The 143601-nt window shown below is 43.4% G+C and overlaps 4 protein-coding genes and 1 long non-coding RNA gene across 16 annotated transcripts; 1 reads left to right on the top strand and 4 right to left on the bottom strand.

Moving 5' to 3' along the window:
• Positions 1 to 25996: 25996 nt before the first annotated feature.
• LOC118672701 (malignant T-cell-amplified sequence 1-like) lies at positions 25997 to 27503 on the bottom strand. Its single transcript, XM_036342339.1, is given in 2 exon segments — positions 25997 to 26990; positions 26992 to 27503. Coding segments are annotated over 2 exon segments (900 nt in total). The 5' UTR covers positions 27052 to 27503; the 3' UTR covers positions 25997 to 26150.
• Positions 27504 to 40695: 13192 nt separating this feature from the next.
• LOC118672696 lies at positions 40696 to 44512 on the bottom strand. The gene is made up of 3 exons (XR_004973187.1): positions 44375 to 44512; positions 43337 to 43521; positions 40696 to 42473 (listed from the first exon to the last, which is right to left on the bottom strand). It is a non-coding gene; the product is annotated as an uncharacterized LOC118672696 (long non-coding RNA).
• A 25-nt stretch (positions 44513 to 44537) lies between these two features.
• On the top strand, positions 44538 to 60012 carry AKR1E2 (aldo-keto reductase family 1 member E2). Its single transcript, XM_036342316.1, has 10 exons — positions 44538 to 44813; positions 46038 to 46205; positions 48845 to 48961; positions 50859 to 50936; positions 52778 to 52900; positions 55405 to 55502; positions 57368 to 57440; positions 57986 to 58069; positions 59138 to 59220; positions 59492 to 60012. Exons 1-10 carry the CDS (start codon positions 44568 to 44570, stop codon positions 59532 to 59534), a joined length of 1113 nt encoding a protein of 370 aa, XP_036198209.1. The 5' UTR covers positions 44538 to 44567; the 3' UTR covers positions 59535 to 60012.
• Positions 60013 to 64861: 4849 nt separating this feature from the next.
• LOC118672665 (aldo-keto reductase family 1 member C3-like) lies at positions 64862 to 91297 on the bottom strand. Of its 9 annotated transcripts, none has more exons than XM_036342245.1 (10): positions 91163 to 91206; positions 80038 to 80159; positions 77447 to 77614; positions 74977 to 75093; positions 73885 to 73962; positions 72888 to 73010; positions 70789 to 70898; positions 68430 to 68595; positions 67776 to 67858; positions 64862 to 65092 (listed from the first exon to the last, which is right to left on the bottom strand). In XM_036342245.1, the coding sequence occupies exons 2-10, from the start codon at positions 80122 to 80124 to the stop codon at positions 65050 to 65052; spliced, it is 975 nt and encodes a 324-aa protein (XP_036198138.1). In that variant the 5' UTR covers positions 80125 to 80159; positions 91163 to 91206; the 3' UTR covers positions 64862 to 65049. The 9 variants fall into 9 exon arrangements, with proteins under 9 accessions (XP_036198138.1, XP_036198129.1, XP_036198146.1 ...); XM_036342236.1 differs by lacking the exon at positions 91163 to 91206 and adding an exon at positions 87065 to 87269; XM_036342253.1 differs by lacking the exon at positions 91163 to 91206 and adding an exon at positions 87065 to 87269 and having other exon boundaries at positions 80038 to 80137.
• Positions 91298 to 99967: 8670 nt separating this feature from the next.
• Positions 99968 to 131217, bottom strand: LOC118672630 (aldo-keto reductase family 1 member C15-like). 4 transcript variants are annotated; one of them, XM_036342215.1, is made up of 11 exons: positions 130960 to 130975; positions 130345 to 130424; positions 126675 to 127036; positions 115548 to 115715; positions 113547 to 113663; positions 112743 to 112820; positions 111628 to 111750; positions 107848 to 107957; positions 105210 to 105375; positions 103033 to 103115; positions 99968 to 100152 (listed from the first exon to the last, which is right to left on the bottom strand). In XM_036342215.1, exons 3-11 carry the CDS (start codon positions 126759 to 126761, stop codon positions 100110 to 100112), a joined length of 975 nt encoding a protein of 324 aa, XP_036198108.1. In that variant the 5' UTR covers positions 126762 to 127036; positions 130345 to 130424; positions 130960 to 130975; the 3' UTR covers positions 99968 to 100109. The 4 variants fall into 4 exon arrangements, with proteins under 4 accessions (XP_036198108.1, XP_036198109.1, XP_036198111.1 ...); XM_036342216.1 differs by lacking the exon at positions 126675 to 127036 and having other exon boundaries at positions 130960 to 131217; XM_036342218.1 differs by lacking the exon at positions 126675 to 127036 and having other exon boundaries at positions 130345 to 130390; positions 130960 to 131217.
• Between the last annotated feature and the right edge of the window lie 12384 nt (positions 131218 to 143601).

The raw sequence follows: 143601 nt of genomic DNA, 5'->3' as shown, positions 1-143601 counted from the left end.
ATTTATCTCTTCCTCATTCCCTTCCACCTCCCCCTCTACCTAGGGACATTGGGCAAACTGCAGCAGGGCTACAGAACTAATGGGTAGATGGGGAATAAAGAGACATTCATTACAGGCCCTTATGCTCAAGACGGTTTCCTTCCTAGGGCCACATGCCAAGCCCCCTGAATTAATAAAAGTCACTTCTATGCCAGAACAATCTAATGAAATCTGCATTTCCATGTCTCAATCTGTAACTGAGGCAGCAGGTTTGAATGTGTGCCTTTCTTGATTGTTTTGGGGCTTTCATAAATTTTATGGGAAGATATTTAATTACCTTAGATATAGATAGAATGGTGGAAAGAAATATTTAAATCTGATGAGCACTGACTCTTTGAAAATAATCCTGGCCCCAGACCTCATCTTGCCTGACATGTTAGGCCTGGGAAATCAAATGAATGAAAATGTCAGGAAGGGACATAATTGAATCCAGCTAGTGACCGCACAAGCCATGCCTTATTAAATAAGGCCACAGCCAAGAGGACCCTGGAAACCCATTGCCCTAACTCAGTTAGCTCCCTCGGCTTCCAGAGAGCACTAAGCAAGGGGAGAATTGGAAATAACAGATTTGAGCATGGTCAATTTGCGAATATCTAACACATAAGAAGGTAAATTTTTTAAAAAATTAAGAAATTATTTTACTTCCTGATGTAGTGACATATAATTGGCATATACATTGTGTGTGAGTTTAAGGTGTACAACATGTTGATTTGATACACTTACGTAGTGCCATGTGATTATCACCATAGCATTGGCTAACGCCTCTATCATATCACATAACTACCATTTATTTTTGTGGTGAGAACACTTAAAGAGCTCCCCTCTTGGTTGCTTTCAACTATGTAATACACTAGAGGCCTGGTGTACAAAAGTTGTGCACTGGGGGCGGGGGGTCCCTCAGCCTGGACTGAGTCCTCTAGCAGTCCAGGACCCCTCAGCGGATGTCCAGGACTCCTCAGGGGATGTCCACCTGCCAGCTTAGGCCCACTTCCCGCAGGAATCGGGCCTAAGCCGGCAGTCAGACATCCCTCTCGCAGTCCGAGACCCCTTGCTCCTTACTGCTTGCCTGCTCGCTGCTCCTTCCTTAGTGCTGCCACAGAGGCGGGAGAAGCTCCCACCACCACTGCTGCGCTCGCCAAAAGTGAGCCTGGCTTCTGGCTGAGCGGTGCTCCCCCTGTGGGAGTGCACTGACCACCAGGGGGCAGCTCTTGCATTGAGCGTCTGCCCCCTGGTGGTCAGTGCGCATCATAGCAACCGGTTGTTCTGGTGGTCCTGGTGGTTCTGCCATAATGGTCGCTTAGGCTTTTATTATATAGATTATTGCTAACCATAATCACCGTGCTGTACATTAGATCCCCACAACTTACTCATCTAACTGGAAGTTTGTGCTCATACCAACATCTCTACATCTCTTTCATCCCCAGGCCATGGTATCAATTTTAGTGAATGCATTATCCATACCTATGCAAAAATAGTGTCTTCAATGATCTTTACAAATATCTGTCAATTGGTGTGCTTACATGATACTAATCTTTCTATAAATTTAATAGTATATAAATCAATGTAAATTTCTGCATCACATTAAGTATCAGTTCTGGCTTATTAGTTCCATCTTGAAGACAGTGGTTGAAGTGTTCTCACAGGGAAATAAAAATATTGTCGCTAGTGATCTGCTTTTTTATTTAGAAAACGACAGTACAACTCAAGGTTAACGTTATTTTTACTTTTTAACAAATTACAAATTATATACTTACTCACACACAAGTTGAGTAAACAGACAAGTATTTATTGTATCTTACCATTATGGAAATTGGCTTATTCCTGTAGGTCTCAAAAGCTTCCTAAACCACTGGAATTTAGATAATTACAAAAGGTTTTTGTAATGGAGTCCCTTCTGTGATTCAATATAAAATTGCTAGCTGACCCAGAAGAGGGCACAGACCGGAAAGCCATTTGTTTTAAGGAGTGAGTCTTAAGCAAAGTGTGTAAAAATGAATATGCCTTTAATGTCTTCTCAATAAATCAAAAACAAGGGATTATTTGTATAATAGTAAATGTAACTTTGAGGAAACTTAATTATATTACTTTAAAAAGAATAATCCTGGATGTTGCTTTGAGAACTACAAATTTCATAATTTACCTCTTTAATATCAATATTTCTTTCCTTAATCCTTTAAATTCTAAAAACCAATACTAATGATACATCTGAATGTTAGCCTATACATAAAATTGAGTACTTCAATATTTTGAGAATTATTTGAAATATAAATTTAAAACTCATATATTAATAAAATTAACCCAATGTGCTAATCCATATATGAATGCAGAAAAAAAGATATATTTATCATTGAAAATATCACAGCTTTAGAGAATTAAAATGTACACAAGAGTGCTAAAGGTTCTAACATGCAGCTTAAAAATGTTAGTATGAAATTTGCTTTGCTGGGAATAGCTCTCATTTTCTGAATTTCAAAATAATTATATATCTTGGCTCAAGATCATATTTCAGGTTATAATTAACATCATTGACTCATTTTTATTTTGCCTAGGACTTAACATACAGCTACAAAATTGGAAGTTAATAAGAAAAACTTTTTAAAATTTAAAAACTAATTGAAGGATTTTTTCTTATTTCAGAAAAGTAAACTGCACTTAATGTTCTGTTGGATAAATTCAAAAGTATCTAAAACATAGGTTAATTCACTTAATAAAAGTATATTCTATATTGACATTGATATTTAAAATCCTTCAGATATTATTTGGCTTGTTCTTTTCTTTTTAAAGTATAAAATGTCTCTTCCTGATTTTGGAATAAACAAATACAGTGCTATGAGCAACTTGGTAGAAACACAATCAGGTTCTTTAAAACATTTTTTTCTGTTTCTTTTTTTAAGTTTCCTGTTGGCTTGTCACATTGTGTTCTCACATCCCTTAGAAACCATATGGGGAAGTAATAAAAGGTATCTCTCTGTCCACAGATATGCAGTGTTTATTAACTGACTCAGAAATACTGAGAGCTCATTACGAATTGTTATATGTGGTCATTCAAGTATACAAAGCAAGGGACAAGACCAGTACACAGGAAACACCCGTGAGAAAGGACAATGGATAATGGGCAGTTTAACAGTTACATTAAAAAAAAAATTCAAACATGACCATAGACAAAATACAAAACAGTAGCAGCATTGTTGGCTATTGCAGTTCAAAAACAGACACAGGACTAGTGTCTCACAATGTGTTTTTCTTTAGCACCAAATCTTGCACATTGTAGCACTACTTAGAGAGAAAAAGAAAAGAAATTAAAAGCCTTGAGCAGCAGACGTTAATACTGTCTTTTAAAGATCTTCCCAGGAATTTCTACAATGTGTAAACATATGCTTGAGGATTTAGCTCCATCTACAGGAAGCAGGAAATAAAACAAATTCTTTGTAAATAAAGTTCTCCCTGCACACACCCTAATATTAAGATAAGATTGTTTTTGTTTCTTATAAATGATGCTTTTGGCTGAGAAAGTTCTGGAGAAGAAAAGAAAGTGAAGAGAGTGAACAATATGCAAGCGGTTAAATCCTTACTGAGTCTTAGAATTACCTTTAGATTTTTTCTCTTCTTTATAAATCAAAGAAAGTAAGAGAGAGAGAGAGAGAGAGAAAGGAGATATTCCATACACTCATTCTCTCTCACACAAAAATTAATAAATGTTCTGGGTGGGCTCTATGTGAGCCTTTTTTTTTTTTTTTTAAAGACTTGTTTTTCTTTTAGAGCAGTTTTAGGTTTACAACAAAACTGAGAAGGTAAGGAGATGTTCCATATACTCTCTCTCTCTCAAAAATTAATTTAAAAAAGAAAAAAAGATTACAAAAATATGTATGAAAGTTGACTGAAATGATAATAAACATCTCCATAAATTACAAGTTTTTAAGATGACGATAAGTGGCACAAGCATCACATCTAGAAAGAAGAATTTATTAATTAGCTGCCCAACATACCTTTATAATGCTTTCCTCTGCATTTTTTACTACATTCTCTTTGATCATCTCTTCATATGACAATAATTCCATAACATAACTTTATATGAAAAGACAAAAAGATAATTCAAGTGTTTGTGAGGATTTTTTCCTCCAGCAAGGCTGGCCAGAATTTGAGTTCTTATTTTAGATCATTTTGAAAATTTCATGTCACCTTGACAACTCATGGCTGATAATTTTGTATGAATTTTTAGTATCCTTGTCAAGTTTAAGGAAAGCTTTGTTAAGGTTATTTGTCGTGTGACCTGTAATATTTCAGAGCATTTCGAGAACTCTTGTGCAGTGACTAATTGTAAATACTCTGAATCAACAAGTTATTTTCCATCCTATTTAACATTTGAAAATTCTAAAAATAAAAAAGAAATTTAATCCACAAAAACAAACCCAATGTTGTACTAAGATACACACTGAGCAATCAGTTGGCTCTTGTACTTGCACAGTGTTACTGGAACACTTGTTTTGATTAATACTTTGTGCTATGGACTGAATGTTTGAGTCCCCCAAAAATACAAAAGTTGAAGTCTAAATCCTCCGTGTGATGGTGTAAGGAGGTAGGACCTTCGGGAGGTGATGAGGTTATGAGTGGGAGCCCTCATGATGTGATTAGAAGAAGAGACACAGAGAGATTATAGAAGAGACACGAGAGGTGATCACACATGTGAAGATACGATAAGATGGTCCTCTGCAAACTAGGGAAAGGGCTCCCCCAGGAACCTGACTATGCTGGCACTCTGACCTTGAGCTTCTAGGTTTATTGTTTAAGCTACCTGGTCTATGAATATTTATTGTAGCAGCCTGAGCTGATGCATACAGTCTGAGATTTTGTGAAGACAAGATGCCTGACTAGAGGGTTTGGGGCTATCACAGATAAATAAAGCAGACAATAGTTAAAGGAGAAGGACAATTCTAATCAATAATGTACTATTGCAATAGGGAAGAAGGTCCAGCATAAACTGAACTCAATTTCAGAGGTAACTGAGCATTTAAAAGCAAGAATGGTGTGGCTCAGTTGGTTGAACGTAGTCCTAGGTACCAGGAGGTTGCCAATTGATTCCCAGTCAGGGCACCTGCATGGGTTTTGGGCTCGATCCCCAATAGGGAGCATGCAAGAGGCAGCCAATAGGTGTTCCAATCTCTCTCTTCCTCTCCCTTCCTCACTCTAAAATCAATAAAAACATTCTTTTAAAAAAAAGAGAATGAGATAGTCGGGGAAGAGGCGGTCAGGGCTTCAGTAGAGTCAGGGAAGTGGAAAATCACAAAGGGTTGGTCAATGCAAATGTTGGTTAAGCAGCTGTGCCTGTTAGGTAGTGATTATCAAAGTTAGGAATCTGTCCTCCCACAGAGACTGGAAGACAGAGGACCTGTTCTTCCAGATGATGACATTTTAAAGAAATGAGTTTTAGATTCTTAAAAAAAAAAACTCCTAACAGCCATTTCCACAACAGAACTGCTAATAAGTGACTGTGAATTACATAAATACCTCTCACTAAACCCAAATTAAGTGAATTCCTGACCCTCCTTCCCCTTAGCCATATCCTAAAATTTTCTGTGGTCTCTCCAACACCACTAACAGGAAATGTGAGAGAGGAACGATAGTTAGAGATACCAGCCAAGCCAGTTCCTAGTCTTGGAATGTCCTCCAAAGAGGATTGAGAGGAGATAATGCAGACATGTTCCCTAACAGTTACATGGCCCCAAATTTCTGAGAGCAAGGGCCTAATTTTTCATTAGTCTAACTCCAGTTAGTTAGGTTTAAAATGTTCTACTTATACAGGGGGAGTGCCTTGCTTATACAACCAATTCCCATCTATATATATAAAAGCCTAAATGACCAGCTGACTGGGCAACCAGCCAACCAGCCAGTAGTTATAATGCGCAATGACCATCAGGGGGCAGACACTCAAGGCAGGAGCTGCTGAGGAACAGCAACTTTGCAGAGTGCCCTCTTGCACTCTGGGACCCCTCGGGGGATGTTGGACTACTGGTTTTGGCCCGCTCCCCGCAGGCCAGGCCGAGGGACCCCACTCATTCCACAGATGTCCTTTGAGCCCCGGCCCCACCCAAGGTGTGGCCAACCTGGGAGGGACTGCGGGAGGTTGGCTCTAGGGCATGCCGAGCCCTTCTTGCCCAGTCCTTCCCTGCTGGCCACCTTCTAATTAATTTACTTTCAATGTGCACAAATCCATGCACTGGTCCTCTAGTTTCTAAATAAAAGCACAGCATCTCAAAATGAAGAAATGTATTAGGCAAGTCTTCTGCACTAATCAAAATGATCAGGTACCTTAATTCCACAGGAGTTCATACAGAAACTCCACTGCATGTATGAAATTGTATCACCAAATCATTTTATCCCAGAGCAAGGAAAGGATTGGCCACAAAGAGAAATTCTAATTGTTATCCTTCAAATCATAAATTAAAAAGATGATCAAATTCCACAAATTAGTCATCTCTCAGCCTCAACCATTTTAAGATCTAGTCTCCTTCCGTTTCCATTACTTGTGCAGAAATGATAAAGTCATAAAACATAAGGTTCTGCTCTGTTAATAATGCATTATGGCTGCCGTATGATTTAGAAATAAGCTTCATAACATTTCTAAGCAAATAAGCTGTAGGAATTCTGGTTAACTGTAGTAGGTTAAATATATACTTGTCTAAGTCTGCTCCTTCTGTAAGTCCTACTAAAATGATGGAAATGTATAAACTCACAAACTTCATACATTACTGGGTGGGAGACATGAATAACTATTTGAAAGAGAGAGAGCAGGGGGCAGTGGAACAGAGGAAGCTGAGTCCTTGGTAGATTATTAATAAAGAACTAGGGAAAGACCCAGAAACAGAAGACCAAGTGCTGCAAGCAGAACAAATGGATGGCTCGGACTAGGAGGGTGACGGACAGCTTGAATAGAGTCATCGGTGCCCAGGATTCCTTCTCCAGAGCCTAGTGACTCTGCCTTTCCAATCCAGAAAGAAATGGACCCAGAGATTCTACTCTGAGCCTGCGTGTATACCTAGCACTGAGTAACTCAAAGTTCCTCAACAAAGAAACTCTAACAGTGGTACGTAGCTCAGAATATTGAACACAGTCTGACAGATGCATTAGCCAGAGCAGGAAAACTATGCGGATGCATGACCTTTAGCATTCTAAATAAACTTGTGAAAGAAATGAATTCTTTCTGAGCAATATTTTACACATATTTTTAATCCGTTTATCATACAAATCAACCTTATTGTGCTTTTCCAAGGCAGCCTTTCAAATATTTGAGAACAGCTGCAATGTTCCCACCTTCCTTCACGAGTTTTTTTTTCTATACATGGATAAACATCGAAGGTTTTTCAACCACTAGTCATGTAAAATACTGTTGATCATCTCCATTGTCCTGAAACATTCCCATGGGCATTCACTACTTGGTCACTGTCCCAGATAAAGCTGTGTTTGTTGTTGTTGTTTTCGTTGTTGTTGTTTACAAGGCAAATGAGAAGTTTTGGAGAAAACTTATGGAGGAAACTAATGCCTGACTTCTGATTTCAGTTTGGACAGGAAAAGTGCTTAGAAGCCATCAGACCCATTTCTGCAACAAGAAGCTAGACAAACTGAAAACAAATGACCTTGCTTGGACCCACTAAAGAACTGAGGCTGCAGGGCTGCCCTGAAATCTGGAGCCACAGCCAACCTGCTCACCTGGACCAGAAGCTTCTGGAGCCATAAACAAGGGGTAACCCTTAAGATATAAATGTTATGAATTGCTGGAAAATAAGTGTGGAATAGTAAGAGAGTAAGAAACTCCTAGGAGTCACAGACCTGAGGGTTAGGGACCCACACTTCCCTGGCCAAACCTCAATATAACCCATAAGGCACTTGGGGTAAAGAGCCCAGAAAAAACACCTTGTGGCTCTGGCAAGGAGAGGGCAGAGTAATCAAGGGGAACCCAGAATCTTCCCTTTAACAGGGCCTACCTTTCAGGAGAAGAGACTTTGCTAGCCTTACCTCAGCTGGGGGAAGGTCTTTCTTCTGCTCCAGTTCCCTATAACATTTATATTTCACTCAAGGGGATAAAACAAAAAACAATAATAGTCAGATTAGAACTGCAGGGAAATAGATGGGGAGCTCTAAAGCCAAGAAAGGGAGGGGGATGGGGGAACACTCCAAGAGAAACCACCAGAGAAACACTCATGAAGGTCACAGCCCAGAGATGCAGGCTCTCAAGACAGTGAGATCTTGTCCTAAGATTGTAGAGCCCTTGCCCTCACCCACGTGTTACCAAAAAATCATCGGGTTCCTTGAACACAACAGTGAATTATCCCTGAAAGAGCAGAATGACACAGATTCTCTCTAAGGTCTACTTAGGGAACCCCAAAGTCAAAGGGGAGATGAAAGCAAGGGACTAGAGAATCTGAACCCTCAGGCACATTTAGCTACAGCTGCCCTCAGCAAGGTGACCATATATCCTCCAACTAAAAGCCTATTGACTTTGGTACCCATTACCCAATATGTGTCCTGCTTTTAACAAAACGTTACGAAGCGTGCTAAAAGACAAGAAAAAATACAATGTGAGGAGATGAAGCCAGAGACATGTGACACAGATGTTGGAATGATCTGATAGGGAATTTAAAATAACAATGATTACTATGTTAAGAGCTCTAATGGGAAAAGTGGATAGCATACAAGAACACATGGATAGTATAAGCAGAGAGACAGAAGCTCTAAGAACAAAAAAGAAGCACTAGAAATAAGGAACAGTAGCAGACATGTAGAATGCCTTCCAACGGGTCATCAATGGACAGGACAAAACTGAGGAAAGAGTCAGAGAGCTGGGACACACAAACAGGAATTTCTCAAACTGAAATGCAAGGAGAGAAAAAAAGCAAAACAGCAACAAAAAAAGAACACTTAAGAATGGAAGGACAGTAAATTCAGAAACAGAAGCATCGAACAGACTGTCAAACTTCAGAGGGAAGGTGAGGGGTGAAGGGGGGCGGGGAGGAGGGAGGAGTAAGAGATCAACCAAAGGACTTGTATCCATGCATATAAGCATAACCCATGGACACAGACAGTAGAGGGGTGAGAGCATGTGCTGGGGGGTGGGGATGGCTGGGGAGAGGTCAATGGGGGGAAATAGAAGAGATATGTAATACTATATGTAATACTTTAAACAATAAAAAAAATTTTAAAAAGAGAATGGAGGGACAATTTAAAGCATGTAACATATGTGTGATTGGAATATCAAGAAAATAAACTTAAATTCAACATCTAATATGTCTGATTCTAGTCTTTCCATATGGTTTTATATGACTCATCTGGAAAATAAGTATTTGAAGGGGCACCTGATCTTTGTTTTAAGCTTTCCTTAACTGGCACTGTGATCTTGGATGTCTAAAGGTTTTTGCCTCTATTCTCCACTCTATAAATAAGGATAACAGAATCTATAGTCAACAAACATTTTATTCTAAAAAATCTACAAAAGAGAGACTTGCTAAGGAACATTCAAAAAATAATTTAATTTGAAGTTTGATTGTAAGAATGCTGCTTTTTAAACAATCATTTGCGTTTGGGACCTGGGAGAAAGGTCAGAGCACCAATAACAATGTTCTCTCCTTGGAAAAATAAAAAGTACAGAGATAACATCTAAGAATTTCATTTTCTAAATGTCTTGGCATTTGGGTTTGAGTTTTAACCTGGCATGAACATTAGTATTACAATTAAATATGCACTTGTTCCACTGAGCATCTTATTTAATGCTCAAAGAAAAATGGTTAGAAAATAAATTGTAATGTTTCAAATCCTTATTTTAAATTTTTGGCAAATATAAAATGTCATATCTTTTTCCACCCAACAAAGCAAAATGAAACAGACTTACCCTGATTCATTTTAAGACTGTGCTTTTCTTAATTTATATTTTGACATTATTATTTTCCTCTTTTTGTTTTTATCTGCAATAATAGTTTTCATTTAGGAATTCTTTCTGAGCCAGGTGGAAATTGTATATTATGATAGTAAGTCAATGTTGATAATTCAAAGAAAATTGGTAGCAGACAAAGGATTTTAATTTAGCTGGCTAATTCATCATATTTGGAGAAATTACAAGTGCCATAATTACCTGCCTAGATACAGTTTTATTTTCTAAACTTTGAATTATACCTTCAAACAAAATAAAAGTATTCTATTTTCATGTGTGTATTCTACACCTTTGTTGTCAAAGTGTGGTCCATGGCTAAGCATCACATGGAATGCTTGTGAATGTGGAATCTTACTCTTTACCTGAGATCTACTACATCAGAATCTACAGTTAACAAGATTCCCAGGTGCTGTGCATATACATTAAAGTTCTATATAAGGTTAAGAATGGTATTTTCCCCAGAATGTACTGTGTAAAATTTAAGTTAAAATTTACTTTTTAATTTGTTGCTTTTGTTATTCATTTGTCTTATATCCTCCTTCAACATGTGGATATAATAACGGCATAACAGCTAAAAGTAACTGAGTGCTCCATGGTGAGAGTTCATTCTTGCTTTTCATCCCCAAATAAAATACCATCAAATGAAGTAACATCCCTCCATTACATCTTAATGGTAAGGTCTACTTCCCCTTCTAGTATTTCAAAGGTCAGGGTTTACTAATTGAGGTGACAGGAGTTCTGGTCCCATATATGCTCCTGAGTGATTCTACACTACATGCTATAGGGTGGATTCTTCTAGCTCTTACAAGTCAAAAGAGACTTAGTAACAAATAACTTTCAATCTGAAAGGCTTAAAATATCAAGGTTTATCTCTCATATTGTGTGTGTGTGTGTGTGTGTGTGTGTGTGTGTGTGTGTGTGTGTGAGAGAGAGAGAGAGAGAGAGAGAGAGAGAGAGAGAGAGAGAGAGGAAGATAAAGAGAGAGACCAATCTTTTTCTTTAATGGATCATGCTTTTGGTGTTAGCTGTAGAAATTCATCCCCAAACGGAAGGTCAAGTAATTTTCTCCAAATGTATTACCTTACAGTTTGGCAGGACAAAAGTCCAAAACTGGTCTCCCCGAGCTAAAATCGGGTTAGCAGGGCTATGTTCCCTTCTGAAGGCTTTTGGGAAAATCTGTATCTCTGCCTTGTCTAGCTTTAGCGGCTGCCTGAATTCTTTGGCTCATGCCCCTTCCTCCATCTTCAAAGCCAGAAGCCAAGCATCTTCAAATCTGTCTCTGACGCTGCCCTTCTCTTTGTCTCTTTCTTCTACTTCAAAGGACACTTATAGCTATATTGAGCCCACCCAGATAATCCAGGAGGATGTCCTTATTTTAAGGTCAATTGAACAGCAAACTTACTTTCATGGGCAACCTTAATTCCCTCTTGCCATCTGACGTAACAGAGTAGCAGTTTCTGTGGATTTGGATGTAGCTATCCGGTGGGGAGGAAGGCATTATTCTGCTAACCACACTCACACTATGTAGAAGAGTGCATTGTGCTAACAACTGAGAGTCAACTTAAACCATATCATTGTATCACAAAAGACAGAAAGCTCTCAATAATCTCAGAGATTAATTTTTCTAACATGATTTCTAATATATATGGAAAATATGCTTGTTTCCAACTGTCTTTGGGGCATAGAAATCAACTACTATGTAGATATTTAGACCAATATTTCTCCAACTGAGCTAGTCATTAAAAATATCTGAGGTGCTTATTAAAAATAGATTCTGAGGTGCCACATTCTAGACCTTCAGATGAGAGATTTAGGAATCCCTATGTTTATGCAGGCGCCCCAGGAAATACTACTGATGGGTGAAACATGATTCTGTGAAAGACATGAAAAATCATCAAAGTACAATAATGGCAGTTATGAAGGGAAGCATTTGTACATGGGGATCAAATTACTGATTCACGCCGAAACCGGTTTGGCTCAGGGGATAGAGCGTCGGCCTGCGGACTGAAGGGTCCCAGGTTCGATTCCGGTCAAGGGCATGTACCTGGGTTGCGGGCACATCCCCGGTGGGGGATGTGCAGGAGGCGGCTGGTCGATGTTTCTCTCTCATCGATGTTTCTGACTCTCTATCTCTCTCCCTTCCTCTCTGTAAAAAATCAATAAAATATATTTTAAAAAAAATTACTGATTCACTCAAGGAAACATCAGTGAGTCAAACATTGCTGTATTTGGGGGGACTACAAAAACTCATCTACATTTTAAAATTATTTTACCAAATATAACAGTTGGCTTTAACAACATTTCCATGTACTCCCAGAGCAGTATAATCCTTATCGAAGGAAGTTTTAAAATAACAGCAAATACTCCTTGAGCATCTAGTTGAGTCACTCTTCTGATGACATGTATACTAACTCCTCTAATCTCCATGAGAAGTAAATAAGGTAATCCATACCGTTATCTCCATTTTACATCTGAAAATACAGAGGGATGTAGAGTTTAAGTTACTGCCCCAGGGTCACACAGACTCTAAGGCACAGAGACAGGATTCCAACCCAGGAAGCTTAACTAGAGCCCCTGACCTCCAACCCTACTATATTTACCACCTCTCAGCAAAGACCATAATGTTTCAGGGTTTCAAACTAAAGCAAACTTTGATATAAAACTTTAGTCCCAAATTTATTTTTTATAGATTATTATGTATACCTAGACTGATTTAGGGTGAGCCAAACATCATCAAGGCTAACATAGGAAAATAGTTTAAATGTCAAAAACTCCATCTAAAACTTCAATCATCATAAGACCAAATTGATGAGTCTTCAAGTAAGCCTTGTCATCAAGTATCAACTGCAATTCTGTAGGGAGGTATTTTGGAAAATACAAGGCATTAAGCTTGTGTAAATCAAAATGGGAGCATGCAAATAATATAATATTTGTTATTAAAAATACAGCACATTTAAAAGTATTGCACATTGTTTTCATGTAAAGCACATATTCAAATGAGACTTTATTTTAAAAAAATATAAAAATATTGGAAGACTGAAGTGGAGAAAAATTGGTCTGAGAACAGTTTACAATCTGTTTTTTTTTAATGATTTTACTGATTTTAGAGAGAAAGGAAGGGAGAGAGATAGAAGCATCAATGAGAGAGAGAGACCTCAATCAGCTGACTCCTGCTAGCTCCCTACTGGGGGTTTGAGCCTGCAACCTGGGCATTTGCCCTGACCTGGAATCGAACCAGGGACCTTGGTTCATGGATCAATGCTCAACCATTGAGCTGTTAGAACCAGCCATGCTACAATCTGTTTCTAATTGTCCCAGATATGCAGGCAGTATTATGACTATTAGAAATGCTAAAATGTTGCCAGGCTATCCTCCCCGTGCAGACTCATAATTTGGATGTGAGTGCCAGGAAACTAATAAGGCTGAATTGTACAGCACGTAATATTTGTTAGTACATCATGACCCTAGAGGAGAGGATGGAGGTCAGGAAGTTAAGGAAGATGTTACATGGGAAGAAAGATGTCTTATGTAAACTTCAGTTAAAATATGTCCCTTTGTCCTGGCCACATAGCTCACTTGGTTAGAGCATCATCCTGATGCATCAAGATTGCTGGTTCAATCTCAAGTCAGGGCACATAAAAAAAATAAAATAAAAGAATCAATCAATAAGTGATACAATACATTGATGTTTCTCTCTCTTTCTCTCTCCCTTCCTCTCTCTAAAATACAAAATCACTTTTTTTTAAATTGCCCCTTTGAACTGGGCATAAACCATCCAGATCCCAGCTTCCTTGGTTCTTTAGGCATCTGCTCATCTATTAAATATTCCAAGATTATGTGATCTAGACTAGCCCTTTGCCCTTTATTTTCCCAATCCTCAAATTACCAGAAATGTTTTATTTTTCCCTACTATCTCTCTCTCTCTTTCTCTCTCTCTCTCTTTCTCTGGAAGTTTCAGCTGACATATTTTCAAACTCAGTGATTCTTTCTCCTATCCATTAAATAGTTTTCATATCCCCACTTACATTATTTGTCTCTTCTTGCATGTAGTCTACTTTTTCTATTAAATCCTTTAAATGTTAATTGCAGTGATTTTTAAATAATTCCAAAATCTGTATCATATCTACATTTCTGATGCTTGTTTTTCCAGACTGTACATCTTTTCACTTTTTAGCATGTCTTGTGATTTAAAGCCAGACCTGACATTCTGGGCAATTGGAACTAAGATAAATAGACTTTTCATGTGAGGTTTGGGATGTGTTTAATGTTTATTTTATCTGTATATGCCAGGTAGTTCAAATTCCTCTAGTTCCAGTGTTTGTGTCTCCCCTGATGTCTTTGGGACTTCTTAACAATTCCTCCTTAGATGAAATTTGAATGTCACAACTCTCTCAGTTAGAATCTATTGTTATTATATGGGGGTCCATTGATGTGGTGGTGGGGGTTGGAAGTGCTCTATTTCCTTATGATTAATTCTCAGGATCTTAATGGCTGGTGTCCCTAGGCTGGGATCCCCATAGGTGCTACTTAGCTTCAGGGAATCTGGAGGGAGCTGGCATGAGGTTTCCCTAAGGTAGAGTGGGGCCCTGGTAAAATCTTCCCCACAGACTAGGATTTTGTTATGGAGAAGACTTGGGTGTGTTTCACCAGGACATTTTTCCCTCTCCCCTGCCAGAGTCCCAAGGAGATTCTCCTTGGCTCTCCAGAGTGCCAGGAGGTAAAACCCTACCAATTTCTCTCTTGCATGCAGGTCCATACTCTGCCCCCAGCAATTCATCAGAATTACCATTTAAGTATTTCTCCCAGTTTAATCCCAGTGATTTCTGTTCCAGGTAAGCGGATCTTGGCTGTGACTCTTCAGGTTCTCCTTTCTCTGAAGATTATGGAGTGGTGCCTAGACCTGAGACCTCATCGATATTTTTTTTTTTTTCAGTTTGTTCAGCTTTTGTCATGTTGTGAGGACAGTCATAACTTCCAAGCTCTTCCTATGTCAAAGTTGAAGCTGTAAGTCTCCACCCATTTTCTGGTGTGTCTTTCTGCCACTTTCCTATCTTGAGAGCTGCTGGCTCCCTCTCCAGCGCTAGCAGGGCCTGTCCCTGTACGTGGCCTCTGACCGCTCTATGTTGCACCACTGCCACAAGAACACACTGATCTTGAAGGAAGGTAGGAGGCAGAGAATTATACCACCAATATTTGTATTTTTTAAGTAAACAGTTAATAAATGATTTTATGTGATTTTTAAAAAATAAATCATTATCTAACAACCCTAGCAAGATATCCAAAACAAACTAGAAATAAAAAAATTAAAAACAAAAATATTTCAAAAGCAATTATTTTACAGGTAAGTAAACGGTATTCAAGTGTATAGAGAATTTGAAATAAAATGATCTGGAAGATGTTCTTTAAAACTCACAATTTCTGAAATACAAAGCAAAATAATTTGCATTCTGACAATGAGCTCCAATAAAGGAGATTATGCATGTATATATGCACGTGTGTTCCAGGAACCCTTATTAAGATTTTAATTTGCTGTCAAGGACAACTTGTCATATGAAGAGGAAACTATTTTATGATTCATTTGCCAAGTGTGACCATGACAACTGAGATTAATTTAATCTGGTCTTTTATGCATTAGTATTCAAAAGGATGCTAATGCAGAGAAAAGAACTTGGTTTTGTTTTATTTTTATAATGAAAGAAATGTTTTCTGTCTTCTCTTTTTTGACAATTACAATAAGCTAGTGGGTTAAATGGTTTTATAGTTAAACACAAATATGGATTAGGAATGGAAGATATTTTCAAGATGTATCTCTGTCCTTTAGACAAGTGCTTGAATGACATTCGATCATAAAAAGCAAAGGCTGTAACATTTACCCTAGAAAAGAAATGTTTACCTCAAGCAGCAATTGACATTTCTAGCTGATTGCATGAATGTCAAGCACTGTTTCAAATCATTTTCCCACATCAGTCCTGGTATCTTGCCCTTGGGCCTCAATAAACCTTGATTGGTGGGTTACCTTCACTTCCTAGAAATTCATATTCATATTAGTAACAAGATTGACAGATGTTTTCAGAACTTAAAATTAGCCTGCAGGAACCATGGGACCAAGGGAAAAGCTGCAGATGTTGGGGGGCTGTTCTGTGAGTTCTAACCCTTCCTACTGAAACCATGAGGCCTCCAGTACCACAACCAGGCAAAGTCCCCATCTTCAATGATAACTTCTGACCCTGAGTGAGCACCTTATCACCACTGAGCACTAGGATTACTATTGTGACTCCCCTTCATAGTTTGTTCCTGAACTTCTGCTCTGGGTTTGATAGAGGATGTCCCACTCTGCCCTCACCTTTACAAGCTCTCTTAGCTGGCTTAACTTGGCTACCTGCACTGGGCTTTCATAGTTCATGGAAAACAATGAAAAATGCTTGAGCTGGGAGAAGTGATTTCTGTGCTGAAGAGAACTAGTTTTTAATCCTATGTCATTATCCAAGTCTATTAAATGGGACAATTTCAATTATTTTTTATTACCTCAGTTTCTCATTTATGAAATAAGGGGTTGAACTATGATTTTAGAGTTTCCTAATAGTGTGTACTTCTTAGATAAAATTACCAAGGCTTTCTTGCATATAGTTAGAAATAAATGATGCTACTGCATGATTTGAATATCTTGTGTAATCTTTAAATCCCACCTCATGAATCAGTTATATTAGCAAATGTATCAATGCAACAAAAATGTAATCTGTAGGCTACAAATCAAATTGGCTAAAGCTGTAAAGGAAAGTAATCCTATATAATAAAGAGGTAATATGCAAATTGACCGTCATGCCCTTGTACAAGATGGCCATCCCCATGTCATCTCAAGATGGCTGCCACAAGATAGCCAGCAGGGGAGGGCACTTGTGGGTGATCAGGCCAGCAGGGGAGGGCATTTAGGGGCAACCAGGCCAGCAGGGGAGGGCAGTTGGGGGAACCAGGCCTGCAGGGGAGAGCAGTTAGGGGCATCCAAGCTGGCAGGGGAGGGCAGTTAGGGGCAACCAGGCTGGCAGGGGAGGGCAGTTGGGAGTGACAGGGCCTGCAGGGGAGGGACGGCAGTTGGGGGGGGGGGGACTAGGCCTGCAGGGGAGCACAGTTAGGGGTGAACAGGCTGGCAGGGGAGGGCAGTTAGGGGTGACTGGGCCGGCAGGAGAGGGCAGTTGGGGGGGACCAGGCCTGCAGGGGAGGGCAGTTGGGAGCAATCGGGCTGGCAAGGGAGCAGTTAGGCATTGATCAGGCTGGCAGGGGAGTGGTTAGGGGGTGATCAGGCCAGCAGGCAGAAGTGGTTAGAGGCAATCAGGTAGGCAGGCAGGCGAGCAGTTGGGAGCCAGTAATCCCAGATTGTGAGAGGGATGTCCAACTGCTGGTTTAGGGATCAGGCCTAAATCAGCAGTCGGACATCCCTCGAGGGGTCCCAGATTGAAGAGGGTGCAGGCTGGGTTGAGGGACACCCTCCAGTGCACAGATTTCATGCACTGGGCCTCTAGTAGACATATAAGGTCTGAAGAAGTTCAGGCTTTCAACTCAGTTGCACCAGAGCCCTATTCTGCATGTTCTATTTTGCAGGATCTGATCCCCTTCATGCTTGGGCTTCAATCAGGCTGACTTCCAATCTACTTGCTGGCACCCAAGCCTGATGCCCAGTTTTCCTCACCAAATAGGAGTAACTGCCCAGATCCCTAAAATAATGTGTTTGAGTGAGGCTGGGGGCAGGGCAGGATTGCACTGAGGAGCTCAGACCAGCAGGGGAGTCTGGAACAAACCAATTTTGAGGGGTGGGGAAATCCTGTAACAAAAATCTAGGTGCATTTATGAAGAAAGAGGAAAGTAGAGAATAAGTAGACCCAAACAACACAGTTGTCAGAGTAGATAAGCCTTGGAAAGTGATTCCTTTAAAAGCAGAGAAATTATAAGTGTGCATTGAGGATACTCAAAACTACACCTTAATTTATAACATCTATCTTCAAATTCACATGCAAATCCAAAATTGAATGTTACAGCTTTCCACGTAGCTGTCCCATTATTTCTTCAACACAACACATGTACAAGAACAGTGCACACAGGCCTTTTCCATAAACACCAGCCTACAGAACACTCTGTTTCGTTGTTTGGAAGGGAAAGGGGGTGGGGTTGGCTGCAATGGTTTCTAAAATCAGAACTTACCTAACTACCTAGTAAACTGAAGCTCAAAATAAACAGAATAGAAGATAAAATGGGTGATGTAGACAGAGTACTCATGACAATAAAATATTTTTAGCTGAGCATTTAGGTCAGATTTTGAAAAAACTGAAGTTATCCAAGATGAATTCTCTTTATATAATACTAGAGGCCCGGTGCACAAAATTTGTGCACAGGGGTGGGGCCTCAGCCTGGCCTGTACCCTCTCTAATCCGGGACCCCTCAGAGGATGTCCAACATGCCTCTTGCAATCTGGGACTGCTGGCTCCTAAAACTGCTCACCTGCCTGCCTGCCTGATTGCCCCTAACCCCTCTGCCTGCCTGCCTAATCACCCCTAACCACCTCTGCATGCCTGATTGCCCCTAACCATCTCTGCCTGCCTACCTGATTGCCCCTAACTGCTCCCCTGACAGCCTGACCACCACTGACTGCTCCCCCTGCTGGCCTGATCACCCCTAACCACCTCTGCCTCGGCCCTGCACACAGGACCCAGGCTTCCCTCCCTCTGGCTGGCCACAGGCACCCTCAGGCTGGCCACAGTCGCAGGCATCCAGGGACGGGTGGCTTCGCCCAGGCCACAGCCGCTGGCGCCAGGGTCTTGGGGTGGGAAAGCTTCAGCTTCTCCCGAGCCGCAGCCACAGCTGTTGGCACCCGGGACTGCAGGCAGGTGGCTTCGCCCGGGCCCAGCTTTATCAGGAAGGACGTTCGGAAGACTTTTATTAGTATAGACGATAAACTGGTAAGAGTTGAAGAAAGATACTCCAATGCATGGCTGACTAAAACACAGAATAAAAATTAGCAAATACACATAAATGTATTCAAGGTACAAATTCTGGAACTATACATTTGTCACAGAAGTATACACTGAGAGAGTGCCTGGTGCATAAAGTGCCCTAGAGCCAGCAGCTCTCAGTCTCTTAAGTTACTAAGTCTCACATCATCTCAGGGATGTACTTGCTATTCTAATAATTAATAAAATGTCTACACCACATACAAATACATGGAATGTGTTCACATGTTATCAATAGTCCATCAAACAACTACAAGAGCCCTGGCTCGGTGGCTCAGTTGGTTGGAGCATCGTTTTCAGGTTCAGCAAAGTTTTCGGGTTCAGTCCCCAATGAGGGCACATACCCAGATCGCGGGTTTGATCCCCAGTCAGGGAGTGTTTGCGAGGAAACTGATTGGCATTTCTCTCCCACATCAATGTTTCTATCTATCTCTCCCTTCCTCTCTCTCTAAAAATCAATAAAAACATATCCTCATCTGAGGATTAAAAAATAAAAAATAAACTACAAGAGTGTTTGTAGAGTTGGTATTATATTTATTCCTGTTTACAGATAATGATATTGAGGTTCAAACAAGGACATATGATACGGCCATAATCACTAGGGTTCAGAAGTTTTGAAGCCTTAATTCCAACAGTTTTTGACACTAAATTTTGTGGGTTTGTCATGGTATATGTAAAAACATTGTTGCCACACAACTAAGTCACGTTTTCTGACAACTTCTGTGGTAATGAATATTTCAATCCCCAGTTGCCTGATTTGTCTTTCTTTCATTTAATTCCAAATTCTTTGGAAAGGCTCGGTCATCTTCAACTCGAATCCTCACCACTTGGGAACTGCACATCTTACTTTGAAAAGAACTATTTGCCCTAAGAAAATAATTTAATATAGCATTTGGTTTTCATAGTTATTTGGCTAAGCTTCTGACATGACCATGATTTGCCTGTCGACATTTTTGAATCATTCTAACTGAAGGAAAAAGTCTTTAGAGACAGATAATCTCAAAACATGAAATTGAAATTTTGATATTTTGCATAGTCAGAAAGACTTGTTCTGCTTAGAAAGTGTTTTCTCTGTAACACAGATGTGCTTTTCAAAGTCTTGGAATTTCCTCTTTCAAAAATATGTTGAGCCAACTGAATTTTTCAAGGAAATAATTTATATCCTGAATTTGGTCTGCTGAAAAGCATGCAAGAATTGCAATCATGCTCTTTGTAAATGTTTTTAAGTTTTCCTGGAGTTTATCATGCGAGGATGAACTAGAGAGACTGTAGTCCTAGGATTAATGTAGACTTTGATTTTTAAAAGAATGATAAAGTGCACCAAAGTTTAAAAAAATGTGCCAACATGTATATCATTAATCCTCAGAATTTGAAAAGCTCAATTTGTACTATTTTAAGTCCTTATTGGTCATTATCAGCAATGTGCTTACCATTAAGAGATTTCTAGCAAAATAAAGATTGAGGGTGGGTACATGTGTCACAATGGTAACAATGTCCCTTTATGTGTTTATAGTGGCCATACCCTTTGCATTGCTACCAGCCAAGGGTAAGAGTTCCATTTGCTCAGCAGTTTTGCCAACACTTTATGTGGCCAGTCTTTTTCGTTGTTGTTCATTCAGATATGCAGGGGTATCTCATTGTGTTCTAATTTGAATTTCTCTAATGGTTAGAGTTGTTGAGCATCTTTTTATGTGCTTATTTGCTATTTAAATATCCTATTTGGTGAAGTGTGTGTTCAAATCTTTCAGCCAGCTTTTTTTTTTTTTTAATTGCTCCTGCTTCTTCCCCATTGAATTCTGAGAGTATTATGTATTCTGAATGCTAATTACTTGATATATGTTTTGCTGAGATTTTTCTTAGTTTATTGCTTGTCGTTTCATTTTAATAGTATCTTTCAAAACTCAGAAGCTTTTTTTTTATTTTTAAAAATTATTTTATTTTTTTCCGTCACCTTTATTTAAATTATTTATTAATTAATTTATTTAAGAGTAGTGCTTTTGGTGTTATGCCTAAGAAATCTTTTCTGAACTCAAAATCATAAAGTTTTTCTCCTGTTTACTTCTAGAAATTTGATGCATTTTAACATTTTGAGTTAATTTTTGTCTACATTGCAAAGTAGGGGACAAAGTTCAGTATTTTTACATATGGAAGCCCCCTGGACCATTTGTTGAAAACACTGTTTTTTCGCAACTGAATTACCTTTACAACTTTGTAGAAAATCAATCAACAACATTTAGTGGCTCTATCTCTGGACTTTTCTCTGTTCTTTGATTCATGTGTCCACCCTTTTGCTAATACCACACTGACATGTCTACCTCAGCTTCGTAATAAGCCTTGGAAGCAGGTAGTGGGGACCCACCAATTTTGTTCTCCCTTTTTAAAAATGACTTGGGCTATTCTGCTTCTTTGAGTTTGCCATTAAAATTGTGGAAATAGTTTGTCAATTCTTATTTTAAAATCCAATGTGATTTTGATTCAAACTATACTTTAAAATCTATGCATTGATTCTTGGAGAATTGACATTATCACATTATTGAGTTGTCCAACTCATGAAAAGAGCACACTATGTTCATTAATGTCTCCTTTAATTGGCGCTTCTCTCCTGTTTTGTGGGGTCCACATACAGATTATGCACATATTCTGTTAGATCGATCCATAATTAGTTCAAGGGTTTTGGTACTCCTGAAAATGGTCGATATATCATTTTTTTTTTTTTAATAGAAGGGGATAGATCCCATTTTTTAAAAAAATATATTTTATTGATTTTTTACAGAGAGGAAGGGAGAGAGATAGAGTTAGAAACATCGATGAGAGAGAAACATCGATCAGCTGCCTCCTGCACACTCCCCACTGGGGATGTGCCCGCAACCCAGGTACATGCCCTTGACCGGAATCGAACCTGGGACCTTTCAGTCCGCAGGCCGACGCTCTATCCACTGAGCCAAACCGGTTTTGGCCTATATATCAATTTTAATTTTCAACTGTTCTGACGTGCACTTGATTTTAAAATATTGATTTGCTAATCTCACTTATCTGTTTTTAATAGCTTTTTTGTAGATTTCTTTGGGTTTTTCTACTTAGACAACTAAGTTGTCTGTGAATAAAGACAGCATTTTTTATTTTCAAGCTGTATTTATTATGTATTTCTTCTTCCATTATTGCACTACCTACAATGACTAATAAAAGTATTTATTGGGGGCATTGCTGTCTTGTTCCGATTTTAGGAAGAAAGCATTCAGTCTTTCACCAATAAATATGTTAGCTGTAGGTATTTTGTACATCTATTTCATCAGGTTGAGGAAGACTTCTTTTATTGCATGAATATTGAACTGTGTCAATTTTTTTTTCTGCATCTAGTGAAATGACCATATACTTTCCCTACAAATGGTTTATTATACTGATTGATTTCTGAGTATTGAGCCAGTCTTCCATTTCCAGAATAAACCCCACATTTTTCCATATTGCTGGATTCACTTGGTGAATGTTTTTTAAGGATATTTATGTTTATAATTATGAAGGCTATTGCTCTGTCCTTTTATTTTCTTATGATGACTTTGGTTGTGGTTTTTGGGTAATGCTGTCTTCATAAAATGAACTAGGAAGTATCCCCAAAACTTCATTGTAGAAGAAATTCTGTAAAATATTTATTTCTTCCTTAAATATTTGGTAGAATTCACCAGTGAAACTTTCTAAGTCTGGAGTTTTCTTTGGAGAATTTTAACTACAAATTTAATTACTGTAGTTATGTATTTCTTCCTCAGTGAGCTGGTAGCTTACCATTTTTTCTTTCTCTGTGGGTTTTTCTCAAACCCTATCAGTTGAATTCAGGTGTTTCTCACCATCATGGTAACACAGATCAAGAATTTAACACCTGTGCATTAGGGGCTATAACAGCCACAGGAGGCTGTGATGTCTACCTTGCTACTCAAAGGTGGCAGGAGAAGCTAGCCTGTGAATGGCGGGAGCAACCAGGGGCATTTTTCTTCTTTGGCACCCCCTCCCATGCATATGGACTCAGGAATTTTGCTTTTGCCTTTAGCACTTTTGGCCACCCCTACACCCAGTACTGCTCTCCCCACAGGACACAGTAGAATGGTGATTTGGGCTTCTGCACCCAACAGCAGTAAAGTTTGAGCTCTTCCTAGAGTGAGCTGCTTATACCTACTTGCCCGGACTTTCCTAATTTTTCCAATGGAAGTTCAGGATCCCAGGAACCACCTCAATCCCAGCAAATTGGATGATTGGTCACCTTCATTCCTATCCCACTGAACTGGCCTCCTTCACTGAGCTTTGTTCTAAAGCAGCTGAGGCAGGAATTGAGGGGAAGGGGCCTTAGGGACCTGCAGGGAAGAGTGAGGCTTCTCAACACGAATCAATGCTGCCTGTTCCTCTCAATAAACAAACTCTCCAGAGCCCTCCAGGGGATAGTACTGAACTTTGCCTGCCTGCCTGAGAAAGTGCACCAAAGTTTAAAAAAAAAATGTGTCAACATGTACATTATCATTAATCCTCAGAATTTGAAAAGCTCAATTTGTACTATTTTAAGTCCTTATTGTCATCATCAGCAATGTGCTTACCATTAAAAGATTTCTAGCAAAATAAAGATTGGGAGTGGGTGGCCTGCTCTTGTAACACACACACAACCAGCTCACTCTAGGAGGAGCTCAAACTTTACTGCTGTTGGGTGCAGAGGCCCAAATCAGCATTCTACTTTGCCCTGTGGGGACAGCACTGGAGATCCTGTGACTCAGTAGTCATAGACATTTTACTCTTTAGCTAGGGTAGAGGTGAACCAGGAAGGAATGGAAGGTAGGGTTGTGTGCACAGATGAAGGGAGCTGAAAGCAAGCTTAGAGTAGATCCAGGGGGCTCCTCTCTCAACTTTTGATGGAGATAATTGGTTGGGATAAAGTAAAAGAATTGTAGAGTTGCTTACCTTGACTGTCAGAGTCACTGGTGCTCCAGAATATTGTTATGAGAAGTTTAGAGGGCCTCCAGAGGTATCCACCAATGTTCAGACTAAATAGTGTTGATTAAGGTAAAGAATTAATAGGGGCTAATGGTAAAGACCTAATCCTCTGAGGAAGAAAAGTGCTTAAGAATTGTTACGTGACAACACTATGGAGAAAACAGGTAATCCACATGAGGGTAAAAAGCTGTCCTTCCACCTCTCTTTCAGAGACAGGGAAAGGGGAGGGAGAGAGAGGCAAGAGAGGGGAGGGAAAGAGAGGGGGGGAGAGGGGGAGAGAGAGAGAGAGAGAGAGAGAGAGAGAGAGAGAGAGAGAGAGAGAGAGAGAGAGAAGGGAGGAGGAGGGAGGGGAAACATTGATTGGTTTCCTCCAGCATGCATCTCATCTGGGGACCTAACCCACAACCTAGGTATGTGCCCTGACAGGGAATAGAACCTGCGACATTTCAGTGTACAGGATGATGCTGCAACAAACTGAGCCACAATGGCCAAGGCGAGTATTCCCTCTCTAAGTGAATCTTTCTCCTCAGCATATAAACATACTCAGAAATCTCATTAACAAACATGTAACAAAAAAGAAAAAAAAACCCAATAAAATAACAACAGCAAAATAATATTAACTCCAAAAAAAATCTTAATTATAACCTTCCTCTATATCTTTTAATTCACAACCAAAATTCTGTAGGGAATAACATGAAGTCTGAACTTCTGCATCCTAGCTTGTAACTTTCCATTCACCCCTAAATCTACTGCAATTGATCTTGTATTAATAGAATTACACCAAAACAGCTCATACAAAAGTCACTGATGAACCTTCACTTGACCCATTTTATCCTCCTTTTTCAGTTGGGTGTCCAGGTCACTCTATAAAAATTGGAATACCTTTGGCTTCAATTTCAGAAACCTCAAGTAAAAAGGGAGTAATCAATAAGGGAATTTTATTAACTCACATAACCTAGCCACACTCCTTAATAAGATGCCCGATATATGGCATCTGCATGGTTATAAATCACTGGTTCATAAATCAAGGACACTGTTGCTTTTCACTTTTAATTTTACCATGGTTGGACATGTTGCACATAAAGGTTGTGTGTGTGTTACTACAAGAGCAAAACTGTACATGCCAACATCCGTTCAGAGGATGTTTCTCCCTATACATCTCTCAGACTGTGGAATCTTAGGGGGAAGGCAAACGTGGGTGGGTGGGTAGAGATTAACCAAAGAACTTCTATGCACATATGCATAACCCATGGATACCGACAATAGTGTAGTGAAGGTCTGGGGTGGGGGGACAGGGGCGGGCTAGAAGAAATCAATGGGAAAAAAGAGGGACATATGTAATACTTTCAACAATAAATATTTTTTTTAAAGTCTGAAATTTTTCCCCAGAAGTCTTTTCATGGCCCCTAATAATATAGATTGCATATTCACCTATACATGGTTCAAAGACAAGGGAGAAAAGATACCCATTTTCTTAAGGGATCCTAAATAGAGAAAGTTCTATTTGTCCATAGGACCCATGCCTACCTATAAATTAACCAGTTTCACTGGGAAACAGACCATCATGTGGACCCAGAATAATCAGCATTTACCTGGTTCCTGTAGAAAAGGGATGTGAGTTCTGCCAGCCAGGACGGGGTCAGTGTTTTTTGGGTGGATAACCAATGATGCCATCTGTATACTTTTTACTGGATTTTCTGCTTCCAGTAAAATTGTTTAGGCCTCCCATCTGCTGCTTATCCCTTAAATATTCATATTGGTAGAGCTGTTCAGGGCCCTTCTCCAGTCATTTTCTTCTTCCCAATTTGTCACTCACACCTTTCGGTCTACCAACTATATCGCTTGACATAGAAACCTATTTTTCTGCAAGAGATAACTTACCTGTGTTTGAACTGCTATCTGCTTGAATAGACAAGACAGCAAACCTAATTACCCCTCTGCAAACACACATGCGTGCGCGCGCGGGGGAACACGCGCACACACACACGCATGCACACTCTCATATGCAGACATACTCACAGGCATACATACTCACACAAACATGCACACAATGACACAGATACAGACATGGACTCGTTCCAAATCTTTACTTTTTTGTTTTTGTAGCAACTGCTGAATTTATTCAGCATAACCATAGAAGTATTGTCTTCATGCTGTCACACACAGACACAAACACAGACACAGCACAATGTCCATATTTAGCCCAAGTGTTTTCCTTCTGAGGCTCACTTATATGTCTTCATATGCCACAGCCCATCATTTAAATAATGGATATTTTCAATGCCAATCCCTTTGTTCACTTTCTCGATATCTTCCGCAGACATCTTCATAACGCCAACACACAGGGCATGCTGTTTTCCTTCTGCCATGATTGCAACAACAGTATCCGCTGCAGCAGGGTAAAGCTTGGCTCCAGGCGAGGTTAAGCCTGGACACATGATATTGGCGCCACTGAGCACAAATTTGATGGCTCCTTTATCAACTTGCTGTCGTGGCAGGATAAATGGGTATTTGTGTAGTAGCCTTAGAGTTGGATAAAAAGGCCCTTCCCTCTGTCGAAAAAACAGTAACTCTCCGTTTACCGTAAGGATTTCTATATGCTCGTGGCACCGCACTATTTTAACCGGATCTTTCTTAGGCATGATTTGATTAAGCCATGGTTCAATGCCCGGAAACTGTTCTATCAACTGGTTCTTAATACCCTTAATAACTGACGTTTTCAACTGGATGCAGTTGGACACGTTTTCTTTTTCATCAAATTTCTTGAACATGATCCAAGGTGGCGGGGGCGACAGTAGGGAAAGGCCCGAGAGAGCAAAGAACGGAATTCGCGAGGGTCGGCAGAGGTGCTTACCGGAGGAAGGCCCGCAGAGACGGTCGGGACTGCTGTCGTGAACCGGAAGGGAACGTGCTTTACAGCTCACCGTAGACCCTACTTTACGGCTCGCCGTAAAATCTACTTCCTTTCCTCCGAAGGCCGTGGCGCGCTCTACGGCCGCTTGGGTCTGTGGATTCCCCTCCAAAGCGTTTGGTAACCGGGCGGGGCTTGAGAGGGCAGATAAGTGAGAGCGATACTTCTTGTTTCGGGGCCTGTGCTTTGTTTAAATTATTGGGAATCCGAATCATCACCCAGTTACCCCAGCCAGAAAGCGGGGGACGCCTCCCCGCTGACACGCCTCTCCTCTGACGTCACCACTAGGGGGTCGAGACCTGTCTGCGTTCCGCGTCCGCGTGTCTCACAATCTTGCCCCGCCGTCGCGCTGTCTCACATTGTTGCGCTCAGGTCCGTATAATTGCAGGCAGTTCCTGCCTGTCGCCGCTGAATGCAACCCTGTCCCTTCCGAGCTCTCACCACCTGCACCCAGAGAGGAGGGTTTGTGGCCAGGGCGGATGCAAATGCTGGTGGGTTCCAGTCGTTTTAAGCATATCCAGACTCATTCCATGGCCCAGTACACGGTCTGTCTCGGCGAGTGGTCCTGGTGCTCCTGAGAAGAATGTGCAGCTTTGTGTGGGTTCAGCGCTCGGTCCATGCCCGTCTTGCCCCGTTGGTGGAGGAAGTTGTTAAGGTGTTCACTCTCCTTCCTGATTTGCCGTCTACTTGTTTTTATCAGTTACTGATCAGCATATTGAAATCTCAGCATATTGAAGTGATGATTATGGTCCTATTTCTCCTTCAAGTTAGCTCTGTCAGCTTTGGATTCATGTCTTTTGAAGCTCCATTTATTAGGTCCGTACCCGCTTAATAGGAATTGGTTTTTATCCATATAGATTTTACTTGTCATCCTAAGAAGTGAGAGGTCCACGAGAGCAGGAATTGTGTATTTTATCTCTGTGTTCTTCCACCTAGCACAAGATCTGTTTCATACTTTATACTATGTACACACTGAGTGCCTGATACATGAATGAAAGAATACTTCCTCTTCTCCGGGATCTGACCCCTTCTTTCCCTGACAGTGCTGTGTGAAAAGAATAAAGGCAGATCCTTGCTATCTGGACACTTCTCCCCAGTAAACATGCTTAACCTGGGGAGTGTGCTGCAGCAGGAATTAGAACAGGTGCTGGATATATAGTGGAAAGATAACATACATGTCCCCATTCTGGAGAGCTTACAGCACATGAGGGTGTCACGTGTAATCGCCCCATTCTCAAGGCAAACATCTGTACTAGTTTAGGTTCTCTATCTGTGTGTGTGTGTGTGTGTGTATTAATTATAAGAAATTGGCTCCCACAATAATGGAGGCTGAGAAGTCCCAATATTAACACTCAAGATGGAGATTCAAGAGAGCCAGTGGTGTCAGTTTGAGTCCAAAAGCCTGAGAACTAGGAGAGCTAATGGTGTAAATTCTGGGCTGAGTCCAGGTCAGAAAAAGACCAGTGTCCCCCTTCAAAAGCCATCAGGCAGAAGGAATATCTTCTTACTCAGGAAAGTCAGCTAATTTGTTGTATTCAGGCCTTCAAGTGGTTGGCTGATACCTGTCCACATTAGAGAGGGCAATCTGCTGTACTTTACCAGTTAATATGTTAGTCTCATCCAGAAACACCCAAAATAATGTTTGACCAAATATCCGGACCAGCTACGTTGACACATAAAAATAACCATCACAAAGGTACACCATCTTAACTGAAGCAGCATAGAGTGGGGTGTTTATGTGTGCTGACCCTAGAACCCAGGAAAGACTCCTGCTCCATCACGTGGAATCCTGAGAGTTACTGAACTTGTCTGTGTTTCAGTTTATTCATCATGAACGTGTGATTAACTAGAATACCCATCTCCTGGGGGTGAGGGTGAGAATTGCTTGAATTAATATTCAGAACAATTGGGTTTTAATTATTTCACCTAGCTGTTATTAAATTAACATAAAAACGGTTTCATGAATATTTTAAAAACCTCTTCACACAGGAGAAAGTAAAACTGGCTTTAGATTTGCGCTTTCCTATTTATGGCTGAGTTTCTGATCTGCCTCCCTGAGACTTCACTCCAGTCAATTTGAACCTGTGAAGAGTCACACATTTCCAGATACATCTCTGATTATTTTACAAGCAGCTAACCTTGCTTCTTATGTATGAGTTTTTTATGCTTAACTCTTTTTTTTTTTTAATATATTTTATTGATTTTTTACAGAGAGGAAGGGAGAGAGATAGAGAGCCAGAAACATCGATGAGAGAGAAACATCGATCAGCTGCCTCCTGCACATCTCCTACTGGGGATATGCCCGCAACCCAGGTACATGCCCTTGGCCGGAATCGAACCCGGGACCCTTCAGTCCGCAGGCCGACGCTCCATCCACCGAGCCAAACCGGTTTCGGCTGTGCTTAACTCTTATGGGGTGATTCTTTTTCTTTTGTTCTTAGGGGTTGCCCCATTGTTCTTATGTATGAAGTTAGTACTGTGTAAGCAGCTTAAACAAAATGCCATAGAAATCCAAGGGATGAAAAGTCATTACTGGCTAGAATTAACCAGGATGACCTGTCCGTAGATAACTAATCGTTTAACCCAGGAATAATCTGATTTGGAACTGGCTATTAGAGAAATGCCCAAGGGATTTTTTTAATGAAGCTATTTTAGAGAAAGGACTCTAAAAGTATAGTCAGTGAAAAATCTTTTTGAAGCCAATAATCCTTTTTATCTGAAATCATACTCAATTCTATACAATGTAACCTCTCCGGAGTAAACTTTTTCTTGGCCCACAAGCATCTGTTTGCTGTCTATCATAAAGAGGACACTAAGCTCTAGTTTCTGTATTTAAATTCTTCAGTTGAAAAATGAAAAAAACTTGTTTAGATTTCTTAAAACTCACCTTCTCTAAAATGGGGCCTGGTTCTTAAAATTTGGAGAAGAACCTAAGTCTTTGAGACTGGTATACATTAACATGAAAAAATGTGATACATAAATGTTGCTTAAATTACTATGTTAAAACATTGAAGTACAGTACCAAATTATCCTGGTTAAATAGCTCAAAATCAATTCAAACTTAATTAAATAGATATATTTTTAAAAGTAGGAAAGTTAAGGCACCAAACTCAGTGTTTCAAGCCAGGGTGTACCACTTCCTAAGTTTTATTAGTCTCCCTTAGTATTACTTTATTCATGAAATCTGAATAAAACTGTATATACTTCACAATGTGTATGCGGTGGTTATGAGAGGGGAAAAAATACAGTATACAAAGGACTTAGTAGTAGGAAGCAGTACATTTAAAAGTGTTTCATTTATTTGTTTATTTGCAATCACCCTTTGTGCAGTAGTTATAAAGTCTAAGATTACACTGTGTAAAAATTTTACAGGAAATTACTGTAGCTTTGGATAACTTACTAGTCAAATTGTCAAGAGATGCCAGAATTCAATTTTACATCTGTAATCTCAAGAGAGTATGTATTTGAGATACAGTGTTTATGTTGCAAAGTTAAAATGAGGAAACTGATGGAGGAAATTTCTCAGGTTCCTCAAATATCCAAAATTTGAAGTGGTACTCACTCACCTGGGTTGTATTAATAATAGTTTCAAACGTTTCCCCTTAAAATACAGCTTTGTTTGCATTCTGAGAAATGGCCATTAGAGGGCAGGAGAACTAAACTAAAATCCACATGTGTGGTTGCCAAGCTTGAAATACTACACTATATATTAGAAGGATTATTTTCAACTAATAAATAACTATTTTTAATCATACAATTATTTTTTCTCAATTGTATTTCCTAAATAAATAAATTCATCTCTACAGTCACAAAATATTTCCCAAGCTTAAGTGAAGCACATTCTAAATATAGGTATTAGTTTACAATTTGCAATCTTCTCTGTATCCATCTATAAATAATCAATAAAATTATTTTTTAAAATGATGTCTATAAAAACACATTAGCCCTACATTTTTAACTTCTCAAAGAAATACAAAACTATTTTCACATTGCTTCAATTTATGAACTATTTTTGGAAATTCAAAAAATTATTTGTTTATTGTAAAAATAGCCTCACAATATTCAAAATGTTTTTATGTCTTCTACCTCATTGCTCAATTCCATAGGTAACTCTGCTAAGCTTCTCATCTACTCCAAAAATCCAAAATTTGAAGCAGGATTCACATACCTGGGTTGCATTAATAGTTTCAAATGTTTCCCCTAATACAGCTTTGTCTGCATTTTGAGAAATGACCATTAGAGGGCAGTAGAAGAACCAAATTGAAATCTACATGTGGTTCCCAACCTTGAAGTACTACACTATATATTACTAAGCATACTAAGCATATAGATGGATAGTTAGAATGGGGTGTGTGTGTGTGCACATGCCCTTGTGGGAATAGCCAGAAGAATCGGCCCCACATGGGAAAAGTGGGCAGGGGGCCCCAGGATCATAGGTATCCTCTTCCCATATGGACACCCACCTCTCTCTGGACCAATTTCTACCTTTCCTGGCCTCAGTTTCATGATTATCTCATGAGGATTGGACAGGGAACCGCATGAGCCCAGCTCAAAGTGGATCCGGCCCCTGAGTGAGGGTGGCAGGGCACACTCAGGGGCACATGGCTTCCCTCCACATGTGGACTCGAGCAGAGCAGCCAGCCTCATGTCCATGGCGGGACACACACAAGGTCTTGGACAGTGTGTGCATGAGATGCCACCTCATGGCATGCACAATGTACCAATGGTTCCCAGCCCGGCCAGTACCACTGGACCTCAGCAGCCACTGCTCTGAGACCCCACAACCTCTGGAACCATTGCATTACCCTACTCCAGCCAGTTGGGCCAGAGACCTGGGGACATGAGCGCTGTGGAACAGCCCCTGTCCCACTGTCCTTGTCCCCAGACACTACATGAGGGGCCAGCTCTGTGCATAGCTAGGACAGGAGTCTTAGAGGAGGCAGTGGACACTCCAGGCAGGGAGAAATTTAGGCTGCCTTCCCCCTCTTCCTTTATGCCCCTCCCTGTTTCCTCTGGCAGGAGCCCAGGACATGAGTTCCTGCCTGTCCCTGGCTGGTGTAATGGGGAAGGTGGGACTCCTGGGAGGAAGTGGCCCCACAATGAGAGCAGAGTAAGTATTTAGAGTAATTATTGCTATTAGAGGACCCCATGTGATCGGTGAGTCCACCCCATTTTGGAGATGAGCAGTGGGTACCACAGCTCAAGGTCCCCCAGCTGTAAGTGACCAAGGCCAGCTGAACTGAGGCTCTGCAAAGTCAGGATACGAGCTTGCTTGTCCCAGGGCTGTAACACTACCCCAGGTCAATGTGACCCCAAAGGCTGTGCTGTTAACAGAAGCCCAAGGAGGTGGCCCCTGAGCCCAGCCTGGAGGTGAATCCATCATAGATGGGGAGCACTGCAGGTGGGGAGTTGTGAGGCAGGCCAGGGCTTGCAGAGTCCCCAGGTGAGAAAGCTCTAGGGGAGGCTGGAATGGGGGCAAGGAGTGCACACTGGGAGGGTGAAAGAACCAAGCCACACAGGGCTCTGAATGTAGGCAAGGAGTCCTTGGGGGGTTCGGGGGAGGTTGTGAGAAACAATCCAGGTAGTCTATCGGCATCCTAGAACTGGAGAGAGCTGAGTGTAGCATGTTATCTACCCCCACCAAAGCATAGATCCCCAAGAGCTCTCCAGGGAAGAGAAGAGACCTGCCTCAGTGTCCTCATGTACAGTGGAGGGCTGTGGTAGTCGTCTGCCTCCCAACTGGTCAACAGCTGACTTGACCTCTCCCAGAGACACTCAGAGCCTTGGGTATCTTCTACTCTCTGGGATCTAAAAGACAAATTGCTTTTGCTAAGGAATGCTGGCATGGGCCCCTCCCCACCACCTATCATTGTCCTCTGTGAATTTCCCTTGTGTCTTCTTGGCTGTGGTCATTGCCACCTGTGCCCAAGGGCACCCTGGGACACCCACTTTCCCAGTGGGGCTAGCTGTGCAGTCAGACACAAGGGCCCCAAAGGAGAACACAGGACCGGTGACAACTCCCACTCCAAGTCCTGTGACCATTACAGATACAGTTCTGCCTCACAGAGGGCACTTGCTGGTGTGCTCAGTGAGCACTCAGCTGGCTCCTCCAGCTCTGAACTGAAGGAGATCACCATGAGCTTTTCCCTAGCGTTCTCTGATGGCCAAGAAAAGAAGGTGAGTGCCTTCCCCTTCTCCCTGTCAGCACTGCCACAGCACCTCCCTTCTGAGCCCCATGTTCCCCAATCTGCACCCATGAAAAAGTCAAGAAGTCCCAGTTTCTAGAATTTCCGGAAGCTGCACCCTGGCATGGGGTCCCCTGCAGAGTCTGGAACTTCTGCTGACCTTACCATCCCCCACTGTTCTGGGAGTCAACCTCCACTTAGTCCTTACAAATCTACAGCATTGGTTCAACCTCCAGCAGCATCTCGTCAGCTTCCGCTGTGCCCTTGACTGCCACACAACCACATGCATGGTGCCTCCGTGGTCTGCAACCACAGCTCCTTGCAGTTGATGCACATCCAGCGGGTGGGCAGCACTGCTTCTTTTCTGTCAGCTCAGAGAATGCAGCAGCAACATGGACAAGAGCACCCTCGTGATATCCATGGGTGGGGTGGTCCCCTCACTTGGACTTCTCTGGGTATAGACCTCTCCTGAGTAGTGACTTTGACAAGTAGCCAGTCTGGCCCTTCCAGACAGCATATCTAGTTCTGAACCTGACTCTTCCTCTGAAACAGGTGCTGCTCCCATTCCAGCCTGGGACTGCTCTAATTCTGGAAGCTGGAGCAGGTTCTAGCTCTAGAAGTGGTGATGCAACTGTTGCTGGATTTGGCACAGGAGGCCCAAGTGGCCTCTAACTCTGGAGCTGGTGTTAGAGCTCTTGCTGGAGTTGGTTCTCCTTCTGGTGGTGGTGCTGGAGCTGACACTGGAGCTGTTTCTAGTTCAAGAGCTGGTGCCAGAGATGGCTGTGAAGCTAGTGCAGGTGGTGGTGCTGGCACAGGCTCTAACTTTGTAACTGACACGAGAGCTAGTCCTGTAACTGGCCCTTCCTCAAGCCTTATGATGGTTCTAGCTCTGTATATGGCCCTGGTTCTAACACTGCAATTGGTTTGGGACCTGACTAGGTCGAGATGAGCCTGTGTACAGTGGGGGACTCAGATGGCCATCTGCCTCCTCCCAGGGATGCCACGATGCCTAGAAATCCCAGAGCTTGTCACTTTTCAAAATAGCCATTCAGGAGGGTATATACTCAGGTCTGAGTGAGGGAACTGAGGGGACACCGCACCTGCCCAGCTCACCAGGATGCTCTTGTGTATGTTGCTGTTGTCCACATCCAGGCTGACAAAGTGGCTCAGGTGTGGTGGAAGCTGAAGACAAAGAGGGGCTGCTGGCAGTTGACCTATGTTTGGATGACCTGGGGATAACAGGGATGTTGGCTCCCAGAACTGTGAGGACAGCAAAAGCCACAGATGCCAGACTCAGGAATGCCAGGCCTACTTCTGGGAAGGGAGAGGCTGAGAAGGATAATAGTATATCAGGAAAGTGGGGTGAGGTGAGAACTTCATGTCCTGGCCAGTGGGAACCCCAGGAAAGCTTGCTTGTTCTTTTCCCCATAAGATTGGAAGAGCTGACTCAGTGAGTGCTGAGCACTTCAGCACATCCCTGTTGCCAAGACAGGAGACATGTTTGAACTGGTCTGAGGACGCGGAATGAAAGCTGTGCTGGCCCTTGTGGCTGGAGAGTAAGATGGTCCATGTGCACCAGTAGCCATGAGGGAAGTGTACGGTACAGAGGGCAGTGTCCTGAGCTGGGCAGGATGCTATGCTCATTGCCAGTGCTCCTTGGAAAGTGTCAGCTAATCTGGTTCCCAAAGAGCAGAAGACACCCAGGGCCGTATGTGAACAAGGGGACGCCAAGCCAGCCCATTGAAGGTTAGGCATTGAGGCTATAGCGGGAGAGTTTCAAGGTGAATCTGGACTCCTGGGGTGACTTGGGCTGGCAGATTGAGCAGAAGATGCCCACCTGGTCTGGGGCACTGTACTCTGTATGTGGCCTAGTGCCCTGACTAGCCCGTCCCTGGGGGATGTGGCCCTCCTTACGCTGACCAACACAAGGGACCAATTAGAAGGTGTCCTTCGCACTCCGGGGCCTTATTTGCTTCATGAGAGGGAGGCTTCATGGTATAGAACAGGCTGGCGTTGTCAGGGGACTTCAGTTCTGGAGGGGCAGAGGCAGAGGAAAGGTTAGCTGTGCTTAGGAGGGGCCAATAGGTCAAGGATAAGGAATTGCATAGAAACAGAAAGACATAAGTGGTGGTGGTGGGAGAGGTGAGGGACCTCCCTGAGGGACACTTCCTGATGCCAGTGTTTCCCACTCTGCACCCACAAAAGAAGCCAAGTTCCCGCAGCTCCTGAGCAGAACTCCTGGGGCCCTCCAGGCCAAACTCAGGTCCGAAGTGCCTGGCAGAGTCTGGCATCTGCATGAATGTGTACAGCATTACTGTTGGGTATGGTAAAAGCATTCTAGAAATAGAGTGTTGATTATTGCACAGGATATTAATGCCACTGAGTTATACAAATTTAAAAGTAATTAAAAGCTAAAATTTCACTGTATCTAAATTTTAAAACATAAAATCTAGTAAACCATATAGTATATGAATTGGAAAAAGGAAATTCTTTTAAAAAGTTATCGTCACAAGGAGGAGAAGGGCCACTCTGGTGCTGGCGCGGGCCCTGGCTGGAGCTCAGGAGCCAATATTGACAGAGCTGCCAGGGTGCCTCCAGCATGGGAGCCTGTGTGAAAGCTGATGCTAGGCATGCAGTTGGCTTTGACTGTGGAACTAGCATGGTATCTGGTGCCAGTGCTGGTGCTGGAGCAGGCTCTATCTCAGGCAGTGCTGCTACAGCTGGCTCTAGAAGTGGCTCTAGTTCTGTGGCTGACTATAATTCTGGCACTGGTACCAGAAATGATGAGAGAATGAATTATGGATATTGCTTTAGGTCTGGATCTAGAACCGGAACTGGCTATAACTCTCAATCTGGTCCTAGGTCTAGCTGTATAGCCGGTGCCAGAGCTAGCTCTAACTAACTCCATGGGTATTCTAGAGGTGGCCATAACTTTGGAGCCATAACTTTGGCTGTGGGTTAGATATTGTCCCACCTGGTGTGCTGTGAGATCTAAGGGCAGGGAGGGTGTCTGGACTTCATGTATATCTTCTAGTTGCTTGCACACTACAGGGAGCAGTACACAGGAGCTGAGTGCATCAGTAAATGAACCAATCAACTCAAGACTTTTGTCTCAGGTCTCTCCTCTGTAAAATGAAAGCAACCACCTCATAGGCTTGTTGGGAGGATTACACTGATTCAGTGCATAGGTAAGTGCCTACTAGGTACTACGGGAGGAAACAGACTGGAGCAGGGCTTAAAGAGGAAATGTGGGTCACAGTCAAGCCATCCAGCTCATTTGGGAGCAGCTACCAGGATCAGGATCATATATATGTCCTTGTCTAGCAGCTCAGGACCAACCTGGGTGGGACTGGAGAGTATGTGGGCAGGGCCCTTGGTCTGAGCACCCATGATATTGGTGATCCCATCTGGTCATTCCCTTAACTCCCCTCAGGTTTGTCATATTTGAAATGGGCATTTGGCCCTCGCTGGTTTGGCTTAATGGATAGAGCGTCGGCCTGTGGACAGAGGGTCCCAGGTTCAATTCTGATGAAGGGAACATGCCTGGTTGCAAGCTCAGTCCCCAGTAGGGTGTACAGGAGGCAGCCAATCAATGATGATCTCTTATCATTGATGCTTCTATCTCTCTCTCCCTCTCCTTTCCTCTCTGAAATCAATAAAAATATTTTAAAATAAATAAATAAATAAATAAATAAATAAATAAATAAATAAGTAAGTAAAATAGTCATTCGAGGAAACCATTCCTAGGTTCCTCCATGAAGTTTTTCTTGATCCTATAAGACACCTATCTTCCCACTGATAACCCCAGAAGCTGGGGTTTGAATTTAACAGGGGAACTGGGCAATGTCTTCTGGGAGACTGACTGGGATCCTTCTGGTCATTTTCCACACGTGGCCCAGATCCCTGGGTAACCCCCATTGACCACAAAGACTCTGGCATTGGTGGCACACTAGTAAAGTCATGTTTCTAGGTGCTAAAAAAGCCAGCTTGACATGGGTGGGGCAGAACAGTGAGGGCCACTCCTGTGAGCAATAAGCACCAGTCAGAGATCTTTGCAAATTAGTAGTTTCCTTTCTTCACTCTTCCTGATCTTTTCCCCCCCTACATTGTATTCCATCTCAGAGATGGCCATCGCTCATATAACCTGAGAGACAATGAAGGAAGTTGGGTTGTTTCCAATCTTTTCTTATATGAAGAAAACTGTGATGGGTGACCATGTACATATGTCAAATGTGGACATGTTTCCATGGGATAAATTCCCTGAACCTGGGACTATTGAATTAGAAGTAAATACATTTGTAAGTTTGATCAATGTGATCAAACTGCCTTCATTGGAAGGCAACTGGCATTTTCATCACTGATGATAAAAGTTCCTATTTCTGCACAGTTTCATAGTATATGTTCAATCTTCTAGATTTGGTAAATAACTGAGACTGAGCATATTTCGTGTGTATAAGAGCTTATTTTTGTGAAGTGTTTGATGATGTATTTTGTCCACTTTTATTGTGTGGCTGCTCTTTTCTCATCAGTTTCTAATATCTATTTATTGAGGACATTAGGTCCTTTGTCTGAGATATGAGTTGCAAATATTTGTTCCCAGCTTATCATTTCTTTCTTTTTAAGGTCTGATGTCTTTTTCCCTGGTATAGTGTTAAAATGTCAATTCTTCCAATTTGATTTATAGATTCAATACAATCCCTAAAAAGTGCCTCAGCAGATAGCTTTGTAGAAATTGATAAGCTAATTTCAAAATCGATATAGAAATACAAAGGGCCAAGAGTAATCAGAACAATCTTAAACAGTGTTAGAGGATGCACAATTCCAGCTACTCAGACTTTTCCTTAAGCTACAGTGATCAAGGTAGTAAGGTAGTATGTGAGGATAGACATGGAAAACAACAGTATAGATTCCCACACAAACATTTGTGAATCTCACCAGCATCAGGACAGAAGCCAAACATGAGGGAGTCTATTCTGAGGATGGTTTAACATACCAAAAAACTCTACATTATCAGAATAAAGGGGAAAACTACATCATCATTTCAACTTTTACAAAAAAAAAGCATGTGACAAGATTCAACAACTTTTCATGATAAAACACTCAATAAGCCCTAGCCAGGGTGGCTCAGTAGATAGAGCGTTGGCCTGCAGACTGAAGGGTCTTTGTTTCAATTCCAGTCAAGGGCAATTACCTCAGTTGCAGGCTCAATCCCCGGTCCTGGTTGGAGAGCATGCAGGAGGCAACCAATGGATGTATCTCTGTCTCTCTCACATCGATGTTTGGTCTCTCCCTTTCCCTTCCACTCTCTCTAAAAATCAATGGAAAAATATCAGGTGAGGATTAACAAAAAAACAAACAAAAATATTCAATAAACTAGGAATAAAAGGGAACTTACTCAACATAATAAAGGCCTTTTATGACAAGGCCACATCTAATAGCATACTCAGTGGTGAAAAATTGAAAGTTTTTCTGTCAGGAACAGGAAAGGATACTCACTCCCCCAATTTCTACTTAGCATAGTATTGACAGTTCTAGCCAGAGAAAGTAGGTAATCTATAACAATAAAAGTGTAATATGCTCATTAGACTGAACAGCTGAACGACCATCTGGACGTCATTCTGGACATCCTTCCAGATGAAGCCACGGTGGTGGGGGCTGAGGCAGAGGTGGTTAGGGACGATCAGGCAGGCAGGCAAGTGGTTAGGGGCGATCAGGCAGGCAGGTGAGTGGTTAGGAGCCAGCAGTCCCAGATTGGGAGAGGGATGTCTGACTGCCAGTTTAGGCCCAATAACTGGCAGCTGGACATCCCCCGAGGGGTCCCAGATTCGAAGAGAGTGCAGGCCAGGCTAAGGGACACCCCCCCCCCCCCCGCTCCTGTGCACAAATTTCATGCACCGGGTCTCAGGTAGTATATAAAGGCCATGTATTATGCAGTATATAGCTATATACACTATTTTATAAATATATTATACATTTATATACATATGAATTATACACATTATATATTATATGTCAGTATTGTATATAATATTGTATTTAAAATATTTATACATATTTATTAATAGTATATTTATAACATAGTAATGTATATCATGAATATTATACATATTATATAATCCTATATAATAAAAGGGTAATATGTAAATTGACTGAATGGCAGAATGACTGGTTGCTATGATGCACACAGACCAACAGGGGGCAGATTCTCAACGCAGGAGCTGCCCCCTGGTGGTCAGTGCACTCTCACAGGGGGAGCGCCGTTCAGCCAGAAGCCGGGCTCACAGCTGGTGAGTGCAGTTGCCATGGCGGTCCCTCTCCCGACTCCGTGGCAGCACTACTGAGTGGTAGCAGCACTGCACCTGGCCCCAATTCAGGCTCCTCCCTGGCCACCTGCCCCTTGGTGCACTGCTACATCCCCCAAGGGGTTCCAGACTGCAAGAGGGTGCAGGCCAGGCTGAGGGTCCCTCCTCCAGTGCACAAATTTCATGCACCAGGCCTCTAGTATATAATATAGTTATTTAAAGAGCATAGCAGGGCTTTGCTCCCAAATCTCAAGGGCTCATGCCTTGACTCACCAAAGGGGTTGCCAAAGGCTCCACACAAGCAGTCCTGACTGCCCCCTGCACACAGGCACCGTTGGACCTACAGGAGCTCATGGCCCAAGGACAGAAAAGCCTGCATGGCAGCCTAGAACTACTGCAGAACCTTCTCTTGTTCTGGGCCCAGCTCAAAACTAGCAGCTTTTCAGTTCAATGGGTAAATGGGCTAGAGCTGTGGTCGGCAAACTGTGGCTTGCGAGCCACATGAGGCTCTTTGGCCCCTTCAGTGTGGCTCTTCCACAAAATACCACGTGTGGGCGTGCACGTACAGTGCGATTGAAACTTCGTGGCCCATGTGCAGAAGTCAGTGTTTTGTGGAAGAGCTGGTATTTTGTGGGAAAGCCACACTGAAGGGGCCAAAGAGCCGCATGTGGCACGCAAGCCATGGTTTGCTGAGCTGCAGTTTGCCGACAACTGGGCTAGAGTCACATACCAAAATGAAAAATATGTTGCCTCCAAAATTGAGAGGCCACTAGGGTTGTGCCTTTTCTGGTGGGAGGAGGGGCCAGGTGCAGCATCTTGGAAGGGATATCGCGACTTGCCCTAGCCCACCAACCCTTAGACATGTTCAAGGTCATCCCTATTGTTCAGCCTTGGTGTGCTTTCCTGTCTGAGAGGAAGGGGTTTGTGCCTGGAAGAGGGAGCGGGCAGGCAGCCAGGCCATTTCCCCCATCTGTCCCAGATAGCAGACCCACTATTCTGCTCAGAAGCTAGGTTATGGGGCAAGAAGAACAGGAGCATGGATGGGGCCAAGACCAGGGCAATGGCCCCACAATGAATACTCTGTGTGGACTGTAATGGGTAGCCTTATAAATAAGCTTGGAAGAATTATGTAGGCATTTCTTCTGGATGCATTCCTAGGCTCAGCACTGCTAGGTAAAGATTGTACCTTTGTACCTGTGGAACTTTATGCTCCCTCCCAGAGATGAGTGTCCTTTCACAATTCTCTCCAGGGGATCTGGTGGGGCCTCTGCTTCCTCACATTGTCCCCAAAGTTGGTTATCACCCAACATAAACCCTGCTAGTGATGGTGTTGTAATGTAGCCCGCGAATCACACAAGGACGCCTCAAGAAGTCGAATTAAAGAGTCATTTTTATTGCAAATCTGGGACTACGAGGGGGCATTTCGCTCTCCCAAATCTCGCAGTGCCCTCCCCAGGCCCACCACCAGATTTAGATAGGCAAACATCACAAAGGTATCGATTACATCCCAGGGTTTGGAATGAGGAACCTAGTTTGCAAAAAAGCAGTTTACAGAAGCAGACTTAAGCATGTTAATTATAGTTTTGGGTCTCCGGATCACTGAATCAACCGAAACACATTATCTGGAGCCATCTGGTCTTGGGACCACTGAGTTGACAGGAACACATTATCTAGAGCCATCAAGGCAATTTAGAGTAATTGTGCTGTCCTGGTCTTGGGATCAATGAATCAGCCAGAACGCATTATCTAGAGCCCTCGGGTCTTGGGACCACTAAGTTGACAGGAACACATTATCTGGAGCCCTCAGGTCTTGGGATAATTGTGCTGTCCTGGTTCCAAGGTACTGAGGAATGTGACCACAGCCAATGGGATATTCACATTACAATCAATAGGGTATTCAATCGAATGGGATGATTTATATAATTCAGAAAATCAAAATAACTTTTCTATTGTTAAACAAAGAAAATAAGTACAGAAGCCAAACAGCAGGGTTAAAGTTAAACTATAGTTTCTACCTGACATGACTGCTACCATACTTCAGTGGTGACATGCTAGCAGTGTGTGCCCTCAGCAGGGAGTTGGCCATTCTGGCATTTAGGCCACGTGCCCTGCTTCCCGTTTGCACAGCATGTTTCATTTCTGGATCCCTTTAAAACTGTTTTTTCAGAGTTTTTGGTACCATCAGTGTGTTAAACCTTTCTCTGTCCTCAGGTTCTGAGGAATGCTGTTCTAGTTTCCTTTTGTCTTTCCACTGGATATGTTTTCCTTGTTTCAGATGGCCACCAAAGAGCCAGCTGTTTCTTTATGGCTCCTGGTGACACTTAGAACAGCGGTCCCACTTCCACCCTGCCCCAGATTTTGAACATATCTACTATAAGGGCTTCAGTTTTCACATATAATCTTTTTTTTTCATCTGGGATTTGTCTTTTAAATAAAAAAGTGCTATTTTAAATTTTAAGAAAAGCAAAGATGAGTCCTTCTTAAAATATGTGGGCATACATAAAAAGCCACATAGTATGATTCCATTTGTATGAATAATCCAGACTAGGTAAAGAAACAGACAAAACAGGTTAGCTATTGCTGGGGGCTAAGGGAAGGCAGTGACCACTGGGTGTGGGCTTTCCTCTTGGGGAGATGAAAACAGTCTGCAATTAGACGGTGGGGCTGGCTGCACAGCATAGGGAAATGCTAATGCCTCTAAATTGCAGTTTAAAATGATTTAAAGGTTGCATCATACTGAATTTAAATTTTAACAAATGTGGTTTTTTTTAAATTTAAATATAAAAAGAAAAATGAAAAAAAAAAAGTGCTACCACCAGAGGGGAGAGGAGGCCAGCTCTGGTCCTGGGTGTAGCTCTGGAGCTGGCGTGGAGGGAGGCTCCAGGTGCAGCTCCTGTTCCACACGTGGGAAGACAAGGCCACTCTGAGCTTCTCCTGGAGTGGCCTCTAGCTCTGGAATTGCTGTTAGAATCGGTCGTACACTTGGCTTTGGCTCTGGACCTGCTGCTGGAGGTGGCATCAAATCTAGTGACAGTAGTGCCTCCGGCTCTATGTGGGCTTGGGCTCCGTAGTTATACAGCTGGATCTGGCTCAGGAGATGCTACAGGAACTGATGCTGGAGCCAGAGCCACTCTGGAGATGGTGCTGGAGCTGCAACAGGAGGAAAGGTCACCCGAATGCCTCTCCAAAGACAGAACATATCCCAGAATTTCCCAGAAAAGGACGTCTTCCCAGGCTGAATCCTTCTAATAGGTGGTCTGAGGCCAGTCTGCTTCTGTCCCTACACCAACCTCTGGCTGATCTCCCTGAGTAGCCCCAGCACCAACCCTTCCCCTTATGCTCACAATCATCCACCCTAGGGCTCCGGCTCAGCGGGCTCTGGCTCAGCGGGCTCCGGCCTAGGAAGGTGTCACATTGAACATCCTGTGTCCTCTACCTGCTGTGATGTCCAGTGGCACTGGCTGATGCCCCAACTGGAATGGAAGCAAGGGAGGGTAGGGATTTTAGTCTGCTCTATTCATTGAGCTATGCCAAGTGTCTAGAAAGGGGCCTGCACACTGTAGGCACTTAATAGATCTACTGTTAATAGAATGAACCTTCTCAGATATCTGAGTGTAGCTGAGGCTCCTCAGCAATCCTCTAAGAGTCTTTGCTCTGGCTATACCCAGGACAGGGGACTGCCCAGATAGAATGAGACACCCTTATAGAAAGGAGTTTACAAATGGGAAGCAGCTTTTCCCAGGCCACAGAATAAGTAAGGCTTGAGGCAGAGAGCTTCATGGGGAAGAGAAAATCATAAGTAAAACCATAGCTCTCAGCAGCCCTTTCCACAGGGCCAGGCACCGGGTCAGCACTCTCCGTGGCTCATCCCACTTAGTCCTGACAATAGTCCTCATAACACCGCAGTTTTCACACAAGCAAACTGAGGCTCAGAGAGGTGAAGTGACATTCTCGACACCCATCTGGGAGGTGGCAGAGTAACCCCTGTGCTGTAGTAGGGGAGAAGCACCCACCTTTTCCACAGCAGGTGTGACCTGCTGGGTGCTGGAGAAGTTTCAGTAGATAGACAGGGAGGCGGGACACAGTAGTCTGCTCTGGAGGGCAGACACCGGGTACTTTACCAGTTTCTGCAGTGTGTCTGCCTGCATGGTCCCCACCCTGCAAGTCTCATCCAGTTCAGGGATGACTTATTTTCAGGCTGAAGGACAAAAGAGGGGCGACGGGTCAAACGATATAAACAGTACCAAATGCAAAAATACTTGTGGCCATATTGTGATGTGAAAGCAGTATATAAAGAATTTTCTGATATTCCCACAAATAAAAAGTAATTTTTTTTTCTCACAGTAACTGAATAAATCAGTGAGATGATCTCATAGCCCTCTCCCACCTCTGAGCAGCTCACATCATCTTGGAGATGGAGGCTAATAATGAAAGGGACCAGGTGGGTCAGAGGCAGGGCCACGCCCAGAATGACTGACTCCTTCCCTGCCCCAGTTACTTCTTTGAGCCCAGTGGGCACAGCCCGCCCCCTGGTGGCCAGCCCCAGCACTGCAGCCGCAGGCCGGAAACAACAAAACACACTATTGATTGGAGTCATCCAGGCACTGGGGTCGCAGGCCCTGGGGGGAGGGGAGGAGAGGGGGGCGGGGGAGATGAGCGAGACCTGGAATACTCTATGCCCCTGAATCCCGTCTATTGTGGTGGTCGCGGGGAGCCCAGTTCCATTGCTCAGCCAGGGCACTGACTCCGCCCAGTTCCACCTGAGGACCTGAGGCACCAGCAAGGGTGCTCCCGCCCCTGGTCCCCGGAGGAGCGGCCCAGTGCCTTGCTCCGGCCTCCAGGCCGCCCCTGTCCCAAGCACCTCAGGGTGTAGAAAGCATTACTGGCCTCAGCGCAAAAGGTCATCGATGGGAACAGCGCACTACACACTCCTAGGAACCGGTGGGACCCTCGGGGTCCCCGTCCTAAGCACATCCAGTGGTAGAGGAGGAAGCAGGCCTCCCCTCCTTATCCTGGAGGCCCCTCCCCGTGGGGTGAGGGTCGGGACCTACCTGGTCCCAGGCGCCCAGAGCGGTGCACAGAGCGCCCTAGACCGGGTCCTCTCCGGGCTGCCCTGGGGGGGCTCTGCCGACCCTGGGACCCTGGAGACGCCTGCGCATCCGCCCGCCTTCGCGACTGGGACCTGCCAGGACTTCTGTGCGTAGCGCGCGCACCCCGCTTCCCAACGTCCAACTTTCTCCCGAGATGTGGGCGTGTCCACTGGCCAGGACGGCGCGGTCTGCTACCTGGACACTTTGGGGCCACCGGCCAATCGCGGCCCCCGCCGCAGGCGCCGCCCCCCCAGCTGAGATGTCCACTAACCCGCCGCCTCGGCGCCACCCGCCAATCTGGGGTCTGCCGCGGTGGCTCCGCTCCAGAGCAGCACCGCAGCCACAGAAGCCGCTCCGAAGGATGGAGAAGATTCCTGTTCTGGGCCTGGGCACCTGGAAGGTGAGGTGGCGCCTTTCCTCACCGCGGTTCGCTCTGCTGGGGAGGGGTCACCCGCAGGGACAACCTGGGAGCCACCCGCCTGGACATCCCGGAGAGGAGAAAGCCGCGGGGACACCTGCAGCCCCCAGCCAGCTAGTCCCTGTAACTCCCCGGGAGGCTTCCTGCGTCTGAAAGATGGGATTTGTAGATCGCAGATTATCTGGAAATGGGGGTTGTCTCTGATATTGCATATTGAAGCCAAATCACAATTATTCAGAAATAATGTTTGGAAAAGCCCAGAAGAAAAGATCGTCGGGCTTGCGTACAGACAGAAAGAGTGGCAGTCACCTAACTAGATCGGAGGCCACTGTTACTGGAAAGTTGTCTGAATCAATAAGATAAAGGAATTCTGCCCTTGTCAACTTGGCTTTAAACAGGAACTTTGTAACTTCGGGTCCTCTGTGTAAAACCTGATAGCGGAAGCACTTTGAACTTGGGAACTTTCTTTACTTTGGATTTCTGACCTGTCGGTGCTTTGAGACTTGGCACTAACTAACTTTCAATTTTTCTTATCTTTTTTTTTTAAATGTAGTCTTTGATTATATATATATATATATATATATATATATATATATATACATACACATATATGTGTGTGTGTGTGTATATATATATATATATATATATATATATATTCCTGTAAGAAGTCACCTAGGAAATTAGAGTAGGAATTAGAATGATCAACCCAACACTCATCTAAATATTATTTAAATTATTTCTTCTCTCCACTTAACAATTCTTAGAGGCCAGGATGTGGTTTCACTGGTGGTTCTCAGCTTCTAGCCAAGGCCATGCATGTGGCGCTGTTCAATAAGCACTCTATGGATTTAACTGTCTTGACATTCTTGTCTTGACTTTAATTCTTGTATGCACTATGTCTTCTGCACACAGCCAGATGTAGGAGTCCACACGTTCTCGTACCCAGGGTAAGGAAAAGCTGTGAAAACTCTTGGACTTCAGTGGTATAGAATTGGATTAATCCTAATCACCTTTTCCTGATCCATACAAAGTCTTCATTTTATTTATTTTTAATCTTGTAAGATTACAAATCTGCCATTGAGATCTATTGCCCAAGAAGTGCTGCAGAACAACCAACCACGAAAGCTGGGTGGCTCACAAGCACCGAGTTTATGACTGCTGCAGGTAGTCAGCCGGGCAACTCCTTGGATCTTGTTCATTCTGCAGGCGGCTCCAGGAGAAGTGACAGAGGCAGTGAAAGTGGCAATAGATGTGGGATATCGGCACTTTGACTGCGCCTACCTGTACCACAATGAGAGTGAGATCGGAGCTGGGATCCAGAGCAAGATCCAGGAGGGTGTGGTTCGGCGGGAGGACCTGTTCATCGTCAGTAAGGTAGGACCTGGCCTGCAGGGAGAGCAGGTGCAGGCTGCTCAGGGCTTGGTTGTTGAGACAGCTGACATAGCACGGGGGTGATTTTCCAGGCTCCCATAGAACTGCTGACTTCCTTCATACTTGAACCAGACCTGATAAGGGCTTCTGCAGCTTTGTGCACGTGCTGGGAGTGGTGCAGGTGAAGGGGTCAGGGACAGTGTGACAAGCAGAAGGAACAACTACAGCAAAGGCAGGAGGCATGGGCAGTGTGGTGGTGGTGGTAGTGAGGGGTGCATGGGGACCCTTGAGAAGCTTGGTGTTCCTGGACTGAGCAATGTTGGCAGCGGAGACAAGGAGCAGTGAGGCTGGAGCCGTGGACGAGCCTGATCACAGAAGACCTGATCGCCGTTTAAGGAGTTCTCTTCTCACCAAGGAGCACCGCTGAAGGTTTTACCTTCTGCTGAGCCAGAGTTGTTCTGTGTAGAGGAGATTGTGAAGGTGAAAGCAGAGTCCTTTAAACAGGAGGCAGAAGGCATGAGACCTCAACAGCAGTGTCGGTGGGAGGGGTGACAGCCTGCCTTGGGACAGCACTAGACAGATGGCAAGGAAATGGCTGGGAAGGACAGTCAGGAGGTGGGCCCTGTTGGAAATGCTGGCGGCAGACCAAGAGAGTGGAGAATTAAAGAATTCCTTTGCTGTTGACTTTGAAGAAGAATATTAAGGCCATTAGGCCAGGAGCAGAGAGTTCACATGGCAGCTGTCCTTCCCGAGGCTGGCTCAGGAACCCGGCTCCATCGTGGAAGAGCAGACAGTGGGTTTCACGATCTCCCAAGTGATTGCCACATCTAAATTTCTGCAATTGTGCCATAACCGGTTTGGCTCAGTGGATAGAGCATCGGCCTGTGGACTGAAGGTTCGATTCCAGTCAAGGGGTGTACCTTGGTTGCGGGCACATCCCCAGTAGGGGGTGTGCAGGAGGCAGCTGATCGATGTTTCTAACTCTCTATCCCTCTCCCTTCCTCCCTGTAAAAAATCAATAAAGTACATTTAAAAAATAAATAAGTTTTTGTAATTGCAAGCTTTGGTGCTGTTCCTATAGTAGATTTGCTTGTCTGTGTTACCTGGATACAATGCTCTAACTCATCAGTGCTGTAAAAGGAGAGGCTCAGGGGACCTTGGCCCAGGAACCCAAATCTCTCCTGATCCTCCAGTTAGGGAGGTGGGCACCTGGGGTTCCTGTGGCTAGCCAGCAGAGGGGTCGGGTGCTCCCAGCTGGGTCATAGCCAGCAGAGGGGACGGGTGCTCCCAGCTGGGTCATAGCCAGCAGAGGGGACGGGTGCTCCCAGCTGCGTCATAGCCAGCAGAGGGGACGGGTGCTCCCAGCTGGGTCATAGCCAGCAGAGGGGACGGGTGCTCCCAGCTGGGTCATAGCCAGCAGAGGGGACGGGTGCTCCCAGCTGCGTCATAGCCAGCAGAGGGGACGGGTGCTCCCAGCTGGGTCATAGCCAGCAGAGGGGACGGGTGCTCCCAGCTGGGTCATAGCCAGCAGAGGGGACGGGTGCTCCCAGCTGCGTCATAGCCAGCAGAGGGGACGGGTGCTCCCAGCTGGGTCATAGCCAGCAGAGGGGACGGGTGCTCCCAGCTGAGTCATAGCCAGCAGAGGATGTGTGCTCATTATTCCTGAAATTTAGAAAAGTCTTGGAAATACAATTTTTAAAAAAATCACTGATATACTCACCATCTAGAACAGGGTGGGCAAACTTTTTGACTCGAGGGCCACAATGGGTTCTTAAACTGGACCGGAGGGCCGGAACAAAAGCATGGATGGAGTGTTTGTGTGAACTAATATAAATTCAAAGTAAACATCATTACATAAAAGGGTACGGTCTTTTTTTTTTTTAGTTTCATTCATTTCAAACAGGCCGGATCCGGCCCGCGGGCCGTAGTTTGCCCAAAGCTGATCTAGAAATTGCTGTTTTTAATAATATGATGTATTCTAGTTTCTTTTTTGTAAACATACTGTACTTGTAATTTGGTTTTATATATTTTTATCCTCTTTCTTTAATTTATTTATTTTGTTTGTTTTGCTCTTGCTGCCAAAATAGTATGGTGCCAAAATAGTATAATAAAAGAAACAATGAGGGGAAAACAAATTACAAACTTTTTTACTTCACAGAGGGTGTTAAGCACTAAGTATAAGGCAGTCTGTGTTAACTTACTTACCTAGTTTAATATGCAGGATTGAGGTCTTTATAACAGAGAACCTTTAACATAGAGTCTGTTCAAGTGGGAAAATGAATACACAAATTCTTCTGATTTTTCCTCATATCTTTTCTGCCTGTGGGTATTTTTATTTTATTTTATCTTTTTGGTCTCAGTGGATCCAAATAACCAGACAGCTCTCCCATCAAATAATTTCACGGTGTTTCCCCTCCCCCCACTTCCCCTAAGGAGAAATCAGGCAGGAGGAGCTGAGCTTTGCAGACTGCCTCCCTGTGGACGTCCTGGACCATTGGAGAATAATGTCACGGCCGCTGTATTTATGGCCACCGGGTCTTGAATGTTGTTTGTCTTCCAGATCCTGGATTTGTGGGACCCAGGGGAAGATGTGTCAACGCTGGCTCTGTGGCCAATTGTCACGCTTCTCCTCTCCCTTGTAGCTCTGGTGCACCAGCCATAAGAAGTCCTTGGTGAGACCAGCCTGCTCCAACACTCTGAAGGCCTTGAAGTTGGAGTACTTGGACCTCTACCTCATACACTGGCCCATGGGTTTCAAGGTACTGCCCAGGCCTGGTGAGATCCCCCACTGGCAGGCTTCTTTCCTGGTCATGTCCAGGTGGGTGGTGTAAAGAGCTGGGCCGACAGCCAGGGCACATAGATGCCAGGGCTGCGCCAGCCACACACACACTTTCAGTTATCTCTGGGCCTCAACTCAGGAGAGGCTTGGCCTCGAGGACCTCTAACCAACTATGGTTTTTGCTTCTAAGCCAGTCATTTCTTCTCCAAGCCAACAGAGCAGCCCACTTTTTCCATAGGTCTTTAGGTAAAAGCAGGTGTCGGGACAGAGGACATACTGCTACTCAAAGCTGCTGCTCACGTCATTTCCCTGTTCCAGGCAGTTCCTTGGCCCCGTCTCTTCGTGCAGGTTATGATCTCTTTGGGGAGTGAAGGCTGCTTTGCCCTATGGGAGACGCCTGCTTATCCACCTGCAGCAGGTCCGGAGGGTTCTGGAGGGAGATTATTTCTCCATTTGGTGTTATTCACTCCACTTGATAGTGTCTCACCCCCGCGCCCCCCCCCCCCCCCCGCCCCAGCCCCACCTTACACCCTGCTCAGCCGCTTTCCCAACTTGTTTAGTCCTGGCCAGGATGTCCCTGTGCAACTGCCCCAGGCCTAGATGACATCCTGCCTGGCTAAGGGCCCAGGCACACAGGTGGCACAGCGAGCCCTGAAAGAGGACGCTCTCCCTACACTGGAGTGGGTGGTGGCTGCACTGGAATCTCCCATGTGTGTACCTGGTTTGAGGAGCTTATGGTGTGTGTCGAGCTGACGGGTTTCTTGTTAGATTAAAGGACAAAAACTACTTTGTTCCTAGTACAGCTTTACTTTCAGGCGTTGTATTTAATTTCAATGAAGGATGTAGCAACTGCACATTAGTCATGCCACTAGTGGAGAACAGAAGATGGCCAGAAAGTGAAATGAGAGAGGGTGATTCAGAAATGATTTCTGTCTGTAAAATCTGTCTGTGCACCCAGAGGATAATGGGTAAGTGATGATAGTAGCTGTGTCACACTTATTGTCAGCTGTTCATGTTCTTTTAGCGTCGAACCAGGCACTTTTTTAGGCACCTTACACGTATTGTTCATTTAATCCTCACAATTACGTGAGGCAGGTACTGTTAACACCCCCGTTGCACAGAGGGTACAACTGAGGCACAGAAAGATTCAGTGTCATTACTGGGGCCCAGAAGCGGATGCTCAGTCAGACATGCATTACTCTGCCTGGCCCTCACCTTCTAGCAGATCCCCGAATGGCTCCTGGTGGTCAGCAGCCCTCAGGGACAAGGCCAGGTAGCACTTGTACACAGGTCTGGACATATGTCAACATGGGAGGTTGCTTTGACATGAGACACCTTAGTTGCTTCATCATGAAAATCCCTAAAAAATGTGGACCAAGCTGCAGTTTTAGACGTTCCCACTATTGTTCAAGAGAATTATTGAAGCCCCTTGCATTCTGGCTTCGATATCTCTCACCATGATGTGAATTCTAAGCAAAGCAAAGCAGAGAAGAGCCTCACAGTGGACTTGGGAGAAAGTTGACTGAGCTCTTAAGAAGGCAAGACCCCTTTCCCTCTTTTTTACCTGAAATTGCTAAGCAATGTTCTCATAACGGGCAAAGATCCTAGGTCCCCCTTTCCTGACCTGTGAGAGGTGGGCATGAACTTCCAGGCTGTTGGGAACTTTGCTGGCCACTGAGTCCACCCAACCCTCGGTCTTGTGAAGGTGGAGGCAGGGCATGGAGAAGGGAAGTCACATGGCGAGGGCTGTGCTCGGACCCAGACCTTCTGGCCTAGCATCCTTTCCCCATGTCTTGATTCTCCCTCCATCCAGTCTCCTGCTTAGAGGGTGACCACCAGTAAGCCCCCACTAAGCTCCTGCCTTCTTATTCTGACAGCCTGGGGGGGAAGAGCTGCCCCTGGACCGCAGTGGCATGGCGATTCCCAGTGACACTGATTACCTGGACACGTGGGAGGTAAGCTGAGCTGGCCAGCAGCATCTTCCTCCTACTGATGGGCCTCGAGTGGGAAGCCGTGGATCCTGAGCTCCTTGCGTTCAGAGATACCAGGTTGTCTCCTCAAAAGGCAGGTGTGCAGCACGAAGGGACGCCTGTCTGCGGGACTCAGAGCCAGTTTCCTCTTGCTCATCTCTCTGAAACGTGCATTTTAAGGATAACTAACTCAGACCTCCCTTTACTCTTAAGTGTTTATTTATTTATTTATTTTTTATATATTTTTATTGATTTTTTACAGAGAGGAAGGGAGAGGGATAGAGAGTTAGAAACATCGATGAGAGAGAAACATCGACCAGCTGCCTCCTGCACACCTCCTACCGGGGATGTGCCCGCAACCAAGGTACATGCCCCTGACCGGAATCGAACCTGGGACCCTTCAGTCCGCAGGCCGACGCTCTATCCACCGAGCTAAACCGGTTTTGGCAAGTGTTTATTTTTGTATTAAAAAACATCACATGGTCACTACAGTAGAGTATAAAAAGGAAATCAAAAGTCCATTTTCCGTGGCCACTCCTAGTACTTTATAGTTCCCTTAGCTCTTTGGTAAGCATTTCAGAACGAAAGCTTTGACAGATGGTGACATTGGGGTGCGCCTTGGAGATGCATGGAGGAAGGGACCACGTTTCTAACCCGCTGCCAGCGTCCGCACAGGAAGTGATGAGGCCTGAAGTAGAATGTTGAGCATGGGAGTCAGGGGAAGTGGCAGGAGGGAGGTGTGGCAGGGATTTGATGGTGTGGCCGGAGGAGAGGAGGTTCCTGCTCACTCTGGCTTCTAGCCCAGCCCACCAGGTGCCTGTAATCTTACAAATCAACCTGAGGGTGAGTGTGAGGCATGGGAAGAAAGCACGTTCACATGGGAACTTGCTGAGTTTAGGGAGACGAAACTCTGGACCCACTGGTGTGAGATGGGCAGGTGCAGGGGTGGGAGTGCTGGAGGTCATCCAGGCAGAGGGGGCAGGGGAGCACAGTCAGGCAGGAGCTCCCAGGTCAGGCCAACCTCTAAATGGGCGAATTGACCTCACTTAACAGAGATTAACTGAGGTGTCTGATCTGTTGGGAATAGTGCCCAGGGGGCTGCAACCCTTCGATTGGTCACAGGCACTGCCTCTCCTGAAAGGCATGGCTGCAACTCTGGGCTGTTTGTAGCATGAGTGAGGTCAGGGTGACCGTGCAGGGCACACTGACTTTGGCCACTGGCCCCATGGCCACTAGGACTCATGCTGACTACTTAGCCTGGCACCAGGCCACGCTCTTCCTGAAGCTGAGAGCTGGCCAGTGAACAGCAGAGTAGGGTTCCTGCCCTCAAGTCCCTTACAAGGTAAAAGGTGGTGAGTTAGAATGATGGTACATCATCATACTGAGGAAGATGGTAATTTAGGTAGAAACTGGCTGAGCAGATACAGTCCGCTGTGGACATCCTTGCTGATATCATATCAACAGACATTCAGAGTAACAGAAATAATAGGTACATGTGCTGAGTGTTAGCTAAACGTTCTGTGTTCCTTATTTGATGTAATCCTTAACCCTGTGACACGGTAAGGTTGTACCCACTTGGCAGATGAGAAAATTGAGGCTTAGTGAGGTCATATAATGTGCCCAAGATCCCACAGCTATTAAATGATGAAACTGGGGGGAAACCTCAAGTACAGAAATGCTTATAACACATGAAGTCAAATATTTTAAGATATTTTAAGATATTGGGCAGAGCCAGTTTTAGGATACTGTGCGAAGGATGGAGGGTGACAAATTACTAGTTGAGTAGACAGAGCCCACACACCCAAAAGGATTCTTGTTCTCTCTAGGCCATGGAGGACCTGGTGGCTGCAGGGCTGGTGAAAGCCATTGGGGTGTCCAACTTCAACCACGAGCAGCTGGAGAGGCTTCTGAATAAGCCCAACTTGAGGTTCAAGCCATTGACTAACCAGGTCAGTGTGGATGGCTAAGTGGCTTGGAAGGATGGAGTCAGCTTTTCAGCTGTTGCCTCCACAGGGTTACACTGGAAACAAAGTGGGTGGAGCACGAAGTAGGCATTTTCTCCTGTGGCTGTCAAAAGTCATGACTATGGTGCCAGCCATTTTGCCTGAGTGGATAGAGCAGGGTCCTGGGTTTGATTCCAGTCAAGGGCGTATACCTTGGTTGCAGATTCCTGGCCCTGGTCCAGGTGCATGCAGGAGGCAACCAATCAATGTGTCTTTCTCACATTGATGTTTCTCTCTGTCTCTCCCTCTCCCTGCACTCTCTCTAAAAATCAATGGAAAAATATCCTCGGATGAGGATTAGCAACAACAAAGCAAGTCATGACTATGGAGCGGTTAGGCAAATGGCAGGTGTACAGGCAAGACCTTTTTAAAAGGCCCGTCAGGGGAGGTGGTGTGCTTGGAAGGCAGGGTTTTCACTTCAGCCGTGGGGTGAATCACCTGGTGGCTCAGAAGTGGCAAAGGGACCAGCAGGTCCTAATCCCTCGTTAATGATGGTCAGAGGTGATGCCGGCTTCCTGGGGCCTCACCAGGGACCCTCCCTCTGCAAGATCACAGCCTCCGTGAGACTTTAATGCTGAGAAATGACTTGTGAGGAAAGGGTTACAGTGCTTTCTAGACTAGCTGCCTTCATGTGTAAAAAGGGGCACTTATTTTATTTAAACTTTTGTTAACGTGTTGTGTACGTGCAAAAAAGCGCACACGTAAGAATGGAGCTTGATGAGTTCTCATAACTGGACGAGCCCCCAGAGCAGGGGTGGGGAACGTCTGGTCCACGGGCCATATACCAGTAAGACCCATGAAATCATTTGGTCTGGCCCTGCCAAGGCATTAGGGGTGAGCTAATTAAATGCTTGACCAAATATAGCAGGCTGATTTTTAAGTTGATCATTTTGTATGGTGTTATAATTTTTTAAGTGGCCCTTGGTAGAACAAAGGTTCCCCACCCCTGACCCAGAGGCAGAAACAGCTAAGAGCCCCTGTCCTGCTGCTTCTAGTCCCTGCTCCTCGCCAAGGGCAGCCACTGTCCTGATTTCTGACAGAACAGATTAGCCTTTGGACTTTAGACAGAAAATGTGACGCGTTATGTGCTCTTCTGCATCTGGCTTTTCTTACTCAGCATTGCATGTGTCAGGTCCTCCTGCATCCAGGTGTGATTTGCCCATCCTTGTTTCCCCGTGGTATTCCATCCTGTGACTGTCCCGTCAGTTGGTGATGGACATATGGGTAGCTTCCAGTGTAGGGATATTAATAATAGAACATCATGTTCTATTCTTTTTATAAATAAACTTTTCAATGGAGGTATAACACCAGTACAGGAGAGTGCATGGATCTTAAAGGACACAGCTCAGTGAATTTCCACAAGTGAACAGACTCAAGTCGTCAGTACCCAGGGCAAGAGCGGGAAGTCCTCAGCCTTCTGAAAGTTCTGGTCACATCCCATGAGGAGTGGTCGGTGTCCCGACCTGCAGCCTCGCTGAGCTCCTCTGCGTTAAAACCTCACAGACTGTTTCTCTCTGTGCACAAGCATTCAGTTCTGTGTCGACTTTTGTTGAGTGGCACTTTAAATCATGGGGAGGGGTGTGGCCTGGTCTGTGGGGTGAGGAGGGGCAGCAGGATCTGTTTCCTAAATATCCTGGGAAACCCTTCGGGAATGCGCCCTCAGAGGAGTTCTCAGAGAGCCAGTGGCTTATCTTTGAGGTCCCTGAGAGCTCTGCCTGTGGGTCCTGACAGCTCAGCTGGGAACCAGCGAGGGCACTATCCCCGGTTCTGAATTCACTCTGCCAGTGAATCTGATCAGCTTCTGCCAGTCTAGGACTGACTTTGAGTTCACACAGAACCTGGAATCATACATGAGAATTTAGAGAGTGGGGCGGAGACAGGAATCTGCTCCTGATTTTCTTACGCCATCCCTTGGAATCAGCTGTAGCCTGTGTTTGTCACACGTAACTCCCCAGCTTCCTTCATTTACTCAACACTTGCTGAGCTTTGTTCTGTGCCTAGCTTATTCCAGAGCTGGGGGCATGTCTTGAACAAAACAAAATCAGACCCAGATTCCTGCCTTCATGGAGCTTACGCCCTAGTGGCAACAGTAGACAGTTGCAAAGAATGACAACATGTAAGATGTCAAGCTAATGATCCATGCTACAGTGTAAGGTAAAGGCGAGGAGGAGGTGGGAGGGCCGCACTTTTACCCCAGGCGGTCAGGGAGGGCCTTGCTGAGCAGGGATTCTCGAGCGTTCAGATGGTAAAGGTGTTCTCGGGCTTGCTTACAGCGGGCAGCCTCTCGGAGACCCCTCAGCTCAGCCTGGCACTTCACAGGCACGGCCACGCGAGCCCGGAGGTGGGCCACGCAGCTCATCAGTGATGGAGCCAGGGCATTGATGTGGGCCCTCTTTTACAGTGCCCTGTTAGTCTGAATGGTCTCTGGTCAGCTGTGATTCTCTTTGTAGATTGAGTGCCACCCATATCTCAATCAGAAGAATCTGATCAGCTTCTGCCAGTCCAGAGACGTGTCCGTGACTGCCTACCAGCCCCTCGGGGGTTCCAGGTAGGGAATTTGTGGCCAGAAATGGATGCATGCCTCAGTTTCATTTACAGAGTTAGGTTTAAGGAAGGTGTAGGCAGGCTGTGGAGACCATAGTCCCCCAGCAGGTGGGACTGCCAGCACCCTGGTCTCAGTGGGCTGGGCTGAGGGAGGAGCTGGTGCACATTGGACAGTCATCTTCAGTGGCTGCCTCCAGAAGGGCAGTGACCTTTAAGGGCCATAACCTGCAGGAAGCAACCTCTTTGTTGAGCTCTTTCCTGGTACCTCCCATGCTCTGCCAGACCTCTCTCTAGGGACGGGTCACAGACATCCTGAGCTCTATAGAATCATCTTCCCAGAACCCGAACTGTGTGCTGTGCCCCCTACATCAGCGGATGAGCCACCACCCACTGGCTACATGGGCCACAAATGTATTCCCTTTTTGATCTCTCCTCCTACCCCCAATCCAACTTGACAGCACTGGTTATTTTGCCAGGAAACTTGGATTCTCTCTCTTGCTCTCTGTTCTCACTTAGTGCCTTCATTAAGTACGAATTCTCTCCGGTGATTACAGCAGCCTCTTAACACCTCCCAGGTTTGCCTGGTTCTCAGCCACTATCCACCCAGCAGCTGAAGGGAGCCACCTCATTGTGACCGTGTCATTCTCCCGCTTACAAATCCTTCAATTCCTGGTCTGGCCCTGCCTGTGCCTACCTATTCCTGCAACATGCTCTGCGCCAACCGTTTGAAACTATTTGGGGCTCCTGCTTTCTAGTCTCTGTGCCTTTGCAAAAACAGTGCTCTTTACCTAGAAATCTTATCTTTTTTTTCTTAATCTGGCTACTCCAGTTTCTAATATAAGGCTCAGTTCAGCATCATCTCCTTCAGGAAGCCCTCCCGATTTTTCCTTATTTGTGTTGCATCCACAGCCCTTATCACACTATCCTGTCATTATTTTCTTCTCATTCTCTTCTACTTGAGTTGTGGGGACTGCATCTAAGTCACGACTCTCATACCAGCCCCTAGCTCAGTGCCAGGGACGTATTAGTGGTCCAGGAAAGGATGAGATTTTTGGATTCTTATTGCCTGTGTGTTTCCCATGTGAAGTGGGGCAGATGTGCGTGACGTTGGTAGAGTGAGGGAGCTCCTAGCATCTGGGTTGTATTCACAGCTGAGCTTGGGGTGGAGGAAGCCAGTGAGAGAGTGGGTGGTGGGAGCCACGAGAGAGAAGGGAGATGGCCGATGTCCCAGACCCACAGCCAAGTGGGGTGGGCTCTGTTTGGTCCCTTCATAGACATTGAGGATGATTTTTATCTCAGTAACTGCTTGAAACACACTAACTGCTTAAAAATGTTCGCTAAGAACAATAGCTCACCCAAGTGCTCAGGGCCTGGCGGCTTGACATCATGGAAGGGCAGACCCGGAGCCAGTCTTCAGTCTCTGCATAAAAGCTCCACAGTCCACTGTCTCAGCTTTCTCTTGGGATATGAGGTGAACTTTGCTGAGATTGCTATCAATATCTATTCATGCCGATGGTGCTGCAGACACCACCCTAGGTCCTACAGAAGAGGTCAGAAGTCCCAGGGGCACCGCACAGCAGAGAGCCTGTGCTTCAGACACTCCGATGCTGCCGCCTGGGTCTCCAGACAAAGCACCAAATAGATGTGAAGGCCAAGTGTCCATCTGTGTCCCCCCAAATGTCAGCCGTGGTTATCACTAGATGGTGGATCTGGTGACCAGCTGTTCTGCACCATTTAGATTTCCCACACTGAGCAAGTATCATGATCAGACAAAAGTAGATCTAGAGTTTCCATTTTGGAGAAAGTCTTGTTTTTCAAAGAAGGAGGTGCACACATTTGGTCTCACAGCCCCTGTGATGTTCTCCCTAGTGGGGGTGTGGACCTGATGGACAACCCTGTGATCCAGTCCATCGCACAGAAGCACCAGAAGTCCGCAGCTCAGGTAAGTGGGTACCCGCTGGGCTGGGAGGGCCCCTCTCTGCTCACTGCAGGAGCCATGCGTGGGCACAGGCGGATGCCTCGCTCTGGCCCAGTGGGTGACTAATAGAACTGTCCGGTGCTCACCAGCCCCTTGAGGACGCTGTGGTCCCATTCATTCAGGCCCCACCATCAGTTGTCTGCATGCCGTGGCCCCAGGCTTCCTCCCGCAGCCCACCAGTGGAGTGGACCCCGAAGGAGTTCATGACCCTTTTCCTTGCTCTAATGTCCAGCGGTTCATGGGACTGGACACGATAGTGAACTCTGTTAAGGCGTTAGCAGGTCCTCTGAGCTCCTGGGGCCAGCAGCCGTCCCTCCAGACATTCTATGGGACAGTGCAGAAATGTCATTTTCTCCTAAGGACTGCGGACTGGAGCGCTGGGCACTACAGTGCCTACTGCCTGGGTCACTGGGCTTCCCTGCACAATGAAACGTGACCCGTAGGGGAAGCAGCTGGCTTCTGACTCCACCTGGTTCCCTTGGTCTCATAATATCTGTTTTCCCCAACAGATTTTGATCCGGTTTCAGATCCAGAGGAATGTGATCGTCATCCCCAAATCCGTTAACCCGAAGCGGATTCTTGAGAATATCCAGGGAGGTGTTCTCCTTCTCTGACATCAGTGGGTTTGGGGTCATGCATGAGCTACACACTGCAGCAAGCAGCCGGCCTATGAGGCTCTGACACAGCAGGGGGGTGGGGAAGCACAGGCCACACCCAGGGGACACGGAGCTGCACCCGGCAGGCACCCACCTGGGAGATGCAGACAGGATTAAACGGGGAAGGACCGGTGATAAGGGGCCAGGCTCCCACCCAGCGGCTCCTCTGCACCCAGCACCTGCTCTGCGCCCAGCACCACTCACTAGTGCTGTCCCAGGGCTGCCCACCATGATGAAAGGGACCTTTCCAGACTATTCGCTTCTCCCCTTAACCCAGACTGCCCAGGGCCAGCCCCCGCTCCAGGCAGAACTGCTAACAGGGAGCCCGTGGTTTCTGCTAGGCATCCTGTGGAGGGTCTCCGGTGGGTAGGGGCTGGTCGGGGCCTGTCCCCCCTGAGTGAAGATGGATTCACGCCCTGCACCTTCTTTCCTGGTCCTCAGTGGTGGCTCAGGGCTGGCTCTTCCATGTGGTCGTAGGAGCAGGTCACAGTCCTCAGGCCTGTTAGGGGCCAAGTAAGGGGGCAGCTTAGAATACATTTTAGGAGGAACAGAAAGTGAGTACTCAGAAGTGCAATGTGTTATGGCCATTGTTAGAGTTAATGTTCTTGAGGCCCAGACCCTCCCTCACTGCTGGGGTGTGTGGAACAAGCGTCTGTGTTTTGGATTTGTGGTGTTTTGTGTTTCCTGTTTTTGTGAGCGCTGGGAAAGATCCTTCGCTGCACCCTTCACTGTCTGGTATGCTCCTCATTCCTGTGGGATGAACGCAGCCCAGATCTCATCTCTCCAAGGGTCCCCGCTGTAGCCCACGCTGGGCAAATGGCCCAAGTCCCAGAGCATCCTGGGAACTGAGGCTGAGGGCCAGGGGACGGGCCAGGTGCCACATGCAGTGTTTCTTTTACATCCTAGTGTCCCCCACACGCTCAGCACGGTGCTTAGCAGGTACCACGTGCTTAGCTAGGTGTTCACTGAACTGACTTTCCCATGAACGTTTTATTTTGGTTCCAGGTGTTTGATTTTGAGTTACCAGAAGAGGATATGAATGCCCTTTTCAGCCTGGACAGGAACTTCCGACTGACCAAATTCCCCACGTAAGAACAGCTCCTTCCCTACTCTGGAAATAGAGGAAGCAATATTCAGCCTGAGCCATTGGTTCCTGGATGAATATTTATCATAAGTTTTAGGTTCATGAAATCATCTCAGAATTCTTTCCTATTTGGGAATGGGCTGGTGAGGGAACCCAGGGATGAATTTTAGACACTAGGGAGCATAGAAATATGTAATTGTGTCATTTAAAAATGTTTCCCTTAAAAATAGTAATCCCTCTTTGTTTCTGTCTTTGACTTGTTCCCTGGTTTCCAGAGCTAAAAATCACAAGGACTATCCTTTCCACATAGAGTACTGAGCCGGCTCCCGCTCCCTCCCCCCGCACTGCCCAACCAATCCAGGGCTGAGGGGCTCCCGCCCAGCAGCACAGCACAGGGCTCTGCCTCAGAGGCACAGACAGCCTGGCCAGGGATGGGAGGGACAGAGGCTAAGCTCCCCAAGAAATCATCAGACTCAGAGAGATCGAAGGAGGAAGCGTCTGAGAGTGTGCTTGCCCCACGGAGCACAGTGTGGTGGTACTGGGAGACCAGCATGAAGAGCCTCTACAGCTGCGACTCAGCTTCAGCAATGAGCCCCTCCTCTCTGCCGCCCACCAGTGCCCCCAAATGATTTTACAGCGAAACCCTTACCTTCACACCTGGAAAGGAAGACTGGGTGAAAGTGGTGAGCTGTCTTAGTTCAACAAAGGCATTTTTTTTCTTACAATCTAAATTTTAATTTTAAAATGCTAATGTTTAAGAAAGTATTCGAGGAAATCAGATTGAATCAGATATAAACCTGTGCAAACAAATCAGAGATGGATGTGGTCATTTCTCCTCATGTTCTCGGTGTTCAGTCCCAGACAGTGGAGTGGATCTGGGACAGGAGTCCTGCCCCCTTAGGAAAGGACAGGGTGGGTATCCATGCAGGGCAGTGTGTGACTCCTGCCCCCTGCACATTCCTTCCAGCTTGGGCCAGGAGCTCCCCGCCCCCTGGGACCTGCTGCCAGGGCTCCTGGATGCATCTCCACCACACATCCTGCCCAGCTCCAAGCCCCGCTCCCACACACATCTCCAAGGATGGGACTTACTTGACCCACTGGGCATTTCCACCTGCCCCAAGGACTGTGCCCTGTCCACAGGAGTTAGTGACTCCTGGCTGTTGCCCAGGCACCCTCACCTCAGGCTACCATCTACACCCAGTGCCAGGGCTTCCTCACCCAGTGGTGATGTTACAGAAAAACCAGACCAGAACCAAACAACACTCTGAGAGTTTGGAGTTACACTTTATTCACCGTGGCGGGCTCAGGGAAATGAATTCAAATCTAAGCAAAGCTACAAGCAGAACTTCCCTTTTTATAGAAGAGCCAGACCTTTGTGTGCTTGCTGGTGGTGGCCTTGAAAACTATACAGTTCTATCCAATTAAAAAATGCACCTGGCACGGCATTGGGTGTATCTAGTCCAGGGGTGGGCAAACTTTTTGACTCGAGGGCCACAATGGGTTCTTAAACTGGACCGGAGGGCCGGAACAAAAGCATGGATGGAGTGTTTGTGTGAACTAATATAAATTCAAAGTAAACATCATTACATAAAAGGGTACGGTCTTTTTTTTCAATAGTTTTATTCATTTCAAACGGGCCGGATCCGGCCCGCGGGCCGTAGTTTGCCCACGGCTGATCTAGTCTCTGGCCTACAAGGTCAGATAGCTAAGTTTATCTCCTCCACTATTCAAGCAGGCTAGAAAGCAAAGTTACTTTTTCAGAATAAGAGGCCATCCAAAGAATAGCAGAGAATTCCAAACAGTACTACAAATAAATTTTGGCCTGTAAGCAAACACTCAAATATGGAATCCTGAATAATGCATGCATCATTGCATTTACCATTTATTTCCCAGCCAGCATCAGAGCTGTTGGGTACATTTGCCACCAGGTGGCGTCAGAGACCAACTAACTTTCAAGCTCAAGAAGGTGCCTTTGCAATGCCTGTTAGATTTTTAAGATTTTTTTTGTTTTTGTTTTTATTTTTAAACACTTTGTGAGTCATTGTAAGGAAAGAAACAACAGATAGAAAAAATGAGGGAATTACTGTATTTTTCCGTGTATAAGACACCCCATGTATAAGATGCCCCTCACTTTTCCAACCCAAAATTAATAAATCGATATTTTAAACTTAGAACATGTTTTGTTTAGTAATTACTGAAGGTAAATGTTTACATACCAGTACTATGATATTATGCAGCATGTCACTTTATTCAGCCTCTGCTGCATCACTGCTCTTTTCTTCATCACTGTTAGTTCCAGACATATCAGTTTCTCCAATTTCCATTGTATCACTGCTGTCTTCAGAATCACCACCTATTAATATATATGTGAGATCATCCTCATAAACTGGTGGCATTTTCTGAGCTAACTTTGTTCATGTTCTCATGGCCAACCCTTCTCTCCTCATGAAATTGAAGCACCATTTTGCCTTTACTGTAAGATCAACAATGTTCATTTTGCTTGCAATCATTCTTTCCTGGCATTGAATAAGCTTGGTTGACACACATAAGCCACTCTGGCGCTGCTCCATAACCCAAGCCTTAAGCCTCTGCTCCAAGTTTGCCCCTTTTGCTGGTTTTCCTCTTAAGGCCTTCTTCTTTTTTAGCATCTTAAGGAGTTCTTCTTCCTGTTTTCTCCACTGTCTGAACATACACTCAGTGGAAGGAGGTCCATATTGTCTCTCTGCAGCTCTATTTCCATGTTCTTTTGCATAGCTGTTTACATTCAGTTTGAATTTTGCAGAGTAAGACAATTGCTTACAGGTATTTATTTTTATTTTTTGGTAGCTTTATGGGCTCAGAATGCTCCATTCTCTGTTGCATCTGTGCACTCTCCACCTCCACCTCCAATTATGGTATCAGCTGACGTCAGTAACAATAAGGCTCGTGATTGGAGGAAGCCTGTTTGACAAGGTATGGGCAGCTACATACCTGCATGGCTCCCTCCTTGGTTTAGTTATGTGTATAAGATGCCCCTCAATTTTCAGTCTGATGATTTTAGAAAAAATAATGGCATCTTATACACAAAAAATACAGTATAAAGCTTAGGAAGTTTCACAGAGTTTATGCAGTCACATTCTCCAATAATTTCCTACACATGGTACTTGAAAAGCTCTGTGCAGCTTGGCTCACAAGCCCTCCTCCCCTGGGAACCTGCTCTTCTCTGGGTAACATGACTTCTGTGGGAGTTCTTTCCCACCCAAGGGCCTGCAGACACAGGCTATGCGAGAAAATATAGACACTTCAAGGAGCCTATTTGTGTCAGCTGGCTGGTTTGTGTTCCTGATGACTGGGAATGGGGTGGGGGTGGCTCATCTCAATCGATACCTGTCCCATTGGGCATTTTCTCCTTTCATTGGAATGGAAAACCCAAAGATATGCGGAAAATGAGAGGCACACACAGCAGGGAAGAAAACAGCCTCAGCAAAGGGGAGATGTGGCCAGTTGTGGACAGGCCTTATAGACAATCCTATCTAATAAAGACAGAATATGCAAATTGACCATCACTTCACAACAAAGGCGGTGGCACCCATAGCCAATAAGGAGGGAATATGCAAATTGACATGACAAAGATGGTGGCAGCTGGGCCAGGATGCTTACATCGTCACTATGGTGAAGACACAGGCGTTCCGCCCTGCCCCGGCTGCTCTGGGCCTCTGGGCAGCGTGCGAAGGCAGAAGGCGGTTCCTGGCCAGAGTGAAGGTGGAAAGGCGCCTCCAGCTGGAGCGAAGGTGGTGCCGGCAACCAGGGGAAGGAAGGCCTATTCTTGCATGAATCTTCATGCATCAGGCCTCTAGTGGGCAAATAAAGTGAAACAGGAGATTGTGGAGAAATCAGGAAAAAGACAGAAAGTAGGTAGTGAGGGCCTTTACCTCAACCATGTTATGAGACCCGGGTCTACTTAATGAGGGCCTAGGCCACCTACCCAGCAGACATTTAAGAGGTGGGTCTGGAGCTCACTTGCACCTTAATCTACCCCTTCTTCTCTGAAGTGAAATGAGATCATAATGGAAGCACCAGGTAGTAGTGCACATTCATTTCTCCTGCCCTGTGCTTTGTTATACTGATTCCTCCAAGATGTAATACACAATACAATGTTATCATTTTTCCTTTATTTTTGTTTTTTAATATGTTTTTATTGTTGATAGTATTACAGATTTCTCCCATCCTCTTTTACCCCTTCCTCTCAGGCCCTACCCACCCTCCCAGGTTTTCACTACCCTATTGCCAGTGTCCATGACCTGTACATATCTACACTAATAAACGAGAAACATGCAAATTGGTGTCACTCTGCTACACCCACCAGCCAATCAGAGCGACTATGCAAATTAACCCAACAAAGATGGCAGTTAATTTGCATACGCAGGCACGAAGCGAAGACTGAAGACTGAAAACTGAAGACTGAAGACTGAAGACTGAAGAGGCTTGGCTTCTCTGCTGCAGCCTGAGCGGAGAATTCAAGCCTTGCTGCGGCCACAGCAGAGAAGCCAAGCCTCACTGTGGCCGGAGGGGTGAAGCCTAGCCTTGAGGCTTGGCTTCTCCGCTGTGACCGGACCAAAGGCCTGGGTCCCAGGAGCCAGAGGAAAACCGGTGCCAGCAGCCAGGGGAAAGAAGGCCTATTGCATGAATCTTCGTGCAACAGGCTTCTAGTAAGTATATAAGTTCTTTGGTTTATCTCTTCTCATCCTATTTTTCCTTTAAATAGTCAGTATGCTTGTAAAGAGTTTCAGCCATGAGGAAAATATCTTGCACATCTTCAAATGTGTGTACCATTCTGCTGGTGTCCCTGCCTCATTGTGTCTGGTTTCCCTCAGCACCATTTCTCTTCAGGCTGTAAAAATTGCTTTGAAGTTTCTTTGTGGAAATTTTTTTTCTTTTTTCATTTGTCCCAACTTTATTTGTAATTGCTTGATGAAACAGTTGTATGGTGGCTGCTTTGAAACTTTTGTCAGATTATTCTAATACCTAAGTCATCTTGGTGCATGAATTTGTTGTTTATCTTTCATTCAATTTGGTATCTCCCTTGTTCTTGGTATTGTGAGTAATTTTTAATTGAAATATGGACCTTTCATGGATTTGTGTTAAGTTTAAAATCTCCTTAAAATGTCTCATAAAGTTGTATGGTGTGGCAAATTTATAGAACAAAAGAGAAAATAAAGCAAGAACTACAGACAGGTAAAAAAGTGGACTTTGAACACTTAAAAGTATAGTAAATGGTTAGTTTTCTGTGTGGGTTTTTTTTGTTTGTTTGTTTGTTTGGTTTTTTTTTAAATATATTTTATTGATTTTTTACAGAGAGGAAGGGAGAGAGATAGAGAGTCAGAAACATCGATGAGCGAGAAACATCGATCAGCTGCCTCCTGCACACCCCCTACTGGGGATGTGCCCGCAACCCAGGTACATGCCCTTGACCGGAATCGAACCTGGGACCTTTCAGTCAGCAGGCCGACGCTCTATCCACTGAGCCAAACCGGTTTTGGCTGTTTTTGTTTTTTTGAGAGTTCATATCCACTATGGTTACTTCCTGGGATGTCAGCATTTCAACCTCAGTGACACAGGGAAACACAAAACAAAACAAACAAACAAAATAGCCAAAGCAGTGGTAGTTAGGTTGTTCAAACTGTATCATTATTTATTCCAGGGGGGGAAAGAACAAGTTTAGAGACTTTTATTTCCTGGTCCAGGGACTCAAGCCATATTGTGACTGGTCAGGCTGAGGGGCACAAAATAATCTTCTCATCCTTGATGTTCTCCAATCATCAACCAAAATCTGGAGCACCCTCTGACACTGTTGTCAATATTCATCATTAAATGGATAATCTGGGTGATCAGCAAAACTAAAAGGTAAAAGGAGAGCCTTAGTCAAGTCACTGTTTCTGAGCTGAATAGAGAGGTTTCTTTTAAACTGGCTTAAGTATGAAAATTAATAATTAATGATTTTCTTTATCGGAAAGTGCAAACCCAACTAGTGTTATAATAACCATGTACTAATGTAATACATACATTATAAAATACAAATATACTTACTTGCTCTTGAGCACCTACACAAAAATAAATTATTATATTCTATTTTTGCAGGTATATTATTCTACAAATTAAGGAGATAAAACTCTTTGTGTTGCAATTTTAATCTCCCAAAAGGGCAGAAATGAATTATGCCTTCCTTTAAAACAATGTTAATCTGCTTAAATATATGAAGTTAACAAACATTTCAAGTTGATGATGAGGAATGTGATAAAAATATGATTGTTGTTCAATTTCTTCCAAGCACTCAGAAAAGTATATACTTGACCTGAAGATGGATACAATGATTATAAAATAAGTCACTTCAATAGAGAGCTTCCAGTTAGCAAGCTCTACATACATAAAATTTTTGAGATAGAAAATGCTAAATCATCCCTAGCTGGTATGGCTCAGATGGTTGGGTGTTTTCCTGTGTACCAAAAGGCTGCTGGTTCAATTCTGAGCCAAGGATTTGATCCATGGAAGAGAGCATGCAGGAGGCAGCCGATCAATGTTTTTTTCTCTCTCCCTCTCCCTTCCTCTCTCTCTAAAAATCAATTAAAAATAAAGAAAGAAAATGCTAAATCACTGAATAATTATTGATTATTGTTAAGGTGTACTACCTGATCCTCTATTCTCTCTTCCTCTTACCCTTCTACCTATTCATTCAACCAATATTTATTGATTATTCATGGAAAGAGTAGCTTATTTAAAAACCTGCCCTAGAATTTGCACAGCCAGCACGGCTCAGTGGTTGAGCTTCGACCTATGAACCAGAAGGTCACAGTTCAGCCATATGCCTAGGTTGTGCCCATTGTGGGACTTGCAGGAGGCAGCCGATCAATGATTCTCCTTCATCATTGATGTTTCCATCTCTCTCTCCCTTCCTCTCTGAAAATAATAAAAATATTTTAAAAATACAATAAAAACATGCCCAAGGATCCAGCATTCTGTGCTCAACAAAAAAACAACCAAAAATAGGTTAGTGAACTATATGGCATGTTAATTAGGGATAGGTGCCAAGAGAAAAATAAATCAGGATAGAGGGAAAGAAAGTGCTGGACAGGGGTGCATTTTTAGATAAAGTGACAGAAAAGATATTACAGAGGTGACATCTGAGTTAAGACTTCTCAAGGGGGAGAACTGAACATCCAGCCACCTGGAGGAGGAGCATTCTAGCAGAGAAAAGAGCCAGTGCAAAGGCCCAGAGACAGACTTGGCATATGTGACAAGCAGCCAACGTGTCACTGGAGCTGTGTTGGAGTCAGAGGGTAAAGCAGTAGGAGGTGGGGGCAGAGATGTAGGGAGGGTGCACCTGGTGGCTCTTGTAGGCTATGTAAGGAATTTGGCCTTTACTCTGAATGACATGGCAGGCCACCAGGTACCACAAGGGGGAGTGCCTGATGAGGTCTACTGTGTAACCCCTTGGCCCTTTGGGGATGAAGTAGAGAAGCCAGGGAGAAGCCAGTAGTGACTTGATATTAACATGAATGAGGGGGGGAGGTTGAAAGGGAGAAGGGGTAGCCCTGCAAATACCATCACTGGTGATAAATTTAAGATGCTTCTTAAACATCCAAGTGGAGTTGAGTAAATGGGTCTCTAACTCTTGTTCTAGGGCCTAGGTCCAGGCTAGAAGTAATTTGGGGGTGAAAGGAGTCTATGTTTAGATGGTGTTGAAAGAATGGCACTAGATGAAATCACCAGGGATGTGGTGATTTCTATCTATAGATAGAGAAGAGTGTAATAGATAGATAGGAAAGAGAAGAGGTCTGGGATTGAGCTTTAGGTCACTCCAAAGTTAAGAGGTCAAGCTGAGGAAGAGAAACCTGCGAAGGACTTGAGACCATGAGATGAGACGGTGAGAGAGGGAAGGGCAAAGCTCAGCAGCCAAAGAAAGCAAGTGTTTCTTGGAGGACAGAGTGGCCCACTCTGGTTTCAGCCAAAAACGAGGTTGTGGTTAACTTGATAATAGTGTTGGCAAAGTGGAGAACAAATGCCTGATTTGTGTGGATTAGAAAGATGGAGAAGAGAGACCCTGGAGGCTCAAGTATAGCCTGTTACTAGAAGTTTTTCTACAAAAGGAGAAGTGGGTGGAGCTGGGGTACCTGGGAACTGAGGTCAGCTCCACTGAGGATTTTTTTTTTTTTTTTTTAAAGATGAGCACACATTTGAATGCCTTTAGGAATAACCTTGTGAGGAAAATATTAAAGATGTGAGTAGAGCTGTGACTTAACCAGGTTTTGTTTAGAACAATGAGTAAGTCAGGGAGAGAGAAGGGCAAGAGTTGACACACTATGTAAAGGATGTTAATAAATTGGCCCTGGAAATTAAGCAACATTAGGACAGAGAGAATAAGAGAGTAACAGTGAAAAGGTGGTCTGAAGGCTTGAAGAAAAATGATTTCCAACAAGTTTCCGAAAGGAGGAGAGAAGAGAAGACCCTGCCCTTTGTGGATGGTAGTAAGTGGAATTCCTACCCTGTCATGCTCCCGTGTCTGCAATGGAACAAGCTACTTACTAAGTGTCTTTAAAATAGAGGAGGTTCCCGTTGAGGCCATCTTGAGTTTCCTTATCCTCTGGTGTCAACTGGAAATCGAAAACCTAGTAGAAATGTGAGAAGAACTATTAAAGTTCCCTGAGGCAATTGCTCCCCACCTTCCATCTCCCCAGACACAGACACAAATGAAGTAGGCATTTATGTAGGTTTTATGAGATAATTGTCATTAACTTGGGGGTCATTCTCTGGCAAAAGTCATGAGAATTTTCTACTCTGATAGTTGAGATTGGCAATTCAGACCACCCTCAAAGACTTCTATGGGGTGGCTGTGCTGATGTAGCAAAGGAATCCTAGAAATATTTGAGCCCAAACCTCATCTCATTTAACTCCTTCATTTTATAGCTGAAGAAATTAAGGGATGATTTGCCCTGGGGCTATGCATTTGGATTAGAAATCAGGATTGAGACTAAACCTGACCCTGTTTAGTGTTCTTTCCAACCCTCATGCATCCCTCATCCTGTAGCAGGTGGAGGACAGAATGATTAAATACAACTCTTCTATGCACAGAGTACAAGGAGACAAATTTGACCCAGTACACGTTGATAGCCTCACCAATAACCATACTAGGGAAATGCTACACTGTCAGTCCCTGCTGCCCTCAACCCTACCCTGTACCTGGAAGTTCTCTCGGATTCTCTTCTCAGTGAAGCTTTTGGCCAGGACCACCAAGCCCCGCTGCAGCTGGTAACGCAGGGCCACCTGAGCTGCGGTTCGCTGGTGCTTTTCAGCAATGACATTGAGCACTGGATCCTCCAGGATAACTGGGTAGTTCTTGGTAACCCTGGGGAGGAGGCAGAGTGCTCTGAGTCTGAGGCTGCATATCCATTTCACGGGGGCGGAGGGGTGGGCTTCTCATTTGGGCTGGGGGAGTCTAGTCCTCTAGAATCTTCCTCATTACCCTCTGGCTACTTCAAGGTCCAGTTTTGCTTCTTTGGGTAAATCCAAAGAAGAACAAGAGAAAGTAAGACAAAGGGAAACCAGAATGTTTAAAATGTTTAAAAACATTTCTGAGAAATTTAGTAAAAGTTTGAATAAGTCAAAAAGACAAAATGGTTACCCAAACTAAAACCCAATAACCACCATCATAAAAAATAACTACCTATTGTATAAGAATTTGCTATTTCAAAAACATACTTTCAATTAATTCTCTCAGTTCTGTCATCCAGCACTAAAAGGTGCATAATTTACATTGCTTTTGAAGAAATAAACTAAAACTCGCAGAAGAGGTCGCTTATATCACACGACTCAACTATTAAGTGCCCGGATTATGGCTTGGGCTGTTTTTTTTTTTCTCTCTTCATAGCCAACCCTGGAATTTATGAACATCTTATTCATAATGTTATTATTTAATAACTAGAGGTCCGATGCACAAAATTTGTGCACTCTGGAGGGGGGTGGTCCCTCAGCCAGATTGTGAGAGGGTGCAGGCCAGGCCGAGGGACCCCACTGGTGCATGATCCGGGCCAGGGAGGAACACAGGAGGTTGGCCAGCTGGGGAGGGAGAGCAAGAGGGCTCCAGGGCGTGTCTGACCCTTTTGCCCAGTCCCGATTGGCTGGACCCCAGCAGCAAGCTAACCTACCGGTGGGGGGTGTCTGACCCCTGGTGGTCAGTGTATGTCATAGTGAGCAGTTGAGTGGCCTTAGCATATCATTAGCATATTACACTTTGATTGGTTGAATGGCCAATTGGACAACCGGACACTTAGCATATTAGGCTTTTATTATATAAAACTAGTGGCCCAGTGTGTAAAATTTGTGCATGGAGGGGGAGGTTCCTTCAGCCCAGCCTGCACCCTTTCCAATCGGGGACCCCTTGGGGGATGTCCAAATGCCAGTTTAGGCCCAATCCCTGTGGGACATCCCTCTAGCAATCTGGGACCGCGGCTCCTAAACACTCACCTGCCTGCCTGCCTGATCACCCCTAACTGCCTTCCCCTGCCAGCCTGATCTCACCCCCAACTGCCCTACCCTGCTGGCCTGATAGCTCATAACTGCCTCTGCCTTGGCCCCCACCACCATGGCTTTGTCTGGAAGGAAGTCAGACATCCAGAAGATGGCCGGTCGACCCAATCTAATTAGCATATTATGCTTTTATTAGTATAGATAGGTTATATAGGATAGGATTGCTTAAATGGGGTGGAAAAGCCTTTTTCAGCAGGAGATGCTCTTGGCAGACAAAAAGACATAATCCCTATATCTGAACTGATAGCTAGCCATATGCAAACTGTCAAACTGTCAAACTGGTCATTAAAAAAATTGAACTGCTTTCTTACACCTTACACCAAGTAGCTGTTGCCCTTAAAACCCCTCTCACTCCCCACCTTAGGTTCTGCTTTTGCAGTTCACCCAGATTAGGTTCTGATTAGTCAGTTTCTATGCCAGTCAGCATCAAAAGCTCCGCCTCCTAGGCAGCCATTGGCTCTTGGCACTTCACCAGATTTGGTTCTGATTGGTTGGTTTCTATGCCAGTCAGCATCTCTGGGCCTATCTCTGGGTCCGATCAAAGAGGCAGGGCTGATCAGCAGCACCCCCTCCGCCCGTGGAGGCTGGGAGAGAAACAGAGGCTGGGCTGCTGGCGAAGCCCAGAGAGAAAGAGAGAGGCAAAGGCTGAACAACAGCTGCCACAGAGACTGCGGATCAGAGCCTGTCTCTCTCTCTGTAGGCCTCTCTCTGGGTCTGATCCACTGTCCCCTCAGCAGTCAGTGCTGGGCCACTGTGCTGGCACTGGCTTCAGTCAGTGCTGGGTTGCCCTGGCTGGTGGTGACTCCCGGTGTTCGGTTGAGCCTTCGGTCGTTGTGGACATTATGGACCCTGACTCTTTATATATATAGATGTTTCATAGAGTCTTCACAATGTAGGCTAGGGAAAGGGTTGACAAAGATGAGTCACTAATTTCCCCCAGACATTTGAGAGAGGTCTCCAAGAGGAATGGCATCTATGATGAGAATAACTTTTTAGAGAATAACTTTTTTACCACTCCTTTTCGGGGTCAGAGCCCAGGACACCATATGCAGTGAGAACAATGTCCTTGGACTTGCAGAAGTCCAGCAGTTTGCTCTGGTTGAAGTACAGGTGACATTCTACCTGTAGAACACCAAACAGAAGCATTGGATTATAGAACCACCAACACCAAGTTTATAAGGAACATACAGTGCTGTATTGCATGGTGTCAAAAATACTTAGGAATACCAGCTACATGGACAAACACATGCTTGTCACACAGCTGTGCCACTGGTGCTTCCCAAGTCTCAACTCTGACTACCTACCCAGAGATAGCATCACAATATTGATCTCAGTGCTTGGGATAGGGGAGATCTAAATCTAATAGAAAGAGCACCTGAATTAATCTGAAAAGTAATCATTCTATTTTAAATCTTAGAACACATATACTTATGTGAATAGGGGGTTAAGTTTTTCTTAAAGTTTCCTTTCCAAGGCCTGTGTGAAGCGATTGGGGAGCTGATTCAGCTGTGAATCCAGCAAGCAGAACTGATAAGCATGGTCAGGCCAACACACCAGGAGTCAAACCATCATCTCATCAACATCATCTCATCACCTGATGACTAATTACAATAGCTGACGTCTGTGACCCCCAGGCCTGCACGTAGCTGCATTCCTCACCCCAGACCCTTCCCCTTTATAATCCTGTCCCCTGCACCTTGCTGGAAGGCAGGATTTGATGCTTGTAAGTGCCCTGTCTTCTTGGTTGGCTAGCCTTCTCAATAAATGCCTTTTATGATTCAACCCTGTCTTCGTTATTGGACCCAGCAACAGGCAGCCCGAGCCCAACCAGGGGTTTCCCAGTAACACTTGTGGAAGACGAGTTCAGATGATGAGATGAACAGATCTCGCTGACTCTCAGGCTGGAGGCCATGGTGGTGTTCTTGGGTCTTCTTCATGTAAACGCCCTCCAACCAATCAGCCTCACGTTGGCCAAACACTGTCCCCCTTGAGAGCTCAGGAAATATCCAGCTTCTCTCTTAATTTTTCACCAACTACTCAGTCAAAACCAACTTTCTTTCCTTTCTGGTAATTGGTGATTTCAAAGTGGAAGTAAACCTCCCAAGGGGCACAAAATACAACTTTTTTGAACCCTCATTTGCATTTTTATCTAAAAATAAGAAAAAAATAAGCCTTACTGACATTTAATATATCGATTGCCTGCCATCCTCTCAGTTTGCATGGAAGATGTTTAAAAGGAGATGAGATAATCCAGGGAGTGTAGGCCATTTCAACACGCCTGGCTTCTTTCACTATTCTCCAAGACAAGTAGGTGTATGTGTTGCTCATTAAAGTGAGTTTATTTTAACAGGTAGCCTTCTTAATTAAAAAAATGTATGGTGGTAAAATATACATAACAAATTTACCACTTAAACCATTATTAGGTGTACAGTTCAATAGTATTAAGCACATTCACATTGTTTGCGAGTGATTTTGTACTATCAAGGGGCTCAACGGTTCTCATGCACAAAACTCAAGAGCTGTCAGACTTAAAGATGAATCACCCACTTTCTTTTATACATAAGTGTTCCAACTTATGACCTTTTATGAGATAAGAAAACTCAGTAGTGTGTTGGTTCTAAATTTTTAGGACCAATCCCCATAACACCTAGTAGATTATACTCCAACCTGACCCTTACATGTTTTGTTTTGTTTTGTTTTTAATAAAGTGACATGGCCTTGGCAACTGTCTTCAACAACTTGAAACACATTCTGTTCTCTTGAAGCAGCTGATGTCCAAAGTTACAATACACTAGAGCAGTGGTCTTCAACCTTGGCTGCACATTAGAATCACCTGGGAATCTTTTTAAAATCCTGATTTCTGGGCCTCATCCTCCGGAAATTCTGTTTCCTTGTTATGGGGTGAGGCCACAACATTAATAACAAAGAAACAGAATTTCCGGAGGATGAGGCCCAGAAATCAGGATTTTAAAAAGATTCCCAGGTGATTCTAATGTGCAGCCAAGGTTGAGGACCACTGCACTAGAGGGAGTGCCCTTGGAAACTTGTGGACATGAGAAAAAAGTAAGCTGAAGAAGGAGAGGAAGTCAGTAGTGCATTGATGGGGCTCACCTGGTTGCATACAGGCTTGTATTTGAGTCCTGGTTTGTTCAGGATCATCTTCAGCTGCTTGCAGTTAAAGTTGGACACACCAATGGACTTGACCAATCCTGCCTCCTTACACTTCTCCAGGGCCTGGGGAGGAAGGGATTGTTAGAGGTCATGTGTGTAACTGGATAGAGAAGCCTAATGGGAGCACAATGAGAGTAGGGGGTGGGGAAGGGAAAGAATATGAGCCAGAGCAGGAGAGAAAGTCTTGAAAGGTTCAATTGTCAATCAAAAAACATCATTGGTCAAAGGAGGAGAATAAAAAGTAATAGAAAAAACTGGGTAAGAACATAAGAGCAAGAAAAGAATGCAAGTGGGCAAGACAGAGCTAAAGAAGCCAGATGATCTTTGGCTGAACACCAGGTAAAATTTGATTCAATGATGGAGAGCAGGAAGTGGAGCAGCTGAGCACGGGGAAAAAGAGGGTGGCCCCCGCTTTTCTCTCTGACTCCATTTCCTATTATTGCCCTTCAAACTCCCTCTGTTCTAGTCACACATGTCCTCTTGCTGTTTCTGGAACATGGTAGGTTCTCTCCCATCTTAAAAATTCTGCCTTGGTCTTCTTTTGACCTGTATCACTCTTTGTTCAGATATCCATATAATCAATTTTCTCACTTCCTGCAAGTCTTTGATCAAAGTTCTTCTTCTCAAAGCCCTACCCTACCCATTCTGTGTTTAATTGCCTATCTGTGTCCCAACCCCTGCACTCTCAGTTCCCATGGGGCCAGAGACCTTGGTGTTATTCACTGATGTTGCCTGAGTATTTAGAAGCACTAAGTACTAAGTATGTCATAGGCACTCAATAAGTATTAATTGAATTATTAAGTGGATGAATTGAGAAAATTGAGGCAGAAGGTTTTCAGGAACTTGCTTGAGTCTACTCAGGTGGCAGAACTGGACTAGATCTGCCTTTCCTGAATTCTCATTTGTCCTCTCTCACCACAGAGGCAGCTATACTCACCTCCCAGGTGGTACAGAGATCCACAGCATCAAAAATGAGTTTCCCATCTGTGTCCTTTGGTAAAATCTCCTCCCCAGGCTGGAATACAGGCAAGAAGGAGAAGGTGTATAAAGCCATGTCTGACTTTACCCAAGCTGGTGAGACTAATGGAATAATCTATCCTTATTTTTGAAAGGAATTTTAAGGTTAGGATAAAGGGAAAGAAAGTACACCTAGAATTGTTTTTAGCCGTTAAAGGTTTAATAAATATTGTTTGTGTCAAGGACAGTATGAGACCCCCAGGACATCATTCTAGAGCAGGGGTGGGCAACTCCTGGCATGCGTGCCAAACATGGCACACCAATAACTTTTGCTGGCACGTGAAACCCTCTCTTATAATCTTCCATTTACAATTTTTTTCTTAATATCGACTTTTTTATTTTTCCGATAAATTCAGTGTAGGTGCATCTTAGATAAATAAATAATTTTACATAACATGTATACATTAAAAAATAAATGTATTTTTCATCATCATATACTGTGTTTTTGTCGCTCGAATGAATTTTATTATTTCTTCAAGGTTCTTCACATATGTACACCTTAAGAGATATCAAGTAGGCGTAACATGTTATCAAATAATTAGGGTTGGCCCGCAGAAGAATTTTGAATCAGAGATTTTGCTGGTTTTGGCACGCACTCACAAAAAGGTTGCCCACCCCTGTTCTAGAGAGAGCCTGGCATGGAGCATGGCTCAGCAAGCTCCTTGCTCCTGTGCTCTCCCACCTCACTTTCCACTCGGAGGTGGTCAGATGAGAGAGTGACCTGTCAGCCTCTCAAGGGCTGAGTCTCATCCTCTTTGGATTTCCTGGACTTCAACTGACCTCCAGATCAGGACATTCCCAGACACAGGTGGGCATTGGGTTCAGATTCAGAAGCATAGGGGTTGTCTCTCTGGAGCTGAAATAATGAACTGAGATGGAGATAGTTACAGCCAAAAAAATAGGGAATCTTAAAGTATTATGTATGTTTCTTCTCATTTTACAAACTATTTCCTCTCTTGCATTCAGCTACAATGTTTATATTGATAACCAAAGTAAAATAACTTTTGCTCACCTTCAAAGCTACTGGGAAATGAATAAGAAAAAGATCCACATAGCTCAGCTGAAGTTTCTTCAGTGACACTTCCAGGCCAGTTTGGACCAATTCTGGACGGAAAAAGGTGCCCCACAGCTGCAATGGTTGAAAGAGGAGGGTTGTGGGATTATTTTTTTAAGAGTCTTTCATCTCTAGCTTATTTTGCTCAGTGGATAGAACACCAGCCCACGGACTGAAGGGTCCCTGGATTCGACTCCATTCAAGTGTATGTACTTGGTTGCAGGTTTCATCCTGGCCCTGGTCTCAAACCTGGCCCTGGTTGGGGTGCATGTGGGAAGCAACCAACGATGTTTCTCTCTCTGTGTCTCTCCCCCTCCCTTCTACTCTCTCTAAAAATCAATAGAAAAATACCTTCAGGTGAGGATTAACAACAACCAAAAAAGAAAAAATCTTTAGAAATTAACAACAACAAAAAAGAGTCTTTAGGAGAAACTGGCTGGAGTGGCTCAGTTCGTTGAGCCTTGTCCTGTGCACCAAAAGTTTCCTGGCTCAATTCCTGGTCACGGCACATGTACAGAAGGCAACTGATCATTGTTTCTCTTTCTCGCTCCTTTCCTCTCTCTAAGCATGTCCTCTGGTAAGGATATATATATAGTTATAGTTATAGTTATAGTTATAGTTATAGTTATAGTTATAGTTATATGTATATTGTTATATATCCTATCTAATAAAAGAGTAATATGCAAATTGACCATCACTCCAACACACAAGATGGCCGGCAGGGGAGGGCAGTTGCGGGCAATCAGGTCAGCAGGGGAGGGAAGTTGGGGGCGACCAGGCCTGCAGGGGAGGGCAGTTGTGGGCAATCAGGCCTACAGGGGAGGGCAGTTAGGGGTGACCAAGCCAGCAGAGGAGGGCAGTTGGGGGTGACCAGGCCTGCAGGGGATGGAGTTGGGGGGTCCAGCCCTGCAGGGGAGGGCAGTTAGGGGTGACCAGACCTGCAGAGGAGGACAGTTAGGAGCAATTGGGCCAGCAGTTAGTAATTGATCAGGCTGGCCAGGGAGTGGCTAGGGGGTGATCAGGCTGGAAAGCAGAAGCAGTTAGGGGCAATCAGGCAGGCAGGCAGGCAGGCAGGCAGGCAGGCAAGTGGTTGGGAGCCAACAGTCCTGGATTGTGAGAGGGATGTCTGACTGCCTGTTTAGGCCCAATCCCACAGGGCAGTCAAACATCCCCTGAGGGGTCCCAGATTGGAGAGGGTGCAGACTGGGCTGAGGGACTACCCCCCCATGCACGAATTTTGTGCACCGGGCCTCTAGTTGTGTATATTTGTATATGGTATATGTATACAACTAGAGGCCCGGTGCATGAATTCGTGCATGGGTGGAGCCCCTTGACCTGGCCAGCAATCAGGGCCAATCCAGGCCAGCTGGGGGGAGGGACCATGGGTGGTTGGCTGGCTGGCTGTGGGAGGTTGGCTGTGGGAACACACTGACCACCAGGGGGAAGCTCCTGTGTTGAGCATCTGCCCCCTGGTGGTCAGTGCACATCATAGCTACCAGCTGGTTGTCCAGTCGTAATGGTCACTTAGGCTTTTATATATGTAGATTCTAAGCAACTGTCTGAGCTTCTGACGGGTAGCTATGATGTGCACTGACCACCAGGGGCAGACGCTCAATGCAGGAGCTGTCGAGCTGTGGTGACTTAACAGTGTGGTTCTCGGGTGCTGCACCCCAGAACCAGAGAAGAGGGAGCCCGATTCCAAGGTGCATCATCCAAGAACTGCCCTCTCACAATCTGGGACCCCTGGGGGATGTCAGAGAGCTGGTTTTGACCTGATCCCCGTAGGCCAGGATGAGGGGCCCCACCTGCCAGAGGGACCCTGCTCACTCTACAGATGCCCTTTGAGCTGCAGCGCTGCCCCAGGTGTGGCTGGCCACTGGGGAGGGACCGTGGGAGGTTGGCTCCAGGGTGTGTCTAGCCCTTCTTGGCCAGTCCCGCCCCTCCAGCCATTTTCTAATTAATTTTTTTTCAATGTGCATGAATCTGTGCACTAGGGCACTAGTATATATATATATATATATATATATATATATATATATATACACACACATACACACATATATATGTATATATATGTATAAGTATATATGTGTATATATGTGTGTGTATATATATATAATGTTTTTCTAAAAGCTTTATATGTACTTATATAACACCTATAACAATTCTGTGACATAAATAATATCTTTATTGTACAACTTGGGAAGCTGAGGCATGGAGTTTAAGTAAGTTTAAGTTCAAGGTCACACATTGAGTAAGATTCAAATATAGGAAGTCTGAAGAGAACTCACATTCCCAACAAGCATGTTCCTAATCAGTCTTCCATATTCTGAGAGTGAGTCAAAATGAAACCAATGAGAGGATTGCCAAGAAATTATTCAGCTAAGAATGAACTTCCCTAAGATTCATATGCAACTCTACAGAGCACCTTTGAAGTGCAGAATATGTCATCTCTCTTCACAGTGCCATTGGCAATTTTCTTCCGGATGGCCCTCCCAATTTCTTCTTCATTTTGGTATAGGTAAGCTGAATCAATATGGCGATAGCCTACATCAATTGCTCTCTCAAGGGCCTCTTCCACCTTACTCTTAGCAACCTAGAAGAGCATAAAAAATAAAGACTCACTTATTGAAAAACACATGACCAATTCCATGAGCAGAGCTAGTTGACAGAACCTCTTGCTTTTCTAAGGTCTAGAAGCTAGAGGTGACAAAGCTAAGTGTTGACTTATAACATGTGACAAATGTTTAACAACTGACTAAAGAAAAGTCTTGATTTCTAGTATTTGATAATTTCTATGGTGCAAAAACTCCCCCCATGGCTAATTTCAAGCTACCAATATGGGGGAAAGATGCTCACAAGTGAATCTTGTGAGCCATGAGCTGGCCCTAGCACATTGCTGTGTTTAACCCCCTGCTTCTGCATTTATACTCTCTATGTGATCTATAGATTTACACACTCTTTATATTTACATTCCTAAATTAATTCACTTTATAAGAAGTTATTAAGTTGGTTCCAGCCCAGAAATCCAATGCTAAAAATTATCTATCAATGTAATGAAGATCTAACTTTAGGTGGACTACATTAGTGATTTATCTATGTAAACCTGAAGAAACACGTCAAACAACATCTGAGGTAGGAAAAAAAATGTAAAAGAAAATAAACTCCTTTTTCACTCAAAAATACCTCATAATTATTTTTTGGTGATCATTTTTGATTCACAGCTTTGTTATTTTTCATAGCTGCATACTTTTCTCCTGGACCACCAGGCTGAACCTTTTAAATTATCTGTAATTATTCCCTCTCCATTACCCCCTTCTACCTCACTTTGTAATGAAAAGGTCTGGGGTACAGTTTAAAATTTTCAACTCCTGATGAGTTAACTATTTCCATGGAGATTAACTAGCTATGCTTAGATTGAAGAGCCAAATCAAAGGAAAAGCAACACATGCCAGTGTCTTGCTGCAGTCCTCAACATTCACACCACATGGCTCTCACACTCGAGAAACTATCCTACGACTTTCCCAAAACCACCATAAACCTCACCAGAAAACACTGAAGCTGAGTTCTTGTAAGGTTGTAGTGCTTGAACCAGAAACATGCAAGGCGTTTGATAGACCTGGAAAGTATTATGCTAAGTGAAATAAGCCAGTCAGAGAAAGATAAGTACCATATGATTTCACTTATATGTAGAATCTAATGAATAAAATAAACTAAGAAATGGAGACAGACTCATGGATACAGAGTAGAGACTGACAGCTGTCAGAGGGGAGGGGTTGGGGGCTGAGTGGGAAGAATAAAGGGATTAAGCAAAGAAAAAAAAAGACTCATGGACACAGACAATTTGGTGATTTCCAGAGGGAAGGGGGGTAGATATGGCTAAGGAGGGGATAAATTGTGATGGACTGAGACTTGACTTGGAGCGGTGAACACACAGTACAATATACAGATGATGTAGTGTAGAATTGTATATCTGAAACCTGTATAATTTTATTAACCAACTAGAGGTCTGGTGCACGAATTTGTGCATGAGTGGGGTCCAGCTGGCCCGCCCCAATTGGGGCCAATCAGGCCAGGCAAGCCAGGGGCAGGAGAAGCAGGAGGTTGGCCAGCTGGCCCGCCCTTGATCAAGGGAGGCCGGGGAGAGGGGCCACCTCCTGATTGGGCCGGTTGGCTGGCCACAGTGTGCATAATAGCGACTGGTTGCTCCAGTCACTCCCGCGTTCCGGTCACTTGGCTTTTATATATATATAGATGTCACCCCAATAAATTCAATTTTAAAATAAATAAAAATAGTCTTCTGAAAAGAGAGAGAATTTCCAAGTGCCACTTGGCCCTCCCCTTGACACAGTACTAACAAACTGGCCTTAAGAGACTATTTCCACCCAGACCACCAAAACTCTAACATGAATTTTGTCTCTCTTCCTCCAGGTCTTTTTGCCACTGAGATTTCTCTCAATATTCTGTGTAGTGAAGGATGGGGCAACTTGGATATTAGAAATTATAGAGAAACTTCATCACAAGCAAGCTTACTGTGAAGTCTCTGACCTATGGTAACATGATAACTGGGCTCCATTTATTCCAGTATCCTGTGAAATGGCTACAACTGGACAGTAGGTGAGAATAACAGAAACAGACTTACCCACCCCTGAACTACGGAAAGGTGACACTCTTCATCTCCCTTGATAGTACCACTCTGAGATCTTTGGACAAGCAGCAGCAGAATCGCTTGGTAGCTCATTAGAAATATGAACTTTGAGGCTTCTCACGGATCTATTCAATCAGAAACTTTGTAGGTAGAGCATCTAAATCTGCATTTCTAACAAGATCCTTAAATATTTTATGCTTATTAAAATTTGAAAAGCACTGACTTACTGCACAAAATAACCTAACCTGGAGAGAAAGCGTCCTACCAATAAAGAATGGGATGCCCATATGTATTCCCCAAATTCAAGCAGTGACTAGTTCTGATCAGGATCCTATCTGCTGCCCCTCCATCTCCAAGGCCACTATGATTACCTTAGCAGGAGCTGAGGTGCCAAATCCCAGAATAGGCATGGAGTGCCCATCATTCAGCTTCACAGAAAAGTGTCTCATTGCACGCATCTCCTTTCACTCTCTTGGTTAAACAAACAGATTTTCTTTTTAAAAGTCATTTGGAGAGAAAAAAAAAGTACAATTGCTATTTTTAACAGCTTTAATGAAATAAAAGTTACATATCATACAGTCACCCCTTTTTAATTACACAATTTGGCAACTTTTAATAATTAATAATTATTAATTAGTAATTTTTAGTGTATTCATAGAATTGCTACCACTATACAACTTTGGAGCAATTTTATCATCCCCAAAGATACCTCACACTCATTAGAAACAAGTCCCATTTCTCTCTCCCTCCAACCCCTGGCAACTACTTCCTGTCTTTATAGATTTGTCTATTTTGGAAATTATATGTAAATGTATTCATACACTTTGTAGCATTTTGTGGTTACCTTTTTTCACTTAGCATGTTAAGGCCTAGCCATGTTATACTTCACTTAAGAGTATTTCATTCCTTTTTACAGCTAAACTAGAGGCTCGGTGCATGAATTCTCCCCTCCCCAATGGGGGTCAATCAAACCAGCCAGTGGCGGGGAGGGGACACAAGAGGTTGGCTGGCCAGCCCCACCCCAATCAGGGTGGGTGGGGCCAATCAGGGGCGGGGCCAGCCAGGGGAAGGGGCTGAGGGAGGTTTGCCAGCCGGCCCCACCCTTGATTGGGGTGGGTGGGGGCCTATCAGGGGCAGGGCTGGCCAGGGGGAGGGGCCCTGATCTGGGGTTGGCCAGCCGGCCCTGGTCCTGATCAGAGTTGTGGGGGCTGATTGTGGAGGGAGCTAGGCAGGGGGAGGGGCCACAGGCAGTTGAGGGGTCCAATCGGGGCCCTGATTGGGCTGTTTGGCCTCCCCAGTGCACATCATAGCGACTGGTCGTTCTGGTCGTTCTAGTTGTGCCATCATTCTGGTCACATGGCTTTATATACATAGATATCATCCCTTTGTATGGATATACCACATTTTGTTTATTCATTCATCAGTTGATGAACATTTGGCTTTTTCTACTTTTTGCCTGTTATGAATAATACTTCTATACACATTCATGTACAAGTTTTTCTGTGGACATACATTTCCAGTTCTTCCAGTACATGAAGCTTTCCATCTATTTGTGTCTTCAATTTCTTTCATCGTTTTGTAGTTTTTAGTATACAGGATTTTCACCTCCTTACTTAAATTTATTCCTAAACAATTTATTCTTTTTGGTGCTATTATAAATGAGATTGTTTTCCTAATTTCTTTTTCAGACAGTTTGCTGTTAGTGTATAAAAACACAAATGATTGCTGATTTAGATTACTTTTATTTCTTTTTCTTGCTTTAAGACTTCCATTATTATATTAAATAGAATTGGCAAGAGTGGGCATCCTTGTCTTGTTCCAGATACAGATACTATCTATGTCTTCTCTCAGTTCTGCCTACATTTGCTTTGTATATTTAGGTATTTTGGTGTTGGGTCATTATCTATATATATGTAAAGAGGTAATATGCAAATTTGTCCAGGACACCTTAATGGACACCAGCTCTAAGTCTTAACAGTCATGACCAGCGTGGCTCGGAGCACGCCCCCACCCCAGGGGACAAACACAGGGGTGGGGGCCTGCTCGAGTGGCCGCAGCACGGCTCTGGGAACAGACCCCCAGCAGACACACACACAGGGGGGCCTCTGTGCATGAGCTGCAGAGGAAACACCTTTTCTGACCTCTCATTGGCTAAGCTCCCTCTACGCCACTCGCAGTGTTCTTGGTAATTTGGGTAATAAGAATCCAAGAAGGTGATCTAGAGTTTTTCACCTCACTCCTGGAGGAAAAAACAAAGGTCAGGGACTAAGAAATGTCATATCCTGCCCTAGCTAGTTTGGCTCAGTGGATAGAGCCTCAGCCTGCCAACCACAGGGTCAGAGTTTGATTCTGATCAAGGGCATGTACCTAGGTTTCAGACTCCTCGCTGGCTGGGGCCCAGGTCAGGGCTCATGCAGGAGGCAACCAATTGAAGTGTCCTTCTCACATTGATGTTTCTCTCTGTCTTTCCCTCTCTCTTCCACGTTCTTTAAAAATCAATGGAAAAATATCCTCAGGTGAGGATTAAAAAGAAAGAAAGAAAGAAAGAAAGAAAGAAAGAAAGAAAGAAAGAAAGAAAGAAAGAAATGTCATATCTTATGAAAGAGACATCTTGAAAATGCCTAAAAAAAAATTGTAATTTTTTCATGGTGAAGAGACTGGAGTCCATGTTGATGAAAACACCTTGGTGGCTGCAGTGGCCAGCAGTGGCAGCAGCAGCTGGGTGATGGGAGTGGCGCCCTCCCCTGATCAACCTGGTCACCTCCCGCAGAGGGAGGCCAGACTGCAGCTTAGGCCCACTCCCCTGAGAACATCCCCTGAGGGCTCCCGGATTGTGAGAGGGGGCAGGCTGGGCTGAGGGACTCCCCACCCCCAGTGCATGAATTACATGCACCAGGCCTCTAGTCTAGTCCTATATAATAAAAGAGAAACATGCAAATTAACCGTCCTTCCGCTATGCTCAAGTCACGCCCACCAGCCAATCAGGAGTGAGTATGCAAATTTACCCAACTAAGCTGGCGCCAGCCACGGAGCTGGAGCGAGCAGGAGGCTTGGGTTGCCCCTGGCAATGGAGGAAGCCAAGCTTCCCGCCTGCCCTGGCTGACCCTGGGCTATAGTCAAGGCTACAAAGTTTCAACTATAGAAGATAAATAAATCCCAGATACTTGCTTCCAGCCAGCTGTGGCCTCCACTCAAGGATCTGGGCTCCGCTCAAGGCTACGAAGTTTCAATTATAGAAGATAAATAAATCCCAGAAAAAAAAGAAAAGAAAAAAAGGAGAGGCTGGGAGCTTGGGTCACTGGGGAGCGTGGACAGCCTGGAAACGACCCTTAGCCCCTCACCAAGGCTGGTCACACCCCCATGGGGTGAGGGTCCCTGCTGGGGGGCTTGGCCAGCCTGCAAATAGACATCAGGCCCTCACCCAGGCTGGCCAGGTACCTCAGTGGGGACTCCCATTCTGAAGAGGGTGTGGCCAGATTGAAAACGGCCTTCAGCCCCTCACCCAGGCTGGCCAGGCACCCCAGCAGGACCCCCACCCTGATCCGGGACACCCTTCAGGGCAAACCAACTGACCCCCACCCATGCACCAGGCCTTATCCTATATAATAAAAGGGTAATATGCAAATTGACCCAAACAGCAGAACGACTGGGAATGACTGGTCACTATGACACACATTGACCACCAGAGGGCAGATGCTCAATGCAGGAGCTTCCCCCTGGTGGTTAGTGCGCTCCCACAGGGGGAGCTCTGCTCTGCCACAAGCTAGGCTGATGGCTGCCAGCACAGTGGTGGTGGCGGGAGCCTCTCCCACCTCCTCAGCAGTGCTAAGGATGTCTGACTGCAGCTTAGGCCTGCTCCCCGCTGGCAAGTGGACATCCCCCGAGGGGTCCCAGACTGCAAGAGGGCACAGGCGGGGCTGAGGGAGCCTCCCAAGTGCACAAATTTTTGTGCACCAGGCCTCTAGTGTATATATATATATAATTGTTATGCCTTCCTGATGGATTGGTCCTTTTGTTGTTTTATAATGCTCCTCTCTGTCTCTTGGGATAGTTTTTTATTTAAAATCTATTTTGACTGATATGTATAACCACTCTTGTTCTCTTTTGGTTACTATTTGCACACTTTTTCTCTCCCTTAACTTTCAGCCTATGTGTGCTCTGTGTTCTAACATGATTCTGGACTCTAACATGATTCTCTTATGGGCAGCATATAGTTAAGTCTTGGTATTGTTTGTTGTTTGTTTGTTTGTTTTAATTCAATTAGTCACTTGTCTTTTGATTGGAGAGTTTAACCATTTATATTTAAAGTAATTACTGATAGGGAAGATTCTACTATATCACTTTGATAGTTGTCTTCTGTTAATCTTGTTCTTTCATCTCTCGTTCCTTTTTAAAAAAATATATTTCAATTACAGATTACATTTATTGTTATTTTGTATTAGTTTCAGGCATCTGTCTTTTCCTCTCTTGATGTCTTCCTCATGTTTTGTTGATTTTTTTGTAGTGGATATCCTTTGAATTCTTTTTCTTTTGTATAACTTCTATAGGTTTTGTGTGTGTGCGTGTGTGTGATAACCTTGGAGCTTACATACAATATTGTTATTTCAACTATGCTAAATCCATCAGAATTTCAAGGCTGGTGAGGAAGATGCTAGTTCTCTGGTCAGCCACAGAGAAGATGGAGCAGGATGCATAGATCAATTCTGTTCTTCCCCAGGGGGAGCTGAGAGCTTTGGCTTTGTATAATCTTGCTCTGTGCTCAGCAGAGGGAAGAATCTATGGTATCTGCTAGCCCATGCCACCATCTCTGTCTACCCTGGATGTCTAGACTGTGGCAGATTCATCAGAGCTCTTGGTGAGGAACTGCTAGTTCTTTGGGAAGTCCTGGAGAATTTCATGAGCTGGAGATAGAATGATGGGCATAGGGCAAGTTAAAATGCCACAAAACTCACTCCTCTTAATAATGTTCAGTGATTTTTCTTGAGTGAGTACTCCTTGGATTTTTATTTTGGTTAATGTATAGTTTTTGTTTTGTTTTTAATCCTCACCCGAGGATATTTTTTCCATTGATTTTTAGAGAGAGTGTAAGGGAGAGGCAGAGAGAAACACTGATGTGAGAGATACACATGGATTGATTGCTTCCTGCATGCCCCCACCAGGGTGGGGAGCTTGTAACCGAGGTATGTGCCCTTGACCAGAATCGAACCCGGGACCCTTCAGTCTGCAAGCTGACGCACTATCCACTGAGTCAAACCAGCTAGAAGGAGTTTTAAAAATAGATTTTGACTATTTTATCCATTGCACTCATTGCTCCTGTGGGGATCACATTTTGGAGGTCTTCATTCTGCCATTCCAGAAGTGATTTTCTATTGCTATTTTATGCTTAGTTTCATATTTTATTATAAAACATTTTAAAACATATGCAAAATGGAGAATAACGTAGTGAATCTCCATCCATATACCCATCACCCTGCTTCAACATTTATCAGCATTTTACCAATATTATTCCATCTCCCTCCCACTTTTATTTTGCTGGTGCACTTTAAAGCAAACTCCGGAGTAAAAAGTTTATGCCCAAGAAAAAGTGTGGGCCTGCTCCAGAGAGAGGCCACACTGGGTTCTTTGTCTGGAGGCTTTTATCTCTCTTTTATAGGCAGGAATCCTAGGAGAGGGTCTGGGGTTGGGGGGTTGTCTTAACAGAATATTCATTAGTTTTCTTTCAATATATTGATTCACCAAAATTAGTTTTTCAGAGGGGTCAGGCTCATTCTCTGGTCAGTTTCATCTCTAAAGATAAATGTCGTTGAAGAGGGACGTTGATGTGGGTCTGCCCTGGCAAGGTTTGGAATGTGTAAATCATTTGCTCCTGAGTGTCCTTGGTGAGGGAAGATAAGACCTTGTGATTTGTTAGCTGGCTGTATTGCTCAAATTGTTTGGCCTTGTTTAATTATTTTGTTTCAGTTACCCCATTCCACTTGCCCTGGAATTTTCCCAGCTTCTTACTATCCTTCCTCAATTCCACATTCTGGATTTGTCTTATTGGTTCATTTGTGGTTTTCCTGAAGTTTTCCCTCCATCCCTTGAATTTCCTATAAATGAATATTGGCTTTAAGTGCTTGATTAGATTGTTTTAATCTAGTTTTCAAAAATACTCTTTAAATGGGTGTTTTACTTCCTATTGCATCACATTGTGAGGCAAATTATGCCTGGATTTCAATTGCCCTTTTAATTTATTAATTTAAACTTAGAAATGTAGATGGGCCCAGGGTTAGAACTTCATTAAATAGCTTACGGAGAAAATAATTAAAGATTAATCATTCTAAGACCATGTTAGAATAATATAAATGCATTGGGGTTGTCAAATTCCTTTCCACCATGCATTATCTTTAATAATTAGAGGAGATTTCATTAAAAGGGGCTGATAAATGTTGTTAGATTAATTTCTGGATTCTAACTAGCTCTGTTTTAATCTTTCAAATTCCTTCCTTCTCATGCCTGATTTGGTGCATTAAGATATACCCCCACTCCCTGAAAAAGCACTCTAAATTACTATTAAATATATTCAACCTCACTTGCATATATGAAATATGCATTAAATGTATGTTAACTACACTTATTATGAGGATTGTTTCACAATATGTACAAATATTTAATCACTATGCTGTATACCTGAACTAATGTTTTATGTCAATTATACCTCAATAAAGATCATATTTCTGTGCAAAAATGAAGTATTAATTTCATCAATCTGCTTAGACATTCTTAAATGAGATATTCCAAGACTGTTACAGATTCAATGAGACAGGAATTTTCTTGTTCTGTTGATCAGAGTGTAAACACTGAGGCACAGCCTTTTGAGAAATTGATTTGATAATCTCAGAAAAGAGTTCAAAATATAGCATACCTTTGATACAAAAACAATCTAATTTCTACAGTTCTATCCTAATTAAACTATCTAACTTTTTAAAATAGATGTTTATTGTAGCATTACTAGTAATAGAGAAAGCTGGAGAGTAGTTTAATGACCAAGGACTTAAAAATCACTATGATTCACTACAGCAATTATAATGCATGGATAATATATTATAGCATATGATAGAATAATGTACAAAGAGTAAAACTAATGCATACAAATGCTGTTTATGCAGATTTTATAATTAAATGGAAAATTATTAAATTGTTAATTACATAAAAGTATGGAGTACAGAGATGTGAATGAAGCAGACTTAACTATGTAAACAATGAATACAAGGAGTGTGAAACTCCAAAATGTTGACAGTTGCTATCGTACTTGCTTCATTGTGATTTTGTTCTCTTATCTGTAAGCCAATTTTTAAGATTGCTAAGTGAAAATATATTACTTTTGAAAAAACAGATTACAATTTATTTTAAAATTACCTGGACTTGCAGGCTTTATTGCACAATTTGCCGCAATGAACTTCTCAGCATGTGCCCAGCCTCTCTGTGTTTAGATTCCTAAAATGCCATCTTCTCAGCTTGTTTGCCACTAAACTCTGTTCAGGCCTTTTCTGGCCTCACACTGGGCATCTGATCTTGGCCTCCCGGCCTAGGTCTGCTTCCTTCTCTGTCTTGCTGATTTAGAAATGCCTCTGAGAACTTTGAGCTGGCACAAAGCCACCTAGGCGAGTGGCACCAATAACACCAGGGCTTGTGCAATTTGAAACGACTTTTGGTATTTTGCACTCATCAATACAAGCTGCCAGCTTGATTCCTTCCCTCTGCAATTCCCCCTCAATACTTATACTCAACATTCTTCAAACCTGAGTTCCTATATGCCTGCTGATGCCTCCATTTTCTTTTAATTTCTTTTAAACAACTTCCTTAAAATAAAGACACTATTGACATAGTAGAAAGTACTAGTGGTTGACAATATGTCAGACTGTAAGAGACAAAATATATTAAATTGAAAAAAAATTATGTGAAGTCATACCTTTACAATAATGTTTCTAGCCCTGTCTCTCCTAAAGGAGGTAAATGGTATCTAGGGGCACCTTTACCCATCAGCAATTTTTATAGGCAATCCCAGTGACCAGAAGTTGGTCCCTAATCCTATTTCATTCTAAAAGAAATCCCATTCGGCAGAGCAGGCTCTGAAAGGGTGGCTGGGAGCAGTGCCGGTGCAACTCCCTGAGGCTGCAGAATGAAGCACCAGACCTATGGGAATCCCTGCCCAGTGCTAGGAAGGGGGAGATGAAGAGATGGAAGCAGTCTGGACAATATGTAGATGATGAGGGACCACTGAAAGCTCACCAGAGGACAACAAAATGGTATTTCAGAAAAATCAATTAAGCACACTGCAGCTGGAGTTAGAAAGGATAGCACATCAAGACATGATCTGACAGTTTTAAAACCATTTTGAAAACACCCAGTTTCATTTTCTTTGCTCACCATAGTACCCAACAGGCAGGCCTTAGTAAATAAATGTTAAATATGAGATGAAAAAGAAAAAGGAAATCTATCTCCTTAGGGAGGACCTATTTTTATCTCGCATCAGGAAGTTCAAGACAGAACTAAATATTGTTGCCAGAAACCAAGGCTGATCCCAGTGGCTGCCAGAACAACTCTGAAAAAACAAAGGCATCTACTGAGGGAATCCTGCCAGACAAACCCTGACAACTGGAAAATGCAAGTCATGCTGCCTTGTTAATTGGAAAAAGTTGAGTCTGTGAAAAGCCATGAGTTCACAATTATACTGAAAAAAATAAAATTAAATTAAATTAAGATGAGTTTAGGAAAAGACAGTTAAAATGTGTATGTTTTATTTAAAAAAGGATGAACAAAAATAAAATACATTTAATTTCTCACTGATTTTAATAGGGAAGGTAAATGTATATGAGTAATTTTTCTTCTATATTAATATCAGGTTATAACATAGAGCTATGTACTTCTCTGTTTATGTAAGCAGGAAACTGAGGCTAAGCCCAGCACTTAGAGAGTGTATATACAAGAAAGGCTGTGACTTCCATTGGCAGGAAGAGAAACCTTGGAAATGTTGACACAACTAGAAAACACAAACAATTCTAGGAAAAAAAAACAACACTTGCATATACTAGAACTTGTTGTCATTGACTGGGTACAAGACAAATTCACAAAAATTGTGACAAAGTTCCTCAAAATGGAAACAGGTAAAATATCACATTTTTTTTCTAATGACAAAAAATTCAAAATACTTAGGAATCAATTTCACAAAAATTATACAGCTTCTATAGGGAAAAGAAACTATAAAATATCATTGAAGGCATAAAATAATATCTGAATAAGTGAAAATGTATGTAAATTTTTGGATAGTTCATTAGAATTTAAATTCTTATAAAATAATATACACTTCCAAGCAATTCTACTTAAAATTCCAAAAGAATTTTTTAAATTAGATACAAATTGCATATAAAAATATCAATGCGGAGAGAAAATTTATGAAGGAGACTTTCTTTACTGGACCTCAGAACTTATTACAAAGCCAATGTAATCTAAACAATAGCAATGGCATAATGTTACACAGAAATACAGTGGAACAGAATAGAAAATTCAGGATTAGTTTTTATTTATATGAGAATTTAAGATATGATTAAAAGGGCATTTAATTCAGAGAAAAATGATGAATTATGTTATACATGTTGTTGGAACAAAATAGCTATCCACCACAAAGAAAATAGAATTGGGTTTCCCCTCTCACACCTTATATGTAAATAAATTCCAGATATGTAAGTAATATAAAGTGTGAAAAGGGAAGAGAAAAATACAAGAAACAACAATGCACAATCTTGTGTGAGAGAAAACCTTGATATAAATAGACCAGAAAATTAAATGCTATGAAAGAATAAATAAACATATTTGAGTACTTAAGCTTTTGTGTGGTTAGAGTTAGTAGACAAATGACAAATTTAGAAAATATTTATAAACCAGATGAAAGGAGCTGTTATTATAACCTAAAAATGCTCTTAAAAATTGACCAAAAAATAGACTAATAAGTTGTAAAAATTAGACTATGATTATGAGGAAACATACACAGAAGAACAATTCCAATGCCACAAGCATAGTACAAAGCATTTAGATTTACTAATAGTAAGAGAAAGCAAATTAGAGTAACAAAGAGATTTCCATTTACAGCCACCTGACTGGCAAAAATTTAAGTCATACTATCTCTTGGGGGCAGGAGTGTGGATAAGAAAGTAATCTCATATATTGAGATTAGCTATGAGAAACTGAATTTGAAAAGGAATCTGGTAACAACTATTGAAACTAAAAGTTCATATCCCCTTTAACTCATGGATCCTGATTCCACAGAATAAAAGTTCCTGTGTAATGGTATGTATATAAGGCTCCTATTTTATATAAACATGCTTAGTGCCAACTCTGATAACCAAGTGAACAATCAAAAATCACTGAATGATTATGGTGCATTCACTCCATGTAGTATTTGCTACAGTAGTGCACTTGGAGGAATTTCCATGTGCTGAACATAGGAAAGTGTGCAGTCATCCCCCCTTATTCAAGGGGGATCCGTTCGAAGTCCTGCAGTGAATGCCTGAAATTGCAGATAGTACCAAACTTTATATATACTATGTTTTTTCCTATACATACATATCTATGATAGTTTAATTCATAAATTAGGCACAAAGATTAATAACAATAACTAATAATAAAATAGAACAATTATAGCAATATACTGTAATAAAGTTATGTGAATGTGGTCTCTCTCTCCCCTCTCAACATATCATACTGGCCCTAGCTGGTTTGGCTTAGTGGATAGAGCATCAGCCTGCAGACTGAAGGGTCCTGAGTTGGAGTCCAGTCAAGGGCACATTGCAGGCTCGATCCCCAGTAGAGGACATGCAGGAGGCAGATAATAAATGATCCTCTTTAATCATTGATGTTTCTGTCTCTCTTTCCTTCTCCCTTCCTCCCTGAAATCAATAAAAAATATATTTTTAAAAAGTCATACTCTATTGTATTTGCCCTTCTTGTGATAATATGAGATGATACAGTGCTTACAGGATGAGATGAAGTGAGGTAGATACACTGGGATGATTCACATCCTGGGCAGGATCTAGCAGGAAGGCGTAAGAGTTCCTCAGGCTACTCAGAATGGTGTGCAATTTAAAACTTATGACTTGTTTATTTCTGGAATGTTTTATTTAATATATTTGGACCACAGTTGATTGCCAATAGTTGAAACTGCAGAAAGCAAAACCGTGGATAAGGGGAGGCTACTGTATCAGGATCCAGTTTTAAACCACAACTAATACTTCCACATAATATACATATAAGCATATAAAAAGCCCACATTAAGCTGTTCATATTATTAACAGTTGGTTGCTTTTTTGTTTTGAGGAGTTGCTGAAAAGAGCGAAGAAGAGAGGTTATATGTGAACCCATGCAAAAAGGGAAATTTCAACCAGAAAGCATGTATTCATTTAAAATTACATATTTGTTTCTTTACATATAAAGAGGTTAAATTAAGTAATATCAACTTACAGAGACAGCAAATGATACAGCACGCCGTATGACTCTTTGAAAGACCAGGAGGAGTGCATTATAATTTATAGCTGAGTTACTGGGGATGTTCCAATAGTGAAAAAGGGAGAAACCAGACATCAAGGATGATTTCCTGTATGTAAAGTGGATACCCAGGACATGTCCAATTGTGAACATGAAAAGCACAAGTAAAAGCAGAGATGACAGTTGCCCAGTAGATACTGGGATTATTTTTTTTTGTGTGTGCTAACCTGCCTCTCAATTTGCTTTGAGAAACTTGCAAAACAAGTAGGTGTTGATTACCAGGGTACTGTTTTGTACACCTCTGTCTTATGATACAATTAAAAGGAAAGGTCTTCCGTGAGTTACACATACATATGCTTATGTGCAACAAGTGTGTAATTGCTTTTATTCTCTCCTTCCTCAGTCCCTAGTAGAGAATTTCCAGTGTAGAGAAAAACAAATATTTGCTCAGCAAAGGGTATATTGACATGGTTAAAAACATAAAATATGTTGGCAACAGTATTTGTCCCTAGGAAGTGACCTATTTTATATAATGAAGTGTCTATGGTGAGACTGGGGTTATTGTGGGCCTTTGTGTGAATGGGTGGGGAGTGAGGGTGCTGAGGGGCTGTGCAGGCCAAAGGCAGGTACTGCATTGCTTTGGGAAATAGAGCAGATAGTAGAATCTGTATGATAGGAGGGATGGGAAAGGAAGTAAGGTGTAAAGAGAAGATATGAAACACTGTTGTTGTCCTGAGAGGAACTTGGGAGGAAAAGAACAGAGATGTTTAAATAGATATTTGTGTTTTAATTATGGTGTTTGAGGGCATTCATAACCCAGGAAATTTTGAGTAAAATTTAGTACATTCACTGTTGTGTCATGGAGTGAATTCTGCTTGAAGACCAATATATGTTTCAAATGTGTCCTCAAGATGAGGTAAGGAGAAAGCTGAGGCTCTTTGGGGGAATCACTGCCTTTTCTGTATCATTTTTTTTATTTTAATACCACCCAATACTATGATCAAATCCTTATAATCCACTGGAGCTCATGCTCAGAGAATGAGTCAGCAATTTTCACAGACTCTGAAATACCTAGCTAGGTGCAAAGTACAGGGGAGTTGTAAAGAGAAAATTATTAACTTTGGTAGCTGCTTTGGTTAGGATACAACCAGACCAAGAAAAGCTATCTCAAACTGGTTTAAGCTCCACAACAGGAAGGCTAGCTAACTCTGGATATCATCTATGGGAGGCCAAGACCTTCTCTGATATTACCTTGGCCCTCTCTTCTTCTGTGTATCAGCAATATCCTTGGGCTCTGTGAAGACAGAATAATTTCAGACATCACATCACAACAAGATATTTCCAGTTGAATGGGAGCCTGTTTTTAAAAATAGAGAGCAGGCAGACAACTTGGGGGGGGGGGGCGTAATTAGGGGAGTGGAGGGATTGAGCAAAATAGGGGGAAAAAAGTAGAAAGTACTCATGGACATGGACAAAAGTGTAGTGATTGTGGGGTTGGAAGGGTTGGGTGGAGATGGAAGAGGTCATGGAGGATATAAATGGCAATGGAAAATTTTAAATTAAGTTTAAAAAATTTACCCTATAGTTTTCTTAGTATAAATCTTATACCTCTTTGATTAAATTTATTCTCAGGTCTCTTATTTTTTATTGCAATGATAAATTGAACTGTTTTTTAGTTTCTCTTTCTGAGAGTTGAATATTGGTGTATAAAAATGCCATCTATTTCCGGATGTCAACTTTGTATCCTGCTATTTTGCCTAATTTACTTATTAAATCTAGCAGTTTTTTGGTGGAATCTTTAGGGTTTTCTATGTACAATATCATGTCATCTGAGAATAATGAGAGTTTTACTTCCTCCTTTCCAATCTGGAAGCCTTTATGTCTTCTTCTTATCTGATCACTGTGGCTAGGACTTTGAGTACTGTTGAGTAAGAGTGGTGAAAGTAGATGTCCTTGTCCTCTTCCTATTCTTAAGAGAAATGTTTTTAGTTTTTGCCCATTGAGTATGATGTTCGCTGTAAGTTTGTCATATTTGGCCTTTATTGTGTTGAAGTATGACCTCTCTATTTCTAGTTTGCTGAGAGTTTTCATCATAAATGAGTGCTGGACTTTGTTAAATGTATTTTTGCATCTATTGATATGACCATGTGATTTTTATGTTTCATTTTGTTTACATGATGTATCATGTTTATTGATTTGTGAATATTAAACCAACCTAGTATCCCCAGCATAAATTCCACTTGGTTATGGTGTATAACCTGTTTAATGTATTGCTGGATCTGATTTGTTAATATTTTGTTGAGGATTATAGCATCTATGTTCATCAGGGATATTGACCTGTAATTCTCTTTCTTTGTAGAGTTTTTCTCTAGTTGTGGAATTAAGATAATGCTAACCTTGTAAAAACAGCCTGGAAGTCTTCACTCCTCTTGAATTTTTTGGAATAGTTTGAGGAGGATAGTTATTATTATTTTGAATACTTCATGCCATTCATTCTGGCCTGAAGCGTTTCTTTGAGAAATCAGCTGACAGTCTAAGGGGTACTCCTTTGTAGGTAACTTTCTGTCTCTCTCTTACTGCATTTAAGATTCTTTGTTCTTAATGCTTGTCATTTTAATTATGATGTGTCTTGCAGTGGTTCTCTGGGTTCATCTTGACTGAAACTCTCTGTGCTTCCTGAACTTCTGTGACTTTTTCCTTCACAGAGGAAAGTTTTCTATCATTATTTCTTTACATGGGATCTCTATTATTTGTTCATGTTCTTCTTCTTGGTACTCCTATGATGTGGATTTTCTGATGTTTCATATCATCCCAATTTCCCCTTGCTTTCAATTCATTTTTTATTTTTGCTGCTCTAATTGGGTGCTTTTTTTTTTTTTTTTTTTTTTTTTTTTAACCTGGCTTCCAAATCGCTGATTAGATCCTCTGCCTTATTCAATCTACTTTTGATTTCTTCCAGTATATTCTTGATGTCAGATATGGTATTCTTCATTTGTAACTGGTTCTTTTTCATTGTTTTTATTTCCTTTTTCATGCTCTTGTAGTTCCCACTAATATCCTAGTAGTTCTCACTAAGTTCCTTGTGCATCCTTATAACCATCACTTTTAATTTTGCATATCTGATAAATTGCTTGCCTCCTTTTTGTTTAGCTCTTTTTATGGAATTTCTTCCTTTTTTCATTTGGAGTTTTTTTTTGTTGTCTCCTCATTTTTGCTGTCCCTTGGTATTTTTTTCTATGTAGTAGATCTAACTGTTATGCTTCTCCATCTTCATGGGGTGGCTTTATGTATTAGTGTTCTGTGATACCCAGAGGTGCAGTCCCTTTGTTCTCATGAGCTGGGTGCTCTAGAAATGTCCCTTGTGTGGGTTTTGGGAGGGAGCTCTCTCTGTTCCAATTGCGTCTTGATTGTTAGTCCCATTTGTGGGTGGGATCTCCTCTCAAGCTGGCTGACTGTGAGGCTCAACCCCAACCACGCTGTGTGAGCTGTTGTGCAATTGCTGACAAGACAAAACAAACCAAGAAACAAAACAAAAACATACAAAGGCCCCTACAACAACAACAAAAACAACCACAAAATAAAACAAAATTAGGAAAGAGAACAGGAATAATGAAAGAAAATGTAAAAAAATATAAGGAGAAACAAAAGCGGGTGATAAAAAGAAATATTAAATAAAAGAAGGGAGATAAAAAATAAAAATAAATAATAGAAAAAGGAAAACAGTATAAAAGAAAAAGAAGAAAAATTATGAAAAGTTAAAATGAGGTGCAAGAAAGACAAAAAATAAGAAAATGAAATAAGAGTAAGAAGGAGAAGAAAGAAAAAATAGTGTAAGAAAAGGAAACAAAAATAAAAGATATGAAAGAAAAAAGAAACAAAAATAATAACAAAGCAATAAAGAAGAAAAAGTAAAAAAAAAACAATTCAGAAGAAAAAGAAGGAGGAGGAGGAGGAGGAGGAGGAGGAGAAGAAGAAGAAGAAGAAGAAGAAGAAGAAGAAGAAGAAGAAGAAGAAGAAGAAGAAAAGTGAAGTAGTATTCATCTCAGTAGAATTTAGTGCCTCTTGGAGCTCCCTTTGGATTTTGCTCTTATGTTGACTGAGGCTTCCAGTTTTTTCTGCCGCTTCTGGGCTTCCTGGGAAGTGCTGCTAGCCACTGTCAGAAGCTGTGCGTGTTTGGCTATCAGCAACCTGTTCAAAGCTTCAAACCATCCACAGTTTGTGTCTGTCTCTACAGGGCTTGGCTATGAGTGGGAGGGCCAAGTTGAGCTCTAGATCCCTGTTGTTATCAGCATGGTGTCTAGGGAAGGCCCAGCAAATGGCCCAAGGCTGCTAGAGCTCTGCCTCTGCACACCTCCCTGTGCTGGCCAACTATAATCTTAGTCACTGAAAAGGCTTTTTCTCAAAGGGCTTTAGGCTGAATTGGCTGTATGAGATCTCTTGGTCTTCCATGAAGGGGAGGGGTAGTTCAGATTTCAGGGAAGATGGTCAGTGGGTTTCCCCATCAAAGAGTCACTCCTCTGAGACTATTTAAGAATATTTCCCTTCCTTTGGCTGAGTGGATCCCCTCGTATGAAGTCCAGTGGTATCTGCTGGAAGCCGGGAGTTTCTATTAGCTCTCCTGTAGGGGTAAGTACCAATTAGGTTCTGGGACAGTGGGGAGTATGGACCTACCCCAAAGCCAGTCACTGACTCCCTCTGATACTGTTCAAATCTGAAGGCTTGGACTCTGCTACCATCTCCTCAGCAGGGGTTGAGATGCAGAGTGGAGCAAGCTGTATCCTCCAGGGCAGGATATTTGCCTTTTCCTAAGCTTTGGTTGCTGGAAGGGGCCTGAACCTCACTGGAAAAATGGTCACTGCAATATGAGGTGGACAACAGATTGCAGGACTCCCAGCTGCCACTGTTCCACTCTCCCCACAATGCTTCCCACCCCAGCCTCTCCTCAGGAAAATCCAGTCTGCACCCCACTCCCTCCACTGAAGCCTACTCAAATGAGTGGCTGTAAATATAAATCTTGTGTTCTGGGGGAAAAAAATGCCTTTATCTCCAACCCGCTCTGCCTCTCCCTGGCAGTCAGAAACCCTACCACCTTTCATGGATGAATGTAATGTGGGCCGTTGTTCTCAGCTCTAGCACTCTGGGCTGGGGATCCCAGCCTTGAGTCCAGCTTTGCTCCTCTCAGAGAACCTCCCCACACATACCCCTGGTCCTGTCCACCCCCACCCATCAACTCCACCTCCACTCAGACTCAAGATATCCCTCCTCACTCTTGGCTTGCCCCAAGGTGGGAACTGGGCCAGCCCCTCTCACGATCCTGCCCTTCCTACAACTCTCCAGGTGATTTCTGCCCTCTCTTAGTAAAAGTCTCCTTTTCAGCTAGTCCTCAGTTGGTAATTCCTGGTGAATGTTCCTCAGCTTAGTTGTGTTTTTTTTTCCTGCCGGGGTCCAACCCCAGCAGGTCCAGGGGTTCCCAAAGGCGTAGACGGAGTCGGCGAAGAAGGAAGGACACGGAGACAGTGTTCAGTTGATCAGCAGCCTAGCCAGGATCTCCAGCCAGGATCTCCAGCCAAGTTCTGGTATGGATCTCCAGAGAGGTTCTGCTTAGGATCTCCAGCCAGGTTCTGTGTCCATGTTCTCTTGCTAGGTTCTCCAGGTTCTCCAGCCAGGTTCTGTAGCCATGTTCCCTCGCTAGGTTCTCCAGCCAGGTTCAGTCACCAGGTTCTAGTCAGGTTCTCTTGCCAATTTCTGTAGTCAGGTTCAGTCCAGGATCTTTTGCCATGTTCTCTCCAGCGAAGTTCTTCTGTCTCTAGGTTCTGAGTAGGTTCTGTGTTCTAAGTTCTGTCTCTTGCTGTCTTGTTACATCTGTATTTATACCAGTTGATTCAATCCTATCAATCTCTATTACAAAGGTTAGGGCGTTTCTTATCTCCATTCCAGGGAGTAAAGATTATGTAGCTTAAGCATGATTGTTCATAGTTAAAGTGATTAATTACCTGCCTGGCACTTAGTTAAGAGGTTTTATTCCCTCCCTAACTTCAGGGGAAAATCCCTACCTGGGGAAACAACCTTTCTCAGAGACCTTGGTTAAAACACATAGTGCCAAGAAGGTGAGCAAACATATTAAGAACAGTATGCCATATATGCCAGGTCCCTTGAAACAGCAAACATGGACCGGCTCCCAGCAAATTCCCCCTTTTTTATTTTTTAAAATCAGGCATTAAAAAGAAAAACCCGAAATGCTCTCTTGTATCCATTTTAAGAGTAGGATTGGTGCTTTCCGCTATTACCTGAGTCCTGATCTATCACCCCAGGGAGAGCTTGCCAATCCTGCACTTTCCCAGGGTGGAAAGGCTGCAGTGGGGTTAAGGATAAGGCTCCTTGGGCCTACCTCCACCCATGCCTTTACATTTACCTTTCCTTCCTCAGAAAAGCATGGACATACTTCTTGTATAAAACGTTCTGTCTGACTGGGAGTAACCTTAATTCCTCTGCTAGCAAGCATATGTGTTAAAAGATCAATCCAGAGTCTCATTTCTTTAGACTCAGTATGGCACATCTTCTTAATCTAAAGATCAATACAGAGTCTTCTTTCTTTGGACTCAGTATGGCACATCATCTCAATCTAAGTTCTGTACTATCCACCTTCTTACCCTACTTATCCTCTATAGGGGGGTCTGCAGTGCCCTGGTGGAGTCCTATCCATCCCGAGTGTGGGGTTCTCAATGGGGAGGGCTTACCTAGGGAAATCCTGTTCCAGGGTTTCCCAAAGGTGTGGATGGAGTCAGTGAAGACTATCCACCCTCTTCCTACGGTGGAGTCCTATCCGTCCGAGTGTGGGGCGCTTACCTAGGGGTCCCTGTTCAGGCGCCAGATGCTGGGGTCCTGCCCCAGCAGGTCCAGGGGTCCCCAAAGGTGTGGACGGAGTCGGCGAAGACTATCCACCCTCTTCCTATGGTGGAGTCCTATCCATCCCGAGAGTGGGGCTTACCTAGGGGTCCCTGTTCGGGCGCCAGATGCCGGGGTCCAACCCCAGCGGGTCCAGGGGTTCCCAAAGGCGTAGACGGAGTCAGCGAAGAAGGAAGGACATGGAGACAGTGTTCAGTTGATCAGCAGCCTAGCCAGGATCTCCAGCCAGGATCTCCAGCCAAGTTCTGGTATGGATCTCCAGAGAGGTTCTGCTTAGGATCTCCAGCCAGGTTCTGTGTCCATGTTCTCTTGCTAGGTTCTCCAGGTTCTCCAGCCAGGTTCTGTAGCCATGTTCCCTCGCTAGGTTCTCCAGCCAGGTTCAGTCACCAGGTTCTAGTCAGGTTCTCTTGCCAATTTCTGTAGTCAGGTTCAGTCCAGGATCTTTTGCCATGTTCTCTCCAGCGAAGTTCTTCTGTCTGTAGGTTCTGAGTAGGTTCTGTCTTCTAAGTTCTGTCTTCTAAGTTCTGTCTTCTAAGTTCTGTGTCCTAAGTTCTGTGTTCTAAGTTCTGTCTCTTGCTGTCTTGTTACATCTGTATTTATACCAGTTGATTCAATCCTATCAATCTCTATTACAAAGGTTAGGGCGTTTCTTATCTCCATTCCGGGGAGTAAAGATTATGTAGCTTAAGCATGATTGTTCATAGTTAAAGTGATTAATTACCCGCCTGGCACTTAGTTAAGAGGTTTTATTCCCTCCCTAACTTCAGGGGAAAATCCTTACCTGGGGAAACAACCTTTCTCAGAGACCTTGGTTAAAACACATAGTGCCAAGAAGGTGAGCAAACATATTAAGAACAGTATGCCATATATGCCAGGTCCCTTGAAACAGCAAGCATGGACCGGCTCCCGGCATTTTCCCAGTCTGGCCCTGGGAGGAGGTGCAAGAAAGGCCCACCTACTCCACGGCCATCTTGAAACCCCCTCAATGCTTCACACTTGTGGCGAGAAGAGGGACAGGAGGAAGCCCAGCATTGACATGCAGTGCAGCCAGTAGGTCCTCATGTCCACGGAGCTCAATGCTCCCTCACATACTCAGGCTCTCAGCTCTCCCACTCTTGCTGTCTCCTGACAAACACACCACTCATTTCCCCTCCATTTCCCTATAGGCTCTCAGGGCTCCAGCAACCCAAACAGATCAGGCTCCTGCCACACCACAGCTGGACCCAGAATAGTCTCCCTCTCCTCCACAAGAGTTCGAGCCTCAGGCTGGGAGGGCGCTTAAAACCTGTGCCTGGGGTAAACACAGCGAGCCCCCTTCTCCCTCAAGCGCTCCCACTCTCCTCCTTCCTACGCTCATCTCCCTCACTGCCCTGCAGCTCCAACTACATGCCTCAAGACATTTCTTATTTGAGTTTAATTCTTGTCTAGGTTACTTATTGATAAAACAATGGCACATAAAGGATGTTCAGTGAAGATGTGCTGAATGAATAAATGAATGAATGGCAAAATATGTGAGAACTAATCGCAATGCCAAAACGTAGGCAGATGATTATTAAATTAAATAAATTAATAAGATGCACTGCTTTATAACAGTAAAATATAGTACTGGAATTTTTAAATAATATTTGGTTACTTGGAGAAAATACTTATGCTAAGTAGAAAAATTATACAGCCTGTAGGTTGAGGATTATTTCAATGTTGTAAATGAGCACATACATTTTGTATAGGGAAATCATGAATGAAAATCCCCCCAAGTTCCAGAATTTGTAAATACGCTAAGTACAGATTATCTTTGTTTTCTTTTCTTTCCCTTTTATTGTCCCAATTTTCTGTCATTTGTATATATTATTTTAATTCTCAGGAAAAACAAACACCTTCATTTGGAAGTCTTTATTATTTCACAAAATAAAAAGATTTTTAAAAATAAAACAGGGAAGCAGCATGAAACTACAGAACTGATTTTAATCACCTCCCCCAAATGCAGAAATCCTCTCCACACATGATGGGTAGTTGATGGTCAATATTCTTCAGAAAATGGATAATAGGGGTGACCTACAGCACTGAAAGAGAAAGAGGGATATTTATTTACTAACTCGGTCCCATGCTGTCTAAGAGAGGGTTTCTCTGTGGATGCAGTCAGGATGGGCTAAAAACTATTTCCAACCATGCCCTTCCTTCTGCCTCGACACACAGACATGCAGCTCCTGGTCCATGTACTCAATTCCCACATTTACATGGGGTAGAAAAGCCAAGTGACAGGTAGTTTGCTGTAGATTGGAGTTTGCCATAGGATGTGACAGCCAGGGCTGAAATGTGTTGTGTCAGCCCATGTGTCACTTTTGTCCCTAGATCATGAGAACATTCATAGTGAGAATTCTGCTGCTCTTTTTAACCAATTCCTTCAACAATTCAGAGTCCCCCTGTAACTCTCTTGAGGAGCTAATACGTATAACTGCCAAATGAAATTATTGCTTTCATACAATTTATAAAAGTACTTGTCCAGGTTCTTACTTTCTTTTAAAAAATTGTCCTTTCTGATTTGATTGCATTAAAGAGTGCATTCTGAGAAATTGTGTGCTCCAGGACCTACCTGTGTGTTGACAAAGGTCTCTAGACAGTGATTCTCAAACTTCTGGCCCTTTAAATACAGTTCCTCATGTTGTGACCCAACCATAAAATTATTTTCGTTGCTACTTCATAACTGTAATGTTGCTACTGTTATGAATCGTAATGTAAATATCTGATATGCAGGATGGTCTTAGGCGACCCCTGTGAAAGGGTCGTTCGACCGCCAAAGGGGTCGCGACCCACAGGTTGAGAATCGCTGGTCTAGGAAGACAGGTGCATATAATCACAGGCCTGTTAAAGATCACAGACTTTGACTTTAAAGCCCTGGGAACAGAGAAGTTACTTCCCACATTTTTTCGTGTATAATGTCTTTTCTCAAATTCGCAACATAGCTTTACAAACAAGGAGTTTTGAGATTTTTTTGGAAACCCAATCTTTATGCTATAACTAAAATTCTATTCCCTTATCTCTAAATTCCCTTACAAACTCCTCTCATTTGATGAGTCTTCCTTCTCTTCCATCCTGAGACCCTCCTGCAGTTACTAAATAAGGGACCTGTAATGTGAATAAGTCGAAGTCAAGGAGTCAGGAGCTGCCAGGGGCTAGTCTTCTGATGGACAAATGTGACCCTGAGCAAGTCTGGAGTCTAGAAACCAGAGAAATCCAGAGGATCTCATGTTGGTGTATGCCGCTGGGGACACATCAGTCACTAGGGGCAGATAATTTCATGGCCCATTTATAATTCACTTTGGTGAGATTATATAACTGATGAAATGGGGCTTGTGATAAGGATAAAAGGCCAACGGAGAGAGAAATTTGGAAGAAATGGACAATGCCTTGGAAAAGGAATACCCAGTTAAGGAGAAATGCCACTGACCCTTTGGGGAAGCGGTGGAAGTGGGTCCAAGCATGACTTTCTGACACCCACACATACACTTGCCTTCCTGGGCCCGTCCTCCATTAAAAATATTAATGTTACATTTGTAGTTGTGTTAGGACAAAAATGAATAGAGTCCGGCTGGATTCATTATTACATGGTCATTAATATAACCATGTTTTCTCCTGATTTTAAAAAGCATTAAAGATGAAACATTTTCATGGGCTCCTATAAACAATAACATAACCTGAGCCACTTTAAAATGGCGCCAGAGCTGCCACGCCAGAGGAACTAATTCCCCAGCATGTGTTATGCCTCACATTTTATGGAATGTTAAAAAGGGCAAAATATCCTTTTGACTGGGCATAGGCAACACTGTCTCAGGGAACTGTTTGCGAGGATTACAAGAAAACAGTTATCAGAGTAATGGACTGATGACTACTAGACTGAAAATTAAAAACATTCTTTAGAATTAACATCACTGCTTTCTTTCTGGAGATGTAATTATTGTTCCCCTTCCCTTTCTTATAAATAACCAATGCCCCTGTCTCCTAATATGAACATTATTGGGGCTTCTATCTAAATTAATGTTTTCCCATTAGCTATTCTTATTGATCTCAACAAGTACTTGTTCCCTCTTACTTTGAATGGCCTTTTATTTTTAGACTAGAGGCCTGGTGCATGAAAATTCATGCATTCAGGGGGTCCCTCAGCCCAGACTGCATCCTCTCACAGACTGGGACCCCTTGGGGGATGTCTACCTACCGGATTAGGCCCGCTCCCCAGGGGATAGGGCCTACGCTGGCAGTCAGACATCCCTCTGGCAGCCCGGTAGCCCTCAGGGGATATCTGACTGCCGGCTTAGGCCCACTCCCCTAAGCTGCAGTTGGATAGCCTTAGTGCTGCTGAGGAGGCGGGAGAGGCTCCCACCATCACCACTGCCCTTGCAGCCTTCAGCCTGGCTTCTGGCTGAATGGCACTCCCCCTGTGAGAGCACACTGACCACCACGGGGCAGCTCCTGTGTTGAGTGTCTGCTCTCTAGTGGTCAGTGCACATCATAGTGACTGGTCATTCCCGGTGGTTCTGCAGTTAGGGTCAATTTGCATATTACCCTTTTATTATATAGGATTATTATATAGGATTAGTACCCCTAAAGTATAGTGGGAATTCGACACTGAGCCTTCTATGTCAAATGGCTAAGTCAGATCTTAGTGGGAGTATGTATACCAGGCACAGGAATTAGGGCATAAAAGTCATGTATTCACCATGATGCAAACTTGGGCCATTTTACCTATGGTCTGTTCTGGGCCCTGCTCACACTTCTCTTGGGTCAGAGACTGAACCTGGAGTAAACCTGTGGTCTGAGGTCACCAGGAAGCTCCAGATTTACTTCTGGAATCAGGCCCATCTTTCCTATTTAGGGAAGCTGAGTCCCTCTGCTAACCTACGCATTACAGGAAAGAACCCAGGAAAAACAATCTACAAGTCACTTACAATGGCAATTTAAAATATCTGAAATTTCTGTTCAGGCCATCAATTGCTTTCATGTCTTCTGGAGTCAATTCAAACTCCAAAACCTGGAAGGAAGGAAAGAATCACATTAAACTCTCCCCAAGGTAGGGAGCTTCCACCTGGGAACATGAGGACTTCCTAGTGGACAGAGGCAAGGAGAGCACTAGGGGAAGCATCCACTGCCATCTTCCGGGTGTACTGGCCTGAGAACTCCCCTCCTGGTTCACCATGGCTCCTGTCCCACTCCCTCTCCTCCTCTGCTTCACTCCACTAAATGAAGTTTTTTATACATCATCGGCCCCAAATCTCTCAGAGTGAATTGCTTGCAACAGAAATAACAACCTTTTTCCTCCTAAACAAATAGATAATTACATAATCAGGACAAAATACATGCTGACTAGATCAAACTTTAGTTTTTGCCTCCACCCTGCCATACAGACACCCTAAATTTTGATATAGCCTCAAACTTAAGCATGCTTTGGAAGAGCAAACTCCTGTAAAGGCCTCTCCAAGAAGCTATTGACATCAAGAAAAGCATTTGCTGATCAATTATTCAACCACACACCTGCTCATTCTCTCTGTAGTCAGGTTACTTCCCTATAATAGAAAAATCTTTCTGATTTATCTTTGAGATCTTATAGTCCCAACATTCAGAAAGGCCTCCTCTCAAATAAAGTATCTCTTAAGTCTAATTTGCTTTTGTTTGATGATATAATTGACACTCCCCTAATAGAGTGTCAATTAATAGCAAAGCAGACAGATCTTTGATAATAAATATTAAAGTAGGAAGCTCATTATTTCATCCAGGGAATAATTTTATAGAAAACCCAGTGACTCTATCTAGATCTATCTATTTTATCTATTTATTATCTATCTATCCATCTTTTATTCATCTTAAAAATGTACTCCAGAAGTGACTTGGTTGTCATTTTATATGTATATTAGCATGGTGAGTTGAACTGAAAAATAAAATGGGGTTTTTCTGAGTGGGTTTAAGAATGAAATTTAGATTTGCCTATTAAATATTTGCATAAACTGAATAACTAAATCTACAGCTTCAATGCTTGGAGCAAATGAATAATAAATAATATGCTCTAAATGTCATATTTTGAAAATATTAAACTCATGATGAAATTGTTAGCTGTCTTCTTAAAGCGCAATAGAATTTACATAGTTTCTCATGAAGTTTACAACTAAATAAGTTGAAGATCACTGATTGATCTAAGGGACTAGAAGATATATGAAGGAGAGTTTAGTTTAGAGGGGGAAATATTCATAAAGATAAATTTTTAAAAATATATTCATTTGTTAATTTGGTCAGTCTTTAACAGTGATGGCGAACCTTTTGAGCTCGGTGTGTCAGCATTTTGAAAAACCCTAACTTAACTCTGGTGCTGTGTCACATATAGAAATTTTTTGATATTTGCAACCACAGTAAAACAAAGATTTATATTTTTGATATTTATTTTATATATTTCAATGCCATTTAACAAAGAAAAATCAACCAAAAAAATGAGTTCGCATGTCACCTCTGACACGCGTGCCATAGGTTCGCCATCACTGGTCTATAAACTTGTATGTAGCTTCCTACCTGCCATGCGCTTTTCTGGGGAAAAGATGCTAAAAGATGACCCAGAGAGAGTCACTGTATTTAGGGTCTCCCAGTCTGGAAGGCACACTGACATATAAAAATGCAATTTTTGTTTAATAAGGAAAAAAATCACTAACAGAGCCATGCCAAGTGCTACGGTGACCCACAACTGTGCTGGGCTTATCCCAATGGTTTAACAAAGTAGCTAATCTTATTTAGGTTTGATATTGAAATACAAATAGGAGTTTATTTGGTAGAGAAGATGAAAGAGAGGAATCAGGGTTTTAAAAGTCTTTACTGCATAGAAGGACTCCTAAAACCGATAAAAAAACAGCAATGAAATAAACTCAGGGTCGCACAACTAGGAAGCAGCAAAGCCAGGCCTGGAGGCCATAAAACCTAGGACTCTGAGGCCATTGCTCTCTCTCCCACCCTTCCAAGCTGCCCTCATAGCACAGGGAGAGATGCATGGGAAGGAATGAACATGGGTACGTGCTGAAAGGCAAGAGAGATGGCCCCCAGGCTAGCACCCATTCCCCACTCTGGAGAGACAATGACCAGTCTGTACCTGGAAGTTCTCTTTGATTCTTTTCTCATTGAAGCTCTTGGCCAGGACCACTACCCCTCGCTGCACTTGGTAACGCAGGGCCACCTGCCCTGGACTTCTATTGTGTTTCTTGGCAATGGCCTTCAAAATCGGCTCCTCCAAGAGAACGGGGCTATCCTTTTCCATCCTGAAAACAAAACCAGAGCATGTAGATGTGAAGGGTATAGTACCAGAAATATAAAGTGTGCTGTCCCTTTACCTCCAAATTCCCAAAATAATCAAGAGAAATGTGTGTAGAAATGTCAATATTGACATCCATTTGTCAATATTGCATCACCAATATTTATGCATGAGAAGCTGTGTAAATTATATTATAAAATAACTTTTAAAATAATATTTGGAGTATGCATGAAACAAGACTGAAAGAATGGTGATGACTGTGGAAGTTCAGTGACAGTACATGGGACCTCACTACACTATTGTGTTGGCTATTTTTTTTTAATTTTTTAAATTTTTTTAAAAAATATATTTTATTGATGTTTTTACAGAGTGGAAGGAGAGGGATAGAGAGTTAGAAACATCGAATCGATGAGAGAGAAACATCGATCAGCTGTCTCCTGCACACCCCCAACTGGGGATGTGCCCGCAACCAAGGTACACGCCCTTGACCAGAATCGAACCTGGGACCTTTCAGTCCACAGGCCGACGCTCTATCCACTGAGCCAAACCGGTTAGGGTTGTGTTGGTTTTTTTATGTTTGAAGTCTTCCATAATAAAATGTTAAAGCTTAATTTAATTATATATATATACACACACATACACACTTAGAGGCCCAGTGCACGGATTCGTGCACTGGTGGGGTCCCTCACACTGTTGCATGATCAGGGGCCTGAAAGAGACTATGGGAGGGCTCCAGGACATGTCCGGCCTATCTCACCCAATCTCAATTGGCTGGACCCCAGCAGCAAACTAACCTACCAGTCGGAGTGTCTGCCCCCTGGTGGTCAGTGTTCGTCATAGCTAATGGTCAGTTGAGCTTTTATATTGAGCCACTTAAGCTTTTATAAATATAGACTAGAGGCCCGGTGCACAAAAATTTGTGCACTTAGGGGGGGAAAAGGGGGGCCCTCAGCCCGGCCTGTGCCCTCTTGCAGTCTGGGACCCCTCGGGAGATAACGCCCGGCTGGCTTAAGCCTGCTCCCAGGTGGCAGAGGGCAGGCCCAATCCCTAGGTGCAGCCCCTGGTCGGGCTCAGAGCAGGGCCGATTGGGGAGTTGGGGCACCGCCCCCTGTCACACTCAAGGCAGGGTCGATGGGGAGGTTGCAGCACCACCCCCTGTCACGCACAGAGCAGGGCCGATCAGGGGGTTGGGGAGCTCCCCACTGTCACTCACAGAGTAGGGCCCATAGGGGAGTTGGGGCACCGCCCCCTGTCACACACAGAGCAGGGCGGATCAGGGGGTTGGGGCGCCGCCCTCTATCACCCACAGAGCAGGGCCGATCAGGGGGTTGGGGCGCCGCCACTGTCACACTCAGGGCAGGGCCAATGGGGAGGTTATGGCTCTACCTCATCACACACAGAGCAGGGCCCGTGGGGGAGTGGGGGTTGGGGTTGGGGCGCCTTCCCCTGTCACAAACAGAGCAGGGCCGATAGGGAGGTTGTGGCCCCGCCCCCTGTCACACACAGAGCCGCAGGGCGATCAGGGGGTTTGGGCGCTGCCCCCTGTCACACTGATCCCGGTGCCAGGAGGCCTCGCGGCTCCACTGATCCCGGTGCTGGGAGGCATATTACCCTTTTACTATATAGAATAGAGGCCTGGTTCATGGGTGGGGGCTGGCTGGTTTGCCCTGAAGGGTGTCCTGGTTCAGGGTGGGGGTCCCCACTGGGGTGCCTGGCCAGCCTGGATGAGGGGATGATGGCTGTTTGCAGCTGGTCACACACCCTTCAGTGTGGGGGTCCCCACTGGGGTGCCTGGCCAGTCTGGGTGAGGGGTGAGGGCTGTTTTCAGGCTGGCGGGTGACTGAAGCTCCCAACTGCTCCTTTTTTTCTTTTTCTTTTTTATTCTGGGCCAGCTTTAGTTCTGGCTCCAGTTCTGAGGCCTCTGCTGCTGAAAGCAGGTATCTGGTTTGTTTAGGTTCTATAATCGAAACACTGTATCAACTCCAGCTCTGAGATCCTGGCCGGCTGAAAGCTGGTTTCTGGGATTTTGTTTAGCTTCTATATTTGTTACAATGTTTCAAACTGCAAGCTCAGAGGCCGGCAAGGCAGGCGAGGAATGTTGCAGTCCTCTGTCACTGAAGCAAGCAAGCCTCATGTTCAGTTTAAGCTGCCTGGCTGCCAGCCACCATCTTAGCTGGCAGTTAATTGCATATCACCCTGATTAGCCAATGGGAAGGGTAGCGGTCGTACACTAATTACCATGTTTCTCTTTTATTAGATAGGATATGTGTGTGTGTGTGTGTGTGTGTGTGTGTGTGTGTGTGTGTGTGTGTATAATTATTGCTGATAATATTACAGATGTTTCTCATCTCCTCCCCTCCCCGCCCCTTTACAAGCCTCCTCCCAGCCCTTACCTAGGCCCCAAAGAAAGCTTAATTTTAAAAAGTGCTTCATCACTAATAAAGTTGCTGACAGAGGTTAACTCTGATATTCTTATTACCAGTTTGGGTCTCTTTGGGATCCCAGGGCACTGTAGGCAACAAGAACAATGTCCTTGGACTTGCAGAATTCCAAGAGTTTGCTCTGGTTGAGATACGGGTGACATTCCACCTGTGAATTGCCAAGACCAGAAGGTATCAGAATACATGAACCAATATCATGTAAATTTGAAAAGCCTTTGAATGAATATCTAATATATGTACCATATTTTCCAGACTGGTCATTTTCTCATGCATCTTCTTAAATACCTTCAAATGCTAATAGTTTTCAGATGTGATAAAACAATTGTCTTATTTTTTATTAGTGCTTGAAATGATTAAAGAATGTTATACCTGGTCTGTGACCTCCACATGTAATTTCCTATAGAAAGAAACTAAGATTCCTTAGAAAAAATGGCTGATTCCAATACTGGGCAGAAAAGCTACAAACTGAGCCAACATGCTGAGCCAGTTCCCACATGTCAGCAGGGCTGAATCATCTGGAGATGGCTGAGGGCATTTCCCCAAACCTGAAAAAGATGCATAAATGGTTGCTTGCTTGCTGCCAGACAGCTGAGAGCATTTCAATCTACATGTTATTACCTCCTACTGACCAAAAACACCTGAACAGCCTTGTGCAGTTTCTCCAATCTGACAATGCTTACCCTTTGATATGTATATCTACCTTGCTGTAGGACAATTTGTGTTAATAAAAAGCAAGGGGTCCAGAGAGACAGGAGAACTTGGTTCCTTTAGCCAAGCTCCTTTGGCCCCCCAAAATGCCTTCCAAAATTATGTTTCTTTTCTGGACTCTTGATTAATTTACACACAGCGCCTTCTCCAGATTCCTGAACCCTCTAGATCAGAGGTTCTCAACCTGTGGGTCGCGACCCCTTTGGCGGTCGAACGACCCTTTCACAGGGGTCACCTAAGACCATCCTGCATATCAGATATTTACATTATGATTCATAACAGTAGCAACATTACAGTTATGAAGTAGCAATGAAAATAATTTTATGGTTGGGTCACAACATGAGGAACTGTATTTAAAGAAGGTTGAGAACCACTGCTCTAGATGCTGGATTAAGACCACTGGCATTAATTTATTTTTGCTAACATTTGCTTATCCCAATGCGCTCTTTGGTAATTTTTAAACAAAGCACTAGAGAATCTTTTTGCAGGAGAGCTGACAGCTCTGCCCTCTCCAGTCACCTTTGAAATCAGAAGTAGAGGATACGGCAGCTTTTTAGAAATTACAGATTTTTGAGCCTCAAAACAAATTAGGTATTTTATGATTTGAACAAGAAACCACATTTTTAAATATGATAATGGCACATATAGCTCTTCTGCAAAAAGATTTTCTAATGCTTTGTTTAAAAATTACCGAAGAACGCATTGGGATAAGCAAATGTTAGCAAAAATAAGTTAATGCCGGTGGTTTTAATCCAGCATCTAGAAGGGTTCAGGAATCTGGAGAAGGCGCTGTGTGTAAATTAATCAAGAGTCCAGAGATGAAAAATAATTTTGGAAGGCATTTTGGGGGGCCAAAGGAGCTTGGCTAAAGGAACCAAGTTCTCCTGTCTCTCTGGACTCCTTGCTTTTTATTAACACAAATTGTCCTACAGCAAGGTAGATATACATATCAAAGGGTAAGCATTGTCAGATTGGAGAAACTGCACAAGGCTGTTCAGGTGTTTGGCCAGTAGGAGTCAATGACATGTAGATTGAAATGCCCTCAGCTGTTTGGCAGCAAGCAATCATCTATGCATCCTTTTCAGGTTTGAGGAAATTCCCTCAGCCATCTCCAGATGATTCAGCCCTGCTGATATGCTGGACAACAAAGAGGACAGGAAAGACACTAAGTGTTGTCAGAGGCATCTTCTGATTAAAATGATGACAATTCTATCATTAATAAGAAAGTAATTATATTTGTTGAAATTCATGAATTCACAATTACATATTGAAGTGAGAGACATATTTTATACATGATGAATCATTTTCTACAAATATATTCCTAGAAGTAATTAAGCGAAATGAAGAGTATAAATATTTGACTGGTTTCTTGCATGATTTTCAAACTATTTCAAAAAAGGGATATACAACTTTATAATAACATAGTGATTGAACATTGGCAGCATTGTTATTTTTTAAGATTATTTCTTTCAATGTGTTTTCTGTTACAGTTAAGCCCCCTTGTAAAATAAAATAAAGGCAACTGGCTAACATAGAATGAGGAGAAAGGTCACGCTCCAGTTCCCAAGGCTAGCACAATGCTTCCTCTTAACCTCTGAATGTCCCTCTCAGGTATGTTGGCAGTTACTGGGGAAATGGAACCAACTGTGGTCGAGGGTAGTCTAGGGTACGGGGCAAGTTTATATTAGTAGCTGGAGCAACGGGCCAAAGTTGATTAATAATACCTTGATAATGGGGCAGTATTGATTAATGTAGCCCTGGTAACTTTGTGTCTGTATCCCAGGTAACTTTGTGTGTGTTTAGCCAACTGTTTTTGTAGTTTCTGTGTATAAAAGGCTGGCCTAGAACAGGGGTGGGCAAACTTTTTGACTCGAGGGCCACAATGGGTTCTTAAACTGGACCGGAGGGCCGGAACAAAAGCATGGATGGAGTGTTTGTGTGAACTAATATAAATTCAAAGTAAACATCATTATGTAAAAGGGTACGGTCTTTTTTTTTTTAGTTTTATTCATTTCAAACTGGCCGGATCCGGCCCACGGGCGTAGTTTGCCCACGGCTGGCCTAGAACCAGGTTCATCGCTGTCGTCGGAGAAAACGCCTACGGCAGTCACTGGCCAGTTTCAATAAATCCTCGCTTGCTGCTTAAGACCTAATTGCAGTTGGTGGTCTTACTCTCGTGAACATTGGTCCACAACATTTTCTACTTCCTCACTTTCCACTGCTTTGCTCTCTCTCTGGCTTTTCCCCTTACCACTCTGTAACTGCTCCTGCTATGTTTCCCATGAACTCTGTCTGATAAAACCCCATACTTTTTCTATCCCTAGTTGGATTGGCTGCTCCCAGCAGGATCCACCTCATGGCTCATGCAAACCTTTTCAATGGTCTTCCTTGATTTTCCTGATACTACATGGTCTCATTTTCTTCCTCCCTGTCTGCCAACTCCTGCTCAATCCCCTCACCAGTGCCTCTTTGCCTAATCTTTAAATGCTGACTTTCCTGCCCTCTTTCTGTTCATCCTTTGAAGTTCCTTGGGAGAGGGAATACGTTTCTCTGAGTTTAATTGCCACCCATAAAGCAATGGTTCCAAAATATGGACCTCTCCTCTAGCCCTGCCTGACTTCCAGACCAACACTACCACCTACCAACTCAGCATCTCTACTTGGATGTCTCCTGGGAACCTCCAACCCACCTCTAAGTAACTGAAGTCATGATCTCCCCAATCCACTTAACCTGTTCCTTCTCTGAAATTCCCTATTGTTATAAAAAGAACAAGTATCTGTGCAGTTGGCATCAAGCCAAAAATTTGGGGAAACTTAATCAAGAAAGAAGATGCAGCCCAGCCAGGGTGGCTCACTGATTGTGTGTCAACCTATGAACCAGGAGGTCAGGGTTCAATTCCAAGTCAGGGAACTTGCCTAGGTTGCAGTCTTAATCCCCAGTAGGGGGTGAGCATGAGACAGCCAATCAATGATTCTCAACATTGGTGTTTCTATCGTTCTTTCCCTCTCCCTTCCTCTCTGGAATCAATGAAAATACACGTATTTTTTTTAAAATAAGAAAGAGGATGTGAAGAGCAGAAGGCAAAACAGTTGCCATGGTCATGCACTCACCTGGTTGCAGACAGGCTTGTACTTGAGGCCTGGCTTGTTCAGGATCATCTCCAGCAGTTTGTGATTGAAATTGGACACACCAATGGACCTGGTTAAACCTGCATCCTTACACTTCTCCAGAGCCTAGGGAGGAAAGTCATGTGTGGCAAACCTGTAGTGTAGTTCAGCCCTTTCATTTGACAGTGAGCTTCTTAAAGACTGGAAATCTGTCTTAACATGCATAATAATGTGACTGAACCAAATTGCTTTATCACTTGGACATATTCTTCCCCCAGTGTACTTTATTGCTATGTACACACAGCTTTTGTCCTTGAGTCTGTGACATGCACACCCAGGACAATAAATAGATATTAAGATGCTTTTAAACTCCCCTCATCACCCTGCCTCTTCCATGGTGTGTAATTTGTTGTTAGGCATGTAACACATGGTGTCATAGTTAAGGGCAAAGAGGAACTCTTAGGTTTTTCACTAGTCAAAGATTTTTCTGCTTCCTCTTTCCTGGAATAATGAAACAAGTATATGGAATGGGGTGTAGAAGGCAGGCTTTTTCTCCTCCTGCTAAGCAGACAACAGCTTTCCCCTCTCTGGTGTGTTTAGAGCTATAACTCCTCTGGAGTTTGCTTCTGAACATGTCCCTTTTAGAGCTCACATGCTCAACCCGATCAGTGTGGCAAAGAAACTCCTACTTAGGACCACAGAAGTTTACATTAAAAAGGACCTTAGTGCCCAGCAGGCGTGGCTCAGTGGTTGAGCATCAACCTATGAACCAGGAGGTCACCGGTTCGATTCCTGGTAAGGGCAATGCCTGGGCTGCCAACTTAATCCCCAGTGTGGGGTGTGCAGGAGGAAGCCAACCAATGATTCTCTGATCATTGATGTTTCCATGTCTCTCTCCCTCTCCCTTCCCCTATAAAAATCAATAAAAGCATTTTTTAAAGAAAGTAGACCTTAGCTGTGATCCTGTTTAACTCGCTTGCTTTACAGAGGAGAACACCAAACTACAGAGGAGTTTGGCAACATGTCTGAGGACAGACAATGGATAGAGCCAGAACCCATCCTTATGCACTGATGTCCACCTTATCCCACCATCTTTGGGTGGCAGTAGCAGTACATACCTCCCAGGTGTCACGCAGGTCCACTGTCTCTAAAATAATTTTCCCATTGGCATCTTTAGGCATAAGCTCCTCTCCAGGCTGGAATACAGAGAGGAGAGGAGAAAGAATTTTTTAAAGAATGATCTTCCTTGTGCCTCAGTAGCTTGGTAACACAGCCTTCAAGAGGCTGTTATTACTAAGCAGTGTGTGTGTGTGTGTGTGTGTGTGTGTGTGTGTGTGTGTGTGTGTGTGTGGTGTGTGTGTGTGATGTAAGAGAAGACATTGGGGGAAAGGGAGATCAAAATCAGTTGAGAGACTGTAGCAAAGCAACTCTCTCCCATTTACCTCCACTTTCCTGTCCACACACTCTCCCAAAGTTCCACTAAGAATGAGTTCCCCTACCATTAGAATTGATTTTGTTTCCCAAGGACAGGCTTGTTTGGATGATGGGATTTCCCTTTACTATTAAGAATGTGTTTTAGTTCCAATTTATGTTAACCCAACTCAGAGATAGTGAGAATACCAGATGTGCTCAGCAAATGTCCACTGTGATGAGAGGCTGGACCAGTGATGCTCAAAGGAGCCCCATGTGCAATATGGACCACCTTACAGTGCCTCCCTCTTGACTGGCTGAGAGATCCATGTGCAAGAGACCCTCCCCCTAAAGAGGTGTGGACTTTCATTGTGTCTCTACTATCTTTGTCCCTCAGCTTTCTTGAGGCTCTCTTCAATAAGGGGGAGCACATCACTTAGACATGGAGGACAGTGTCTTCAACTCTTTGATGTGGAATACTCTTGGGCATAACAAGGAAAACAAAAGCTGACCTTCATAGCTACTGGCACATGAATGATGAATAGATCTACATAGTCCAGTTGAAGTTTCTTCAGTGATCTCTCCAGGGCAGGTCGAACCAATTCTGGTTGAAAGAAAGTACACCAAAGCTGCAATAACCAAAAAGAAATTTTTTAAAAAAATGGTTTGTGATGTCACACATTGGGAACTGAAATTAAATTTCATGGTTAGGAGATTGAGCAGTGAGTAACCAACCACTATGGTGGTCTCAAAATAGAAAGTTCTGGGGCTAAATTTATGTTACTTACTGTAAATGAGGCTTTTAATGGGATACTGAGATTTATTTGAGTGACTGTAAAAAAATTGTCAATAAAATGCAGATGGGCTAGGAAAAGCAACCTAAATGTTCCAAGGATTAGAAACATTGTTATAAAAATGTTAGATATGTATAACTACCTTGAGATACGGTGACATTCCACCTGTGAATTGCCAAGACCAGAAGGTATAAGAATACATGAACCATTATCGTGTAAATTTGAAAAGCCTTTGAATGAATATCTAATATATGTTCCATATTTTCCAGATTGGTCATTTTCTCATGCATCTTCTGAAATACTTTCAAATGCTATTAGTTTTCAGATGTGATAAAACAATTTTCTTATTTTTTATTAGTGCTTGAAATAATTAAAGAATGTTATACCTGGTCTGTGACCTCCACATGTAATTTCCTATAGAAAGAAACTAAGAAACTTTTTTTTTTTTCCCCTTCGGGGGAGTTTATTTCCTGGTCAGAAGAGAAGCAGGGACAGGCTCCTGTGCGTTCCAGCCGGGCCTGACCTGGCCGGGAGGGGGGGCGGGGGGAGCACAGGGGATAGCTCCGACTGTGCATGCTTGGTCCCACAGTGGTCCTGGCTGCATCCGGGAGGCCTGCGGATGATGGCATGGAGCCTGGGGGCAGAGGCGGCCGGCCAGCGGGCCCAGAGGATGGCACATACGGAGGCAATAAATACTGACAGGCCAGGCATGTCATCCAGGCGGCGGGCCCAGGTGGAACAAGTAAGGCTTGGCCACTGGCTTTGTCCAAGGGCTCTATGGGGCCGTGGAATCTGGTCTGGTGCTGCCCACTGGGGCAGAAGGAAGAGGCGTGAGGACACCCGGTCTCTCAGATGGTGCTGGAGGAGACTTCAGTTTTGGCAATTTGGCTTTCTCCACGCCCTGGGAGCTGCCCCTCAGCCCTGGCAAGGAAGGGCTGGACAGGCCCTGGCTGGGGAAGCAGTGGTGTGTCCATGCCTCCCGGCCACGGGGACTGCAGAAGGGGTGGCAGGACTGGGAGACCACATGCTCATGCAGACACAGGGTTAGAGGTTAGTGACGGCCCCACAGCACACGTTCCACATGTTAAGGCATCATTTCTGAAAGGAGAGTCAGAAATGTCAGGCAAGGGGAAATGGAATCTACTGCCCTACATGGGAAGTGCCTGAAAGCAGGACTGCTCAGAGGTCCACATTCTGAAAACAAATCATCATTGATGTGGACACACATAGGACCATTCTGTAGAGACCTCAGCTCTCTTTGTGTTGGAAGCAGGCTTTTCCACTTAAGAAAAGTTTTACAAATTTCAGTAAATTCAATGATGACTTGAAAACAGTCTTTCCTAGTCTGGCCTCCCTCTGGGAATATGTCAACCCCACTTGGATATGTGCTGAGAGAATTTGCTGAAGAATGAAAGGAGTGGATCCACTCTGCAGTGGCTCAGTCAATCCACAAGCAGATGGAGAAGCTAAGTGTCTTTATTTGTGTTTTGCATATGAATGCTGACCCTTGTTCTAAGAGTCTGAGCAACTATGTCCCATCCTTAGTACATTCTGAAGCAAAGCAATCCTTTCTTCTCTCTTTTTTTCTATAATGGGACTTTACAATGTCAGGAGATAAAGAAATTATTCAAACCGAATCCAAAGATGTTTGTTTTGTATTTTTCCCCCCAAATAACCTATGTGTTCTGACAAGGATCTTCTGTCACTCACTCACAGCACCTTGGTGGTGTAGAATAGGTCCTCTCTCTTCACAGTGCCATCCGCAATCTTCTCTCGAAGTGCCTTGCCGACCTCCTCCTCATTTTCATAGACGTATGCTGCGTCAATGTGACGGAAACCTACATCGATTGCCACTTTGGTTGCCTCAGCAGCCTTGCTCTTAGGAACCTATAAAATATGAATAAGGAGGGTTGGCAGTTGACTTGACTCAGAGAGATGCAACTTATTTCCATAAGAGTATGTTCACCAGCTGTTTCTACATGTCTCCTGTTCCCCTGTTTGATGGGGCAGACCTTGGCAAGAAACCTGTACACTGGGGGCACAGATTAAACTCCAATATATCCTCTAATCTGAAATGAATTAGTGAAGTGGACTTCACCAGGCAATGTGGAAAATTAAGTCATTCAATAAAGAACTTGTTCCACAGGCCCCGGCACACCCTCTCATTCTCACTCCATGTTTCCCACTGGGGGAATTTATGTTGCCTGTTTGCTCAGCTTTAGCATCTGCCAGATTAAAGGACCTGATTCCCAGTGGAGGAAACCTTCTACCAAGTGACACAGGAAAGGTTCCACCTACCCCAATGCCATGGCTGCCCCTAGTCATTCAGAGCTCACATGCCAGGAAATCCTGAGTTTAACAGCAGATTACTGTATGGACAGTGGTACTTGATACTGCTTTTAAGAAGATAGAGTGGTCTCTGTGATGGTGGCAGGGAGGAGCATGTCTGGAGTTCAGACAAGTCACTAGGGCGGCTCTTGGTACTTGTATGCCTAGTAATAACCACAAATAAACAATGCTAGCAAGTACTAAGAGGGTTAACATGAAATGCGGGCAGATAGGCAGGGGTCTAGTGGAAAACAAAGGCAGGGAAACACAGGCAGGGGCAGGCACTGCAGTTTGAACAAGCCTAATCACAGAAACCAACCATGCAGAAATAATAAACTGTTTCTGGACTCAAAATAGGAGGCATGAGTAAACAAGAGATGGCCTGCAGCAGCAACGTGTACGAACACATAGAAACAGAAAGTTCAGCATAGGAACAGAGAAAGAACACACAGAAACAGGGAAAGTTCAAGTCAGTTGCTGGGCAAGAACAATTGAGGGAATCAATCAGGTGACAACACGGATAGATATGGAAGCAGGCTCGTAGCAAATATATACCCCTGGACTACAAGGGTTTATGGGGCAGCTTATTATTACCACCACTCACCCCCCCCCCCTCCGGCCTTGCCACCCACCAGCCCCCATGAGGGGAGTCTGAACCTGTTTGAAATACATTTTGCACACTTTTGCTGGAATCTTCTGGTCTTCGGAGCTTATCCTTCGGTGTCGTGAGACACGACCCCAGGAGAAAAACCCTTGGCTCACCATTCTGGTTATCAGTTTCGGAGGCTCAGTCAGAAGTTCAACCTCTCCACACCAAACCGGCATTCGATCACCAGACAGGAGGAAGGAAGACTGCAGGGTTCAGGTTCACAGCAGTGCTCGAGGCCTGTCAGCACTTTCTACAGTGCTTCCCTGTGGTTACTAGGACCTTTGAATGTAAGTAGCTGATCAAAAACTCTAGTCTGGGACATCTTCAAAAGTACAGGTTTCTGGGGAAAATTTGGCCACATTTGCAGATCAAATTAACTCATTACAGCTTTGATTGCTAGATTATCTGCTTTCATCTAAAAGTCTGTAAAGTGGATTTGGAGCTGTTCTCATGTCTTTTGCTTTGTTGGGAATATGGTTTGAAATAAGTATGTTTAAAATATGTTCATAAGGGTCAATCTAAGGAATGCCGGTTGTTTGCTTTTCTTGGTTATTGGGGATTGAGGCTTCTAAGAATTATTCATGGGAAATTATATGATTTAGGTAATAAAAGGTATGATGCATCGAGATGCATTTTGAAAACTAGTTATTCCTAAAATTTGTAAAAAGGTTTGTGAAAATTATAAAAGGTTTTTAAGGAAAAATGTTAAATGGAACTAAAAACAAAGCCAAACAATGTGGGCAATTTGCAGCCAGCTTGTAACTAACAAGCCATTATCTACCCCTGCCAAGGACACAAAGCAAATTGTTAAAAACAACAACAAAAACCTCCCTATAGAAAGGGAGGGGCGAAGGGGAAATCAAAAAAGAAGAAAAAAGGCCATTTTACTCTCTAGGCACAGAGGCCTTCAGTCTCAAAGCTTGGCAAGGTAAATGTGCCTCTTGTGATCTCAGAAAAGACCATAAAAAACAAACAAACAGGAAATCTTAAGAATTGATCTGTACCAGAATATTCAACAGAGCACTTTTGGTATCTACAGACAGGAGGGTGTATAATGCCTTGGACCCTCACCCAGACTGCTCTTCAGATTGGTTGGAGGCCCATCCACTAGTATACTTCATGAGCCAGATGTACAGGTTTATTTACTATTCTTCAATAAAGATGCATACTTTAATTGCTTTGATAAATTGGCTTTTCACAATATAGTCAAGGTCTCTCATATAAATTCATTTTGTGAGAAGAAAAAAATTCAGGTTTTGTGACTTTTGTTAAAAGTATTCCTAATTTGGTGCTTTGTTTTTTGGATACAAGGAAACAAAACAATTTAGTAAATTATATGTTTTTCTCCCTACCTGATCCCTCCAGAATTTGGCAATCCATAATAAATAAGTCATAGCAATGTGTTTCTTTGCATGGATTCAATAGGACCAGTTTCCAATGATAGTTTTATTAACCAAGACTTTTGCTGAAGTGTCATGCCTGAGAGAGAAATGCCTGGACTCTGGATGTCACCAGAAGACTTGAAGCCAATGTGAGCACCTTAGAGAACAGCCTGGTATCTTTCTTGGTCACATGATTCAATGTCAGTCTTTCCAGGTAAGGAACGAAGGTTGCTTTCCTGAGAGTTAGCAAGAAAGGAGCCTCAAGACATTTTGGGAACCTCAAAAACTTGAGGAATTCACCCACATCTACATTGCAGGCAACTGGGCAGCTCAGCTTCTTTGCCCTGAGGGGCTCATTAAAGCTTGGTCATGAGATTCCAGCAAAACAGATTTTAAAAGAGCCTATACAGTTCATTACTGTTCTTAATTGTATTCATACAAGCCATCAAGCCAGATTGAAACTGGACTTAATACAATAAATGAATTGGTCTTTAATAAGAATAAGGGTGATTTGTGGGAGAAAGATTATATTTCAACAGACACAATTGTGAGTTGATTCTAATTAATTGTTTCAAAATTTTATCTTATACCCATGAACTGAGCTGAATCTTAAATTCAGCTGGTTTTCTTGCACATTTAGCTACAACTCTCCAGACTAATACTTACTTTTCTCCCATCCTTAGCCTTGGAATCATTGAACACTAAAACACTTTCCCTTGCACTAGACCACTTGTCATCATTCTTGTGGTTCAGTTTGTCTCTACCAGGTTATAAGCACACAGGGAATACCACCTTTAAATACCATCACCACCTCCTTCCATGCCCAGGCTTCATTGTCCCTCTGACAGAGAACAAGGATTTCTTGGCTCTGATGAAAAATGTCACTCCCTTTAATGTGGCATTTGTTTAGTCCTTTTCCAGTTTGTTAAAAGGAAAATTCTATCTTTCATATATAATCTTTTGGTCAAATAAGTTTGACAACGATCCCAGGATTTGAATTTTAAGAAACTAGCTTTAGACTTGTAGAAATCAGAGGAAGTCCTAGTTCTTACCAGAATGATAGGAAAGCCTGCAAGGAAGTAACCTCTGCTCAGGAGGCATGGCATGCTTCTAATACCTACGCCTCCCCTTATGCAGAAGGGCATATAGGCCCTGGAGCTGAGGACTTTTTCTTTCATGCAAAAAGCAAATAGAACAGAGGACTGGGAAGAGGAGGGCTGAAAGAGACTAAAACAAGCACTATTTTCAGTGCCCTTCCATATTCCCAGGCAGGTCACATACCAGACACCTATATTATCAAGGAGATTACCTCACCAGTGGATGTAAAGTCCTAGTCTTAACTAAAGTAGGGTTCCACCCTTTCAATATAAGTCCCTCATTATTGACTGTAGGGAGCGGCTATAGGGTTAAGCCTTGGACTGACCTGTTGGCAAAGCCACAAACAAGTCCCAGCTTAGAGGGCATAGCCCTCTTAGAATAATTAGACTTGACCTTATGAAGCTCCCTAGATCTTATCTGGGTAGCTAATGGGCTGCTGGGGGTGGGGGTGGGGTGCAGCAAGTGCTGCCAAAACAAGTGAAACTCACAAGAACATTGTAACTATGATGACCACTACCTTGTTTACCTCTGGCTATAAAATAAAGGCTCAGCTTGCTGTCTGGGTCTCTCTCTGTGGCCTTAGCCAGGCAGAGGAGAGACCCAGCTTATTCTCTTTGTCTGTCTTTTCTACATCCTTCACCACCCCCCTCAGGCTCACCAAACCCTTGGTTGAGCTGGCCCGCCACAACTGACAGACTGGAGAGGCCAGAATGAAGAAGATAGATCTTTGGATAGCGAGGGCATACGTAAGAATAAGACCGTAGTTTTTTGTATGCTCCTTGGTGTTCTGGGTGGTGGCCACCCCAGAGTTTTGGGTACTGGCCAAACTCTCCCAGCCTTTGGCCTAGAGACACTTCCTTTTAAACTTCCAAACACATTAGAACCATCTCAGACACTTTCAATCAGGGACACGGGTTAGTACAGGTTTCCCCACACCTGGAGCAGGATGGGTGCCTGGTAGGACACACTGGTAAGTGCACACAGTCCAGTAGGTCAGTTCTGTTAAGTGGGATTATTACCAGATCTTGCCAGTAAATGCGACTAGTTTGGCAGATCCTCTTTTGTGGTCACACACAAAGACGCACTAATCCTACATCATTTATCTAGGAGTGGTGCCCTAAACAGAGAAGGGAAGATCACAGAGGATGTCGGACATCCTTTTGTGTGTTTTCATACAGATGGGAAGCACTTCATCCACACCCTGTGCAGATAGCCCTTGGGAAGATTCGACGCATTGGTACACATTCAACACTCATACCCTTAAAGAGAAATGCCTGATTTTCTTTTCTACCTGGGCTTGGCCTCAATATCATCTGGCAGATAGAGAGAGACATGGTCCCCAGAGGGAAGTGTTAACTACAATACCATCTTGTAATTAAATCTTTCCTATAAGAGGGAAGGAAGTAGTTTAAGTTCTCATATATCCAGGCTTTCTTTACTTTAAGATATAATCAAAAATTAAGTCAGCAATACAAAATTGAACTATAGCTCTTGACAGCCTTGACCCAAAACAAAACCAGAGCATCAAAAACCCTAGGAAGTTAACTGGGCCTGGTGCCCACAAAATACCCCTAAACTATCTTGTCATCCTAATAATATAGGACCCCTGGAAGGACAAGTCCCACCAAGACCCAAAGGGAATCCCACCAGGCCCAACCACCATCTGCCCTCTCCAGGCAATGGCAGGGGGATAGTTTTGACCCACCCTGGTCCAGGTATGATTTTCCATACGGGACTTAAAACAAATTAAATAAATTATTCTATCCCTAGGAATCTGGTTGGCCCCTCTTCTCAGCCCTTTGTTTAGCTATTTCCATTACTTATCTTTGGCCCTTGCTTATTAAACCTCCTGATATGTTTTGTTTCTTCTCACATAGGGGCTATAAAACTCCAAATGCAGCCCCAGATGGAAATGATTGCCTTTTACCACAGACCTGCTCCTCCGATGGGACCTGACAATGGCTCCTCAAAAATGCCACTGTCAGCAGGAAGTAGCCAGAGTGGTCATCGCCCTGCTCCCAACAGCAAGTTGGGGTCTCCTAATCAGAAGGGGGACTAAAAAGTTTAACTGAAATTCAGGCAGATATGGCAGGGGTCCAGTGCAAACAAAGGGAGGTGGAATATAGGCAGGGGAAGACATGTCAGTTTGAGCAAGCCTAATCACAGAAACCAATCAAGCAGAAATAATAGAATGTTTCTGGACTCAAAGAGGGAGGCATGGGGAAAGAAGAAAGGGCCTATAGCAACCAGGTGTACAAACACATAAAAACAGAGCAAGTTCAGCATAGGAACAGAGAAGAATATACAGAAACAGGGAAAGTTCAGGCCTGTTGCTTGGTAAGAACAGTTGAGGGAATCAATCAGGTGATGACATGGGTAAATACGGAAGCAGGCTTGTAGCAAATATGTATCCCTGGACTACCAGGCGTTACGGGCAGCCTTTTATTGTGCCCCCTCTCCATGAAGGGAGTCTGAATCTGCTTGTAATAAATTTTCCACACTTTTGCTTATATCTTCTGGTCTGCGGAGCACATTTTTCGGCATCGTGAGACACGGCCCTGGGAGAAAAACCTTTGGCTCACTGTTCCAGTTATCAGTACCACTAGGCAAGAAGGAGTGTAATAACCAGGTGATCAGACCTGTCAGTGGTTACCCAAGAAAGATTATAAAGGCCTTGGACCCAACTGGAGCAAGTGAAGAGAGTCTGTGTTATAAGTTTTGGTTTTGTTGTTATTGCATTTATAGATAGATATATTACTGAATGAATAATCTTATCATGATTAGCATCATAAATATTTTTTAAATCTTATCCAAACTTTTTTGTTGTTAATCCTAACCTTAACTTGAGGATATTTTTCCACTGATTTTTTCAGAGTGATTGGAAAGGAGGGAGGGATAGAGGGATGCTGGGGTCCAGCCCCAGCGGTCCAGGGGTTCCTAAAGGTGTGGACGGTGTCGGTGAAGAATGAAGGACATGGAGACAGCGTTCAGATGATCAGCATAATCAGGTTCTTTTTTATTTCCCTGTTACAACTGTATTTATATTATTTTATTCTATAAGCATGCCTCTATAGTTACATCATGGTATGTTTTGGGTCCTCCTTTGATCTTTTACAGTTTCTTGTTTTATGTTTACAGTTTCTTACCTGACCTTTGCTAAAAATCTTATTTCTATTTAGCTCTGCTGATTTTAATCTTATCTATTGTCTATGTTTCTACATTCTGTTCTAAAGGTTAGTCTCTGTGTTCCATTATAAGGGCTAGTTTGTTATTTCTATTCTAAGGTTACTATTCTATTGCTCCACTATTAAGCTATAAGGAAAAACCTGAAGGAGGTTTTCCTATTCTATGGCCTAAGTCAGCCGTGGGCAAACTACGGCCGCGGCCCGTTTGAAATGAATAAAACTAAAAAACAAAAAGACCGTACCCTTTTATGTAATGATGTTTACTTTGAATTTATATTAGTTCACACAAACACTCCATCCATGCTTTTGTTCCGGCCCTCCGGTCCAGTTTAAGAACCCATTGTGGCCCTCAAGTCAAAAAGTTTGCCCACCCCTGGTACATAAAGGTAATGTAGCTTAAGAGTGATTGTTCTTAGCTATGGTGATTAACTACCTGCCTGGCACTTAGTTTAAGTCTTTCTGCTTGCATAGCTCGCATAAGATTTTTAGATAAGGAGCCTGCCTGCATTGTTTGCAGCGGTATTTCTTTAACTGTTTGATAGTTGTCCTTTTAGCCTTACTGGTAATCTTCCTTGGGACTGCCCTGTGTTGGCGAGTTTTTAGGGGTATAGGCTTTGGTACTTCCTCTGGTTGGTAGACCCCTGGGGATGTGGGCCTAGCAAGTCCTAAATTTATTGCTAACAATATTAGTCTAAGTTCCTCATAAGTGGTACATGGTATTTCTGTAACACTAGGGGCGTTTTACTGATTTATTCCCTTCCCTAGTCCCATTAATCCAGGGGTGGGTAAACTTTTTGACTCGAAGGCCACAATGGGTTCTTAAACTGGACCGGAGGGCCGGAACAAAAGCATGGATGGAGTGTTTGTGTGAACTAATATAAATTCAAAGTAAACATCATTACATAAAAGGGTACGGTCTTTTTTTTCAATAGTTTTATTCATTTCAAACGCAGGCCATAGTTTGCCCACGGCTGCATTAATCCCTAACTCTAGGGAAACATTTCCAGCTGGGGAAACAATCTTTCCCGGGGAGAGGTGGCCCTGGTTAGAACACATAGCACTAAGAAGGAGCAAACATATTAAAAACAGTATGCTATGTACACCAGGTCCCTTGGAACATATGCTGTGCAGATGTTTCTTCCCTGAAGCGACTGTGTCAAGCAGCAAGGATGGAACGGCTTCCAGCAGAGGGAGGGAGAGAGAGAAACATCCATGTGAGAGAGACACATGGATTGCTTGCCTCCTGCATGTGAGGGATCAAACCTGTAACCTAGGTACATGCCATTGAGCAGGAAGGAAACCCACAATGCTTTGATGTATGGGCTGATCCTCTATCCCAGTGGTTGGCAAACTGCCGCTCGTGAGCCACATGTGGCTCTTTGGCCCCTTGAGTGTGGCTCTTACACAAAATACCACATGCGGGTGTGCATGTACAGTGTGATTGAAACTTCGTGGCCCATGCGCAGAAGTCGGTATTTTGTGGACGAGCTACACTCAAGGGGCCAAACAGCCACATGTGGCTCGCGAGCCGCAGTTTGGCAACCACTGCTCTAACCACTTAGCTATACTGGCCAGGGCTCAGCCCAACTTTTAAAAGAGGTCTTTAAATAAATTCCCCTTTTCCCATAGGAAAATATTAGAACTCTGGCTGAAGTCCATTCTCTCTACACCAGGCAATTTTCTGTCTTTCTGTCTTTAGTACTTTGTGTCTTCTGTTTCACATATGGGAGGGGCTGTGTGAGGCTGCCCCTTGGTCAGCATCAGAGCTTTTGTGAAAGGACTGCAGTAGAAGCTTGCCTCTTCTAGTTGAATGGAGCCAATCCCACTGCTCATTAGATTGTCTGTGCCTGACATCAAGCCTCCCTGAAGTTCAGCTCACCTCCTCCTTGAAGTCTCCCCAAAATACTCCAGCTCAAATCAGCCTCCCTCTTTCTGAACGTTTCAGCTTCCCCTGGCATTAGTGATATAAGCGTTGTTAGGTAGCTGTTCAGCCCAGCATTCAGTGTCCTTGTCTAATTGTCCAAATGCCAGGAAAACAGAACTATGATCTGTGTAAACTCCCTCCACTCCTAGCATAGATTTCAATATCAAGTTGAAGTTTACTCTTGACTGTGGAATAGGTTAATTGATTTATTAATTAATAATTACATATTCTACCTGGATTCTTTTGAGAGCCACATACATGAAATAAAAAACTATTGTTTCTTTCTGCCCACCAAGCCAAACACTGGTTTATTCATTCTAATATTTATCTCAGCCTCTGAGGTGACTAAATCAACATGCTGGTTTCACATGCCAGGGTTACATGAGGCTGACCTATAGTCAGCATCAGAAATGCTGTGAAAGGAGTGAGAGGACAAGACACCTGAGTCAAATCAGGAAAATCTATAGTAAGAGCAAGTGGGTACAGGAGGTGCCCAGAGAGCTGGCGGCTGCTCCTCCCCTCACCACTCAGGCACTGCCTGTGGGCAAGTCAGCAGGGCATGTATAAGGCCTGCCTCGGATGGCCAATGGTCAATGCCTAATGACTAAATCTGAGACACTGAGTTTGCACGCTTCCAAAAAACAGACCTGACTGAACAAAAGAAGTCACATGCATGGACGCTGGACCATACTTTTTGTTGTTATTAGTCCTTACCCCAAGATATTTTCATTGATTTTTAGAAAGCATAGAAGGAAGAGGGAGAGACAGAGAAACATTGATGCTAGAGAGACACATTGACTGGTTGCCTCCCGTACATGCCCCAGCAGAGCAGGGGATCAAGCCTGCAACCAAGGTATATGCCCTTGGCTGGAATGAAGCCCACAAACTTCAGTCCACAGGCCGACCCTCTATCCACTGAGCCAAACCAGCTAGGGCTGGGCCCTACTTCTTGTCCCTGACCTGACTTGCAGTAAATTGCCGATAAGGTTGGGGGAGTTGCTTTTACAAAAAGAACTCTGATTAGTATGCAAAAGAAGATTCTATATATTTTACTTTGTACTTTTTGTATTCACTAAGCAGATGCACATGTTGCTTCTATTTTAAAACATGTTTTTATTGATTTTAGAGAGAGAGGAAAGGAGAGCAGGCGAGAGATAGGAACATCCATCAGCTGCCCCTGACAGGGCATCTACAGTAGCTGCAACAGACATGTGCCCTGACCAGGAATCTAACCAGTGACCCCTTGATGCATGGGGCGATGCTCAGTCCACTGAGCACACCAGCCAGGCACATGTTACTTTTATTCTTGTGAGGGGATTATGGGATCTTTTGTCCTATTCTCTGTCTTTAATGAGAGTAATAAAAGTTGAATATAATGTATGTAAGATATACCTTGTGCTGAAAGTATAACAGTGGAGACATGGATAATTATGTCATTGCAAACAAACTTCCCTGTCTCAGGGCTATTGGTGATTGATATTTAATGTCGTAGCTCTACCAAGATGGAATGGCTTTACCTCTGTAATTTATCGGGGCAATCCCTCCCTAGCAACCCCAAAACTGCCACTTCCCCACCGTGACCAGAGTTGGACACTAAGTGCTTTGCCATACACTATGGGGACATGTGGATAATACATCTGATGAGAAGCACAATTCTGTCTTCACTGTTACTGTGCCTTCTCAGGCTTCCTTTCTGGATGCCTAACACTAGAATGATAGTGGCTCCTTGTAGGACCAAGGTTGCAATGACAGAAATTCAGTAGGAAATATTTCCAGTCCCACAAACCCACAGCAAAGCTGCCAGAAGCATCATGTTAATTGTCCCCTCCTCCTGGGCACTCTGCCCAGCAGGGGTTCTAACAAAGCTCAGAGTGACTCTGACTGAGGGGGAGATGGGTCCAGGAAGCACAGCCAAGCTTAGAATTAAACAAGTTAGAAATGAGAAGAGGCATAGCACTTACCTGGGCTAGTTATTGAGGAAGTAAAGGTAATGCATGTAAAGTACTTAAAATACATGGTAAGCATTCCATATACATTAAATAACCATAACAGTAACAATAATAATAATAATATAATATAATCCACCCTCAGAATTATCGCCTCTGACTCTGACTCCTCAGAGGCAACAGCTCATCATTCCACTGAGTACAAAGCCAGAGGTGGTGAAATGGAGGCCACATGAGTCCCTCCAACCTGCCCCCCCGCCCCCCGCCCCTGCATGTACTAGGCCCTGGTACGGCTGTTTGCATTTAACCCGCTGGTCCCCTGGGTTTGACTTACACCTTCCGAAGCAAGAGTGCCAAATCCAAGCACAGGCATGAAGTGTCCATCATTCAGTTTCACAGAGTGAGTACGTTTGGGGTCCATCTCCGTTTACAGTCCTGGCTAAGCTGACTGACTTTCCTTCCTTTTCCTGACTGCAAGCCAAGTGGAAGGCGAGGCTCCAGCTTCATTTATTTCTGCCAACCACCAGTGAGGCGGGGCTGGGATTGCCACTGCCCAGATTCCACAAGGAAACCAATTAATCACTTTGTACTTCTTCTAGGTCTGGGCAGGCACAGATCCCAGAAAGAGCGTATAGAAATGTCACCCACACTACAGGAGCTGGGGACTGTCTCTCCAGCATTGCTCACCCTGGGCTCCTAAGTTAAAAAACAACAACACACAATTAACCATGTCAAGTTGTACTTGATAGTCACAGCAGACTTACTCTACAAGATGCACAATAGTCACTAGGCTGGTCATCTCTAAACACTCATTCTACTATAGCACCTTAGTTAAGTTCCTCACCCTTCATTTGGTCAAAAATACCAGTTAGCCCTGGCCATTGTTTCTCAACAGTTACAGTGTCAGCCCATGCACTGAAGGGTCTCAGATTTGATTCCAGTCAAGGGCACATACCTGGGTTTCAAGTTCATCCCCAGACCCTTCGGGGCATGAAGGTATGTAGGTGGAGGCAGGGGCAACCAAACCAATCAAGGTGTCTCTCTCACATCAGTCTCTCTCTCTCTCTCTTCCTCTCTCTCCCTCTCTCTCCCTCTTTCCCTCCCTCCCTTCCAATCTCTCTAAAAAATCAATGTAAAAAAAAATGTCCTGGGATCAGGATTAACAACAAAATACCATCAACAAAGACTTTATACAGAATTTCTTGAAATGAGCTCAATGCCTGGTCTCCAGCACACATAACAAAATTCCTTAGGAACCCCAGCCCCCAATTTCATTATCTTTTGCCCCATAACAAAACCTCACTCCACCTTCTGATTTATCTATGTCTTTTTCTTTTAATCTTTTTGGCAAGAAAATAATTGTCTGACATCCAGCGTAAATTTCTGTAAACAAATTTTGAAAACAAATTGGCCTTTGTTTCAGTTTTGCCTCCTTGTGGAACAGCCTACTCAAGCAGTCCCTTGTTCTCATCAGCCCTATGACCCTGACTTATCCGAAAAGCATGTGCTCCAATCCGTATGCTTATGACCTCCTGGAAGGGTAATCACTCTTTCCCATGTGTCCTCACATTGTTATAGCGACTATTAATACCATTCAGAAAACTCCATTAGTGAAATTACACTCTCAACTAATAGGAAACTTCTGCTAGATAAAACCCCTAAGTGAGAGCATCCTTAGTGTTGCTGTGTTTAATGCTGCCATTCCGCCAAGCTTCCCCCATGCTGTGTTTATTTGCACAGTTGGTGTTTTGCAGCCAACCACAGGATGTGACATCCTAATGTATCTTGTTTCAACCCATCCCTCTGGCTGGTCCAATTCAGAATTCCACCAGATTCTATTATTCCATGTATTCAGTATTTATCACAGCTATACATTTATGTGTGTACCTTCTATATTTTCATTGTAAAATTAGGGCTAAGTTCTGTGTAAGGCCACAAGAAAATTCTCTCTATTGATGTTAATAACCTTGAGACCGCCATTCAACAGGTTATCAATTGGCCTAATTCTTCTCCCTTGCATGATTGACCTGTATTTTGCACTAAATGCCTTGTTGAAGTACAGAGACATGGTTCCTTCTTTCCCTCCTTCCTGATTCTTCAGCCCAGGAACTTCTGTGTCAATTTCTTCCTCAGTAAAGTCCTCCCAGCCTCCCAGGCTCCCTACTTCTCTGCTGTGAAGGTCTCATAAAACTTGCATGTAAACATCATCCTAAAACATTTTTAGAGATTGATATCACGCCTGACAGTACGGTTTGAATAATCCAGCTTCCCTTTGCAACTGAAAAGATCATACCTCTCCTATTTTCTAAGATTTCTCAAAGGCTGCCAGTGAGAGAGGAGGCTCTTAAGGAGCTTAGGGTCCATTAGAGGAACAATGGGTCCATCATGAAGGCCCAAGTCCCTGCCTCCTGGTATTTATTCCTTGGTGTAACACTCTGTCCTTGAGTGTGGGTGGTACTTGCTTCAAATTAATAGAATATTAAAGTAAAGGAATATGATTTCCATTACTAGGTTATATGAGATTGTGACATCTACTTCACTAATAAACCCTATTGTTTCTCAGCTGGCATACTTGGATAAAATAAGGGGCCATGTTAGAAAGGCCTACATGGCAAGGATTTGGGGGTAGCTTTTGGATACTAGCCAGCAAGCAACTGAGGCCTTCATGCTAACAGTCCCCAAGGAACTGAATTCTGTCCATCACCACCTTGGATGCAGACACTTCCCCAGCTGAGTCTTCAGATGTGACCCCAGCTTTGGCTGATACCTTGGCTGCAGCCCATTGGGGAATCTCAGTAGAGGATCCAGCTTAGCTGTGCCATGCTACATAACAAATTATTACAAAACTAGAGGCCCAGTGCATGAAAATTCATGTACGGGAGGCAGTGGGTCCCTCAGCCCAACCTGCCCCTCTCACAGTTTGGGAGCCCTCAGGGGCAGGAGGCGACCTGGTGATCAGGGGAGGTGACACCACCATCATACCTCTGCTGCTGGCAGCACAAGCCTGGGCAGGCCCTGGTTACCTGAGCCTCGGGCGGCCCTGGGCAGCTTGGGGGCTGAGGGGAATGGGGCACTCTGGAGGCAGAAAGGATTGGGTGCCGCCATCTAGTGACTGTGGGTGCTGCCATCTTTGAGGGCAGGGCAATCAATTAGCATATTCCCTCCTTATTGGCTGTGGGTGCTGCCATCTTTGCGACAGTGTGAGGGTCAATTAGCATATTCCCTCTTTATTAGATAGGATTAGCAGCTTGAAACTAATTCAGGGAGACAGGTTAAAAGGCAGTTATAATTCAGCATAAGGAGATAGGACATAAAGATTCCTAGGAGACCATGTGATAGAAGGCAGGTAGCCCATCCCAAGTGTGTTAGAGATACTTTTACAACGGCCTCTATATGGTTTTATAATGATGTCTGAATATTCAAGAATTGTATGAAAGTGTACTTCATTAAAATACATATTTAATTGAGTAGCTATAATGTGCAAGACACAGTTATAGGCATTATGAAAAAAACACACAAAGTAATCTCTGCCTTTGTAGAGATGACATTCCATTAGTAAAATAATGAACTGATTAATATAGAGAATGAAGATCATGTTATATGATGAGAAACACTGATTGAGAGAAGTAGCTAGTGCAGACCTTTGCTAAGTATGAAGCGATGGCACTGCGACATTTCTTCATCTGTATAACAGACTCCTAACCCCCCTCCTCCTTTGAGAATCTACAATTTCTAATTTTTCTGGATGTTGGTGCACGTTTTCTCCCCCTTACTTACTCCCTCTCCTATTTCCCATGAAAGCCAGTACTGAATAATAACTGCTAACCACAGTACCCAAGTCCTAAAAAGACAAAGTAAGACTTTTTTCCTCCCAGAGCAAATCCCATTTGTCAGCACCACCCTGTAGCTGCACCGAGAGAGATGCTTGCTGAGTTTTCTCTCAGGGCCCTGCAGCTAGGACCATAGAATGAGAGAATTTTTCTTTCCCATGCTGAGTCAGTTACCTCACAGGAGGAACAGGTGTACCAGCCCTTCAGCATCGAATACCATCTGAGAAAACACAGGATTATTTTCAAGAATTTAGCTGGAAGGGAAGAACAATAATTATTGAAACAAAAGCTAAGAAGAATTGGATGCAGTCCAAGTTATTCTAAAAGGAGATTTAACTAAAGAGAGGACAAGGTTCAATTAGTTCTCTGAAGCAAAGAGTGATTCAGGGTCATGAGAAAGATATGAATATACCTTGCATGGGGATACAATGTCACCCACAGACAGGATCCTGCCTGTACAGGTGGGAATCCATTGTGAAACAATAAAAAGAAACTTTCAAGGATAGACTTGGAACCCATTTCAACTTGACTCCACCACCCATATGAACAGAACAGACAAAAAGATGGCCTTTGGGCTGTTAACATGACCCCTAAAGAATCTGGTTAAGTCCATGCCCCTTCTCACTGGCCCACAGGGGCAAGGTCATTCTCAACACCCTGCCTCTGTTCTGAGGCTGCTCTCTGCCCTGACTCCCCAACCAGTCCCTGCTCTGGCCCTCTGGCTGCCTCTCCCAGGGCTTCCATTGCAAACAGAGACTGCAGCCCAACACGGGGTCTCCTTATACTTACGCCCTGCGGCTGGAACATTATGACAAGGCCGTCGCCAAGTTATTAGCTAGGAGACCAACTGAGTCATGCAAGACTTGAAGTCCCAGGTGAGGATTCCCCCAGAGCTGCATGGGACTCCATTCTTCCCCCGACTTGGGTCTCAGTTCCAGGGTCACCTCCTCAGAGAGGTCTTCTCTGCTGGATCACTCTACTCAAAGTAGCTCTTCTTCATCTCATACCTGTTTTAATTTCTTTGGCACAATTGCCACTCTCTGAGAAGATCTTACTGAATCATTTATGTTTTCAAGCATATTGCATCATCCAACACTAACCCGTGCACCCAGAGAGGCTCCCAGCACGTAGGTGGTGCTCGATAAATATTTGTGGAATGAATGTGATTGACCTCTGAGCATAGTTACATTGGCTAGTTGTGTTATTCTCTGTCCTGAGATTCTGTGAACTCCAAACTGTTTCTAAATTCTTATTAAAAGTTGCATCCTACACTGTGCTCAGCTCTGGGGAACTGACAGACCCATCTCACACAGGATCAGAATAACAGCAATTTTCATCCCTCCACTCAAGGCCCTATTGATTACAGCAGTGACAGTTTTCAGCAGGTACAGCCATGCTCCACTGAGCGACATATCTAATCACAAGGAAGGCAGCAGCACAGCAGGCTGGCGTGACAAGGGTCCACAGGGAGGGAACATGAACACGTGCGAGATAACAGCCCTAGGGAGATTTCACGATTGCAGGAGACACTTTGAGGGCACAGCTCCAGCCATGAGCCAGCCAGGAAGGAAGAAACCATGCTGACTATTTACTAGTAAATGGGGGGAAATGCAATGTGGGGAACTGGTTTTCAAATTGTGGGAGCATCTGGGAAGCCAACCAGGGAACGATGGAGCCACCAGAGGTTCACAGAAACAGGCAGCCACTGCTTGCTGCTCATGTAGCTGAGACAAGGAAGCCACAGGACAATTTCAGCCCAGAGCTCGTGGGGGCATCCCTGGCAGGGGCTGCAGGCATGGTGGGCCCTCTGGGTGAGAGTTAGAAGCACTGACAAGATAGAAGCTGCTGTTGCCTTCCTCAAAAAAGGAGGGAAACATACCCGGACACCTCCCTCCATTTCTAATCCTCCCCTCAGTGCCTCCCAATTCCCAAATCCAGCCGGCAACCAGCAGACAGGGAAGCCAGGACACAGTCTACAGAGGGAAGCCCTTCCAGCTGCGATCTCAACAAAAGGTTAAAAAGGTTCTGAGAACCAGCAGTATCATCAGTCAACCCAGCTGCTCCTGGCCCAGTGTCCTAAATTGCATTGCCGAAAGCAGCCTCTTCTGTATTCCCTGCAGATGGGGCCAGAACACTGGATTTCTTTTTTTGTTTTTGTTTTTTGTTTGTTTGTTTTTTTATTTTTCAATTACAGTTGACATACAATGTTTTATTAGTTTCAATGTACAGCATAATAGACATTTATCTAACCTATGAAATGATCACCCCAATAAGTCTAGTACGCATCTGACACCATGCATAGCTATTACAATATTATTAACTATGCTAGAGGCCCAATGCACGGATTCATGCACTAGTGGGGTCCAGTAGCCAGTTTCCGCCCAATCCCCGCAGGCCTGATCCAGACAAGAGAGAGCCCGATCCTGTGTGTTGAGCATCTGTCCCCTGGTGGTCAGTGCGTGTCATAGCAACCAGTCACTTAAGCTTTTTTTTTTTTAAATTAAATCTTTATTGTTCAGATTATTACAGTTGTTCCTCTTTTTCCCCCCCATAGCTCCCCTTCACCCAGTTCCCACCCCACTCTCTGCCCTCACCCCCCTCACTGTCCTCATCCATAGGTGCATGATTTTTGTCCAGTCTCTTCCCCCATCTCTCACACCCCTGTCCCCCAAAAAATAGTCCACTCCCTTTCTATGCCCCTAATTCTATTATAATCACCAGTTTATTCTGTTCATCAGATTATTTATTCACTTGATTTTTAGATTCACTTGTTGATAGATGTGCATTTGTTGTTCATAATTTATATCTTTACCTTTTTCTTCTTCTTCTTCTTCTTCTTCTTCTTCTTCTTCTTCTTCTTCTTCTTCTTCTTCTTCTTCTTCTTCTTCAAGGATACACTGGTTTGGTGGTGATGAACTCCTTTAGCTTTTCCTTATCTGTGAAGCTCTTTATCTGACCTTCAATTCTGAATGATAGCTTTGCTGGGTAAAGTAATCTTGGTTGTAGGTTCTTGGCATTCATCACTTTGAATATTTCTTGCCATTCCCTTCTGGCCTGCAAAGTTTCTGGTGAGAAATCAGCTGACAGTCGTATGGGTACTCCCTTGTAGGTAACTGACTGTTTTTCTCTTGCTGCTTTTAAGATTCTCTCTTTGTCTTTTGCTCTTGGCATTTTAATTATGATGTGTCTTGGTGTGGTCCTCTTTGGATTCCTTTTGTTTGGGGTTCTCTGCGCTTCCTGGACTTGTCTCTTTCTTTCACCAGGTAGGGGAAGTTTTCTGTCATTATTTCTTCAAATAGGTTTTCAATATCTTGCTCTCTCTCTTCTTCTGGCACCCCTATAATTCGGATGTTGGTACGCTTGAAGCTGTCCCAGAGGCTCCTTACACTGTCTTCGTATTTTTGGATTCTTTTTTCATTTTGCTTTTCCGGTTGGGTGTTTTTTGCTTCTTCGTATTTCAAATCTTTGACTTGATTCTTGCGATCCTCTAGTCTGTTGTTGGAACTCTGCATAATACTTTTTATTTCAGTCAGTGTATGCTTAATTTCTAGTTGGTCCTTTTTCATAATCTTGAGGGTCTCACTAGATTTCTTGAGGGTCTCACTACATTTATTGGCGGTCTCACCAGTCTTTTTGAGGGTCTTATTAAATTTATCAGCGGTTTCTAGAAAGTTCTTGAAAAACCTTAAAAGTGTGGTTTTGAACTCTATATCCAGTAGTTTGCTTTCCTCCATTTCTGTCATTTGTGACCTGTTTCTTTGTCTCTGCATTTTTTATGCTTCCCTGTGTTGGTAGAGTGGCTTTGTGTGCTAGATGTCCTACAGGGGCCCAGTGGCTCAGCCTCCCCAATTACCTGAGGTGGACCCTCTTGGTGCACCCCTTTGTGGGCTTTGTGCACAGTCTTGTTGTAGTTGAACACTGGATTTCTTAAGTGTAAGGTTGTGAACTGCATGAGGTAACTAGAGTATGTTAAAACTTGCTCCTGGAGAACTGCCAACCTTCTTTAGCATTCTTGAGGGTCAGGTAACTTTGCCAAAAGTTGGGATTAGCCCAGGTGGGGCTATAATCACATGTCCTAACAGGATACAGTTCAGAAAATATTTGCTGAATTACTCTTACATGCAAACACTGTTCCTATTTTTTATTTTTATTTTTTGTAAAGATATATTTTATTGATTTTTTACAGAGAGGAAGGGCGAGAGATAGAGAGTTAGAAACATCAATGAGAGAGAAACATTGATCAGCTGCCTCCTGCACATCTCCTACTGGGGATGTGCCCACAACCCTGGTACATGCCCTTGGCCGGAATCGAACCTGGGACCTTTCAGTCCGCAGGCCGACACTCTATCCGCTGAACCAAACCGGTTTCGGCTGTTCCTATTTTTTATTTTTTTTAGGTCATGCAAGTAGGATCAAGATTAAGAATTCTGAAATTTGCTTTTTCAGGGCTGTATCCTTAAATCTTTTCCTGATACTAAAAGGGCAGCAACCTTCTTTGAAACAAGGACATAGGAATAATGATAGCTGGATGTTGAAGCCCCTCATTCCAGGGGTAAACTCCTCCCCAAATCCAGCCTGGAAGTCCAAGGATTACTCTGTGAATTATGGAACAACAAACATCAGGAACTTGAGTGCCAGTGGTCTGCCATCTGTTCTTTATAACATGCTTTGACAGGGGAGCCCAACAGTGGGAAAATCTGGCTTTTCTGAGGTGCAGGGAGGGAAAACCAAGCAGAACACATCAGTCTCACTGAGTTAAGCAGATTGAAATCACAGCACCCGAAGGCTAAGGAAGCTGGATGTTGTATGGCAGGTCCCAGGAAGCAGGAGCTAGCAGTAACACAGTCCCAGTAATGTGCATAGGAGTCCTCTTGACTATGACTAAATACTGAAATGTGAAGCTCCACAATGCCACACAAGTAAGATGAGGGACCTATTAGTTGAACAGTTCCCAGAGATGACACAGAGCGAGGGCATGTTTGAGTTTTAACCAGCCAGTCACGAATCTTTGTTGAGCACTCATGGTATTCAATCCAAGCCCTAGGAGATTAATATTTTAAAATCTAGAGGAACCACACACAGGAAAAGGTTAAAATAAGTAAGCTAATAAGATAGTAATAAACCTAAATACACAACTAATAGAGTGTTAATACAGAGAAAACAGAGAACGAGAAAACAAAAAGTAAAGAACAGATGAGAAAAATAGAAAACAAATAGTAAAATGGTGGATTTAAGCCCAAGCATATTAATTACATTAGATGTGAATGGTTTAAACCGTCTATTTAAAGGCAGAGCCCTGTTTATTGAGCATAGTCCTGTGTACTGAAAGGTCATCAGTTCGATTCCAGGTCAGAGTACATGCCCAGATTGTGGGCTCAAGGTGCATGTGGGAGGCAGCCAATCAGTATTTCTCTCTCACACTGATATTTCTCTCTCCCTCCCTTTACTTCCTCTCTTTCTAAAAAAAAAAAAAATCAATAAAATCAAACCAAAGGACAAAAGAATGGATAAAAAGTAAAATCTTTTTATATGATACCTAGAAGAAATAGACAGATAACACAGGTTCTATTCACAGATGGCATGTTCTGAATACAGAACGTTCCATAAACAATTTTTAAAAAAAATATGCTTTTTACTGATTTTTAGAAAGAGAGGAAGGGAAAGGAAAAGAGAGATAGAAACTTCTATGAGAGAGAAACATCATCCATCGGCTGCTTCCTGCATGCCTCCTACTAGAGATTGAGCCTGCAACCCAGGCATGTGCCCTGCCTGGGAATCCAACCAGTGACCTCTTGGTTTAAGGGGTGATGCTCAACCACTGAGTCACACCAACTGAGCCCCCAAACAATGCTTAAACTAATAAAACTAATATGTGAGTTTAGTATGAACACAGAATTCAAAATCAATCTTTAAAAGATCAATGTTATTTTTATATACTAGCAATAAAACAATCAGAAATTGAATTAAAAAGAACAACAACATCCTTTATTATTGTATTAAGAAACAAAATATTTCCTGGCCAGCATGACTCAGTGGTTGAGCATTAACAGGACACATGACTGGGTTGCAGGGTCCATCCCTGGTGTGGGGCATGCAGGAAGCAGCCTATAGATAATTCTTTCTCTTAATTGATGTTTCTCTTTCTCCCTCCCTTCCTCTCTGAAATCAATAAAAATAGATTTAAAAAGAAAAGAAAAATAGAAAACTAAAAAAAGAAACAAAATATTTAAGGACAAATCTAAACATATGTGCAAGTATTGATGATTATTGATAAGTATTGATGAGGTAAATTAATGATACCTAAATAAATGATGATATATATTGTGCTCATAGATCAGAAGACTCAATATTGCTAAGACATCAGTTCTTCCAAAATGTTTCTCTAGATTTAATGCAATTATGCTAAGATTCCTAGCACCTTTTTTTTTTTTTTTTTTTTAAATAGCCCTAACTGGTTTGGCTCAGTGGATAGAGCGTCAGCCTGTGGACTGAAGGGTCCCGGGTTTGATTCCGGTTAAGGGCATGTATCTTGGTTGCGGGCACATCTCCAGTAGGGGGTGTGCAGGAGGCAGCTGATCAATGTTTCTCTCTCATTGATGTTTCTGATTCTCTATCCCTCTCCCTTCCCCTCTGTAAGAAACCAATAAAATATATTTTATAAAATAATAAATATAAATGAATTGACAAACTGCTTCTAAAATTTATATGGACAAGCAAAGTAGTAGTGAAAACAATTTTGAAAAAGAGCCAATTTGGAGAATTCAAACTACCTTATTTCAAGACCTACTATAAAGGTATAGTAATTAAGACAGTGCAATAAATGAAAAAAATAGACATATAGACCAATTGAGCAGCATAGATTCCAGGAATAGATGGATACATGTATTGTCAATTAATTTCCTATAAAGGTGACAAGGTAAGTCAAGGAGAAGGGATAGTCTTTTCAACACATGGTGCTAAAACATGTATACATCTGAAACTGGACACAATGGCTGCCTGTCACTACCTGAGCCAAATTAAGCAGAGACAGGGTTGAATCATATACGAGCATTATTCCAATAATGCCGGCAGTGTGGGGAAAGCTGTCTGTCACCCTGAAAATTCTGCTCTGACGCCCCGCACCAGTTGGCTGATCATATACACACGGGGGGGGGGGGGGGGGAGAAGATAGCTACATGTAGCTGTGAGCTGCAAGTGTAACGTGGAAAGAGGAGGGGAGGGTCTGCAATCACGCATTCAGGAGCTCAAAGTCTGATAAACTTCTATGATGTTACAAACAGCTCAGCTGTTTCCTGGTACCAGAGAATGGTCAAAGTTTCTGAGAAAAATGCCCAGAAGGGTTTAGGGTCAACAACCAAATAAAAACGTGTCCTATCCTTGGTCTGTTCTCAAAATGTATTTCTTTTCTGAGTAATGGGCCCATCAAGGCATTTAACCTTTTTTCAGCCTTGTTCCATCCTCCAGCTTCCCGGGGTCTGTAAGAAAGCATATCCATAGTTAGTAAGGTGAATAATTATTAGACAACGGTGGCTCTATTCTTTATTACAGGCCCTTCCCCGCCATCACATCTTTTCCTCCAAGGGCAGAAGCTTCCCAACTAGTGTCCAGGTCTCCAATCCTGACCCTCTTCCCATCTATACCCACACAGCAGTCAGACTATCCTTCCCAAACAAGGACTTCCCTTTCAGTCCTGCACTGGCTTCCCAGTGCCCTCAAGAAGTCCAGTCCCTTAGTATGCAGCCCCTTTAACAACCACCTCTTGAGCCTGATTTCTTGTGCTCTCTATTCATTCTAACTGTATTGGACTATCTACACTTCCCCATATAAACTATGGTCCATCACACCCCTGGAAAGTTCCTCTGTCTGGCTTACAAATATCCACCTGTCCTTCAGAACAATGCTGTGGTATCACCTCCTTCAGGCAGCTCCCCAAGTCAGCCCATGACGAGACAGGGTCCCCTCTGATGTGTCCCTTTAGCTACCGCGCTCACCCCTAAGTTTAGTAGTTGGCGTACTTTGTTGTAATTGCCTATTCACTTGTCCCTCTCTCTGTCCCTTATGAGGGCAGGTGCTACATTGTGCAGATTGTAGTGTCCTCAGCCCCTGGCACAGTGCCCGACATGTAGTAGGGCTCAACACCTGTGCGCTGAATGTTGTCATCCAGTTATCACCTACCTTTGTACTCCACAAGTAAACTGGCATCTCCAAAACATCGAGCTCCTCTGAGGGATATGAAGGGCTGTATATGTTCCTTGGTAAAAACATTGGTGTATCCTTGCTGCATCTGTGATTCATTGTCAGAATCCCTCTGGCCATGGGTTGTCTTGCAGAGTCCCCCAACATGCCATTCATCCTCACTTAGGACAGGCTAAAAAGAGCTCATTTCAGCCAGAGGATTTCAGTTGGACCTAAGAAAAGTGGTGCTGGCCAAAGGACTGTAAAGAGAAGTTTCTTGTCCTTGTTGAAGGGTGAATGGCTTGGTCCCTGTGTGGAATGCTGAGGGAGGATTCCTGTCTAGACAAATGAAGACAGTAATCAACTCGAATGCCCTGGGAAAATATCCCACTGAATAGATGAAGCTGCATTCACTCTACCATGACCTTCTTCTCCAATATTTGCTGAAACAAAGCAAAATAAACTTTCAAGATAGGACCTAGAATGGATTTCTCAGCACATTTTAATCAGTGCTTCCCCCTGGTGTATGGCTATGATGTCACATGAGCCCAGGTCTCTGACCACAGACATAAAACAGTTTGAAGACACCTAATGACCATTTCCAGATTCCCTTCAAGTAGCTTATTTTACAGAGGAGGAAACTGAAAGTCAGGTGTTTTGACCCAGGTCACCCAGCCGGTGGCTGGCAGAGATGACCAGACTCACAGGATTCCTGTCTTCCTTTTTTTTTTTGCCTTCTCAGCCCTTAGCAGGCAGGCAGGCAATGGTGTGGAACAGAGGGCTGCACTCAAGAGGCGAGGCTCTCTGTTAAGCTTTCAAAAATTTAAAAAACCATAAAGCAATCATTACTTGCCCTCTGGGATTTTGCAATCTGAAAAAGAGAGATTAAGGTTAGGACATAGCTCAAATAGAAAGCAATGCCAATTCATGCAAGCAAGGTTCTTGTGGGAGATAATTTACATATTAAACCAACAAAACTGGAGAGTTGGCAGAAACCAATAAGGAAGTTTTGTGCTAAACTCAGGATTTCTAATTTAATCCTGGCAAGATGGTTGGCTCTGGTAGAATATTAAGTAGGGGAAACTATGAACTGGTTTCAATTCCTGAAGGCCATGGTGGCAAAAACTGAAGGAGAGCAGGTCTGGAGGGGAAAAGATAAACATGGCTTTGTTTTGTTAATACAGGGAATGCCCACTGAGGATTTAAGGTAAAGACTCCTTGTTTTCTAGCTTAAGGAACTAGGGTTGACAGTATTATCAAGCTTTAGAGAGGACACAGGAGAGGAGCCAGAAGTTTTGTGAGGTCAGAGAAGTAACCATTTCAGTTCTAGGTCATACTTAGTTTAAAGGCCCTACAGACATCCACATAGAAAAACCTAGTAAGCAATTAGACAGACAGGCCTGGATCTCAGGCATAGAGTATAGATCAAGCATGTCAAATGCACCACCTGCGGGCAGTATGAGCCCACAATGAATATTTTTGGGACCCAGCCAATATAACGATATGTAAGAAATGTTTTAATAAAAATGTAGTAACAATTTTTATAATATCCTGTTATACATAATCTACACATATAAAAGCCTAAGCAACCATCCGACTATTCGACCGTTTGACCAGTAGCTATGACGCACAATGACCACCAGGGGGAAGATGCTACAATGGGGAGCTATGATGTGCACTGACCACTAGGACGCAGATACTCAATGCAGGAGCTGTCAAGTGACTGCAACTTTGCAGAGTGCCCTCTCGCCCTCCGGGACCCCTCGGGGGATGTCAGACTGCCAGTTTTGACCTGATCCCTGCAGTTCAGGCTGTGGGACCCCACCTGATGGAGGGACCCCACTCACTCTGCAGACCCCCTTCAAGCCCCAGCATTGTCCTAGGTCTGGCTGGCCAGGGAGTGACCATGAAAGTTGGCTCCAGGGCGTGTCCAGCCCGTCTTGTCCCGTCCCACCCTGCCAGCCACCTTCTAATTAATTTCCTTTCAATGTGCATGAAACTGCACCAGGCCTCTAGTTATTAATAACGAACTACAACGTTCGCTAATGACAGATTACTATAATTGTGTTGCATTCATTTCCCTCACATGCCTTATGCGCAGGCACACCATTTCTCTCCACTAATAGCAGCAGTGAATATTTTAGCAGCCGATTGCCATGTCATTAGTCCTATAATGACTTGTTTTGTGCACACAATAGGAAATATTTTGCTTTTAGAGAACAAGAAAAAGGTTTATTTGCATTATGCTTATTAATTTGTGCAGTTATTCTGTGTCTGGTAAGTTCATATTCAAGAAAAAATATTAACTTTTATTAAAATGTTCTATTATTTTATGTTAACAATTACTCATTTATTTCAGCCCTTTGTATTCAGCACATCTCCATCAAAATAAACGAATGTATCCATGAAAATTGAAGGTTTTGTTTCTTTGCAGCCCACATAATCTTAAACCTTCTTTATTTGGCCCATGTTAGCCTTTGAGTTTGACATGCTTGGTGTAGATTGTAGTTACAGATTAGCTGAGCCTTGGAGACACATGGAGCTGCCAGGGAGTCATGTGCAATGAGAGGGCAAGAGGTGAAGGATGAGAACCCACCTGATAGGATGGGCAGAGTCCATGTGTGAGACAGAGGAGAACAGTAGGGTCTCACATCACAAAAGAGAGGCATCAATTTCAAGGGGAAACAATGTGCTAAACACTGTCAAATGCATTAAAAAAATTTCAATAGTGCTGACGGGTCAGGTAAAACTAGGAAAGAAAATAGGTTACCAGCAAAATGACCAGATCTTGGTACTTGTCTTCTTGAAGGAAAGATTTCAATAAAAAGACAATTGGTAGCAAAATAAGTAAGAATTGATTGACTGCAAGAAAAATATACTTAGGACAGAGAGAAATCTAAGATGGCTGCTGAAGGGACAGCAGGCTGCAAGATAGTGTGTGGATGTGCAGGGAGTGTCTGTATTTGTGAGTGAGGAACAGCTATATTCCACAGGACTGTTGGGAACTGGTGGACGAGGCTTCCCTGGCCAGGCAGCTTCTACTGCTGCTGAAATCTCTCCCGGAGTGACTGACTCTGACACAGAGAATGTGTCATCTTGAAGGGAAGAGTGGCTGTGATTGGAAGCCCAGCCTTACCTTCAACTGGGGAGACTTCGGATGCCTCCCGGGAACCTACAACCACAACCTCCAGGGACCAGCTGCCTCAGCTTGCGAACCCATAACCACCAAAACTCCAGCCTCCCTAGCCATGGGCGCCTAAAAATTTGTCTAGGAAAAGACAAGGCAATGCTGAATACGCAGATGGGTCCTGTGCCTTCTCACAGAGCAGATAGAAGAACAGCTGAATTGAATAACATCCACCTGGGATTGGCAAATTTAACACAGCTGGTGAGGCTATCTGTGGAGGATGGAAAGGTAAAAAATTGATTGCCTAGAGCAGCGGTTCTCAACCTGTGGGTCGAGACCCCTTTGGTCGTTGAATGACCCTTTCACTGGGGTCACCTAAGACCATCGGAAAACACGTATATAATTACATTTTTGTGTGATTAATCACTATGCTTTAATTATGTTCAATTTGTAGCAATGAAAATACATCCTGCATATCAGATATTTCTATTATGATTCAAAACAGTAGCAAAATTACAGTTATGAAGTAGCAATGAAAATAATTTTATGGTTGGGGTCACCACAACATGAGGAACTGTATTAAAGGGTCGCGGCATTAGGAAGGTTGAGTACCACTGGCCTAGAGAGAGCTCTACCTCCTCAGATTCATCTGGGTGTTTGTTGTTTGGATTTTTTGGATTAGTTTTTATTTGTTGTTTGCATTCATCTCTGGGTGTTTGTTGTTTGTATTTTTTGGATTAATTGTTGTTCTTCTGGAGTTTTCTTTCCATATACATGTATTTCCCCCACCCTTCTTTTTTCTTCTCTTTCCCTTAAGATGATAATCTGACTTTGAATGAGATAAAGACTCTCATTCTCTGTAAGCTTTCTTCCATAGGTTTCAGTTTCTCCTTTTCTATTAAACACTTTTCTCTTTAAATAAAGTGTCTTCTCTATATTATATAGTAAACATAACTTTTACTTGATTTGTGTAGCTTTTTCTATTGTCCTATTGTTCCCTTCCATTAAACTCTAACATGTTTACTACAGGTCTCATCTGCATATATTCATATTTTAACCACTCATTCTTTTCTTTTGTATAAGAATCAGAATTTCAATCCTATAATTGCACGAAAAAATTTTGAGGATCATCTTTTTTAGTCTTTTAATGCTTTACTTCTCAGCAGAGACTGATAACAATGACCACATCCACCCTCTCCATCTGGTTCTCCGCAGTGTCCATTTCTAAACAGTGACCATGATGTCCAGTCCTCGACTCTTTCAATTCCATTTTTATTTATCTTTATCTTTATTTTTGCTTCTTTTGAGGGATATGAAGTGGTAGCATGGTTATTTGGCTATTTTTCTTCACCTGTTGAAAGCCATGGACTAGAACTGCATTGCAGTTGAGGATAAGAAGTAACAAATTTAAGATACTCCATACCTTGTTTTATAATCTGATGGTCTTTGAATATTTACGGTAATAACTAAAATCTGATGTTTTGAATATTTAAGTTAAAAATATGGCTAGAGATTATATACTTGTCATATGAACATAAGTATATAATCAATACAACAGAAATTATGAGGAATTCCAAAAGGACAGAAAGATAATAGCATCTAACAAAGAATCCCTAAAAGACCGAAAGCTGATAAAGATCAAATTCAGACAGATGTAGAAGAGGAATACTACACAAAAATGAATTAGGGGAGCTCCAGTCTAGCAGCAGATACAGACAGTGTTAATCTAAGAGAATCCTTTTTTAACCTTTTATTATAGAGATTATCTAACCAGAAGCAGAAGAAGATAGAATACTGTATTGATCCTCCATAGTTCGTCATCCAGGTTCACAATTTTCTTTCTTTTTTCCCCCTATATCACTTCTCTCTCTCTTTTTTTTTTTCGTTCCATCGACATGTATCCCTTCTATGGTCTCTTCCATTGCCACACAATCCCTCACATTACAGAAATCACCACAGTGTTGTCAATGTTCATGTGTTTTCTCTATTATTTTTTTTCTTTTTCACTCCACCCCTACACCACACCCCAACAGCATCAACACTACCAACAGACAGGTACCATATGATTTCACTCAGATGTGGCATTTAATGAGCAACCAAGAAAAATAGAGACAGAATTATAGAGATCA

The sequence above is a fragment of the Myotis myotis genome, unplaced genomic scaffold (genome assembly GCF_014108235.1).
Source record: "Myotis myotis isolate mMyoMyo1 unplaced genomic scaffold, mMyoMyo1.p scaffold_m19_p_1, whole genome shotgun sequence".
In the NCBI taxonomy this organism is placed as follows: domain Eukaryota; kingdom Metazoa; phylum Chordata; class Mammalia; order Chiroptera; family Vespertilionidae; genus Myotis; species Myotis myotis.
This window is presented reverse-complemented; position numbering and strand designations above follow the sequence as displayed.

Excerpts from the sequence above, each read along its gene's own strand:
- AKR1E2 (XM_036342316.1), top strand. The coding sequence starts at position 44,568 with ATGTGGGCGTGTCCACTGGCCAGGACGGCGCGGTCTGCTACCTGGACA. Across the intron at positions 50,937-52,777 it reads ATTACCTGGACACGTGGGAG|GCCATGGAGGACCTGGTGGC; the intron begins GTAAGCTGAGCT and ends TGTTCTCTCTAG. Across the intron at positions 57,441-57,985 it reads ACCAGAAGTCCGCAGCTCAG|ATTTTGATCCGGTTTCAGAT; the intron begins GTAAGTGGGTAC and ends TTTCCCCAACAG.
- LOC118672665 (XM_036342245.1), bottom strand. The coding sequence starts at position 80,124 with ATGCGTGCAATGAGACACTTTTCTGTGAAGCTGAATGATGGGCACTCC. Across the intron at positions 73,011-73,884 it reads ATCTCTGTACCACCTGGGAG|GCCCTGGAGAAGTGTAAGGA; the intron begins GTGAGTATAGCT and ends CTTCCTCCCCAG. Across the intron at positions 68,596-70,788 it reads TCTGACCCCGAAAAGGAGTG|GGTTACCAAGAACTACCCAG; the intron begins GTAAAAAAGTTA and ends CCTCCTCCCCAG.
- LOC118672630 (XM_036342215.1), bottom strand. The coding sequence starts at position 126,761 with ATGGACCCCAAACGTACTCACTCTGTGAAACTGAATGATGGACACTTC. Across the intron at positions 113,664-115,547 it reads ACCTATTCTACACCACCAAG|CTTTGGTGTACTTTCTTTCA; the intron begins GTGCTGTGAGTG and ends TGGTTATTGCAG. Across the intron at positions 103,116-105,209 it reads GAATCAAAGAGAACTTCCAG|GTTTTGGAGTTTGAATTGAC; the intron begins GTACAGACTGGT and ends CCTTCCTTCCAG.